We start from the raw sequence: 144179 nt of genomic DNA, 5'->3' as shown, positions 1-144179 counted from the left end.
ATTACGGAGTGGAATAGAGTGTGTCCCAACATGTCAGGCCAATTGATGTTCAATTTGGTGGCCATCATTGGCTGCACACGATTGCAATCTCTGGCGTAATGAATGTCGTACACGCCGCAGTACATCTGGTGTAATGTCGCCGCAGGCTGCCACAATACGTTGTTTCATATCCTCTGGGGTTGTAGGCACATCACGGTACACATTCTCCTTTAACGTACCCCACAGAAAGAAGTCCAGAGGTGTAAGATCAGGAGAACGGGCTGGCCAATTTATGAGTCCTCCACGTCCTATGAAACGCCCGTCGAACATCCTGTCAAGTGTCAGCCTAGTGTTAATTGCGGAATGTGCAGGTGCACCATCATGCTGATACCACATACATCGACGCGTTTCCAGTGGGACATTTTCGAGCAACGTTGGCAGATCATTCTGTAGAAACGCGATGTATGTTGCAGCTGTTTGGGCCCCTGCAATGAAGTGAGGACCAATGAGGTGGTCGCCAATGATTCCGCACCATACATTTATAATCCACGGTCGCTGTCGCTCTACCTGTCTGAGCCAGCGAGGATTGTCCACGGACCAGTAATGCATGTTCCGTAGATTCACTGCCCCGTGGTTTGTGAAACCCACTTCATCGGTAAACAGGTAGAACTGCAACGCATTCTCTGTTAATGCCCACTGACAGAATTGCACTCGAACATTAAAGTCATCACCATGTAATTGCTGATGTAGCGACACATGAAACGGGTGAAAGCGGTGACGATGCAGTATGCGCATGACACTACTTTGACTCGGTCCACCGGCTCTCGCAATGTCCCGTGTACTCATGTGTGGGTTCATGGCAACAGCAGCTAACACACCAACTGCACCCGCTTCTCCTTTGACGGGCCTGTTACGGACCCGTTTGCGTGCTACGACCATACCTGTTGCATACAGTTGGCGGTAGATGTTTTGCAATGTGCGGCACGTTGGAAGCTCTCTGTCCGGGTACCGTTCTGCATACACCCTGCAGACTTCAGCTGCATTTCGTCGACGCTCGCCATAGATGAGTATCATCTCCGCCTTTTCAGAGTTGGAATACACCATGGTCACAGTTCCTACAACACTACCCTATCACAGACGTCTGGTGACATGGTGTACTACAGTTGGTCTGCGTGCGGAGAAGAATGCAGAATAACAATAGCAGCAAGCGCTACATGCGGACACTGCGACAGCTAGACCAAACCACAACAGTGCACTACAGCCACAGTCATAAACACGGTCATCATCGTAAACATGTCCCTGCAGATGCTGCTCGCCCACCGTGGCCCGTGTTTGTTACAACACGCAACTGAACGTCGGAGGTTTCAAGCGTCAACTTTAGGTTACAATATCTCCGGATGTAATTAACATTTTACAATGCAACAAACGGCACTGATTACGTATTTGTTTATATGTTCAGATGTGCTAACAAAACTAACGTGGTTCCATTTAAAAAAAAACGTAGGTTTGTGTTAAAAAACATACTTTCATGCATTTTTGTATGGATGCTATTAAACAATTACATTAGCCCCTCTCCTCACGTTCGGTCTGTGGAATCGGTTGGTTAGCATTTGATGTGGTTTACGAAATATATCCAGCGGTAACGTTAGGTGACTCACCCTGTATATATGCATTTATGTCGATGCATAATTGGTTTGTTTTGTAAATATTATTTGTATTTTTACGCTGAGTCTGGCCTAGGGACCGATTACATCGATAGGTCGTGTGGAGAACCAAAGTGTTTAGGATCTTTGGTAGTGTTAACTCTGCCGCATGGAGCGCAGGCAGAGGGAGTCTGGCTGGAGTAGGGCGGTGGAGCAGGTGTGTTGTGTGACGCTCCCGCGAGTTGTCGCGCTTTAGGGGTTTGGCAGCATGTAATTGCGCTCGACTTGCTATGACAGTTTCTGACACGGTGTCGCGGACGGGAAGCATTAGCTAGCGCACACCAAGAGCGCGTTTCGCCTGGTGACCGTGTCGAGAAGAAGGCGCGCCAACATCCAGCTTGTGCAACAGCGACTGCTGACAATAAGTGACTGTCGCCACCTCCCCAATCGACGACTGCAAACCTTCAATCAACCAACAAGGAATACCGAAAACACGTAAAGTTTTAGAACTGTATGGCAAACCTCAGCTTTTCAAACTGTTGCATCACAAAAATACAGCTACTTAGCATGAACCTTTGTTGCTCAATGTCCTAATTGCATTACCAAGCAGGGTCCCTTCCTTTTCTGGAATGAACCCGAGTGTCGTTGAAATTTATACGCCAGCATTCAAGTAATATAATTCTATTTCACTGCTTTAATTTCAAAGTTCAGTTAAAGTATTCATAGCTAGTTACAATATTTAAATTACACAAGCAGAAATTAAGAGTGCGAGTTTTGTTACCATATTTTAGCTTACCTGTGACTGCAGTTCAGCTTAGTACGTACTAAATTTTACTTCTGTTAATTGTTCAGAATCATTTAATTCAAGTTCAAAGTTAAATCTCTTATTTCTAAATTGTGTAGATTCAAGTAGCTTTTGAAATGATTATTGAGGTAGCCCAAGACCAACCTTATTTAATTGAATTACGTTGTGCTTCAGAAACAAAGTTTACTATTAATTTCAGTCACTAAATTAACTTTCAATTTTCCGGTTTTATTAATTCTTTTGCTAAATTAAGTAAGAGTGTAGCGAAATTTATTACTTCTGACAAACATTTAGTTTTCACACAAAACGTGTCAATCTTCAGTTGCCACGCTTTAGTGCTAATTAAATGTGCATTAATCTTTCATTTTCAGTTATTATATCAGTTGTCCATAGGACTGGCGACCGTAATTTTCCCCAAATCTCAAATATCTAATTAACGCCAATTAATTGTTAACATAGCCAACGCACATTTACTTTCTTTATTAATTTTACCCTTTTCTCAAAACTAATTTCCGCCAATTTCATTTGGATTTTTCCTTTCATTTAGATGTAACCCTTTCCTCCCTCTTTACAGACAAATTAACTTCGATGACGATTGCTTTTCCAAAATGTCCATTCGGTACACGCGGTTTATTTTATCACTGTCATTAAGGTCGATAAGTGTGGGGGAGGTTACAACTTGCCCTTACCTTTTAGTCTCTTTTCTTATTTAAATACTTTTGGCTTTGGGCAGCAAAGACCATGCAGCCAACAGTAGCTACGAAAGTGCAATATTAACATAACTTCAGTTTCCGCAGTAGAACAGTAAGAAGAGTTCAATGTACGAGGGTTGGAACTTAAATAGTGGCAACTATTCACTCACAATCGATACAAAAGAGTTACATGTTTGCATCTGTTACTGTCCTTCAAAGTATTCACCATCGTTGTGTAGAGCCCGTTGCCAGCGATGTGGAAGGTGTAGTATACCGTTAGCAGAGCCTGTTCTGTTGATGGTGCGAATGGAGCGGTCTGCTGCCTGTCGAATCTCTGGAACAGTTCAGAAGCGACTGCCACGAAACCAAAACTGAAACGCCAGTACAACGAATGGCGTGATTATGGGTCGCCGCGTAAGTCGAAAGTATGTCAGAGCCCCAGTATGATGAAAGTGATGGTGATTCTCGTGTACGACTGTGATGGTGTTATCCTAACGCTTTGCGTTCCTCCAAGGCAGACCGTCAGTGCACAGTATTACTGTTCGTTTTTGGAGCATCATCTGCGACCATCTTTCCGAAAGAAGCTCTGTTCGGTCGACGGGACTGGGAAGTACTCTACCATCCACCATACTTCCCGTACGTAAATCCTTATGACTTTGATCTCATTCCGAAGATGAAGGAAACGCTTCACGGAATTCATTTCATAAACACTTTGTCTACAATAAAAGCGCTGAAACACAAACACTAGGCAGCAAGAACTGTTTAAAACAGCGCCAAGTTAACATTAGTGCAGTTTCACTCTATAACAATGTAGGGTTGTGACGTTATACTACGACCCACGGTTCGATTCCGGTCGGTTACAGAGAAGTTAATATCTCTTATTCTTCATGCGTACAGTGGAGGACAATGGTATGCACAGTAGGAGAAATGCGAAGTAGACTAAGAGGGCCGGCCGAAGTGGCGGAGCGGTTCTAGGTGCTACAGTCTGGAACCGAGCGACCGCTACGGTCGCAGGTTCGAATCCTGCCTCGGTCATGGTTGTGTGTGATGTCCTTAGGTTAGTTAGGTTCAATTAGTTCTAAGTTCTAGGGGACTGATGACCTCAGAAGTTAAGTCCCATAGTGCTCAGAGCCATTTGAACCACTTTTAGATGAAGAGGTACTGCTGTGTAGCGGGACGCCGACCTATGAAGACCGCCAGGACGATGTTATAGGCAGCGGGTACCAGGGCACTAGTCTGCTAGTTCGAGATCAGTTCAGTGTAGTTGAACGTTACACCGAGCTGTTGATATCTTACTCTACCTGTAAACGTTGAGTGTACATGGACGGGCCTCTGCTTAATCCTAGCCAAGGATGACATGGGGTGTTAACTGTGTAGCAGTTCTTCAGCAACAATTTGAGTGACATATATTTATTTATAGTAAACTAGTGTCAGTTAATCGTTTGCTTGGTGTCCATATTCCTACGGTGACGGATCCCGTTGGCCACCTTCCACCAATTTATCATTAGCAACTACGACATAACATTTGACTCCGCAGAACATAACGGTAAAATGGAAACGCCGTGTGGCTAGGGCCTCCCAACGGGTGCAAGTCTTCCGACTTAACGCCACGTCGGCGACTTGCGCTTCGATGGGGATGAAATGATGATGACGAGGACAACACAACACCCAGGCCCTGAGCGGAGAAAATCTCCGATCCAGTCGGGACTCGAACCAGGGCCGTTAAACATAAATTCCGTCGTGCTGACCACTCAGCTACCAGGAGCGGACAACATAACGATTATCCATTTCCATCATAACACGGGGCTCTAGTAAACGTTTATTTTACAAGCATGACCGTGTGAAACGTAGAATTTGGTCGGAAAAAGTAGCTTCACTGTTAAGAATACGTTCACTGACCGTTAGAAAAATTGCACGCACTTTTGTACGTTACAAATAGTATGGATCTTCTTTTTCCACACTCAAAATCATATACAAAAAGCTCCACACAGCTTTTCTTCATACTCATTAGCCATATCTGTTTAATTTTAACTGGCCGTGTCACTTGATTCACTGGCATCTTCAATACCGAATCGGTATTGATTCCATCATTATGGCTATACTATATGATGCTGTACCACTTACCCCTGGTCTAGGGGTAGCGTCTTTGATTCTTAATCAAAAACGTTATCGGTCCCTAGTTCGATCCGCGCCACTGCCTAAATTTTGATAAAGAATCAGCATTGGCGGCCGAAGACTTCCGGCATAAGAAGTCAGCCTCATCCTGCCAACGGCCTTGTCAAAGAGGGCGGAGGAGCGGATAGAGGTTCAGGGCACTCTCTTGTCCCAGGGGTGGGAAATTGCCCATAAAGGCGGAAGAATCAGCAATCATCAACGACATGAGGATGCAGAAGGCAATGGAAACCACTGCATTAAAAACACGTAACGTGTATCCACAGGACATGTGGTCAGTAATTGAAGAAGTGTCATGATGATCTCTCCATTGGCAAAAGATTCCGGAATAGTGCCCCATTCGGATCTCCGGGAGGGGACTGCCAAGGGGGAGGTTAATATGAGAAAAAGATTGAATAATCAACAAAAGGATAACGTTCTACGAGTCGGGGCGTGGAATGTCAGAAGCTTGAACGTGGTAGGGAAACTAGAAAATCTGAAAAGGGAAATGCAAAGGCTCAATCTAGATATTGTAGGGGTCAGTGAAGTGAAGTGGAAGGAAGACAAGGATTTCTGGTCAGATGAGTATCGGGTAATATCAGCAGCAGCAGAAAATGGTATAACAGGTGTAGAATTCGTTATGAATAGGAAGGCAGGGCAGAGGGTGTGTTACTGTGAACAGTTCAGTGACCAGGTTGTTCTTATCAGAATCGACAGCAGACCAACACCGACAACGATAGTTCAGGTATACATGCGGACGTCGCAAGCTGAAGATGAACTGATAGGGAAAGTGTATGAGGATATTGAAAGGGTAATGCAGTATGTAAAGGGGGACGAAAATCTAAAATTCATGGGCGACTGGAATGCAGTTGCAGGGGAAGGAGTAGAAGAAAAGGTTACGGGAGAATATGGGCTTGGAACAAGGAATGAAAGAGGAGAAAGACTAATTGAGTCCTGTAACAAGTTTCAGCTAGTAATAGCGAATACCCTGTTCAAGAATAACGAGAGGAGGAGGTATACTTGGAAAAGGCCGGGAGTAACGGGCAGATTTCAATTAGATTACATCATGGTCAGACAGAGATTCCGAAATCAGATATTGGATTGTAAGGCGTACCCAGGAGCAGATATAGACTCAGATCACAATACAGTAGTGATGAAGAGTAGGCTGAAGTTCAAGACATTAAACAGGAAGAATCAATACGCAAAGAAGTGGGATACGGAAGTACTAAGGAATTACGAGATACGTTTGAAGTTCTTTAACGCTATAGATACAGCAATAAGGAATAGCGAAGTAGGCAGTACAGTTGAAGAAGAATAGACATCTCTAAAAAGGGCCATCACAGAAGTTGGGAAGGAAAACATAGGTACAAAGAAGGTCGCTGCGAAGAAACCATGGGTAATAGAAGAGATACTTCAGTTGATTGATGAAATGAGGAAGTACAAACATGTTCCGGGAAAATCAGGAATACAGATATACAAGTCGCTGAGGAATCAAATAATAGGAAGTGCAGGGAAGCTAAGACGAAATGGCTGCAGGAAAAATGTGAAGACATCGAAAAAGATATGATTGTCGGAAGGACAGACTTAGCATACAGGAAAGTCAAAACAACCTTTGGTGACATTAAAAGCAACGGTGGTAACATTAAGAGTGCAACGGGAATTCCACTGTTAAATGCAGAGGAGAGAGCAGATAGGTGGAAAGAATACATTGAAAGCCTCTATGAGGGTGAAGATTTGTCTGATGTGATAGGAGAAGAAACAGGAATCGATTTAGAAGAGATAGGGGATCCAGTATTAGAATCGGAATTTAAAAGGACTTTGGAGGACTTACGGTCAAATAAGGCAGAAGGGATAGATAACATTCCATCAGAATTTCTAAAATCATTGGGGGAAGTGGCAACAAAACGACTATTCACGTTGGTGTGCAGAATATATGAGTCTGGCGACATACCACTGGACATTTGGAAAAGCATCATCCACACAATTCCGAAGACGGCATGAGCTGACAAGTGCGAGAATTATCGCACAATCAGCTTAAAAGCTCATGCATCGAAGCTGCTTACAAGAATAATATACAGAAGAATGGAAAAGAAAATTGAGAATGTGCTAGGTGACGATCAGTTTGGCTTTAGGAAAAGTAAAGGGACGTGAGAGGCAATTCTGACGTTGCGGCTAATAATGGAAGCAAGACTAAAGAAAAAGCAGGACACTTTCACAGGATTTGTCGACCTAGAAAAAGCGTTCGATAATACAAAATGGTGCAAGCTGTTCGAGATTCTCAAAAAAGTAGGGGTAAGCTATAGGGAGAGACGGGTCATGTACAATATGTACAACAACCAAGAGGGGATAATAAGAGTGGACGATCAAGAACGAAGTGCTCGTATTAAGAAGGGTGTAAGACATGGCTGTAGCGTTTCGCCCCTACTCTTCAATCTGTACATCGAGGAAGCAATGATGGAAATAAAAGAAAGGTTCAGGAGTGGAATTAAAATACAAGGTGAAAGGATATCAATGATACGATTCGCTGATGACATTGCTATCCTGAGTGAAAGTGAAGAAGAATTAAATGACCTGCTGAACGGAATGAACAGTCTACTGAGTACCCGGTACGGTTTGAGAGTGAATCGGAGAAAGACGAAGGTAATGAGAAATAGTAGAAATGAGAACAGCGAGAAACTTAACATCAGGATTGATGGTCACGAAGTCAATGAAGTTAAGAAACTCTGCTACCTAGGCAGTAAAATAACCAATGACGGACGGAGCAAGGAGGACATCAAAAGTAGACTCGCTATGGCAAAAAAGGCATTTCTGGCCAATAGAAGTCTACTAATATCAAATACCGGCCTTAATTTGAGGAAGAAATTTCTGAGGATGTACGTCTGGAGTACAGCATTGTATGGTAGTGAAACATGGACTGGGGGAAAACCTGAACAGAAGAGAATCGAAGCATTTGAGATGTGGTGCTATAGACGAATTTTGAAAATTAGGTGGACTGATAATGTAAGGAATGAGGAGGTTCTACTCAGAATCGGAGAGGAAAGGAATATGTTGGAAACACTGATAAGGAGAAGGGACAGGATGATGGGACATCTGCTAAGACATGAGGGAATGACTTCCATGGTACTAGAGGGAGCTGTAGAGGGCAAAAACTGTAGAGGAAGACAGAGATTGAAATACGTCAAGCAAATAATTGAGGACGTAGGTTGCAAGTGCTACTCTGAGATGAAGAGGTTAGCACAGGAAAGGAATTCGTGGCGGGCCGCATCAAACCAGTCAGTAGACTGATGAAAAAAAAAAAAACCACTTGCCACATTTATGATCATCTCCAGCACGTGAATCAGTAGAGCCTCACTTGCAGTATACCTGCCTTCAACTTTCTTTACGCCCTCACAGATTTTTTTTAGTCTTCTCTTGATAAGGAAACCATTTTTTCACCGGTAGGTTCTAATGTTGTGTCAAGTTATGAATATCACATCATGTTCGCAGATGTCAAAGGTGACTTTTGCCCATATCAGCTCCATAGGATACAATTCTGGATGGTTGGGAGAAAATCTTAACACTGCATGATCATGTTCGATTAAATTCGTGTCTACTTTGTAAGTAGTAGTTAATTTTGATCAATGATAACAACTTCCACCTCGGTCTGTCCATTCCATAGGATACGCCCTATTCTGTTAACGAGGACATCGTTTGCCTTGTCGTGGATTTTGATGTTGGAGCGCGTGTCTGTGGCTTATTCTGCTAACTGTCGTTACCTCTAAAGGCGACCGTATGAGGTAGTAGATTACATACTTATCTTAGCCACATGGCAGTATTTGAGAAGTTCAAGACGTTCCCTGTTTCTTGCCTGATTTGAACGTTACATAGCCATTCGGTATTGTGCCGACCTTCCCGCCACCGTGAATGATTATTATTCTACTTCCTTCCGAATTTGGTTTGAATAGATCTTGTAGTGAACTGTCATAGGATGCTGCGTGACAACTATGAAAACATCTATCGTCCATATACACAACATGACGACACTCACGTCTGTACCCATGGATATCTTTTAAGTAAGCAATTCGTTTTGCCTTGATAATAGTTTATTCCTGGAGAACTTTTCGGTTATTCACCGTCTTCTACCTAAATTCTAGAGTGCGACGGATTTTACGAAGTGTATTCATACTTCCTTCAAAACTCTGTAATTTCTTATGAATTTCTATCAAAGTGTATCTTTCCTCGCGTGTAATGTAACGTACGAACTGCTCATTAATGTGGTTTAAATAGATCTTTCGTTATGAGGTGTGGAAAATACCAGGGAATCATTTCCTTGCACTACTTATCAGTTCTCTCTGGATTCGTCCTACGAAAACAAACAATACAAGAGTTGCTTCAGACACTCGTTTCAATGTAGATTTTGGTTTCAGTGGAGTGCCCAGAACAGCTCCTTTCTTCATAAACTGGCAGACATTTGCAACCACTTCGCGTGTCTAGCTGTGATGAACTTTTCTCTTTAACTTGCTTTGTAGTGCGGAGCCGGCCATAGTGGCCGAGCGGCTCTAGGCGCTACAGTCTGGAACTGCGCGACCGCTACGGTCGCAGGTTCGAATCCTGCCTCGGGCATGGATGTGTGTGATGTCCTTAGTTTAGTTAGGTTTAAGTAGTTCTAAATTCTAGGGGACTGAGGACCTCAGAAGTTAAGTCTCATAGTGCTCAGAGCCATTTGAACAATTTTTTTGTAGTGTGGACATCTTTAACTTCGAATATGATCTCCCAGAATACTTACCAGTGGAGCGCTCCGCCTGACTCGATGGCAACACGCCCGACACTGCCGATAGACTGAGCGCGTCTGCTGGCGCACCATGTTACAGTGTCCACATCTGTTGGCATGAAACTAAATCTAGATACCAAAACAGACTAAATATTCGATAGGGCCTGGTCGGATGGGGGACTCGATGCTTTATTGTCCATATCATCGTATCGTCGTTACTGACACCGCCTGTATGGTGTTACAAGAAATGTCTTACTCCGGTGTAACTCGCAACATGAATTTTCGATATTAACTCTTGTTGAGGTGCCTGAATGAGAACATCACGAAAGCCAACAAGTTAAATAGTAAGTAGGACATAAGCTGTATATACGACTGTACCAGGTAATACATGCAGGCAGATATGCAGAATTCTTAAAAGATGGTGCAACCTCAGACAGCTGTTAAAGAATCGCGTCGCAATAATTTGACCACCACGTACGTTGAACGTTAACGTGCAGTAATCAGTAACATGCGGCAGGTGGCAGCACTGGCAAGTGGAGGGGAGGCTGAGAGCAGCGCAGGTGGGTAAATGGAGCGCTTTATCTGACGTCCAAATGGGCCAAGGGTGGAAGCACTTTCGAAACTGTTAAGTCTGCAACATGTTCGCGTGTCGCGGTGCTTCGAGTATACCATGCATGGCAGAATGGCGTTGTCCAAACCCGGCACAAAGGCTTCTGTGGTGCACTACGGGTCACAGATGACAGGGGTGAACGAAGGCTGCAGATATGTGTATGGGTGAACAGAATTGTAGCTGCAAGCAACTGACTTCCCAGCTGAACTAAGGGGTTACCAACAATGTCTCTTCACCATCCACTCAACGGACGTGGCTACATATGGGTCTCGCAGCAAGCACCTGTTTCATGAGCCCATGCTTCCTGGTCCTTCGTTGATCCATTATGGATCGTGGGACGACAGCTGGCATGAACTTCTTGATGCAATAATTTACCAACAGCCGCTACACACGTTTGTAGCGATTTTACAACTATGACGAGTGGGGCCTGAAAATGACGTCAATGTAATGACGGAACTGGTAGCACATAGAAGTTCATAGTATAAAATAAGTTTCTACAATACATACGGCTGCGGGTAAATTATTGCATCAAGAAGTACATGCTGACTGCTGTTCATCGGTGACAAAGAGTGTGATTTGTTTGCCAATATCAAAGTCGGACGTCCAATGAGTGGCGACAGGTGACCCATCCAGATGACTCACTTTTATTCTCCGTTGGCGAGAAACGGCTGTTAACAAACCCTCTGCAGGAAAATACAACGTGTTGCATAGGTCGCAGTTACGTTCGTGGTTCTACGAACATCAGGTAGAGTTTACCGTACTCCCCCGGTCACCAAATACCTGGTATTTAAACCCAGTCGAGAATTTGTGATGCCACCTCCATCCGGCTGTACGCATTTTGGGTATTCAGCCGAGTAACCTATCGCATCTGACCACGCCATTGGAGTTGGCATGGCCCCACATCCCTATCTGTACCCACTCGTGTCGAAGCCGTTCGCACCGTAACAAAAGTTGGTTATTCAGCTTTTTGACTGTTGGCGACATCAGTATGACGGGGCAGTGTATTTCGGACGAGGAAATCAACTGTGTGTTCACCGAGACCGTATCACTAACAAAAGGCAGTGATACGGGAAGGTCACGACATAAAATATTTCTAGCTTGGCTACGTCTGAAGGTCGTTTGTGTGCTACTGCCATTTGGTCTAGGCATGCTGTGGCTTAGCGTAATAGTTAGAGCATTATGAATATGATTAAACATAGGTTTATGAAAACATTTGAAACAAAATTGATAGAAGAAATATGAAATGAGGTCCTGGACTGCGGAGGATAATGATTTAGCGTAATGCCCAGGTTTAAATACAACTTGCAAATTTATTACACGTAAAAGAATAAGAAGCATGTTCGAAAAGATGGTCCCGGAATTCTACTGCAGTTATGTAATTAAATCTAAATAATAGAGTTTTATATTGATACGTGTACATTGTACATATTAAAGAATCACGTGCATAAATCGAAGTATATTCACATCTTGACTCATATCTAAATCCCCACATTTAATCCTTTTAATTTATTAATTTGCTCTCCGTCGAAGTCACATATCTGTATTCTCCCCACTGTTGCGGCACTACGTAGCCGAAAGCAAATTTCCTAATTCTTACAAAACGTAATAAATTCCATTTATACAAATTGTTACATCGTAGTCCCTACTGCAGTGTCAGTAATTTGGAGTTAACTGGTAGTGTAAATGCGAGAAATTCTTTAGTTTTGCACAGCTGAATTAAATGCTATAAATAATTTGTTACACAGTTTCACTTCATACATAGTATACAACAAAGCTGTCTCATCGTGTAGTTGAAGTCTAACCTACCGTTCCTGTCTTCTATATATTAATAACGTGAGTGCAGATGGTGATTGTTGTATGTAATAACAACGCATATTACTATGTTATGAAAAAGTAATTACACTGACCAAAAAGAATCGCAACACCGAGAACGGGTTGTGCGATACAAATGAATATTGGTAGGCGTGCTTCTACATCTTAAACAGGGTGTCTTTTAAAATTCCGCGCCAGTCGGGTAAAGATGGCGCTAGTAGCGCCGCTAATGAAGATGTAATATAGGTTTGTTTTGAATACACACTGTAACAGATGTAAGTAGGCTGTTTAGGTTTTTGTGTTGGCATCGCCACGTAGCGCTCTGTATCAAAATGACTGACTGTGCTGTGTGCAGTCTGTGGCTGGTTGCCATTGTTGGAATATTCGCTATTGTTGTGTTGGGCAGTTGGATGTGAACAGCGCGTAGCGTTGCGCAGTTGGAGGTGAGCCGCCAGCAGTGGTGTATCTGGGGACATAGATGACGGAGATTTGAGAGCGGACAATATGGACGTGTATCCGTCAGAAAGAGGAAATTTTTTAAGACTGGATATCATGAACTAATATAGATATGATGACTTTTGAACATTATTAAGGTAAATATATTGTTTGTTCTCTATCAAAATCTTTCATTTGCTAACTATGCCTACCAGTAGTTGGTGCCTTCCGTAGTTAGAATCTTTTATTTAGCTGGCAGTATTGGCGCTCGCTGTAGTGCAGTAGTTCGAGTAACGAAGATTTTGGTGAGGTGAGTGATTTATGAAAGGTATAGGTTACTGTTAGTCAGGGCCATTATTATATAGGGATTATTGAAAGTCAGATTGCGTTGCGTTAAAGACATTATGTGTCAGTTTATTGATGATTAGAATAAGTAAATAGAGAAATGTCTGAATACGTTCAGTTTTACTCAGCTTTCTCTGTATCAAATAACGTAGAAGTTTACCTGCACAGTAATTTATAATTTTTCTAAGGGGACGTTTCACAGTTATGATACTTAGAAATTGGACGCTGCCAGTTGATGTTAGTCAAAGACGCCATTATCAACACCTCACTGAGTTTGAATGAGGTCCTGTTATAGGGCTATTAGAAGGTGAATGTTCCTTCTGGGGTATTGCGGGATGTGGAAAAAGACTTGGTGGGAATGTAGTCACTGTACATCGAAGCTGACAACAGTGATAACGAGAATGTATGGTCACAAGTAATCCGGATGGCCACATAGCACGATCGAGAGGGATGAGCATCGTTTTCCGGTGCGTGGCTCTGGCGCATCGTACTGCATCTGCAGCAGCTATATGAGCAGCAGTTGGCACCACAGTGACACAGCGAACTGTTACAAACAGGTTATTTCATTGATAGCTCAGAGCCAGACCCTCTGTACCGTGCATTCCGCTGACAAAAACCCACCGCCAATCGCGACTTCAGTGGTGTCTAGCGAGAGCCAGGGTGGAGGTCCCTTGTGTTTTTGTGATGACAGCTGGTTCTGCCTCAGTGACAGTACGGCTGTGTGTTGGTTACAAGCAGCCCAGGTGAGGGCCTGCGACGAATCTGTCTGCGGGCTACAGACACTGAAACCATTCATAGACTTACGGTCTTTGGTGTGATGTCGTGTGACAGCAAGGGCATTATCGTGGTTATTCCACACACCCTGAATGCAAATTCGTATGTCGGTGTGGTGATTCCATCTGTTGTGCTGTCATTCATGAACAGCATTCCAGAGGGTGCTTCCAACAGAGCAATGCTCGTCCACATGCCGCTGCTGTAACCCAAAATGCTCTACAGAGTAGGGACTTGTTGCCTTGGCCTGCACCGACCAAGTGCAACAGGTATGGAACTCCATACCACAAACTGACGTCCGGAAACCGTACAACACAATGCATACACGTTTATATGCTGGCATTCCAAATTCTGGCCGTTACACTGGTTTTTAATGTGTCAGCGTATCACAGTTGCAATGGCTTATCTCGTACTTACCTAATCTCTGATCGTGCGATGTTAGTCACTTCAGTATGTTGTCTAGACAAACATATTCCCGAAATTTCATTACTCTGCATTAATTATATTTTCGATATCGCTATTTTTTTTCTGTCAGGCTATTTAAACTACAGTGACTTCTAACCATATCATAGTGCAAATACTGTGACTATTTTGTTGATTTCTAATGCTTCCTTCGATTTCAATGATATCCGTGTGTTCTCTGTAGCTCAACTGTAGGCAGTTTGACTATTTAAGTGAATATTTGATGTTTTCATTGTAACACACTTATAGCTGGCAGTTCTCTTAGGCGTTCTGCTCCCTCCGCGCGGGATCTATCCCGCCACGCTTGCTAGCCTTGGGGAACTTTCAATGCTGCGCTCTGTTCGTACACCTGCCGGCCTTTTGCAGCCTAGTTCATGCTGCAGCCTTGTCCAATCCTGTCGACATCTCCCCTGCTATGCACAGCATCAAGCCAGCTCTCAGCTGCTCGCCTCAGTGCTGCTCTAAGTTAACTGGCCTAAACGCCCATACTGTCAAAATGGTTCTCCTCGACAACTAAGGAAACCAGGGCGTAAGGGGTACTGAATACTTAACAATTCTTGTAAAATAAGGTAATGCAAGCAAACACTTGTTAAATGCAAACTACATTTTCTCGGTAGTATAACCTAGCGCACCTTACTTCACAATTGCCTAATACTGTATGTTTTTCATATAATAATTTTTTTCAAAAAATGTTTGCATATTTCTCGTTCTTTTTCCTGTGAAATTATTACGTAAAAGTTCAAATTATTGCATAAACTTTGAAATTATTATAAATATCGTCTTAAAACTAAGACCAAAACTTATTTAAAAAAACAATGTGCACTGTCAAATAAGTCATCTTAAAAAAGATCGGTAGTAACAATGAGAAAATATTTCGGTGTCATTTCGAAAAATGTATAATTACTCTTAATGCTAAATAATCACCAAATTAATAACCACCAGTCTTCCGGACAGTATTCTCAAATCACAATTTCTTCTTCGTCCTCACTGCCTTTTCAAGCATACAAGTTATTATGTGCCCAGTTGAAGCACTTCTGGCAAGCAACCCAGCGCTCATAAATGGAGTAGAAGTTCCCACAGCATACTCAGCTTCCTCTCGCTCTGATTCACTGTCCATCTTCTTTCTTTTATTCTTCTACAGGACATTCAGCTCTTCTCTTTTGTTTTTATTTCTGTACAGCTATTTTTTACCTTTAACTTTCTCAAAGAGACCATTTGGGGCTGCGTTCCCTGTCCTGGTGTTTCCTACATCTTTGCATCCATTCCCTTTCTTTTCTGTACTTGCTACAGTCTCCTGTAGTTTATATAACAAGAGTCTGTCAACACGTCAGTTTTTCTGCAATGGACACTTTTTTTTAAATATCCCACCTCATTTCTCGACCCTATAGCCAGTATTATTCTTAGCTTTACGAATGTATATTTCCAATGTCGATACGGTGACGTTAAACTCCTTAGAAGCATTTAGAAATTCCATTTCCGAAGATAAAACGGTGAAACTGCCGTTTCTATTAGCACCCATTTGCTGTTTGTGAGTCTTTGTAATGTAAGCTCGCACTGTTTGGACAGGCAAGGGGGAGAAATATGCATGGAAAAGCGACGGGGCGGAAGGGGACACCATTCCATTCTGCCCCGTCCCGTAGGGCCCCAAAAGGTATTTCGCGTTGACAACTTTTATGGAGCGTAATACATGACGGATTTGAAAATGTTAAGCAGGGAGGTCAGAAACTCTCTGAAAAACTGGTGTTTTGCAGGGTATGTTGGGTTGAGAAATAATTGTTAAATTTCGATTCGTTACGTCCTTATCGAGTTAAATAGCACTGAAGTTAACTAATCAGGCCATTGCGAACACAAATTCAAGCGGCCCGCCAGATACTTTCAGGCAGTTGTACTCATAGCGTTGAGGATATCGCACGAGACTGCTCACCCTTTAGCTAGAACTGGAGGCTTACTACCGTCAAATGTCCAATTTTTGTACCACTCTCATGTTAGATTTTAGGAAAGCAAACAAAGACACCATCTCTGTTGAGTCGCTAGAAATCGCGCTCACAGGCCTGACTGTCTAACTGCAATACTAATTTAGCTGGCAACGATGGCAGAGATAGCCGTCGAAAGCTAGAGAATTTTATTCTAATTGACATGGCTTGAAAACCGAGAATAATTTTTTTTACACATGCCACCGCTAAAGACAGAGGACGCAAAAATAATTAACTCGAAAACGGGGCACCATTTCGAATATTTTCGTAACAATTATTTCTCAGCAAAGCGTACTCTGCAACATACTTTCAAGCTTTCCAAACTGTTTCTGACCACCTTTCAAAACTGACCTACAGCGAGTGGCATTCACTTTAAGATCACACTATATTTAAGTGTCTACAGCTGCTTAACTTACGTTGAAATTCGCCAAAAGTTGTAAAATCGCAAACTGCGGAAATGGAGGAAAAGGGGGTCACTTACAAGCTGCTCTGCAAAGTAAGTTAATGCAGCTGCTGATCCTTTCCTTCAGTTCAGAAACAGTTGCATGCCACCAGACTACGTTGTAACCATCTCCAGTTTAGAAAAGAGCACAATCCCATTATGGCCTGCTATTCCATTCTGCCCCGAGTTCTCCTATATCACATTAAACTGCAGGAAACAAGCAAAGATACAGGGAAATAACTGATATGTTACCAAAGACTGATGCCTGTCAGTTTCCTGACAGGTAGGAATACTAGTTATTGAAATTACCTGGTAAAAATTGTGAAAGAGATAATGTAGAAAATCACCGGAAAATTTCTTTGCTAAAAATGGTTTGAAAAGATTTTGAGATCGCATTGCGCGGAAGGGAAGTGGTAGATCTCAGTATAGATCAGCGAAGCGGGAATTAGCCGACCGATACACTTCACTCCCATCTTCTCTCTCTCTCTCTCTCTCTCTCTCTCTCTCTCTCTCTCTCTCTCCCCCTCCCCCCCCCCCTGGCCTTTCCACTGAACAAGGGAAAAACTCAGCAATGATTCACTTCATATTTGGAAATCAGAAACAGAGTGTTGTCCTCCAGTATCAGCGGAGATTAATGTTTTGAAACTGACTTGGGTCACGTGAAGTAATTGTTCCAACATGCTCTGTTCTGGGTCCTTTGCTTTTCTGGATATTTGTCAGTCATCTGCCACTTTTCTTTCTGCAGATGACAAAAGTGTTACGTGGAACGTAATATAAACTCTTTGGAAGGTTGGATAGTACGCAACATCAGCACACGACTTTCAGGGAACAGGCAGTGCTTAACTGTGCAGTAGTCACCCATCGGGCAGGATTTACAGAAGGTGTGGAAAAATGGTTCAAATGGCTCTGAGCACTATGGGACTCAACTGCTGAGGTCATTAGTCCCCTAGAACTTAGAACTAGTTAAACCTAACTAACCTAAGGACATCACAAACATCCATGCCCGAGGCAGGATTCGAACCTGCGACCGTAGCGGTCTTGCGGTTCCAGACTGCAGCGCCTTTAACCGCACGGCCACTTCGGCCGGCACAGAAGGTGTGGAAGTTGAGCTGGTGAGGTGGTGACGTGTTAAGGAGCCATAGCTTTGGAGCTGGTCTTGATGGCTGCCGTACACTGTAAGGGCTTGCCATGGTGGCCGAGCGGTTCTAGGCGCTAGTCTGGAACGGCGCGACCGCTACTGTCGCAGGTTCGAATCCTGCCTCAGGCATGGATGTGTGTGATGTGGTTAGGTTAGTTAGGTTTAAGTGGTTCTAAGTTCTACGGGACTGATGACCTCAGAAGTTAAGTCCCATAGTGCTCAGAGCCATTTAAACCATACACTCTAAGGCATCAGTGAAGCAGTTTGTCTAGAAAAATATTGACTACTTATGATTTCACAGTATTGGATGTCTTCTCTGCTGGGGCAGGAGGCACATTGTTTCGCACACTCAATAATGACAGGGAAAGCAGACACAGTGCTTTAACGGCTGCCGCCGTTGTGCAGGCCAGGACCGAGTGGCAATGTCGGGCAGATAGTTGGATCAGGTGTCTACAGACACCGGCTGCTAGCGCAGTCTGTCTCAGCGCTCTCGAAGACGGACACTCTAGGAGACGGACGTACCTTAAGCGAGTGGCGACAGCATAACAAGGATGGTTGATATCGTGAATGTGGAAAGCCAGGACCCAAATCGGCAACTTAGCATACAGCTATGGAGTTAGCACTACGCAGCGGGTGAGGCGGTACTCAGGTCTCTCACCCAACACGATGTAGGTGGTAGTCTGCAGACCCTTGGTATGGCCCTTCACCAGTGGAAGGCCAAGGCTCTCTCACATCTTCTGGAGTCATGGCGGTGACCAAACAGCAGTGGCAGCTTCTAGTGGTGTAGTTATATTATAGCCAGCTGGCTGTGTTCTCGAAGGCAGAGTCTTCTGTCAGCATCAGGCAGTACATCAAGATTCACCAACGAAGTTATCCTGTAACTAGCGAAGGTGTCACTCCATCAGAATCAGACACGCAGATGGGATGATCAGGCACTGAGACTGAGGGCCGTCTGCACCAAGTAATAACTTGAAAAAAAATGTATATGCTAACCCAATGAGTCAGACATGCTATGAAACAGCTTCAACAAAGCGTATTGGACACATTTTCTCACATTGAAATGTAGTAAAGCGAAGTCCTCTTGTCCGAAGGTGGTGAACAGTTGGTTAAGTTGATAATTTTAAATTCTTAGGTTTGAGGGTAGATGGAAGAAACTTGTTTTGAAAGTGTAATGTTCAAGGTGGTGTGCAGAAACTTAATGCTGCTATATCCACTACTAGAACGGTCTCCACTGTCTCTGAAACTAATGCGAAGGCTAGTTTACTTTGATTACTTTAACTCTAATATCTCGTTTGGTGTTTGATTACAGACCAAATGTGTCCATTCACCAAGAACACTCTTTGCTCACAAAAGGGCGGCCAGACTAAGATGCTGGATCAGTTCACGAACTTCGGGTAGACCACTGTTCAGGCATCTCGTAATTCAAACTGTGCCATATATTCCATCGTGGTATTTGTTGTTGACAATATTAAATCATTCAGTACAAACTGCAAAATTTATTCAGTCAATTCTAGACGGGAAAACGAAATGCACTGGAATGATATTTACTTAAGTATTCTACAGAAAGTTGTTCACTGTTCAGTGGTTTTCATTCGTGATATTCTCCCATAAGTTATGAACGAATCTGGGTAGGAAGATTTGTTTGTGGCGCATTCCTGACCTGCACAGAAGTTTCTCGCAGTAGTTGAGATCTTTTCTCTGGAATGTGTTATTTATTCGAATATTTTGCAACAGTTTATTCGTGGTTTACTGACTGTAATTCTTTCGTTTATAGATTCTGTAGTCAGCATGCTGTAAACTGTGCACTGATTCTTGGCTCACATGATCTCTTCGAACGTAACAAATGAATAAATATACGAATACAAAATTTCAGATCTTATCATTATGCAGCTGTAGGAAAGCAAAATTTAACGTAAAGAAGAATCAGAAGCAAGTTGTGCTCCGGAACAAGAGAGTTTGTACCTTTCGTTTGGGTCCAGTAAGCTACAGAAGTGCAATGCTAGTCTTTCTCTGATATTATGGACAAAGCATTATGTTAAATTGTGCCGGTTTGTGTTTTCAGTTAACTTAGAACCCTTTCTCCGTATGATAACTCGTAGCTTTAGCGAATTTTGGATATCTTGATCTTTTTTTTTTTGTGGGAAGGGGGGTTAATTTCTGATTTCTACGGAGTTTTGTGGGTCTTGCTTTGCCATGAGAGAATGATAGCTAAACTTGTAGTGTAAAGTTGTCAGGTGTGATTTTTAATGAGTCTCCATGTGCTTAATATTCGTGGATTGCTTTCTACCTATTAGTTTTATCTAGTTTTTAATAGTGTTGCCTTTGTGTAATCCGGCTGATTTTGGTAGTCAACACATCATGCACAGGGTGATTCAAAATGAATACCACAACTTTAAAAATATGTATTTAATGAAAGAAACATAATATAACCTTCTGTTATACATCATTACAAAGAGTATTTAAAAAGGTTTTTTTCACTCAAAAACAAGTTCAGAGATGTTCAATATGGCCCCCTCCAGACACTCGAGCAATATCAACCCGATACTCCAACTCGTTCCACACTCTCTGTAGCACATCAGGCGTAACAGTTTGGATAGCTGCTGTTATTTCTCGTTTCAAATCATCAATGGTGGCTGGGAGAGGTGGCCGAAACACCATATCCTTAACATACCCCCATAAGAAAAAATCGCAGGGGGTAAGATCAGGACTTCTTGGAGGCCAGTGATGAAGTGCTCTGTCACGGGCTGCCTGGCGGCCGATCCATCGCCTCGGGTAGTTGACGTTCAGGTAGTTACGGACAGATAAGTGCCAATGTGGTGGCGCTCCATCCTGCTGAAATACGAATTGTTGTGCTTCTTGTTCGAGCTGAGGGAACAGCCAATTCTCTAACATCTCCAGAGAGTGTGGAACGAGTTGGAGTATCGGGTTCATATTGCTCGAGTGTTTGGAGGGGGCCATATTGAACATCTCTGAACTTGTTTTTGAGTGAAAAAAAATACCCTTTGTAATTATGTATAACAGAATGTTATATTATGTTTCTTTCATTAAATACACATGTTTAAAGTTGTGGTATTCTTTTTGAATCACCCTGTATAACGTACGTCAAAGTTTTCTCCTTGTGGTCATGTTCAATGAATAGATTTTTCTGCTGTGAGCACAATGAGTTACAGCATGTCTGTATTTTGAGGATTTACAAGGTCCATTCACGTTAATGTGACGACTGCCTATGTACCACGTCAACGTACAGTAACCATTCACAGGCGGCAGATGGTAGCACTAGCACTGGAAGGTATATAAAGCTTGTCGGAGGAACTTGGAAATCAGTGCAGCAGTTATCGATAACGCAGAAACGGAGACCTGTATCTGACGTCCAAAGGGCATGATCCTTGGCTTTCGGGGCAAGGGCAGACGTATTTCCGCGAGGGCTAAGTTCGTGACTGATTTGAGTGCCACCATGCTTAAACCATACCGAGCATGGCAAAATGGCGTCATCCAAAACTGTCCTGGAATACGGGCCATAGGTGACGCGGGTGAATGACGGATGTGGGGTGGGCGAATAGATGTGGAACTATTGAGCAGTTAACAGCCCAGATGAATCAAGAGGCTACCAACAGTGGTCTTCAACGATCGTTCAGCGAATGTTGCTGCGCATCGCCCTCCATAGCTGCTATTCATCGACGACGTGTGTTGGAATTTGTACGCCAGTACTGCAGCTTGATGTTCATTGAATTGCTTAAGGTACCTTTTACAGAGGAATCACGTTTTACGCTCAATTAGATGTGTGACCGTCGGTGGTACGAAGTGATACACCTGTAAGCAAACAGCTTACAAAAGTAGTCAGAAATGTTAAGGGTGAAGGGCACTCCCTGGGTGATCTCGTCATTCTGGAAACCACAATGGATCAACACAGCTATGCATCTATCCTTGAGACATATGTCCACACCTACATGCAGTTTGTTTTTGCTCAGCACGATGGCGTCTTCCAGCATGATAATACAATGCGTCACACAGCTCTGCCACTGGTCTGCAAACCCTCCAGATTTAAACTCAATCGAGAATCTGTGGGACCGCCTCGATCGGGGTATTCCCGCTATGGACCCTCAACCAAGAATCCTAGTGCAGCTGACCATGGCACTGAAGTTAGCATATCACTACACCCCTGTCGATACCTTCAAGAGCCTCATTCATTCTCTTCATGCAAGGTTATTCAGGCTTCTGACAGTCGGTCACATTAATGTGACTGGACTGTGTATTTCGTGATTTCTTAGTTAATGTAAACTGACTGATTTTAGGCCATCACCCCAACATGTGTCTCTCAGTTCAGTTACGTCCTCGTAAACATGTTCAATGAATAAATCTTTTTCCCTGCAATTGATGAGTACCTGATGACCACATTTCTGCACATTATTTCACTGCTTCAGAATTTATGCAAACTGCCTTTTGCCACCTGCCACCACATGCCAATCACTTAAGAGCTACCTACATCTTGTCTTGATTGATGGATAGATCTCTTTCCCTCAGGTTCAACGAATAAATGAATGCTTCGGTGATTATACACTGAAGAGCCAAAGAAAATGGTACATCTTCCTAATTCCTTGTAGTGCCCCCCACGATCAGGCAGACGTGCCGCAACATGACATGGCACGGACTCGATTGATGCCTGAAGTAGTGCTGGAGGGAATTGACGCAATGAATCCTGCAGGGCTGTCCATAAATCCGTAAGAGTACGAGACGGTAGAGATCTCTTTTGAACAACGTGTTGCAATGCATTCCAGAAATGCTCAATAATGCTCATGTCTGGGGAGTTTGGTGGCCAGCAGAAGTGTTTAAACTCAGAGAAATGTGTCTGGAGCCACTCTGTTATGAACAAGTGGCGTGTCGCCCAGTCCTGCAGGAATGGCCCAAGTCCGTCGTAATGCAAAATGGACATGAATGGACGCAGGAGATGACAGAGTGCTTACGTACGTGGCTTCTGTCAGAGTTGTATTTAGACGTATCAGGGGCCCAACATCTTTCCAACTGCACACGCTCCACATCAATACAGAGGCTCCGTGAGCTTGAACAGTCCCCTGCTGACATGTAGGGTCCATGGATTCTTGAGGTTGTCTCCATATCCGTACACGTACATCTGCTCGATACAATTTGAAACGAGACTCGTCCGATCAGGCAACATGTTTCCAGTTACCAACAGTCTGATGTCGGTGTTGATGGGTCCAGGTGAGGCGTAAAGCTTTGTGTCGTACAGTCGTCAGGGGTAAACGAGTGGACCATCGTCCCCGAAAGCCAATATCGATGATATTTCGTTGAATCGTTCCCAGGCTGACACTTGTTGATGGCCCAGCCTTGGAATTTGAAGCAACTTGCGGAATGTTTGCCCTTCTGTTGTCTTCGTTGGTCCCGTTCTCGCAGGATTTTTTTCCGGCCGCAACGATGTCGAACATTTGATGTTTTACCTGATTTCTGATATTCATGGTATATTCGTGAAAAGGTCGTACGGGAAAATACCTACCTCATCGCTACCTCGGAGATGCTGTGTCCCATAGCTCGTGCGCCGACTATAACACCACGTTCAACTCACTTAAATGTTGATAACCTGCCATTGTAGCAGCAGTAACCTATCAAACAACTGTGTCAGAGACTTGTTGCCTTTAAAGCCGTATTCTGCCTGTTTACGTATCTCTATATTTGAAAACCCATGCTAATACCAGATTCCTTGGCTCTTAAGTATAGATTACTTCTTGTTTCCTGAATCTATGAAATATGTTGATTTTCGGCCACTAGTCAGCGTCAGATTATGAGTACCTGATCTATCAGAATGATACCCAACTACCCACTTCAGCTTGTTCAGTTGCGTGGTTACACACATTCGTGGGAAGTTTCTGCGAGTTAATGACTTTTATGCTTGTGTGCCCTTGTGTGTGTTGGTCATTAATTATGGCAATCGACCTACCCATACCCCTCTGGTGGTCTCCATTGCTCTCTAGATCCTGTCAAGCGTTACCCAGCAGCATGCATCCGGTGTGAGTGACTTACATGTGCATCTCCCTCTAGTACCTATTTTGACCCTGAGATCCTCATAAGATGGATTGCACTTGTGTAAGACATCCGCATCTAATTTCATCGTTATCTAATAGGGTTTGCTATTCAGGTTATCAGTTTCTCTATTAAATAGCATTTTTTAAATATTGTTTAATGGGATTGTGAGCTACTCAGAAGAGTTTAGCGTGTTAAGAAAAAAATGGGCATTGTAATGAGCACACTTTGATATGAATATTACCAGCCATCTTCTCATTTCTGTCTCCATTTCCCAGTTATTCTGAGGACCTCAGAGAGATTATAATATGGAGATTAGCTCTGAATATATTGTTTATTTAAAGAGAGTCTAGTCTTCTTAGGATAAAAATCACCAGCTGCACGGCTCACAACGTTGGTTTCCCCTAACAAGTGTATACCGATAGGGTAGTCATTTGATTCCCTTTGTCACTATCCGTTACGCATCGGAAACAGATGTGTTAATAACTAATTCACTGGGCCATCCACACCATAAGCCTCATGCAAATTCTTCTGATGAGACGTGGATGTGAGAATAGGTCGCAACAGGTCTGAATAAATTTCAAAGACGATGGAGGTTGGGTTTTATCGAGTGACCCAGTTCGCATGCACAAGTGAAGGCGGCTTTGAATAGCAAGTCACAAATTTGAACGTATGAATCAAGAGAAAACTGCTCTGACACTTTAGCCATAAGAAACAGGGTATATTAAGAAGTAAAACTGGAAACAAAGAAGAAAAATTTCAGCGGTCAAAATGGCCGGTAGCTGTTCTTTGATGTACTTCGCTGATACCGGTCCTCCTTGTGTTAAAAGAGATACTGAACAAAAGCTAATAGGAACGTTGTGACTATGCTAAAAGTTACTTGAACGAAATTAACACCAGCACAGTACCGAGGTCACTAATGCACATCTGTGTGGTGGTAACTGACTCAGAAGTAAGCCGATTCGAATTCTGGTCGTGGAAGAAATATTCACTGTCAGTATTTAATTTGAAAGTGGAGGAGAGGTGGGGGTGAATAGTTCCTGATCACCTGCATTTGTGTCAATGTCCTGGATTAAATTCCAAATCTCTCATGACATAAGGGCATATGACACTAGTAGCATTAAGCCTGGTGGCCCCCTTAGTGTTAATTGAGAGTAGTAGCCTGTTTGCTGGCGAGTGGGTGACACTCTCTTCCTCCCCTCATTGTCATCGTACAACGCATATATAACACTACACTCTACACTAACTCACTACACTCATCTACACTCTACAAACACACATGCGACACAACCCATACATATCTCCAAGGGAAAGAGGCCAGTGTGATTGGAGGAATAACACCCTTTCCGACAAGTGGCTGAACCTATCCCATGGGATATCTCAGACGACAGTGCAAGACAGTATTTACATTTCCGGTTGTGCTGCAGTAAAAACAGAGTGCATGAATGGATCCTGTTATGCTAGAGAGGGAATACTGGATCTGTGGGATACTGAACGAATAGGCAAAGATAGTGTGTACATTTGTGTCTAATCACACAATTATCACAACTGGTTTCGGCAAAAGCGTTCCGTTCAGAGTAACGCTGTGGAAAACTGTCACTAGCTGCAAGGTAGTAAAGGCCTGGAGCCAGGAGCAATGGCGTAGTTCATGGCATCAGTTGTGGGTTGAACCCGAACGGCCGGCTGGTGTGGCCTAGCGGTTCTAAGCGCTTTAGTTTGGAACCACGAAACCACTACGGTCGCAGGTTTGAATCCTGCCTCGGGCATGGCTGTGCGTGATGTCCTTAGGTTAGGTAGGTTTAAGTAGTTCTAAGTTCTATAGGACTAATGACCTCAGATGTTAAGTCCCATAGTACTCAGGGGTGTTTGAACCATTTTTGAACCCGAACAGAATGGGCTGGGATGGCTGTGTTCCTGGCTTTTGTGGCTTTGGAGCCACTGATCTGTAGTGAAATAATAACATTTATGGCAAATCAGAGTCAATCCATGTGTTATATGTTGCAACATGCACCAACTGTTGTCTAGTGGGGGAGGTGAAGAGGTGGATGCTTTTATGAGGTGCACACAAAGGCGTAATGAGTTACAGCATCACAGAGCACCTCGAGGGAGCATAAGCGCTTCCTATTGCGTGAGAGAAGCAGAAATTTATTTGGTATTTTCAGAAAGAAGAAATTCCGATCTCTTCGTATTCGGACAGTGATGTACAGTTGTGTATACCCATTGTGCCAAGGTGGCCTAGATGCTCCTGCCTACTGAGCAGGAGACTTGGGTTAGACCTCTGGGCTTGGTACAAGTTTTCATTTGTCGCCAATGTATTCCTTTCTTGACCGAATGTGGCAGCGATCTGAATTTCCCTTCCTGAACATATTCTATTCCTGGTGTGGGATCAAGCGCGGAAACGGTGTGTTTCTTTCGGATGTTTCCAAAAGAACAGACACCACTCATATAAATACTTATTTTGTAGAAGTACAGGTTCTCCAGGCCCATTATTGGCCCAAGTGTGTGAACACAAACTGAGGTGCCATTGCTGGAGCGAATAAACTGATAACGGCTACAGTGAGCGGTAGTCCGCATAAGGTATTGTAAAGAAGTTTACTAAACGCAATAATTGTTCCATTCTAAGTGTTAATTTCATCGTAAAGGATCATTATAGGAGTCGAATGGCGGAGGTGAAAGTGAACGATTGCGCATGCCACGCCATTGTATACAATTTTGGTAAATGTTTTAATTATTTTATTTATTATGTGAATGAGACCCATGCACGGGACAAAGTTGAGTGTGATCACGTATGATTTGCAAGAGCGCTAGGTACAGTCAATGTGTCACGTTCTGCATATTGTGTAGTAACGGTATTGTAAAATTAAGTGTGTTGTGTAAAGAAGTGCAGCATCCTTTCTCTAACAAAGTTGATAATTTTTTCTGAAAGATAGTACCAAATTTTCCTACGATTCTCACAGTTACAGTATCACGTGATCAACGGAATTGCAACCGAACCTCTACAGCGAGAGGGTCACATCTTTAGCAGACGGCAGGTAGAGGAATTATAGAAAAACTGCGAGATGTACCTGATGTATACAATGATAACCCTCACATGTACGGAAATCTGTAACAAACAGACATCGCGAAATGTCACTATAACGAGGTGAAGGTGTTTTAAACCAGCGACCCCCAAAAAATAGGGCAGTTGCTAAGGCGAGCAGAGAGTTATTAATACCTGCAGTGGCATGGGAAACTTACCTATCATTCTCCCTTAGTTTCAGCCACTGAGAAACGGTCCTCATGTATGCCTATGCCTCCACGAGGGAGAAGATAGAACTGTTCAGTACTTGGAGGGTTTTCAATAGCTGTTGCCATATTCAGCAATTATTCTTCGAAAATGACTGCAGTTACAATGTGATATCGGATTTCTGTTGCTCAACAGTTTATGAATCGGTTTAATCAGACCCCCTCTCTCTTGCAGTTTATGTTATCACCATCATGGGTATCAGTGGCTTTGATCTGTTCCATCCCCTTCAAAATTGGTCCTCAATGATCTTTGTAAGGGTCTTTTGCCTCTTGGTTTATATTTTTTTAGTGATTACTACACCTTGGATATGGTTTATGCGTGATTTCCATCTTATGTAACATTTCTTTATTAGTCAATTACGTATTCATTTTAGGTCAAATGCCATTATTTCCCTTTTAATCTCCTTAAGTATATCCTGCAACTTCTATAATGAAGTCCATTTCACAAGCTTCTATTATTTATGTATTTATTTATTTATTTCTTACACCATGGATCCAAATGTGAGAATTTCACATGAATGCAGTGTTTGTAAGGGTTTACAATGTCAGTGAGAAGTACTTATACACTATACTTACAAGTATAGATTAGAAAGTTACATAACTACTACAGTGATCTGTAGCACAATATGATGAAATGAGAAATCTTAGGCCTACATATAACAAAGTATAAAACATAGTAAATTAAATATGAAAAGGTCATGTAACCCAAGGAGTTAAATATAAGCAGTTAATATTTAAAGAGCTACATATGTGACAGGAATGTACTGCATAATGTTCAATTTATGTGATAATACATCTTCTTTTATTTTAAGGCAGATTCTCACTGTGTTTCATAAAACCTTCCAAACTGTAAAAAGACATGGCTAAAAGAAATTGCCTCAGAATCTCTTTAAATGTATATTCGTTGGCTATTTCACATCTGGTTTCTGGAGGAAGAGCATTAAATATCTTTATACCAGAGTACTATAAACCCTCCTGCACAACCCTCAAATTTTTACCTTCAGTGTGGAAACCATGTTTCCTCCTTGTGTTATGCTGGTATTCACTGTTACATTTGTATAGATCAGTGTTTTTACTTATGGTACACGTAAGTGAATGTATGTATTGACAAGTAGAAGAGCTGTGATGGACCAGTTTACTCTACAGTCAATTTTCACACCTACAGACTTTGTTACCTCCAGTCTTTCTATGACCTGAGTGGCATATTTTACAGTAATTTCTTTCTCAGCTTTGGCAGTTGGAGTGAATATAATTAGTCTTACTACAATTTAGTGAAAGACCATTTCCAATAAACTATTTCAATACATCTATAAGAATAATATTAACAGGCTCTTGCACATTTTCCCATTTATGACCATTAACCATTATGTTGATGTCATCTGCAAAGATGGTAAAATTACTGTGTATCATGTAGAATGAGGAAAATGATTTATAAATAACAGGAACGGTGAAGGACCAAGAATTGAGCCCTGTGAACTCCACAACATATGTCTCTCCATTCTGCTGAACTCATTCCACCAAACAAACTGTCTAACTTATCTAAGACCAGTTTCTGTTTCTTACCTGTCAGGTATGCATGAAGCCAGTTGTTTGCTACACCACTTATTCTGAGTGGTCTGCCTTCAGTAATAGTATTTGGTGGCTCACCATGTCAAAGGCTTTAGGGAAATCACAAAATAACACTGTTGTCACCATTTTCCCATTTAGAGATTCCAAACCCTTATCTATACAGTCACATGTCACTTGTTCAGTTAACAGACCTTTCTAGAAACTAAACTGATATTTGCAAAAGAATGCTGAATTTATGTAGGTGTTCTACAATTCTAGAATACATAGGCTTCTCTAGTACCTTTGAAAACACTCAGAAGAGATATTGGTCTGAAATTCACATCATCAATTTTCTGCCCTTTCTTAAAGAGAGAGGCTTCATGATAGCATACTTGAGTCTATCAGGAAAAATTCCTTGTTGCAAAGAGGCAATGAAAATATGACACTTACAGAAGTGCAACACTGTTTTAACAATTTGCTACAAATAGTGTCTACTCCACAGGAGTTCTTGGTTTTCGTGGAGGCAATTGTTCTTTAAATTTCTGATAGTGTAGTAGGTCTAGTATGCATTTGAATCATTTTGTTAGGGACAGCATTTTGGAAAAAGGTAAAGACGTCATTCACAGAACCCTTACAGCCTATTTGCTCAGACACTGACAGGATTGTTTATTAAAGGCTTCAGCTATGATCTCAGGATTTTGCACAAGATTCTGTTTGTGTCTGATTTTGAAGTTTTCTATGGGTCTTTTATTATTGTTTCCTTTCTTCTTGCTTACTATTTGCCAGACAGTCTTCATTCTACATTGAAATTATCAAACACTTTTATATAATACAGTGCTTTGGATGTCTGAATAACTTTCTTTAGGATTTTACAATACATTTTATAATGGGTGATTAATTCTCTGTCCCTGGCCCCTTTAGTTGCAATATGAAACTCCCTCCTACATTTATATAACACTCTATCACCCTTTGTGATCCATAGCATATTTAAGGATGAGGAAGTATTGTTCCTAACACTCTTTTTAGGGAAAGCATCTTCAAAGCGGGATAGGAATTCACTTCTGATATAACTTTGTATTAACATCATCTACTCTGTGCACTGTATTCCAGTCTTCATGCTGCAGCTTATGGTTAAAAATTTCCAAGGGTACATATATTTCGTAGGTTTTGAATCACTAAGACAACTTTACTAAATTCTGTACTTTGTAAGTAAAACAATAGATTTTTTTAAATTCTGTACATTTAATTAACTAAACCGATTTTATAACATTAACTAAATGCCTACTTTTTGCAATAATGCAACTAATTACAATAACTAACTGATTTCTGACTTCATTATTTCGTTTACAACACGATTTGTAAAGAAATAACTTGTACAAATTACAAAAGTAAGGCATTTTTAAAAATTTTACACTGAGGAAGTAAGTAAATAAATAAAAATGTAATAGTTAACAAAGTACATTATTTTAAAAATTCACAGTGTGAACATAAGTCAATTAATGGAAATGTAGTAGTTAACAAAAGTACAGTATTTTAAAGATTCTAAATAGTAAATGTAATTAAATGAAATACAAATGTATTAGTTAAGAAAGTACATAATTTTAAAAATTTTACATTGATAACTCTTTAACATGAAATTCATCATTTATATTTTTAAGTTTCTTCATTCCTTTATATTTCTATTTCATTTCCTCTTTTTTGATTATTTGAAAATAAAAATCTTAAATTAATTTTGAAAATTTATTTGACAGAATAACTTTAAAATCATTATTGAGTTCTCAACAATGTGTTCTCCATGTCTTGTATTTAAACTTTCACAATTGAAAATATTATATAAAACATTTATCTATAGCTCATTTACCTTTTAATTTCTTTAGAAATACTTAGATTGTGGAGCTTCTTCACTAAAGTAGTTTTCAATTAAAAAGAAGAAAAATTGATTAGTATTACAAAAATAAATTAGTACTTTGTATTCAGCATACTGTTAAAAATTGTAATTTTGAAGTTGTAGCTATATGATTCATTGAAAATTATTCATTTTTATTTTTTATAAGTCTAATAAAAATAATTTCTTATAATGGAGAACTTAACGAAGTGGAAGCTGAAGTAACACATACTTATGAGCTAATTGAGCAAGCTGAAGACATTGATTGTCCTATTTGTTTAAGTAAAACAAATAATAATCAAATTGTTAAAACAAATTGCAATCATATTTTTTATAAAAAGTGTAATGATGAATGTTTAAAGGAAAAAGAAAATTGTCAACTTTGTTGAACTATAATTAAAAATATAGTACCAGAAGCAGTTACAAAACTTAATATTTTTGAATGTTTGATGGTCAAGATGAAGTAGCATATTATGGTGAAGCAGCATATTATGGTAAAGCAGCATATTATGCTGCTGATTAACTATGTATTTAAATTGTAAAAATTAAAAAATTATAAAAATTTACTTTTTCATAGAACTAACAATATTTTTGTATATAAATGGAGCAAGTTCAACAAGGGTCTTATGTAAAATCTAAATTTTGTAAATATTGTAATACAGAAAAATCCACTGATAGTTTTACTTTACAATAATATGCAAAAGATGGATATAGAACTATATGTAGACCATATATAAGTAAATATAATGTAAAAGATTGTAATAAAAATCGAATTCCCTGTGTATGTCCAAAAAGTGTTGCTCAATATTATTTTAAAGAACATTTACAATGAAATCCAAGTGAAGAACGTTCAAAAATATTAAAACACTAAATAATGAAGAAAAATCTACATCAACAATGAATAACGAAAAAGTTGTAACTGAAGAAACATCTACATCTGCAAATAAAAGTAATAGCTGTTCAGAGATTAAAGATTTAAATTCTTTTTACATAAATCCTTCACATAAAGATAAACATAAAACTAAATGTAAGAAGTGTACTTTAGAGTATATTAAGAATCAGAAAGCTTTAAGGTTATGATTTATTATTTATTAAATAATAATTCTTAGTGATTAATAAAAGATATTATTAAAACTAAATGATTATAAGTCTAAAATAGTAAACTAATTCATTTTTAAACTAAATAATAAACTAATTCTCCATGTGATTAATTATCTGTTAAATAATACTCCTTATATACCAATTAAATAATTATTTAGTTAAAAAATATTTTTTCAAATCTAATGAATTTTTTTGTAATAAATAAAAAAAACAAAATGGAAACATACATTGCTTGTGCAGTACAACAATTTAAAGTTACAAGTGTTCATAAATTTTGTAAAGTACATAATTTACAAATATATTCAAATTTATGTAAAGCTGATTTAATTTGATTTATTATTAGAATTCGGTCAATTATTGTTAGAAATTATAAATGTGCACTAAATGAATACCATACAAATATTAATAGAAATTATACACCTGAATTGTGTGAAAATCATACAATTATTGTCAGAAATTGTACACCAGAAATATGTGAATATCATACAAATATTGTTAATAATTATACACTTGAAGTAAGTAATAATTTTTGGAAACAGTTACCAAATTTTGATAAACATTATGCACCTGATGTTAGTGAAAATTATACAAAGAAAGTTAAAAATTATACAACTCAAGTAATTAATAATTTTTGGAAACAGTTACCAAATATTGTTGGACATTACACACCTGAAGTAAATGAAAATCATACAAATATTGTTAGAAGTTATACAACTGAAATAAGTGACGCTTTTAGGAAAAAGTTACGTTATTATAATATTTATAACGATTTTCAAACTGAAGAAGATAAACCCTTGAAAATAATACTTCCATTTTCTACAAATATATTTGTAAAACAGAAACCAAGAGGTAGAAATACAATTAAAGATCACTTAGTAGAAAATCATTTGAAAACCGATTACAAACTATATATTTGGAAATTAGTATAGATATACTTCATCGTAATTATTTCTTAACTGTGGCAAAATCAAAAATTTTTTAAATTGTTAAAGACTATGGTTCATCATGGCTTAAAGCTAAATTTTTATTTATATTGTGAATTTCAACTATAAATAAATGACATAAAGGTAAAAGTTCAAGATTGTGGACAACAAACACGAAACCATACTATTGAAACAGAAAAAGAATTTAATAAAAAATGTAAACAAGGTAAAAGAAATATTTCAGAAAATGTACCTAATTTTCAAGCACCAAGGATCAGGATGGTCATTAAATAGAATTATTAGTTAACAACTAGCAATTAATAAATATGTTCCACTAAAGGGATCATATTAGAATGTTTTACCTAAAGTAATAAAAAACAAGAAACCTTATATTAATGTATAAAATAATGATGAAAATGTTTACTGTGTCCTATAAAAGCAGCTTTCTTTCCTACAGATGAACATTCTGAAAGACTAACAAAATAATAAATGTTAATCTTGATCTTGATGAAAAAACTTGAAAATATTGAATATCCTGTAGTAGTTTATCATATTCAAAAAATAGAAAAAATTATTAATGTATTAGTACTGTTTGTTCATTTGATAACAAAAATATCAAGTGTATCCATTAAAAATTACAGACTATAACAAGGAAACACCTTATTTTAAGAAAGATAATAATTCACATTATTGGGTGTAAAAAATTTATCTAAACTTGTATCAAATTCACCAAAAGTGAAACAGTAAAATTTATTTGTTATTAATGTTCATTAATTTCAATTGCAAATAAGAATTAGATAAGCAAACACCAAATTGTTTAACTGAAAAAAAACACTAAAAATTTAAGAATTATTAATATACACAAAAAGATCCATTGGTTATTTATGCTTATTTTCAAAATTTACTTTTTTATATGGACAAATGTGAACCGAATCCATAAACACCATATACAATTAAATATCAAAAACACAAACCAAGTGGATTTTGTTACTATATAAAATACATATATGGAAATTATAGAGATTCTGTTGTTTATAGAGGACGCAAATGTCATAAACAATTTAGTGAATGTATGGAACAAGAAGTTGAAGAAATTGCAAAAATTTATTCTGAAATTGAAGAAATAAACCACTTACATTTGAAGAAAACAAAATACATAATAAATCTAAATTTTGTACATTGTGTAAATATCCATAGCGCAATAATCGTAATTTAAACGTACAACAGCATGATGTTGTACCTATTTATTTACATAATTTATGTGGTTATCATTCACATTGTTTTGTAGAAGAACTTGGTTGCGATACCAAAGAGATAGAACTAATGTCAAACAATAAAAATAAATAAATTAGTTTTTGTAAACATAGAAAAAATTAAAAAATGAGATTTGCTGATACATTTAAAATTACAGCTTCTTCATGTAATAAAGTTTCCTAAAATTTAAAGAAAGAACTGTTAAAAAGTATTTAAAAGTATTTTTTACAGAATTACGTAATTTAATAATTAGAAAAAGTGTTTATCCATATGATTATATGGATTATTGGAAAAATGTGAAGAAATACAATTACCAAGAAAGGAAAAATTTACAATAGATTAAATGATTGTAACATAACTGACAGATATTTAAAACATGCAAAGCTAGTTTGGGAAAAAATAAATATAAAAAGTCTTGGTGAATATAATGATTTGTATCTTAAACTGATGTACTATTGTTAAATGATCTATTTGAAAATTTTAGAAAAACATGCATAAAAACTTATAATCTACAACATTTTTGGTGTTTTACAGATCCAGGTTTATCTTTGCACACAATGTTAAAAATTACTGAACAAAAACTTGAATTATTGTATGATTATGATATGCTTTTAATGGTTGAAAAAGGAATAAGAGGTAGTATTACGCTTTGTTGTAAAAGATAAGTAAAAGCAAATAATAAAAAATTAATAGATTTTAATAGTAAAGAAATATCAAATTATGTAACATAACTACATGCAAATAACTTACATGGTTATGCACTGAACCAGTATGTACAACATGGTGGATTTCAATGGGATGAACTTAATAGTTTTAGTTGTACAAAAATAAATGAAATTTCAAACAATAGTGAATATGGTTTTATATTTGAAGCCAATTAAGAATATCCACAAGAATTACATCTTTTACATGAAGATTTACCATTAGCAACTGAATCAGAATCATTCCAGGTACAAATGAAAGTAAATTAATAACTACTTTTGATGAAAAAAATAATAATGTAAAACATTATAGAAATCTTAAACAATATTCATCTTTAGGAATGCATAAAGTATTAAAATTTAAACAAACTAATTGCTTAAAGATGTATATAGATTTAAACACTCAGTTAAGAACTAAAGCTACAATTGATTTTCAAAAAGATTTCTATACATTAATGAATAATTCTGTACTTGGAAAGACAATGGAGAATATAAGAAACAGACAAGATATCAAATTAGTGACAAATAGCAAAGTATGGGATAAAATTGCAGCTATAATAAATTTTAAATGTGGAACTATAATTAATTGAAATCTTGTTGCTATTCATATGTAAAAAACTAAAATAACATTTGATAAACATACTTATGTTGGATTAAGTGTACTTGATATATCAAAAGAACTAATGTACGATTTTCACCTTAGAATTATGAGACCTAAATATGGAGTTAATATTGAAATATTTTAACAAGATACAGATAGTTACTTTACAATACTAAAACTGAAGACGATTAAGAAGATATAAAATTGAATACTTTGATACAAAAGATTATTCAACAGATAATATAAATAATATTCCAAAGGTAAAAAAAAGCTTCTGATAAAATGAAAGACGAATGTAACAGAAAAGTAATTGAAGTATTTTGTGGTTTAAGAGCAAAAATGTACACTTATAAATTTGGTGATAATATAGAAAAAAATCTCCTCAGGGATGATCAGTTTGGATTCCATAGAAATTTTGGAACACGTGACGCAGTACTGACCCTACGGCTTATGTTAGGAGCTAGATTAAGGAAAGGCCAACCTACGTTTGTAGCATTTGTAGACTTAGAGAAAGCTTTTGACAATATTCACTGGAATAATCTATTTCAAATTCTGAAGGTGGCAGGGGTAAAAAACAGGGAGCGAAAGGCTATTTGCAATTTGTACAGAAACCAGATGGCAGTTAAAAGATTCGAGGGACATGAAAGAGAAGCAGTGGTTAGGAAGGGAGTGAGACAGGGTTGTAGCCCCTGCCTGATGTTATTCAATCTGTATGTTGAGCAAGCAGTAAAGGAAACAAAAGAAAAATTCGGAGTAGGTGTATGTACCATATGATGAGCGCCATCCTATTATCATACCGCATAAGCATCACTTGACAAAAATTCTCATAATAGATGAACATGAAAATCTGTTGCATGCTGGGTCACAACTTTTGTTGGCTATGTTGCGTAGGAGGTTTTGGATCCCCAACTGGCGTAACAAAGTCAAGGGAGTTATTCCAGTAAATGGCAATATAGAACTACACAGATCTGAGTGAACACTTAACTGATTCACTGCTTAGGTAGGGGACACAATTTTGCTATAGGCTTCTTAAGGGGCTCCGGAAAGGCTCAAAATCATGAAAAAGTCAGTTTTTACTTTTTTGCGTTTTCTGAATCTGCTGACTATTACCTTTTAATAGATATATAATTTATTCAATTCCAAAGCCTACAACTATTTTTAAATTTTTTTTGAAATGTGTTCTACATGGGCGTGACCCACTGTGGCGCTGTTAAACTGCTGTCAAATGGTGTTATTATTAACGTCCGTGTTCATCAGGTACATTTTAGTGATGTGAGATAAAGTATGTGTTGTGGCTAACCTGTGATGGTTCAATATATATCGCTGGTGTGATTGTCGATTGCTTCATGTTTATTTACTCTGTCGTTATATCGAAAATATTCGTAATTAATTCTGTTCCATGAGTCTCTGTTTTGTTGAAGTATAATAATGAGTAAAAGTAAAGTTATCAGAAATCCTCTGAAGGCTTTTAAGAAAGGGAGAAATGTTGGAAAGCCAAAGGTATGTGTTATTGCTGTAAGCAATAAAGACGATAACCAAGTGAGTGAACCTAACCTCTCAAGTACACCTGCCCATAGCAGTCAAAGTGGGAAAGAAAATACTTCACAGAAGAAGCTTGGTTCAATGAGTGAAAACTATGAATGTCTTATGGGTGAATCGGATGTGAATGAAATATCTGATATGTCGGTTCTCAAAGGAATTTTTTCAAACTGTGTAAGATGTATTCATTGTAGTGAAGTTGGTCTGGAACTCTCCATAATAAAGCACGTAGGACTTGCTAGTGAAATACAAGTGGAATGTGATAAGTGTTCATACATGACCACCTTTTGGAACAGTGTTGCAGTAACTGCAACTGAAGAAAATGGTAGCAAAATCTACGAACACAACAACGAGCGATGCTTGCTTTAGACAAGGAACGCCTTTGGGCTGCAGACAGGTCTGTAAAGAGTCTAGAAATAAAAGCAAGAGTAAACAGGAGGAGGAACAAGAGGAAGCTGGAGGAGGAGTTTGCAGAGGATGAAGATAATCCATCCTATGGACCTGGAATGGGCTAAAACGTTAATCCAATCTTTGTCGCTCGATTCCCTGAAATTTTATTTTCTCATACTAATTACATGTTTTCTAAGGATCTTCCAAACATATTTGTTTCAAACTTTCAGTAACGTTACACAGAACCTTACGGAATATTTTGACACAGCCTTTCTCCAAAAAACTGTATATTTTTGAATATATAAAAAAAATTTCAAAAAAATGTTGTGAATTTTCATTACAATTGAAAAAAAAACACCTTGAATAACTGAACTAAAATTCTGTAAAATCCCTGTGTTAAGTTGTAGCCCATATTCCAATAAATAATCTGTAAAAAGTTGAACTTCCTACCTCAGAGACTTTGTGAGGAAAGATGTAATTTATAAGCGTTATTCTAACATTGCAAGTAAAGGGCGTTCCGGAGCCCCTTAACTCCGATTCAATTTCTGTGTCTCATCGTCAAAGTGAAGGTCCAAGGGATACAGTAAACCTGAAGTGAAGCATCGGAATCTAAAACTGCTCTCACAGGAGAGGCTCAATACATAGACAGTACGAAGATTCAATCTTCTTGTACTTAAGTCGGCATTGTGCCTTTTGTGTTTAATTCCGATGCAATATCTGTGTTTCATCGTCAAAGCGAAGGTCCATGGAATACAGTAAACCTGAACTGAAGCATCGGAATCTAAAACTGCTCTCACAGGAAAGGCTCAAAACGTAGACAGTAAGAAGACTCAGTCTTCTTGTACTTAAATCGGCATTGTGCCTTTTGTATTTAATTCCGATGTAATTTCTGTGTTTCATCGTCAAATTGAAGGTTCAAGGGATACAGTAATCCTGAAATGAAACATAGGAATCTAAAACTGCTCTCACGGGAAAGGCTCAAAACATAGACAGTAAGAAGACTCAGCCTTCTTGTACTTAAGTCGGCATTGTGCCTTTTGTATTTAATTCCGATGCAATTTCTGTGTTTCATCGTCAAAGTGAAGGTCAAGGGATACACTGAACCTGAAGTGGAGAATCGGAACCTAAAACTGCTCACACAGGAGTGGCTCAAGACATAGACAGTAAGAAGACTCAGTCTTCTTGTACTTAAGTCGGCATTGTGCCATTTGTATTTAATTCCGATGCAATTTCTGTGTTTTATCGTCAAAGTAAAGGTCCAAGGGATACAGAAGACCTGAAGTGAGGCATCGGAATCTTAATCTGCTCTCACAGGAGAGGCTCAAATCACAGACAGTAGGAAGACTCAGTTTTCTTGTACTTAAGTCGGCATTGTGCCTTTTGTATTTAATTAAGATGCAATTTCTGTGTTTCATCGTCAAAGTAAAGGTTTAAGGGATACAGTAAACCTGAAGTGAAGCATCGGAAACTAAAACTGCTCTCACAGGAATGGCTTAAAGCATAGGCAGTAAAAAGACTCAGGCTTCGTGTATTTAAGTCATCATTGTGCCTTTTGTATTTAATTCCGATGCAGTTTCTGTGTTTCATCGTCAAAGTCAAGGTCCAAGGTATACTGTAAACCTCAAGTGAAGCATCGGAATCTAAAACTGCTCTCCCAGGAAAGGCTCAAATTTTAGACAGTAAGAAGACTCAGTCTTCTTGTACTTAAGTCGGCATAGTGCCTTTTGTATTTCATTCCGACGCAATTTCTGTGTTTCATCGCCAAAGTGAAGTTCTATGGGATACAGTAATCCTGAAGTGAAGCATCGGAATCTAAAACTGCTCTCACAGTAAATGCTCAAAGCATTGACAGTAAGAAGGCTCAGTCTTCTTGTACTAAAGTCGGCAATGTGCCTTTTGTATTTAATTCCGATGCAATTTCTATGTGTCATCGTCGAAGTAAAGGTCCAAGGGATACAGTAGACCTGAAATGAAGCATCAGAATGTAAAACTGCTCTCACAGGAAAAGCACAAAACATAGGCTGTAAGAATACCCAGTCTTCTTGTACTTAAGTCGGCTTTGTGCCTTTTGTATATAATTCTGAAGCAGTTTCTGTGTTACATCATCAAAGTGAAGGTCCAAGGGATACAGTAATCCTGAAGTGAAGCATCGGAATCTAAAACTGCTCTCACAGGAAAGGATCAAAACATAGACAGTAAGAAGACTCAGTCTTCTTGTACTAAAGTCGACAATGTGCCCTTTGTACTTAATTCCGATGCAATTTCTGTGTTTCATCGTCAAAGTGAAGGTGCAAGTGATACAGTAAACCTGAAGTAAAGCATCGGAATCTAAAACTGCTCTCACAGGAAAGGCTCAAAGCATAGGCAGTAAGAATACTCAGTCTTCTTGTACTTAAGTCGGCATTAAGCCTTTTGTATTTAATTCCGATGCAATCTCTGTGTTTCATTGTCAAAGTGAATGTCCAAGGGATACAGTAGCATGAAGTGAAGCATCGGAATCTGGAACTGCTCTCACAGGAAAGGCTCAAAACATAGACAGTAAGAAGACTCAGTCTTCGTGTGTTTATGTCAGCATTGTGCCTTTTGTATATAATTCCGATGCAGTTTTTGTGTTTCATCGTCTAAGTGAATGTCCGAGGAATACAGTAAACCTGAAGTGAAGCATCAGAATGTAAAACTGCTCTCACAGGAAAGGCTCAGTACATAGGCAGTAAGAAGACTCAGTCTTCTTCAACTTAAGTCGGTATTGTGCCTTTTGTATTTAATTCCGATGCAATTTCTGTGTTTCATCGTCAAAGTGAAGGTTCAAGGGATACAGTAAACCTGAAGTGAAGCATCGGAAACTAAAACTGCTCTCACAGGAATGGCTCAAAGCATAGGCAGTTAAAAGACTCAGCCTTCGTGTAATTAAGTCATCATTGTGCCTTTTGTATTTAATTCCGATGCAGTTTCTGTGTTTCATCGTCGAAGTCAAGGTCCAAGGGACACAGTAAACCTCAAGTGAAGCATCGGAATCTAAAACTGCTCTCCCAGGAGAGGCTCAAATCATAGATAGTAAGATGACTAAGTCTTCTTGTACTTAAGTCGGCATAGTGCCTTTTGTATTTAATTCCGATGCAATATCTGTGTTTTAAAGTCAAAGTGAACGTCCAAGGGATATAGTAAACCAAAGTGAAGCATCGGAATCTAAAACTGCTTTCACAGGAAAGGCTCAAAACATTGGCAGTAAGTAGACTCAGTCTTCATGTACTTTAGTCGGCATTGTGCCATTTGTACTTAATTCCGGCGCAATTTCTGTGTTTCATCGCCAAAATGAAGTTCTATGGGATACAGTAATCCTGAAGTGAAGCATCGGAATCTTAAACTGCTCTCACAGGAAAGGCTCAAAGCATAGACAGTAAGAAGGCTCAGTCTTCTTGTACTAAAGTCGGCAATGTGCCTTTTGTATTTAATTCCGATGCTATTTCTATGTGTCATCATCGAAGTGAAAGTCCAAGGGATACAGTAGACCTGAAGTGAAGCATCAGAATGTAAAACTGCTCTCACAGGAAAGGCTCAAAATATTGGCAGTAGGAAGACTCAGTCTTCTTGTACTTAAGTCGGCACTATGCCTTTTGTATTTAATTACGATGCAATTTCTGTGTTTCATCGTCAAAGCGAAGGTCAAAGGGATACAGTAGACATGAAGTGAAGCATAGGAATCTAAAACTGCTCTCACAGGAAAGGTTCAAAACATAGACAGTAAAAAGACTCGGTCTTCGTGTATTTAAGTCAGCATTGTGCCTTTTGTATTCAATGCGGATGCAATTTTTGTGTTTCATCGTCAAAGTGAAGGTCCAAGTGATACAGTAAACCTGAAGTAAAGCATCGGAATCTAAAACTGCTCTCACAGGAAAGGCTCATAACATAGGCTGTAAGAATACTCAGTCTTCTTGTACTTAAGTCGGCATTGTGCCTTTTGTATATAATTCTGGTGCAATTTCTGTGTTACATCGTCAAAGTGAAGGTCCAAGGGATACAGTAAACCTGAAGTGAAGCATCGGAATCTAAAACTGCTCTCACAGGAAAGGCTCAAAACATAGACAGTAAGAAGACTCAGTCTTCTTGTACTAAAGTCGACAATGTGCCCTTTGTATTTAAATCCGATGCAATTTCTGTGTTTCACCGTCAAATTGAAGGTCCAACTGATACAGTAAACCTGAAGTGAGTCATTGGAATCTAAAACTGCTCTCACAGGAATGGCTCAAAACATAGACAGTAAGATGACTCAGCCTTCTTGTACTTAAGTCGGCATTGTGCCTTTTGTATTTAATTCCGATGCAATTTCTGTGTTTCATCGTCAAAGTGACGGTCCAAGGGATACAGTAAACCTGAAGTGAAGCATCGGAATCTAAAACTTCGCTCACAGGAAAGGCTCAAAGCATAGACAGTAAGAAGACCCAGTCTTCTAGTCTTAAGTCGGCATTGTGCCATTTGTATTTAATTCCGATGCAGTTTCTGTATTTCATCGTCAAAGTCAACGTCCGAGGAATACAGTAAACGAAAGGGAAGCATCGGAATCTAAAACTGCTCTCTTAGGAAAGGCTCAAAACATAGACAGTAAAAAGACTCGGTCTTCGTGTATTTAAGTCAGCATTGTGCCTTTTGTATTCAATGCGGATGCAATTTTTGTGTTTCATCGTCAAAGTGAAGGTCCAAGTGATACAGTAAACCTGAAGTAAAGCATCGGAATCTAAAACTGCTCTCACAGGAAAGGCTCAAATTATAGGCTGTAAGAATACTCAGTCTTCTTGTACTTAAGTCGGCATTGTGCCTTTTGTATGTAATTCTGGTGCAATTTCTGTGTTACATCGTCAAAGTGAAGGTCCAAGGGATACAGTAAACCTGAAGTGAAGCATCGCAATCTAAAACTGCTCTCACAGGAAAGGCTCAAAACATAGACAGTAAGAAGACTCAGTCTTCTTGTACTAAAGTCGACAATGTGCCCTTTGTATTTAAATCCGATGCAATTTCTGTGTTTCACCGTCAAATTGAAGGTCCAACTGATACAGTAAACCTGAAGTGAGTCATTGGAATCTAAAACTGCTCTCACAGGAATGGCTCAAAACGTAGACAGTAAGATGACTCAGCCTTCTTGTACTTAAGTCGGTATTGTGCCTTTTGTATTTAATTCCGATGCAATTTCGGTGTTTCATCGTCAAAGTGAAGGTCCAAGGGATATAGTAAACCTGGAGTGAAGCATCAGAATCTAAAACTGCTTACACAGGAAAGGCTCAAAACACAGGCATTAAGAAGACTCAGTCTTCTTGTACTTAAGTCGGCATTGTGACATTTGTATTTAATTCCGATGCAATATCTGTGTTTCATCGTCAAAGTGTAGGTCCAACGGATACAGTAAACCTGAAGTGAAACATCGCAATCTAAAGCTGCTCTCACAGGAGCGGCTTAAAACATAGACAGTAAGAAGGCTCTGTCTTCTAGTACTTAAGTCGGCATTGTACATTTTGTATTTAATTCCGATGCAATATCTGTGTTATATCGTCAAAGTGAAGGTCCAAGGGATATAGTAGACCTGAAGGGAGCATCGGAATCTAAAACTGCTCACACAGGAGAGTCTCAAAACATAGACAGTAAGAAGACTCAGTTGTCTTTTACTTAAGTCCGCATTGTGCCAATTGTATTTAATTCCGATGCAATTTCTGTGTTTCATCGTCAAAGTGAAGGTCCAACGGATACAGTAAACCTGAAGTGAAACATCGCAATCTAAAACTGCTCTCACAGGAGAGGCTCAAAACATAGACAGTATGAAGACTCAGTCTTCTTGTTCTTAATTCGGCAATGTGCCTTTTGTATTTAATTCCGATGCAATTTCTGTGTTATATCGTCAAAGTGAAGGTCCAAGGGATATAGAAGTTACAGTTACCCAGAAGTAAAGCATTGGAATCTAGAACTGCTCTCACAGCAAAGGCTCAAAACATAGACAGTAAGAAGACTCAGTCTTCTTGTACTTAAGCCAGCATTGTGCCTTTTGTATTTAATTCCGATGCAATTTCTGTGTTACATCGTCAAAGGGAAGGTCCAAGGGATACAGTAAACCTGAAGTGATGCACCGGAATCTAAAACTGCTCTCACAGGAAAGGCTCAAAACATAGACAGTAAGAAGACTCAGTCTTCTTGTACTGAAGTAGACAATGTGCCCTATGTGTTTAATTCCGATGCAATATCTGTGTTTCACAGGAGTGGCTCTAATCATAGACAGTAAGAAGACTCAGTCTTCTTGTACTTAAGTCGGCATTCTGCCTTTTGTATTTAATTCCGATGCAGTTTCTGTGTTTCATCGTCAAAGTGAAGGTCCAAGGGATACAGTAAACTTGAAGAGAAGCATCGGAATCTAAAACTTCTCTCACAGGAAATGATCAAATCATAGACAGTAAGGAGACTCAGTCATCTTGTACTTAAGTGGGCATTGTGCCATTTGTATTTCATTCCGATGCAATTTCTGTGTTTCATCGTCAAAGTGAAGGTCCAAGTTATACAGTAAACGTGAAGTGAAGCATCGGAATCTAAAACGTCTCTAACAGGAAAGGCTCAAAACATAGACAGTAAGAAGACTCAGTCTTCATGTACTTAAATCAGCATTGTGCCTTTTGTATTTAATTCCGATGCAATTTCTGTCTCCCATCGTCAAAGTGAAGGTTCGAGGGATACAGTAAACCAAAGTGAAGCATCGGAATCTAAAACTGCTCTCACAGGAAAGGCTTAAAACATAGGCAGTAAGAAGACTCAATCTTCGTGTGTTTAAGTCAGCATTGTGCCTTTTGTATATAATTCCGATACAATATCTGTGTTTTATCGTCAAAGTGAAGGTCCAGGTGATACAGTAAATCTGTTGTGAGGCATCGGAATCTAAAAGTGCCCTCACAGGAAAGACTCAAAACATAGACAGTAAGAAGACTCAGTCTTCTTGTACTTAAATCGACATTGTGCCTTTTGTATTTATTTCCGATGCAATTTCTGTGTTTCATCGTTAAAGTGAAGGTGTAAGGGATACAGTAAACCTGAAGTGAAGCATCGGAATCTAAAACTTCTCTCACAGGAAATGCTCAAATCATAGACAGTAAGAAGACTCAGTCATCTTGTACTTAAGTGGGCATTGTGCATTTTGTATTTACTTCCGATGCAATTTCTGTTTTTCATCGTCAAAGTGAAGGTCCAAGGGATACAGCAAACCTGCAGTAAGACAGCGGAATCTAAAACTGCTCTCACAGGAAGGGCACAAAACACAGACAGTAAGAAGACTCAGTCTTCTTGTACTTAAGTCGGCATTGTGCCTTTTGTATTTAACTCCGATGCAATTTCTGTGTTTCATCGCCAATGTGAAAGTCCAAGGAATACAGTAAACCTGAAGTGAAGCATCGGAATCTAAAACTGCCCATACAGGAAAGGCTCAAACATAGGCAGTAAGAAGACTCAGTCTTCCCATACTAAAGTCGACAATGCGCCTTTTGTATTTAATTCCGATGCAATTTCTATGTTTCATCGTCAAAGTGAAGGTCCAAGGGATATAGTAAACCTGATGTGAAGCATCGGAATCTAAAACTGCTCTCACAGGAAAGGCTCAAATTATAGGCAGTAAGAAGACTCAGTCTTCTTGTAGCTAAGTAGGTATTATGCCTTTTGTATTTAATTCCGATGCAATGTCTGTGTTTCATCGTCAAAGTGAAGGTCCAAGGGATACAGTAGACATGAAGTGAAGCATTGGAATCCAAAACTGCTCTCACAGGAAAGGCTCAAAACATAGACAGTAAGAAAACTGAGTCTTCCTATACTAAAGTCGACAATGTGCCTTTTGTATTTAATTCCGATGTTATTTCTGTGTTTCATTGTCAAAGTGAAGGTCTAAGGGATACAGTAATCCCGAAGTGAAGCATCGAAATCCAAAACTGCTCTCACAGGAAAGGCTCAAAACATAGACAGTAAGAAGACTCAGTCGTCCTATACTAAAGTCGACAATGTGCCTTTTGTAATTACTTCCGATGCAATTTCTGTGTTTCATCGTCATAGTGAAGGCCTAAGAAATACAGTAATCCCGAAGAGAAGCATCGGAATCCAAAACAGCCCTCACAGGAAAGGCTCAAAACATAGACAGTAAGAAGACTCAGTCCTCTTGTACTTAAGTCTTCATTGTGCCTTTTGTATTTAATTACAATGCCATTTCTGTGTTACATCGTCAAAGTGAAAGTCCAAGGGATACAGTAAACCTTAAATGAGGCATGGGAATCTAAAACTGCTCTCACAAAAATGACTGAGAACATAGGCAGTAAGAATACTCAGCCTTCGTGTGTTTAAGTCAGCATTGTGCCTTTTGTATTTACTTCCGATATAGTATCTGTGTTTCATCGTCAAAGTGAAGGTCGAACTGATACAGTAAATCTCTTGTGAAGCATCGGAATCTAAAACTGCCTTCACAGGAAAGGCTCAACGCATAGGCAGGAAGTAGACTCAGTCTTCTTGTACTTAAGTCGGCATTGTGCCTTTTGTATTTAATTCCGATGCAATTTCTGTGTTTCAACGTCAAGGCGAAGGACCAGGGGATACAGTAAACCTGAAGTGAGGCATCGGTATCTAAAACTGCTCTCACAGGAATGTCTCAAAACATAGACAGTAAGAAGACCCAGTCTTCTTGTACTTAATTCGGTATTGTGCCTTTTGTATTTAATTCCGATGCAATTTCTGTGTTTCATCGTCAAAGTGAAGGTCCAAGGGATACAGTAAACCTGAAGTGAAGCATCGGAATCTAAAACTGCACTCACAGGAAAGGCTCAAAACATAGACAGTAAGAAGACTCAGTCATCTTGTACTAAAGTGGGCATTGTGCCGTTTGTATTTAATTCCGATGCAATTTCATGTGTTTCATCGTCAAAGTGAAGGTCTAAGGAATACAGTATACCTGAAGTGAGGCGTCGGAATCTAAAACTGCTCTCACAGGAAGGGCTCAAAACATAGACAGTAAGAAGACTCAGTCTTCTAGTACTTAAGTCGGCATTGTGCCTATTGTATTTAACTCTGATGCAATTTCTGTGTTTCATCGTCAAGGTGAAAGTCCAAGGAATACAGTAAACCTGAAGTGAAGCATCGCAATCTAAAACTGCTCTCACAGGAAAGGCTCAAAACATAGACAGTAAGAAGACTCAGTCTTCTTGTACTTAAATCGACATTGTGCCTTTTGTATTTATTTCCGATGCAATTTCTGTGTTTCATCGTTAAAGTGAAGGTGTAAGGGATACAGTAAACCTGAAGTGAAGCATCGGAATCTAAAACTTCTCTCACAGGAAATGCTCAAATCATAGACAGTAAGAAGACTCAGTCATCTTGTACTTAAGTGGGCATTGTGCATTTTGTATTTACTTCCGATGCAATTTCTGTTTTTCATCGTCAAAGGGAAGGTCCAAGGGATACAGTAAACCTGCAGTAAGACAGCGGAATCTAAAACTGCTCTCACAGGAAGGGCACAAAACACAGACAGTAAGAAGACTCAGTCTTCTTGTACTTAAGTCGGCATTGTGCCTTTTGTATTTAACTCCGATGCAATTTCTGTGTTTCATCGTCAATGTGAAAGTCCAAGGAATACAGTAAACCTGAAGTGAAGCATCAGAATCTAAAACTGCTCATACAGGAAAGGCTCAAACAACGACAGTAAGAAGACTCAGTCTTCCCATACTAAAGTCGACAATGCGCCTTTTGTATTTAATTCCGATGCAATTTCTATGTTTCATCGTCAAAGTGAAGGTCCAAGGGATATAGTAAACCTGATGTGAAGCATCGGAATCTAAAACTGCTCTCACAGGAAAGGCTCAAAACATAGGCAGTAAGAAGACTCAGTCTTCTTGTAGCTAAGTCGGTATTATGCCTTTTGTATTTAATTCCGATGCAATGTCTGTGTTTCATCGTCAAAGTGAAGGTCCAAGGGATACAGTAGACATGAAGTGAAGCATTGGAATCCAAAACTGCTCTCACAGGAAAGGCTCAAAACATAGACAGTAAGAAGACTGAGTCTTCCTATACTAAAGTCGACAATGTGCCTTTTGTATTTAATTCCGATGTTATTTCTGTGTTTCATTGTCAAAGTGAAGGTCTAAGGGATACAGTAATCCCGAAGTGAAGCATCAAAATCCAAAACTGCTCTCACAGGAAAGGCTCAAAACATAGACAGTAAGAAGACTCAGTCGTCCTATACTAAAGTCGACAATGTGCCTTTTGTAATTACTTCCGATGCAATTTCTGTGTTTCATCGTCATAGTGAAGGCCTAAGAAATACAGTAATCCCGAAGTGAAGCATCGGAATCCAAAACAGCCCTCACAGGAAAGGCTCTAAACATAGACAGTAAGAAGACTCCGTCCTCTTGTACTTAAGTCTTCATTGTGCCTTTTGTATTTAATTACAATGCCATTTCTGTGTTACATCGTCAAAGTGAAAGCCCAAGGGATACAGTAAACCTTAAATGAGGCATGGGAATCTAAAAATGTTCTCACAAAAATGACTGAAAACATAGGCAGTAAGAATACTCAGCCTTCGTGTGTTTAAGTCAGCATTGTGCCTTTTGTATTTAGTTCCGATATAGTATCTGTGTTTCGTCGTCAAAGTGAAGGTCGAACTGATACAGTAAATCTCTTGTGAAGCATCGGAATCTAAAACTGCCTTCACAGGAAAGGCTCAACGCATAGGCAGGAAGTAGACTCAGTCTTCTTGTACTTAAGTCGGTATTATGCCTTTTGTATTTAATTCCGATGCAATGTCTGCGTTTCATCGTCAAAGTGAAGGTCCAAGGGATACAGTAGACATGAAGTGAGGCATCGGTATCTAAAACTGCTCTCACAGGAATGTCTCAAAACATAGACAGTAAGAAGACTCAGTCTTCTTGTACTTAATTCGGTATTGTGCCTTTTGTATTTAATTCCGATGCAATTTCTGTGTTTCATCGTCAAAGTGAAGGTCCAAGGGATACAGTAAACCTGAAGTGAAGCATCGGAATCTAAAACTGCTCTCACAGGAAAGGCTCAAAACATAGACAGTAAGAAGACTCAGTCATCTTGTACTAAAGTGAGCATTGTGCCGTTTATATTTAATTCCGATGCAATTTCATGTGTTTCATCGTCAAAGTGAAGGTCTAAGGAATACAGTATACCTGAAGTGAGGCGTCGGAATCTAAAACTGCTCTCACAGGAAGGGCTCAAAACATAGACAGTAAGAAGACTCAGTCTTCTAGTACTTAAGTCGGCATTGTGCCTATTGTATTTAACTCTGATGCAATTTCTGTGTTTCATCGTCAAGGTGAAAGTCCAAGGAATACAGTAAACCTGAAGTGAAGCATCGCAATCTAAAACTGCTCTCACAGGAAAGGCTCAAAACATAGACAGTAAGAAGACTCAGTCTTCTTGTACTTAAGTCGGCATAGTGCCATTTGTATTTAATTCCGATGCAATTTCTGTGTTTCATCGTCAAAGTGAAGGTCCAAGGTATACAGTAAACCTGAAGTGAAGCATCGGAATATAAAACGGCTCTCACAGGAAAGGCTCAAAACATAGACAGTAAGAAGACTCAGTCTTCGTGTATTTAAGTCAGCATTGTGCCTTTGAATTTAATTCCGATGCATTTTCTGTGTTTCAGCGTCAAAGTGAAGTTCTAACGGATACAGTAATCCCGAAGTGAAGCATCGGAATCTAAAACTACTCTCACAGAAATGGCTGAAAACATAGACAGTAAGAAGACTCAGTCTTCTTGTACTTAAGTCGGTACTGTGCCTTTTGTATTTAAATCTGATGCCATTTCTGTGGTACATCGTCAAAGTGTAGGACCAAAAGATACAGTAAACCTGAAGTGAGGCATCAGGATCTAAAACTACTCTCACAGAAATGGCTGAAAACATAGACAGTAAGAAGACTCAGTCTTCTTGTACTTATGTCGGTATTGTGTCTTTTGTATTTAATTCCGATGCAATTTCTGTGTTTCATCGTCAAAGTGAAGGTCCAAGGGATACAGCAAACTTGAAGTGGGGCATCGGAATCTAAAAGTGCTCTCACAGGAAAGGCTTAAACTTAGACAGTAAGAAGACTCAGTCTTCTTGTACTTAAGTCGGTATTGTGCCTTTTGTATTTAATTCCGATGCAATTTCTGTGTTTCATCGTCAAAGTGAAGGTCCAAGGGATACAGTAAACCTGAAGTGAAGCATCGGAATCTAAAACTGCTCTCACAGGAAAGACTCAAAACATAGACAGTAAGAAGACTCAGTCTTCTAGTACTTAAGTCGGCATTGTGCCTATTGTATTTAACTCTGATGCAATTTCTGTGTTTCATCGTCAAGGTGAAAGTCCAAGGAATACAGTAAACCTGAAGTGAAGCATCGGAATCTAAAACTGCTCATACAGGAAAGGCTCAAACAACGACAGTAAGAAGACTCAGTCTTCCCATACTAAAGTCGACAATGCGCCTTTTGTATTTAATTCCGATGCAATTTCTATGTTTCATCGTCAAAGTGAAGGTCCAAGGGATATAGTAAACCTGATGTGAAGCATCGGAATCTAAAACTGCTCTCACAGGAAAGGCTCAAAACATAGGCAGTAAGAAGACTCAGTCTTCTTGTAGCTAAGTCGGTATTATGCCTTTTTTATTTAATTCCGATGCAATGTCTGTGTTTCATCGTCATAGTGAAGGCCTAAGAAATACAGTAATCCCGAAGTGAAGCATTGGAATCCAAAACAGCCCTCACAGGAAAGGCTCAAAACATAGACAGTAAGAAGATTCAGTCCTCTTGTACTTAAGTCTTCATTGTGCCTTTTGTATTTAATTACAATGCCATGTCTGTGTTACATCGTCAAAGTGAAAGTCCAAGGGATACAGTAAACCTTAAATGAGGCATGGGAATCTAAAACTGCTCTCACAAAAATGACTGAAATCATAGGCAGTAAGAATACTCAGCCTTCGTGTGTTTAAGTCAGCATTGTGCCTTTTGTATTTAGTTCCGATATAGTATCTGTGTTTCATCGTCAAAGTGAAGGTCGAACTGATACAGTAAATCTCTTGTGAAGCATCGGAATCTAAAACTGCCTTCACAGGAAAGGCTCAACGCATAGGCAGGAAGTAGACTCAGTCTTCTTGTACTTAAGTCGGCATTGTGCCTTTTGTATTTAATTCCGATGCAATATCTGTGTTTCAACGTCAAGGCGAAGGACCAGGGGATACTGTAAACCTGAAGTGAGGCATCGGTATCTAAAACTGCTCTCACAGGAATGTCTCAAAACATAGACAGTAAGAAGACCCAGTCTTCTTGTACTTAATTCGGTATTGTGCCTTTTGTATTTAATTCCGATGCAATTTCTGTGTTTCATCGTCAAAGTGAAGGTCCAAGGGATGCAGTAAACCTGAAGTGAAGCATCGGAATCTAAAACTGCTCTCACAGGAAAGGCTCAAAACATAGACAGTAAGAAGACTCAGTCATCTTGTACTAAAGTGGGCATTGTGCCGTTTATATTTAATTCCGATGCAATTTCATGTGTTTCATCGTCAAAGTGAGGGTCTAAGGAATACAGTATACCTGAAGTGAGGCGTCGGAATCTAAAACTGCTCTCACAGGAAGGGCTCAAAACATAGACAGTAAGAAGACTCAGTCTTCTAGTACTTAAGTCGGCATTGTGCCTATTGTATTTAACTCTGATGCAATTTCTGTGTTTCATCGTCAAATTGAAGGTCCAAGGTATACAGTAAACCTGAAGTGAAGCATCGGAATATAAAACTGCTCTCACAGGAAAGGCTCAAAACATAGACAGTAAGAAGACTCAGTCTTCGTGTATTTAAGTCAGCATTGTGCCTTTGAATTTAATTCCGATGCATTTTCTGTGTTTCAGCGTCAAAGTGAAGTTCTAAGGGATACAGTAATCCCGAAGTGAAGCATCGGAATCTAAAACTACTCTCACAGAAATGGCTGAAAACATAGACAGTAAGAAGACTCAGTCTTCTTGTACTTAAGTCGGTATTGTGCCTTTTGTGTTTAAATCTGATGCCATTTCTGTGGTACATCGTCAAAGTGTAGGACCAAAAGATACAGTAAACCTGAAGTGAGGCATCAGAATCTAAAACTAATCTCACAGAAATGGCTGAAAACATAGACAGTAAGAAGACTCAGTCTTCTTGTACTTATGTCGGTATTGTGCCTTTTGTATTTAATTCCGATGCAATTTCTGTGTTTCATCGTCAAAGTGAAGGTCCAAGGGATACAGCAAACTTGAAGTGGGGCATCGGAATCTAAAAGTGCTCTCACAGGAAAGGCTTAAACTTAGCCAGTAAGAAGACTCAGTCTTCTTGTACTTAAGTCGGTATTGTGCCTTTTGTATTTAATTCCGATGCAATTTCTGTGTTTCATCGTCAAAGTGAAGGTCCAAGGGATACAGTAAACCTGAAGTGAAGCATCGGAAAGTAAAACTGCTCTCACAGGAAAGGTTAAAAACATAGACAGTAAGAAGACTCAGTCTTCTTGTACTTAAGTCGGCATTGTGCCATTTGTATTTAATTCCGATGCATTTTCTGTGTTTCATCGTCAAAGTGAAGGTCCAAGCGATACAGTAAACCTGAAGTGAAGCATCGGAATCTAAAACTGCTCTGACAGGAAAGGCTCAAAACATTAGCAGTAAGATGACTCAGTCTTCTTGTACTGAAGTCGACAATGTGCCTTTTGTATTTAATTCCGATGCAATTTCTGTGTTTCATCGTCAAAGTGAAAGTCCAAGGGATATAGTAAACCTTAAGTGAAGCATCGGAATCTTAAACTGCTCTCACAGGAAAGGCTCAAAACATAGGCAGTAAGAAGACTCAGTCTTCTTGCACTTAAGTCGGCATTATGCCTTTTGTATTTAATTCGGATGCAATTTCTGTGTTTCATCGTCAAAGTGAAGTTTCAAGGGTTACAGTAGACATGAAGTGAAGCATCGGAATCTAAAACTGCTCTCACAGGAAAGGCTCAAATCATAGACAGTACATAGACTCAGTCTTCGAGTGTTTAAGTCAGCATTGTGCCATTTGTATTTAATTCCGATACAATATCTGTGATTCATCGTCAAAGAGAAGGTTCAAGTGATACAGTAAATCTGTTGTTTAGCATCGGAATCTAAAACTGCCCTCACAGGAGAGGCTCAAAGCATAGGCAGTAAGAAGACTCAGTTCTCTTGTACTTAAGTCGGCATTGTGCCTTTTGTATTTAAATCTGATGCCATTTCTGTGGTACATCGTCAAAGTGAAGGTCCAAGGGATACAGTAAACCTGCAGTAAGGCATCGGAAACTAAAACTGCTCTCACAGGAAGGGCTCAAAACAAAGACAGTAAGATGACTCAGTCTTCTTGTACTTAAGTCGGCATTGTGCCTTTTGTATTTAACTCCGATGCAATTTCTGTGTTTCATCGTCAATGTGAAAGTCCCAGGATTACAGTAAACCTGAAGTGAAGCATCGGAATCTAAAACTGCTCTCACAGGAAGGGTTAAAAACATAGACAGTAAGAAGACTCAGTCTTTTTGTACTTAAGTCGGCATTGTGCCTTTTGTATTTAATTCCGATGCAATTTCTGTGTTTCATCGTCAAAGTGCAGGTCCAAGGGATACAGTAAACCTGAAGTGAGGCATCGGAATCTAAAACTGCTCTCACAGGAAAGGCTCAAAACATAGACAATAAGAAGACTCAGTCTTCGAGTATTTAAGTCAGCTTTGTGCCTTTGAATTTAATTCCGATGCAATTTCTGTGTTTCATTGTCAAAGTGAAGGTCTAAGGGATACTGTAATCCCGAAGTGAAGCATCTGAATCCAAAACTGCTCATACAGGAATGGCTCAAACATAGACAGTAAGAAGACTCAGTCTTCCCATACTAAAGTCGACAATGCGCCTTTTGTATTTAATTCCGATGCAATTTCTATGTTTCATCGTCAAAGTGAAGGTCCAAGGGATATAGTAAACCTGAAGTGAAGCATCGGAATCTAAAACTGCTCTCACAGGACAGGCTCAAAACATAGGCGGTAAGAAGACTCAGTCTTCTTGTAGCTAAGTCGGCATTGTGCCTTTTGTATTTAACTCCGATGCAATTTCTGTGTTTCATCGTCAATGTGAAAGTCCAAGGATTACAGTAAACCTTAAGTGAAGCATCGGAATCTAAAACTGCTCTCACAGGAAGGGTTAAAAACATAGACAGTAAGAAGACTCAGTCTTTTTGTACTTAAGTCGGCATTGTGCCTTTTGTATTTAATTCCGATGCAATTTCTGTGTTTCATCGTCAAAGTGCAGGTCCAAGGGATACAGCAAACCTGAAGTGAGGCATCGGAATCTAAAACTGCTCTCACAGGAAAGGCTCAAATCATAGACAATAAGAAGACTCAGTCTTCGAGTATTTAAGTCAGCTTTGTGCCTTTGAATTTAATTCCGATGAAATTTCTGTGTTTCATTGTCAAAGTGAAGGTCTAAGGGATACAGTAATCCCGAAGTGAAACATCGAAATCCAAAACTGCTCTCACAGGAAAGGCTCAAAACATAGACAGTAAGAAGACTCAGTCTTCCTATACTAAAGTCGACAATGTGCCTTTTGTAATTACTTCCGATGCAATTTCTGCGTTTCATCGTCATAGTGAAGGCCTAAGAAATACAGTAATCCCGAAGTGAAGCATCGGAATCCAAAACTGCCCTCACAGGAAAGGCTCAAAACATAGACAGTAAGAAGACTCAGTCTTCGTGTATTTGAGTCAGCATTGTGCCTTTGAATTTAATTACAATGCCATTTCTGTGTTACATCGTCAAAGTGAAAGTCCAAGGGATACAGTAAACCTTAAATGAGGCATGGGAATCTAAAACTACTCTCACAAAATTGACTGAAAACATAGGCAGTAAGAATACTCAGTCTTCGTGTGCTTAAGTCAGCATTGTGCCTTTTGTATTTTGTTCCGATATAGTATCTGTGTTTCATCGTCAAAGTGAAGGTCGAACTGATACAGTAAATCTGTTGTGAAGCATCGGAATCTAAAACTGCTCTCACAGGAAAGGCTCAACGCATAGGCAGTAAGTAGACTCAGTCTTCTTGTACTTAAGTCGGCATTGTGCCTTTCGTATTTAATTCCGATGCAATATCTGTGTTTCAACGTCAAAGCGAAAGACCAGGGGATACACTAAACCTGAAGTGAGGCATCGGTATCAAAATCTGCTCTCACAGGAATGTCTCAAAACATAGACAGTAAGAAGACTCAGTCTTCTTGTACTTAATTCGGTATTGTGCCTTTTGTATTTAATTCCGATGCAAATTCTGTGTTTCATGGTCAAAGTGAAGCTCCAAGGGATACAGTAAACCTGAAGTGAAGCATCGGAATCTAAAACTGCTCTCACAGGAAAGGCTCAAAACATAGACAGTAAGAAGACTCAGTCATCTTGTACTAAAGTGGGCATTGTGCCGTTTGTATTTAATTCCGATGCAATTTCATGTGTTTCATCGTCAAAGTGAATGTCTAAGGAATACAGTATACCTGAAGTGAGGCGTCGGAATCTAAAACTGCTCTCACAGGAAGGGCTCAAAACATAGACAGTAAGAAGACTCAGTCTTCTAGTACTTAAGTCGGCATTGTGCCTATTGTATTTAACTCCGATGCAATTTCTGTGTTTCATCGTGAAGGTGAAAGTCCAAGGAATACAGTAAACCTGAAGTGAAGCATCGCAATCTAAAACTGCTCTCACAGGAGAGGCTCAAAACATAGACAGTAAGAAGACTCAGTCTTCTTGTACTTAAGTCGGCATTGTGCCATTTGTATTTAATACCGATGCAATTTCTGTGTTTCATCGTCAAAGTGAAGGTCCAAGGGATACAGTAAACCTGAAGTGAAGCATCGGAATATAAAACTGCTCTCACAGGAAAGGCTCAAAACATAGACAGTAAGAAGACTCAGTCTTCGTGTATTTAAGTCAGCATTGTGCCTTTGAATTTAATTCCGATTAATTTTCTGTGTTTCAGCGTCAAAGTGAAGTTCTAAGGGATACAGTAATCCCGAAGTGAAGCATCGGAATCTAAAACTGCTCTCACAGAAGTGGCTGAAAACATAGACAGTAAGAAGACTCAGTCTTCTTGTACTTAAGTCGGTATTGTGCCTTTTGTATTTAAATCTGATGCCATTTGTGTGGTACATCGTCAAAGTGTAGGTCCAAAAGATACAGTAAACCTGAAGTGAGGCATCAGAATCTAAAACTGCTCACACAGAAATGGCTGAAAACATAGCCAGTAAGAAGACTCAGTCTTCTTGTACTTAAGTCGGTATTGTGCCTTTTGTATTTAATTCCGATGCAATTTCTGTGTTTCATCGTCAAAGTGAAGGTCCGAGGGATACAGTAAACCTGAAGTGAAGCATCGGAATCTAAAACTGCTCTCACAGGAAAGGCTCAAAACATAGACAGTAAGAAGACTCAGTCTTCTTGTACTTAAGTCGGCATTGTGCCATTTGAATTTAATTCCGATTAATTTTCTGTGTTTCATCGTCAAAGTGAAGGTCCAAGCGATACAGTAAACCTGAAGTGAAGCATCGGAATCTAAAACTGCTCTCACAGGAAAGGCTCAAAACATTAGCAGTAAGAAGACTCAGTCTTCTTGTACTGAAGTCGACAATGTGCCTTTTGTATTTAATTCGGATGCAATTTCTGTGTTTCATCGTCAAAGTGAAGTTTCAAGGGTTACAGTAGACAAGAAGTGAAGCATCGGAATCTAAAACTGCTCTCACAGGAAAGGCTCAAATCATAGACAGTACATAGACTCAGTCTTCGAGTGTTTAAGTCAGCATTGTGCCATTTGTATTTAATTCCGATACAATATCTGTGATTCAGCGTCAAAGAGAAGGTTCAAGTGATACAGTAAATCTGTTGTTTAGCATCGGAATCTAAAACTGCCCTCACAGGAAAGGCTCAAAGCATAGGCAGTAAGAAGACTCAGTTCTCTTGTACTTACGTCGGCATTGTGCCTTTTGTATTTAAATCTGATGCCATTTCTGTGGTACATCGTCAAAGTGAAGGTCCAAGGGATACAGTAAACCTGAAGTGAGGCATCGGAATCTAAAACTGCTCTCACAGAAATGGCTGAAAACATAGACAGTAAGAAGACTCAGTCTTCTTGTACCTAAGTCGGTATTGTGCCTTTTGTATTTAATTCCGATGGAATTTCTGTGTTTCATCGTCAAAGTGAAGGTCCAAGGGATACAGTAAACTTGAAGTGGGGCATCGGAATCTAAAACTGCTCTCACAGGAAAGGCTTAAACATAGACAGTAAGAAGACTCAGTCTTCTTGTACTTAAGTCGGTATTGTGCCTTTTGTATTTAATTCCGTTGCAATTTCTGTGTTTCATCGTCAAAGTGAAGGTCCAAGGGATACAGTAAACCTGAAGTGAAGCATCGGAATCTAAAACTGCTCTCACAGGAAAGGCTCAAAACATAGATAGTAAGAAGACTTAGTCTTCTTGTACTTAAGTCGGCATTGTGCCATTTGTATTTAATTCGGATGCAATCTCTGTGTTTCATCGTCATAGTGAAGGTCCAAGGGATACAGTAGACCTGAAGTGAAACATGGGAATCTAAAACTGCTCTCACAGGAGAGTCTTAAAACATAGACAGTAAGAAGACTCAGTCTTCGTGTATTTAAGTCAGCTTTGTGGCTTTTGTATTTAATTCCGATGCAATTTCTGTGTTTCATTGTCAAAGTGAAGGTCCAAGGGATACAGTAAACCTGAAGTGAAGCATCGGAATCTAAAACTGCTCTCACCGGAAAGGCTCAAACATAGACAGTAAGAAGACTCAGTCTTCTTGTACTTAAGTCGGCATTGTGCCATTTGTATTTAATTCCGATGCAATTTCTGTGTTTCATCGTCAAAGTGAAGGTCCAAGGGATACAGTAAACCTGAAGTGAATCATCGGGATCTAAAACTGCTCTCACAGGAAAGGCTCAAAAATAGACAGTAAGAAGACGCAGTCTTCTTGTACTTATGTCGGCAATGTGCCTTTTGTATTTAAGGGGCTCCGGAAAGGCTCAAAATCATGAAATGTTCATTTTTTTGTGTTTTGCGTTTTCTGAATCTGCGGACTATTACCTTTTAATATATATATAATTTATTCAATTCTGAGTACTACAACTATTTTTAATTTTTTTTGAAAAGTGTTCTACAAATGCGTGTCCCACTGTGGCGCGGTTAAACTGCTGTCAAATGGTGTTATTATTAACGTCCGTGTTCTTCAGGTACATTTTAGTGATGTGAGATAAAGTATGTGTTGTGGCTAACCTGTGATGGTTCAATATTTGTCGCTTGTGTGTTTCTCGATTGTGTCATGTTTATTTACTCTGTCGTTATCTCGAAAATATTCGAAATTAATTCTGTTTCTTGAGTCTCTGTTTTGTTGAAGTATAATAACGATTAAAAGTAAAGTTATTAGAAATCTGTTGAAGGCTTTTATAGAAAAGGAGAAATGTTGGTAAGCCAAAGGTAAGTGTTATTACTGTAAACAATAAAGACGGTAACCAAGTGAGTGAACCTAACCTCTCAAGTACACCTGCCCATAGCTGTCAAAGTGGGAAAGAAAATACTTCACAGACGAAGCTTGGTTCGATGAGTGAAAACTATGAATGTTTTATGGGCGAATCGGATGTGAATGAAATATTTGATATGTCTTTTCTCAAAGGAATTTTTTCAAACTGTGTAAGATGTATTCATTGTAGTGAAGTTGGTCTGGAACTCTCCATAATAAAGCACGTAGGACTTGCTAGTGAAATACAAGTGAAATGTGATAAGTGTTCATACATGACCACCTTTTGGAACAGTGTTGCAGTAACTGCAACTGAAGAAAATGGTAGCAAAATCTACGATCACAACAACGAGCGATGCTTGCTTTAGACAAGGAACGCCTTTGGGCTGCAGACAGGTCTGTAAAGAGTCTAGAAATACAAGCAAGAGTAAACAGGAGGAGGAACAAGAAGAAACTGGAGGAGGAGTTTGCAGAGGATGAAGATAATCCATCCTATGGACCTGAAATGCACTAAAACGTTAATCCAATCTTTGTCGCTCGATTCCCAAAACTTTTATTTTCTCATACTAATTACATGTTTTCTAAGGATCTTCCAAACATATTTGGCTCAAACTTTCAGTAAAGGTTACGCAGTACCTTCTGCATAATTGAACACAGCCTTTTTCCCAAAAACTGTATATTTTTGAATATATAAATAAAAAATTGCAAAAAATGTTGTTAATTTTCATTACAATTGAAAAAAATTATCTTTAATAACTGAACCAAAATTTTGTAAAATCCCTGTGTTAAGTTGTAGCCCATATTCCAATAAATAATCTGTAAAAAGTTCAACTTCCTACCTCAAATACTTTGTGAGGAAAGATGTAATTTTTAAGCGTTATTTTAACATTGCAAGTATAGGGCGTTCGAGAGCCCCTTAATCTGCCCATTAGCAGTTTTTACCAACACCACATGCACACACTTATCAGGACTGGGAAACAGCTGGTCAATGACACCCAGCCTCCACACCAAGGGAGGCAAATTACCCTCCTTGACCAGCACATGATCGGCAATCTGAGGTTGCCATGCTCCTTCTGATGTCCATGTTTTGCGTTGCTGCAGATCATGTATGTATTCTGTGGACCACCTCTTCCAAAAGGACTGATGGAACTGCTGTACAAGTTGCCATGTGTGCAACGTGTTGGCGGGAACCTCAAGGACAGAGGGTTCTGGATGAGCACAAAGGAACTGTCCGATTAGCAAATTACCAGCAGTGAGAGTAGCAGGAGAATCTAGGTCATCAGAGAGAAGACACAACAGCCTTGAATTCAAGCATACTGCTATCTGAATTAACATAGTAGTCAGTACTTCAAATGTCAGTACTGTATTGCTGATGATGCGTTTAAGATGCGACTTCATGCATTTGATTCCTGCCTCCCAGAGTCCACCAACGTGAGGAGCACGAGGTGGAGTCAACCTATAACTGAATCCCTCTGAGGTCCAAAAATTCACCACACCTTCAACAGTAGCATTATTAGAGAGAAAACGTTTAAGCTCATTGTCTGCACCTACAAATGTGTTGCCATTGTCACTGTACATGTGAGAAGGTTTCCCTCTTCTTGCAATGAATCTCCTGAGGGCGGCCAAAAATGAACTTGTTACCAATCACTAAGTAATTCTAAGTGGATGGCTTTGGTTGCCATGCAAATGAATAAAGCAATATAAGCCTTGGTGGTAACTTTACTCCGTCTTCCACCATGCTTTACAGCAATAGGGCCTTCATAATCTACTCCACAGAGCTGGAATGGAAGAGACTGGTTTACTCTAGCTGCAGGTAGCTGACCCACGCGTTGAATTGCTGTCTTGGACTTAACCCTAAAGCATTTTAAAAATTTCCTGATAATTCCCTTGACTGTGTTATGCCCATTGGGTATCCAAAACCTCCTACGCAACATAGCCAACAAAAGTTGTGATCCAGCTTGCAACAGATTTTCATATTCATCTATTATGAGAATTTTTGTCAAATGATGCTTAGGCGGTACGATAATAGGATGGCGCTCATCATATGGTACATCAGCATTCGTTAATCTCCCTTTGGCATCAACAAACGCCTGCAAATCCCTTAATTTGCTATTATGTGGAATAGGGGAACTGGCCTTCAACAAGTCGGTCTCATTACCATATTCACTACGTTCAGTTGCGCCAAATGCCCTTTTGATAGCGAGTGGCCAAGTTATCCTGTCTGATCTCTGAAGCCTAGTGTTATTAGCAAACCTCAGTGCATAGGTCAAGACTGTAAGTTTTTTTGAATGATGAATATTTACACAGCAGCTCATCATCAAGATTAATGACCAACACCAAGGATATATGCGTACGCCTTCTGTCGGGCACATCTTCTACACTAAGTGGAGTGCAAGTGTTGCAGTCGAGGTCGCAAGTGGATAGCCATGACGGGCCAGACCACCACTCAACAAGTGAACTCAAGGCAGCTGGATTAATACCACGTGATAAGTGGTTAGCAGGATTATCCTATGATTTGACATGTCTCCAGTTGGCAACTGAACTCAGTTCCCGGATTTCAGAGACTCTCTTAGCAACAAAGGTTTTCCAGTGACAAGGACTATGCTGCAGCCAACAGAGAACTATTGTGGAGTATGTCCACAAATGAATGTCACCACTATCTATGATGACTAAGCCATTGGACACCTTATGAATGAGTCGGGAAAGAAGCAGCGCACCACATAATTCCAATCGTGGAAGAGACTGTTGCTTTAGAGGGCAACCCGAGATTTGGCTGCAGCCAATGAGACCAACACACTGTTATTGGGAAGAACATAACTCACATATACACACGCACCATATGCCAACTGTGGAGCATCACAAACCCCATGAATTTCTAATTTAACGTGCTGGGGGCAAAGAATTATCTTCCTGTTAATCAAAATACCATTTAGGGAAGGCAGTGGCACACAAACAGCATTCCATTCAGCAGTGAGGCTGGATGGAAGAATTTCATCCCAATCAAGTCTTAGTTGCCACAAGCGCTGCAAGAATAATTTTCATCTTATGACTGCTGGACCTAGAAACCCCAGTGGGTCATACATTGATGCTATTGTAGACAGGACACTTAGTTTGGTAACCTTTGAGAGCTGAAGACTCTACAGCTGTACATGGCACTGGAAAGTGTCGGAGCCAGGTAGCCATAATATCCCTAACGTTTTTAGGGCTTGTTCACCAGTAAGATGACAAGGCAAAGACGGTTCTCTGTCCTGCACAGGAATTTTTTCCATGACTTTGTGACTATTGGAACACCATTTTCTAAGTGGAAACCCCCCAGAAGCATGTAGTTGTGTCAGCCGGATTTGAAGTTCCCGAGCTTCAGCATCCGTAGCTGAGCCACCTAAGAAGTCATCCACATCATAGCTAGACATCAAGGCTTGTGATGCCATTGGAAACCTGTTTTGATTTTCCAGAGCCAACTGTAGAAGACATCTGGTAGCAAGAAAGGCAGCAGAAGCGGTTCCATAAGTGAGTGTAAACAGTCTATATTCTTGTATCGGTTCAGACGGTGATTCCCGCCGCAGAATTCTCTGGAAGTTCCTATCATCTGGATGGAGAGACACCTGGCGATACATTTTGGCTATGTCAGCTGACAGAGCCACATTAAAAGAGCGATATTTTATAATAATGGAAAATAAATCTGGCTGGACAGTGGGACCAACCATCAAGATATCATTGAGAGAAACTCCATTAGAAGTGGCAGCAGAGCCATCAAATACTACCCTCAACTTAGTAGTGGAGCTGCATTCCTTGAAGACAGCATGATGTGGAAGGTAACACGTTGGACCAATACCTTGAGAATTAGAGATGTCCATGTGCCCCAATTCGACATATTCGTGCATGAATGCAGTATATTTCTTCTGCAGATTAGGTTGCCTTTTAAACCTCCTCTCAAGATGCGGCAGTCTCCGAGAGGCTTGTTGTCGTGATTCGCCTAATGATTTAGAGTCAGGTTTCACTGGTAATCGAACCACAAATCTCCCTTCTTCATTTCGTGCCGTGTGGAGCTGAAAGTGAGACTCACATATTTTATCCAGCATACTCATGGTTTTCGTAGACAGTTCCTCTAACTCCCAAAACCTTTGCAGTTTTGCATTTAAATTGTCACCTGTAACAAAGCACGAGGTCACTGTAGAATGAGGCATGTTGCATGCAGCTGAAGGCATCCTACCAGACAAAATCCAGCCAAATCTTGTTTCGTCCAGCGAAGGATGACTTGGTTTCATCAGCCTTTCCTTATAAACAACGTCAAAGAAAACTTCAGCACCAAAAATTAAATCTACTGTAGCAGGCTTGTTGAATTCTGGAGCAGCGAGCGGAAGATTACACGGGACACTCGAGGACCCTGTGTCTATCTTTTTCGCTGGTAGGTCACTGGCGACATGATGTACCATAGCACAAGTGGTTCTGACATGTAAGTCGTTGACCCTAGACGACAGTTCAACATCACAAGTGTAAGAGCACAAGTGGTTCTGACATGAAAGTCGTTGACCCTAGACGACAGTTCAACATCACAAGTGTAAGAGCACAAGTGGTTCTGACATGAAAGTCGTTGACCCTAGACGACAGTTCGACATCATAAGTGTAAGACACTGAGGCTGCAAAGGCATCCTTTATACCCTTCACAGGAAACGAATGTTTCCTTCGTTTCAGTTTTAATTTCTCTGCCATGCCCTTTGATATAAAGGATAGCTGACTCGCACTATCTAGCAGAACTCTGCAAACCTGCTGTCTACCCTTGCTGTCTTTAATGTTGACAACAGCTCTTGCTAACAAAACATTACAATGGATGTTTGCCTTCCCGTTCGTAGCTCGATGGGCCAAGGAATGGCCTCCAGGTTCACTATTCTGCCCATTCCTTGGTTCAGCAGGCTTGTGGAGCAGTATGTTGTGCCTTCCTTTACAGGTTTTACAAGGAGAAATCCTGCATTTAGTCGAGAAATGACCAGAGCGGATGCACAAAAAACAAAGCTTATTTTTTGTCACACATGTCCGCCGCTCATCGACATTTAGTGATTTAAACCCTTTGCATTTAGTGAAACTATGAGTTTCATTACAAAAATTACATGAATCCTCAGTATCAGAATTAGCGAGATGAGCCCACCTCACACGTCTCGTTTGATTTTAATTATTGGAATTTCCTTGCAAATCCCTTGAGGTGCTATCCCTGAACCTGATCAACTCAAGGGCCTGACATTTTGTTTCCAAAAAATATATTAATTGATTTAATGTGGTGAATGTTGACCTAGACATCTTTACCTCCCACTCATTACGATCTGTGGGTCGCATACTAGACAGAATCTCTTCCAAAAGAAAAACTTAATGAAGTGGAACATCAGGTTTGAGAGTTTCTAAGGCCTTCAAATGGCTGCAAACGTGATTAATTAGTTGCCTATAATCGCTCGCTGCGCCATGGCCGACTGTAGGCAAGGCCAACAAAGCCTTAGCATGTCTGGCTCCAATTATTTTTTGGTTATTATTCTTCTGCGTAATAAGTCCCCAGGCTATCGATGGATTTCCTGCTGTGGCAGGTACATGTTACAAAAAGTCTTTACCTTCACCTCGCAAAGACGAATTAAGGTAATCAAGTTTTGAATGTCATCAATTTAATTGTTATTCATAATGAGAGTCAAAAACGTATCTCTGTATGATGACCACTTACGGTAGTCACCTTCAAAATCTGGCAAGTTAATAGCGGGTAGTTTCAAAGAACTGACACTACCTGATGGATTCGAGCCCAAAGGTTGAGGAAGCTGGGTGTATCTGTTCATTGAACCCTTGATAGTGGATTCAATGCAGACCCACAGATCCTCGAATTCTGCCCTGTCCTTACTATGATCTGCTGATTCGTCTTCAATTTCCATCCGTGTTAGAGACGACTCAAAATCAGTCTGAATCCGAGTCAATCGATTGAGTTTTGATTCCAACATTTCGATGCTGTCACTGTCTGCAGACGGCACAAAGCTCACTAAGCGCGCGACAGCGGCCATTGCTACACCTCTCTGCTTGACTAATTTTGTTTTCTCTGAGGGCTCCAATTTAGGACCAGGAAGATGATAGCAGGAAGCCAACAGTTGCACTCACCAGGCAGTGGCAATACGAGGCAGTACGGACTGGAACAGTAGCAGCATCACGGGCACTGGCAGCTGGCGTGGGAGGCGTTGCAGTCTCCTACGGCTCGAAGTTTCGGGGGGAGCAGGAGGTGACGTCAGTGATGATGCTGACACCGACACGTTTCTGCGCCTCTCGCGTTTGATTTAGAGTCACATTAAATATTCACAAATTTGTCCCCGATCGCCGTTGTTAAGGCTGTTATTGTCGAAGTCCTGAACAGGCCTTGGGTCACTCGATAGCAGTCAACAACGAAACCGATCATGTGCGCAGCTCACAGTGGTTTTTTTAGAGGTTCACAAATACTGGAAAATAAATCCGCGCGAATTCTGCGTGGTCACTGTATCCGGCCCGGAGGACCAAAAAATGTGCGCGCAAGCTGTTCCTCCTGTGGTGGCACATTCAAGTGTGAGTGTATAGTGCGAGAGGACTCACTGTCCTCCCCTTGTTTCCATTCACAATAACTGAACGGAACAAGTCGTCTGGTATAAGTTTTTATTACATTAAACGTTACAAGTTGCACAGGCAGAGCGGCAACTGCGGCTCTTGGCTTAGCTGGAAGACATACACGCCCATCTGCTACGGGGTCTCGCAACTACCTGCTCGGCCGTTACAACGGCTAATCCTACCGGCGTGCACAAAAGACCTGGGAGATCCACTTCTGCACGTAGGTTGCAAATCCTTCCGACAATGAGCAGACTATACTGGACAGTCTGACCTGCCCAGTTTACAGCTGCCACTAGATGGCAGTTGGAGTGAGCATCAGAGTCCAAACAGTATAAAAATCCATCGAGAAGAAAAAAAAACTTTAAGGTTCGCCGATGACATTGTAATTCTGCCAGAGACTGCAAAGGACTTGGAAGAGCAGTTGAACGGAATGGACAGTGTCTCGAAGTGAGGATATAAGATGAACATCAACAAAAGCAAAAGGAAGATAATGGAATGTAGTCGACATAATAATTCAGGGGATGCAAGGGGAATTAGATTAGGAAATGAGACACATAAAGTAGTAAAGGATTTTGCTATTTGGGGAGAAAAATCACTGGTGATGGTCGAAGAAGAGGGGATACAAAATGTAGACTGGCAATGACAAGGAAAGCGTTACTGAAGAAGAGGAATTTGTTAACATCTATTACAGATTTAAGTGTCAGGAAGTCGTTTCTGAAAGTATATGTATGCAATGCAGCCATGTATGGACGTGAAACGTGGACGACAAATAGTTTGGACAAGAAGAGAATGGAAGATTTTGAAATGTGGTGCTACAGAAGAATGCTGAAGATTAGATGGGTAGATCACATAACTAATGAGGAGGTATTGAATAGAATTGGGGAGAAGAGGTTTTTGTGGCACAACTTGACTAGAAGAAGGGATCGGTTGGTAAGACATGTTCTGAGGCATCAAGGATTCACCAATTTAGCATTGGAGGGTAGCATGGAGGGTAAAAATCGTAGATGGAGACCAAGAGATGAATACACTAAGCAGATTCAGAAGGATGTAGGCTGCAGTACGTACTGAGAGATGAAGCAGCTTGCACAGGATAGAGTAGCATGGAGAGCTGCATCAAACCAGTCCCAGGACTGAAGACCACAACAACACATCTCCAAAATCAGCTATATGATGACTATAAGGAATCATTTGGTTTTCAACTTCGCTATGTTCCCTATGTTTCTCCCCCCCCCCCCCCCCCGTAAGAACCATGGATTTTGCAGTTGGTGGGGAGGCTTGCGAGCCTCAGCGATACAGATAGCCATAGCGTAGGTGCAACCACAATGGAGGGGCATCTGTTGAGTGGCCAGACAAACCTTGTAAGTAGGCTGTTTATGTTTTCTTATTGACAACGTTACGTAGCGCTCAATATGAAAATCACTGGCTGTGCTGTGTGCAGTCTGTGGCTAGTTTGCATTGTTGTCTGCCATTGTAGTGTTGGGCAGCGGCAGCTGGATGTGAACAGCGCGTAGCGTTGCGCAGTTAGAAGTGAGCCGCCAGCAGTGGTGGATGTGGGGAGAGAGATGGCGGAGTTTTGAAATTTGTCATGAACTGCTATATTTATATATGATGATATCAAGGTAAATACATTGTTTGTTCTCTATTAATATCTTTCATTTGCTAACTATCCCTATCAGTAGTTAGTGCCTTCCATAGTTTGAATCTTTTATTTAGCTGGCAGTAGTGGCGCTCGCTGTATTGCAGTAGCTTGAGCAGCGAAGATTTTTGTGAGGTAAGTGATTTGTGAATGGTATAGTTTAATGTTAGTCAGGGCCATTCTTTTGTAGGGAATTTTAAAAGTCAGATTGCGTTGCGCTAACAAAATATTGTGTGTCAGTTTAAGCACAGTCATGTATAATTGTTCAAAAGGGGACGTTTCATATGTCGACCCTTAGCCTAGGATACCTCACTGGAATCTTCTGATTTTTTTTCTTGTAGTTTGTGTAATTAGTGTAGCTATTGTTTATTGCTAGCGCGTAATTGTAGAGAAAATCTCCTTTGTAGTTGCAGTCTTTCATTGTTGTACAGTAAAACAGTTGTGGCATGCATGTAGATTTGCACCAAGTATTTCGCAGCTGCAATTAACTAGATATTATTTTCAGTGCTATGTTAATGTGTTCTCTTATTTTTGATCTTCAAATTGTGTTTTTCTGTGTTGTCGTGTGAAATACTGTGACAATAATGGCGTGTGAAAAACGTAATACTAGGCTCCAAAGTAAACTGAGAAATGACAGTGAAAATGAAAGCAGTGTGTTAGCGCCACCGAGTAATGAATTAACTGATGTTCAAAGTAGTAATTTGGTAATTGTGCATAGGGAAATAGAGCGGGCTGCAAACAATGGTGTAGACAGTGAAACAGGTAGTGAACAGGGAAGCATTATCGATCGATCGGTCGGCAACAGCTCGCCTCAGGAATCCGAAATGACAGGACACAATTTCGCAAATACTGTAGATTCAGGTTTTGGGTCATCACCGTTTTCTCAAATAAGTCAAGACACATTTTCTGCTCGTCAAAATGTGAATCTTGCCGGTGCAAATGCACTGCCGAAAAGCGTAGAGAAACAGATTCCAGACACTAATACATTATTATTGCAATTAATGCAACAAATGGAACAAAATCAGAGACAAATGGGAGAAAATCTTAAAAAGTTAGACACAGTGGAACAAAATCTTAAAAAGTTAGACACAGTGGAACAAAATCTTAAAAAGTTAGACACAGTGGAACAAAATCTTAAAAAGTTAGACACAGTGGAACAAAATCTTAAAAAGTTAGACACAATGGAACAACACCAGAGACAAACACAGCAACAGTTAGACACAATGGAACAAAATCTTCAAAAGTTAGACACCACACTTGAACAAACACGTGAAGATTTAACTACTGAGTTACATAACATTGAATCGAAATGTCAAAAAGTCTGTAATGACGTAAAAACACAAATTTGTGAGCATTTTCAACCTATTTTCTCGCGGCATGAAAATGCATTACAGAATCACGAAGCAGCCATAAAAGAACTGCAAACCATTGTTCATGAAAATCATGAGACCTTGTGGGCTAAAATTGACTCAGTTGCATCTACCGATTCGGTTACGCAACTTGCAAAAACTCAGGAAAACTTAAAGGACACAGTAGATTCGATTTCAACACAAATGGACAGTCTGAAACTTGGCTCAGAAAAACACACTGAGGAAATGTGTTCACTATCGGAGAAAGTAGCCGAACTTTCGGATCAGGTCACTAACTTATCTACAAAGGTAGATGATGATCTGAATGACACAAGACCTGTAGCCTTCACTGACACAGAAGAGTATGAACAAATTAGAAAATTCAAACAGAATCAAAATCAAATCAATACACAGTACAAAAGAGAAATCCGGGAAGTACAAGATCAGCTAACACAGGTAATACAAGAATTACGTATTTCAGAGGATACTCGCGCCCCAATACGGGAAGAGGGACACAGAAATACGGAACAGCCACAAAATAATAACACAGGGCATTTCGGAAGTTATGAAAGAAATTGGCAATGTGCACCGAATTTTGAGATGGAACGGCCGACACGACCTAACAATGACCGATATGCGACTCGCCGACATGATGATTTTGACTATAAGCTGTTCATGACTACACGTAAATTCAAAACATTTAAAAATTCTGGCAACGACATTCATCCACAAGCATGGCTCCATCAATTCTCGCATTGTTTTCCTCCCAACTGGTCGTTAGAACACAGATTAGAATTTATGTGTGGCTACTTGGAGAATGAACCAGCTGTAAGAATGCGATCGGCAATTCATGATTGCCACAGTGAAGGAGAGTTTTACCATGCCTTCCTCTCAGCATATTGGTCTCAAGCCACACAAGACCGAGTAAAACATAGCATCATAATGATGAAACGTTTCGAATAATCTGAATTTTCCTGTCTTACGAAATATTTTGAAGACATGTTGCATAAGAATCAGTATCTTTCAAACCCATACAGCCCCTCAGAACTCATCCGCATTTGCTTAATCAAACTGCCTGAACATTTACGACATATTATTTTGGCAGGACGTTGCAAAGACGACATTGAAGCATTTCAGGGACTCTTACAAGAATTAGAAATTGACACTGACAATCGCGGAACGCGAAACCAGGAACACAACAATTACAGGTCACATCCGTCGCAATTCCGCGATGAAAGAAGTAATAACTTGACACGACAAGTCTATTCTTACAACGCAAATCGTGACCGAAACAGACACCATCCATATGACAACCACTTGCAGAGTAGTTACAGAGAAAGATCACATTTCTGTAGTAATGACTATCACAGAGACAATCAGAGAAACAGACAATATGGGAACCAAAACAATTATTATCAAGGGAAGCAGAATAACTTCAGACGCAACAGTTCGGCGCACAGTTACGATTCCGGGAGAAACTCTCCACCACGTGACGGACAAGGAAGAAACTACGGAATCTACCGACATGACGACAGACGATATATTCGTAACGACAGACCTGAATTGCATCAGAACTGGCGGGATTCAAACAGAGCAGGGCACTTTCGACAGCGTGAATTTGTAGAAGTTAGGTCTCCTAATCCCAATAACAACGCGCGCCAACAAAGAGACAGACAATGACTCGCTCCACAGGCAGCCGCGTGCGCCGGCTGGCTCAGAGAAAAATAACATAGACGCTAACCTTGAGAAAAATTCCAGTATTCTTTACCGACGTATATCGCCTGACAATTGCATTCAAGTTCAAACTCTGAGTACTATGAAGAGTAAAGGATTGCACCACACTTCACACGTAAAACCGCTTATTGAGAGATAATCTGCTTTTTAACTTTGTCATTGCCATAAAACTTTTCACTTTACATTACTAGTATGCTTGTCAGACTTAGAATCTGTTAACATGTAACAATGTTTGAAGTTAAATATCCAGTCAAGAACCAAGAGAACTTATTGAAACAGAAATGACGAAAGCATTGTTATAGTGAACAGACGTCACAGTGTTATTGTGTGTGTACTTTCTTGCTTGTTTGTTGCACGATTACGTAACGACTATAAGGCTCACATACTTAGAACATTTACCAGTATTGCCAATGAGATTTTAATGCGACATTTTGGTTTATTTGAAAATACATTCTGAATTTAAAGTGCTTTCTGAGAGATACCAGATGACACAGAGATTGGTTTATGTGACAGCTACACGATTTTTATCACGACGCTACTAATGAGTGACAATTTACAATGTTGCTTTTGCGGTGTATCTGTTTTATATCTGCACAGTTTTCTGAATTCTTCTGGAAAGAAAAACATGTTTTAGTAGTAACTTTTGTGGTATAGCAACAATGAGACAGCCTTTTTCGTAGCACAACAATACGTTACAGCACAGTACGTTCTTCACCACAACAATAAGCGTAATAACTAGGATATCTATACGCAAAGCATTTCACTTTCGTTTATCATGAGGTAAGTACATTGACTTCTGCAGAACTTAGCTTTCGGAGGACGATAACTACGACACTTCCACAGAGATTATGTTACAGGACGCACAGTTTAGCGCTACAGTACACGTATTTGAGTGATCAATTTTATACTTAAAACATTTATTTTTAAAGATTTTTGAATTACAAAGAAAGTTTTCCGTGATATATTTCATTCCATTGGTGTAATCTGTAACACCTGAGGGTATAATTACATTAATCCTCAGGGGGGTATACGCCTACTTTGTGTACCATGTGTGTGGCAACCACATGGAACCCTAGCTAATGTGGTATTTGCTTATACAACTTTACACATCGGTACCATATTTCTCTAACACACAAATTACACAGCTATCTGATCATTTAACAGAGAAAGAAACTTTTTTTTACTACATCAGTGACAGATGTTTAAGTAATTACACAGTTGGATAACTGCACACTTATGAAATTGTATTTTGTCAGTACTTTGTGAAATGTTTATATTTTTTTGGAACCATTGTGATACTATGAGAGCTTTGAATGATACATTTGGTAAGGGAGCATGATTTTAAAGTACGTTTGAGGCAGATGACACTTTTGACATGAGCAGAGAATTTTTTTAGGGTTGAAATTATTGCAGAAAGCTACGACGTTTTTGAGATTTGACTGAGGTGTTATGATGTTATTATTACGACGACGATGTGTATTATGTTGTTGAGGAATGTTTATTATGCTACGTATTTCTCATGATGAAATATTGAAGAAGTGGCGACGAATAAAGTAAGGAATAATGAGTAGTGGTTAGGGACGCTGATTTGTGAGAAAGGTTGTTGGAAACCAAGAATCGTACTTTAAGAGTTATGTGTGTATATGCGTGAATGTATCACAATGCTGGTGAAAATGTTTTGGACACTGTTATATTTACAGGATTTTGTATCTACACATTTGCAACGCAAATTCTCGACCCGTGAAATTTTGTATATGAGACTGCCACTGTAGCGGAAACTGCTGTCGTAAATATTTCCGTAAGAAAATTAAGTGACCACCTGCACATAATGCGTCATGGGCACCCAGCTGTGTCAGACGCCTGGAGAAAAAGCCATTAGCGCGTGCCTTTCGGAGCACAGGAAAAAAAAAGGGAGGCCATTATCCTGGCCATTGTCATTCCTTTAGAGAAAGCATCGCAAATCCGACACGCTGACTACTTGGAAACATATCGTACTTCTGATATTTACTGAAATGCCTAATGAAATGACAAGAAATAGTTTGTCTACACACCTGACTATGACTACTGTCTTTCTAGATGAGAGATTTTTTTACTACTTATGAAATGCCACATGACTATAGAACGATGTTCTTATGCTTTGCTTTGTACATAGTTGCTTATTTCATTTGATATCTAGTTTCTAGCTGCACTGCAGCATTGGTTAAAATAAAATTTTATAGATGTACTAATATAAATATTTTCTGTCTACAGATCGAGTAAATAATAATTTTTTTTTAAAAAAATGAGGGAGCACAAAATGACATTTACCTTCACAGGAACTGCATTCATAATTTTCTTTTCAAGTAATTGGTAACTTTTTGGTAGAATAACTTCTTGTGGTGCACCACTTTAATTACTTAGACATTAAGATGTGATTATACATTTGTGTGTCAGTTTAAGCACAGTCATGTATAATTGTTCAAAAGGGGACGTTTCAACCTGTGCTTCCTGAAGAGGGGCAGCAGCCTTTTCAGTAGTTGCAATGGGAACATTCTGGATGATTAAATGATCTGGCCTTGTAACACTAACCTAAACGGCCTTGCTGTGTTGGTACTGCGAACGGCTGAAAGCTAGGGGAAACTGCAACCGTAATTTCTCCCTCGGGCATGCAGCTTTCTGTACGGTTAAATGATGATGGCGATCTCTTGGGTAAAATATTCCGGAGGTAAAATAGTTTCCCATTCTGATATCCAGGCGGGGACTACTCAGGAGGACGTCGTTATGAGGAGAAAGAAAACTGGCGTTCTACGGATTGGAGCGGGGAGTGTCAGATCCCTTAATCGAGCAGGTAGGTTAGAAAATTAAAAAAGGAAATGGATAGGTTAAATTTAGATATAGTAGGAATCAGTGAAGTTCGGTGGCGGGAGGAACAAGGCGAATACAGGCTTATAAATACAAAATCAAATAGGGATAATGCAGGAGTCGGTTTAATAATGAATAAAAAAATAGGAGTGCGGGTAAGCTACTACAAACAGCATAGTGAACGCGTTATTGTGGCGAAGATAGTCACGATGCCCACGCCTACTACAGTATTACAAGTTTATATGCCAACTAGCTCTGCATATGATGAAGAAATTGAAGAAATGTATGATGAAAGGAGACGAAAATTTAATAGTCATGGGTAGCAGGATTTCGGTAGTAGGAAAAGTGGGGGAAGGAAACGTAGTGGGTGAATACGGATTGGGGCTTAGAAATGAAAAAGGAAGCCACCTGGTAGAATTTTGCACAGAGCACAAATTAATCATAGTTAACACTAGGTTCAAGAATCATAAAAGAAGGTTGTATACATGGAAGAAGCCTGGAGATACTGATAGGTTTCAGATTGATTATATAATGGTAAGACCGAGATTTAGAAACCAGGTTTCAAATTGTAAGACACTTCCAGGGGCAGATGTGGACTCTGACCACATTCTATTGGTTATGAGCTGTAGATTAAAACTGAAGAAACTGTAAAAAGGTGGGAATTTAAGGAGATGGGACCTGGACAAACTGACGAAACCAGAGGTTCTTCAGAGTTTCAGGGAGAGCATAAGGGAACAATTGACAGGAATGGGGAAAAGAAATACAGTAGGAGGAGAATGGGTAACTTTGAGAGATGAAATAGTGAAGGCAGCAGAGGATCAAGTAGGTAAAAAGACAAGGGCTAGTAGAAATCCTTGGGTAACAGAAGATATACTGTATTTAATTGATGAAAGGAGGAAATATAAAAATGCTGTAAATGAAGCAGGCAAAAAGGAATATAAACATCTCAAAAATGAGATCGACAGGAAGTGCAAAATGGCTAAGCAGGGATGGCTAGAGGACAAATGTAAGGATGTAGAGGTTTATCTCGCTAGGGGTAAGATAGATACTGCCAACAGGAAAATTAAAGAGACCTTTGGAGAATAGAGAACCACTTGTATGAATATCAAGAGCTCAGATGGAAACCCAGTTCCAAGCAAAGAAGGGAAATCAGAAAGGTGGAAGGAGTATATAGAGGGTCTATACAAGGGCAATATACTTGAGGGCAATATTATGGAAATAGAAGCGGATGTAGATCAAGATGAAATAGGAGATACGATACTGCGTGAAGAGTTTGATAGAGTACTGAAGGACATAAGTAGACATAAGTAGACAACATACCATTAGAACTACTGACAGCCTTGGGTGAACCAATCCTAACAAAACTCTACCATCTGGTGAGCAAGATGTATGAGACAGGCGAATACCGTCAGACTTCAAGAAGTATATAATAATTCCAATCCTGAAGAAAGTAGATGCTGACAGATGTGAAAATAGCCGAACAATCAGTTTAATAACTCACAGCTGCAAAATACTAACGCAAATTCTTTCCAGACTAATGGAAACCTTAGGGAAGATCAGTTTGGATTCCGTAGAAATATTGCAACACATTAGGCAATACTGACCCTAAGACTTATCTTAGAAGCTAGATTAAGGAAAGGCAAACCTACGTTTCTAGTATTTGTAGACTCAGAGAAAGCTTTTGACAATGTTGACTGGAATTCTCTCTCTTTCAAATTCTGAAGGCAGCAGGGGTAAAATACAGGGAGCAAAAGGCTATTTACAATTTGTACAGAAACCAGATGGCAGTTATAAGAGTCGAGGGGCACGAAATGGAAGCAGTGGTTGGGAAGGGAATTAGACAGAGTTGTAGCCTCTCCCCGATGTTATTCAATCTGTATATTGAGCAAGCAGAGAAGGGAACAAAAGAAAAATTCGGAGTAGCTATTAAAATCCATGGAGATGAAATAAACACTTTAAGGTTCGCCGATGACGTTGTATAAATGTCAGAGACAACAAAGGACTTGGAAGAGCAGTTGAACGGAATGGATGGTGTCTTGAAAGAAGGATATAAGATGAACATCAACAAAAGCAAAACGAGGATAATGGAATGTAGTCGAATTAAGTCGGGTGATGCTGAGGGAATTAGATTAGGAAATGAGACACTGAAAGTAGTAAAGGAGTTTTGCTATTTGGGGAGCAAAATAACTGATTATGATCGAAGTAGAGAGAATATAAAATGTAGACTGGCAAGACAAGGAAAGCGTTTCTGAAGATGAGAAATTTGTTAACATCGAGTATAGATATAAATGTCAGTAAGCCGTTTCTGAAAGTATTTGTATGGAGTGTAGCCATGTATGGAAGTGAAACTTGGCAATAACTAGTTTGGACAAGAAGAGAATGGAGGCTTTCGAAATGTGGTGCTACAGAAGAATGCTGAAGATTAGATGGGTAGATCACATAACTAGTGAGGGGGGTATTGAATGGGATAGGGGAGAAGAGAAGTTTGTGGCACAACTTGACTAGAAGAAGGGGTCGGTTGGTAGGACATGTTCTGAGGCATCAAGGGATCACAAATTTAGGATTGGAGGGCAGCGTGGAGGGTAAAAATCGTAGAGGGCGACTAAGAGACGAATACACTAAACAGATACAGAAGGATGTAGGATGCAGTAAGTACTGGGCGATGATGAAGCTTGCACAGGATAGGGTAGCGTGGAGAACTGCGTCAAACCAGTCTCAGGACTGAAGACCACAACAACATATGTTCTTCAATTGCCTTTAAAACATTATCACCTAAACCTTCAATACCTTGTTGTACCTTTGCAATATAATCAATAACAGGTCCATCTTCCTTTCTATATATCTCATAGTCTGTTCTTGGTTGCTTTTTTCCAAAGCTTAAATTGTTCTTTTAGTTCTTCAAATTTTTTTCTATTTTGTTGTACTTGTTTAACAACTTTTTCATCATACTTTGCAAGCATTTGTTAATGAAGCAAAAATATTAATTATGTTTATGTTTATGTCTAATGGTAAAGTTAATGTTAAATGTTTTTGTTTAATGTTTACATAGTTAAAAATGTTGTATTTTATTTCTAAACTTACCTTCATTTAGTTTCCTAGACACATCTACTGTCAAAATCCAAATTCATGATTCCAACATTTACTTTAAAATTACATCTTTAAAATTACCAAACTTTATAATCCCCACCAACAAACTCATGGTATATATTATTTAAATTTGTATTATCTTATCTAAAAATATTTAAAATGTTTAAATTGACTCTAACTAAGTGTTTTAATATATTTGAATAAGATTGAGCTAAGTAAAAGTAATCTATACCTTTGTGTCTACATCTAGTAAAATAATTTCTAACAATATCTTGATTTTCTAGAATAAAGTCATCAAATATGAGGACTGAATTATCTTCACATTCATGTAATGAAATAATTTCTTCATTATTTTCAATAAAACTAACAATTTTAATATAAATTTCATCTTCAATTTTTTTACACTGTTTAATATATTCTTGATAATTTGGTTGTTCCAAAAATTTCGAATAAACATACAAATGTTTAATTTTATTTCCATTTAACCATCCTCTAGCTAAAATTAATCCTTCAATCATTAATGTTGTTTTTCCACATCCACTTGGTCAAATTATTGCATATCTTACGAAATTTGGTAGAAGTTTAATATGTTTGTTCTTATGTCTATTTTCTGGAATTCTTACTTTAGGTTTCCAATCTGTTTTGTTCATTTATTAATACTTTTTCATATATAAGTAAATTTTTCACTTAACAAAATTTTATCATATATTAATAATTTCTTCATTAATTAATAACATTTCAGTTGTAAATTAGAAGGTTATTTCAACATATTGAATAAGCTTCTCTCTTAGAAAACGATTAACTGTTACAATACATGGTAATTATACTTATGTTTCATTAGTTGCTTTTTATTTAACATTTCTAAGCAGCAAATGTTAAAACAAAAAATATTAAACTTTATTGTGATGGAGAAACAATAGAAATTCTTGTAGGTCAGTATAGTTTGTAATATTAAAAAAATTAACACATTTGAAAAACCTAATTTACACATTAAAGTAGATGAAATTTTAAACAGATGATAGTTTAATTGACTTTAATGGTGCTACTATAGCAGTTATTTTAGAAATATATTAACATATTTTTCTCACTGGTAAATAAGTAATTGCTAAAACAATCATGAATAAAATTGAAAGTTATCAGTTTTGTTCATTTTGTGTTAATGAAAAAACTAAAAATAATTTAAACATTCCTAACAAAGATACAGAAATTGAAATAAATATTGGTGATGGCTGACATCATCCAAATCATGCGCGATTATACATGAATTTCAGTATTATCGGAAATTATGGTACATATTATCCAAGTTATGATAGAAAATAAAACAAAAATTTTGTTGAAAATTATGTACCTAATTGTTTGACTTTATAACAATAAAAAATGAAGTAATATATTATCTAGAATCGAACATCCTTTGATTTCATGAACTGTTTTACTACATCTAACTTCATCTTTTCCTGTCCAAACAAGTTTAGAAGGATATTATCTTGATACACGAAAAATAAGTAGTAAAAAATAAAATACTTGATCCATTGTCAGTACTTGGTGAATTTTTTAAAGATTATAAAGAAATTATGTTTGAAGGAAACTTAAGTGTAATTTTTACAAGTAGTTGATTTTCTGGAGATGCATTTCTACATTGTTTTGATGAAAATGATGCTGTTGTTAAAATAAAAAATACACTTCCAAGAGAAGGTAAAATTATTATAGAATCTATTGAAATTCGTGTACCTGTTGTTAAATATGAACCAAATTACGAACTTGAACAATGTAAAAATATTTTTAAAATCCTGAGAATCCTATTTCTTTTTATGAACTTCAAGCAGAAGAAGTTGCAGGATTATCTGGCAAAAATCATTTTGAACTAGATATAACAAATTATTATAACTCTATGGAATTTGATATATCATATTTTGTTAGGTTGTATTTGAGACTAATTGTAAGAATAATCAATTAGTTGATTCATCATTATTTGATCATGTTAAACTATTGAATATATATTTAACAAGTAGTAAAAATTAAGTTTTTCCCCAAGAAATGTGGAATATTAATCCACAAAATAATTTTCTAAAGGCATATGATACATTTCTTGATTTTAAAAGAATTACTTTACTAAAATCGGGTATTGATATTAATCCATTTAGTTTTATAACTAATTATCCAAATTATGTAATCAATATGACATGTAGAAAGAATATTATAACTACACAAAAAACAAATATGAAACTTTGTGTAACTTTTAATGATACATTTTCAAATGATACACTTGCTTTTACAATTATATAATTTAAAAAGTATCTTACATAAGATGCACAACATAGATTACTTACTGAAAATGTTTAATTATTAATATTCTATAAGAAACAATAATAAACTTAAAACATTTATAATAATGTTAACTTCATGCTTATATACATTTCTGAACCACTTTAAGAAAGATAGAAAAATATTGAAAATTCTAAAATAATTTACGTTTGTTAACAAATGCATTTTAATTAATTTACCTATTTTCAAATTGTAAATTTTTCAAAAAAAATTGCTTTTGTTAGCTAATACATTTTAATTAATTTACTCATGTTCACAATGTGATTTTTTAAAATAATGTACTTTGTTAACTAATACAATTTTATTTAGTTACTGTAATTCACAGTGTAAAATTTTTGAAAAACTTACTTTTGTTAAGTAATATATTCTTTATTTATTTGCGTAAGATAACAGTATAAATTATTTAAAAATAACTTACTTTTGTTAACAAACAGATGTTATGATTTTACAAATCGTGTTGCAAATGAAATAATGAAGTTAGAAATTAATTCGTTATTGTAATTATTTCTGTTATTATAAAAAGTAGGTATTTAGTTAATGTTATAAAATCAACTTAGTTCATTAAGTACACTGAATTTTAAAAAACGTGAGTTGTTTTGTTATAAAATGGAGAATTCATTTTGAAGTTGTGTTAGTGATCCAGAACCTACAAAATACAGGGTGTTACAAAAAGATACAGCCAAACTTTGAGGAAACATTCGTCATATACAAATAAAGAAAAGAAGTTATGTGGACATGTGTCCGGAAACGCTTAATTTCCATGTTAGAGCTCATTATAGTTTCGTCAGTATGTAATGTACTACCTCGATTCACCGCCAGTTGGCCCAATTGAAGGAAGATAATGTTGACTTTGGTGCTTGTGTTGACATGCGACTCATTCCTCTATGGTACTAGCATCAAGCACATGAGTACATAGCATCAACAGGTTAGTGTTCATCACGAACGTGGTTTTGCAGTCAGTGCAATGTTTACAAATGCGGAGTTGGCAGATGCCCGTTTGATGTATGGATTAGCATGGGGCAACAGCCATGGCGTGGTATGTTTGAGCAGGCATTGTTGGTGATGTCTTGATTGGGCCGCATGTTCTTCCACCTACGCTCAATGGAGCATGTTATCAAGATTTCATATGGGATACTCTACCTGTGCTGCTAGAACGTGTGCCTTTACAAGTACGACACAACATGTGGTTCATGCACGATGGAGCTCCTGCACATTTCAGTCGAAGTGTTCATACGCTTCTCAACAAAGGATTCAGTGACCAATGGATTGGTAGAGGCGGACCAATTCCATGGCCTCCACGCTCTCCTGACCTCAACCCTCTTGACTTTCATTTATGGGGGCATTTGAAAGCTCTTGTCTCTGCAACCCCGGTACCAAATGTAGAGACTCTTCGTGCTCGTATTGTGAATGGCTGTGATACAATACGCCATGCTCCAGGGCTGCATCAGCGCATCAGGAATTCCATGCAATGGAGGGTGGATGCATGTATCCTCGCTAATGGAGGACATTTTGAACATTTGCTGTAAGAAAGCGTTTGAAGTCTCGCTGGTACGTTCTGTTGCTGTGTGTTTCCATCCCATGATTAATGTGATTTGAAGAGAAGTAATGGTATGAGCTCTAACATGGAAAGTAAGCGTTTCCGGACCCACGTCCACATAGCATATTTTCTTTCTTTGTGTGTTAGGAATGTTTCCTGTAAGTTTGGCCATACCCTTTTGTAACACCCTGTATATCTACTTCCAGGGACTCTTTCTTCGTAAGTCTTCCAAGTCACCTCGACAAGTGCTTGCTCGCTACTACTCGAGATAATAATATCTCGGACTCAGAGTTTAAGCATGCAGACAGCAGAATCTTGGACGTCCAACTTCCATAGCACACACTCTCTCTCTTACGAATTTTGTGGGGTGATTCTTGCCCAAAATCTTGGCAAAGAGCAAATGTTAAATACTTGTTGTTGTTGTGATCTTCAGTCCAGACACTGGTTTGATGCAGCTCTCCATGCTACTCTAACCTGTGCAATATTTTGCATCTCCAATAACTGCTGTACCTACATCCTTCTGCTTATTGTATTCATCTCTTGATCTCCCTCTACGATTCTTAACCTCCATTATGCCCTCCAGTACTAAATTGGTGATCCCTTGATGCCTCAGAACATGTCCTACTAACTGATTCCTTCTTCTAGTCAAATTGTGCCACAAATTCCTCTTATCCCCACTTCTATTCAGTACCTCCACATTAGTTATATTTTCTACCCATTTAATCTTCAGCATTCTAGTGTAGCACTACATTTCGCAAGCTTCTATTCCCTTTTTGTCTAAATTATTTATCGTTCATGTTTCACATCCATAAATGGCTACACTTGTCTCATTTCCTACTCTAATTCCCTCAGCATCACCTGATACAATTATACATTCCATTATCTTTGTTTTGCTTTTGTTGATATTCGCCTTACATCCCCATGTCAAGACACTATACATTCCCTTCATCTGCTCTTCCAGGTCCTTTGCTGTCTCTGGCAGAATTACAATGTCATCGGCAAACCTCAAATTTTTTATTTCCTCCAGATGGATTATAATTCCTACTCCAAATTTTTGTTTTGTTTCCTTTACTGCCTGCTCAATATACAGATTGAATAACATTGGGGAGAGGCTACAACCCTTCTCATTCCCTTCCCAACCACTGCTTCCATCCATTGCCCCTCGGTTCTTATAACTGCCATCTGGTTTCTGTACAAATTTAAAATAGGCTTTCGGTTCATGTATTTGTCCCCTGCCATCGCCCAAATTTGAAAGAGAGCGTACCAGTCAACCGTGTCAAAAGCTTTTTGTAAGTCTACAAATGCTAGAAACGTGGGTTTGCCTTTTCTTAATCTATCTTCCAAGATAAGGCTTAGGGTCAGTATTACCCCACATGTTCCAACATTTCTATGGAATCGGAATTGATCTTCCCCAAGGTCAGCATCTACCAGTTTTTTCATTCATTTGTATAGAGTTCGTGAAAGTATTTTGCAGCTGTGACATATTAAGCTGATAATTTTCACACCTGTCAACTCCTGATTTCTTTGGGAGTGGAATTATTACATTCTTATTGAATTCTGGGGGTATTTCACCTGTCTCATACATCTTGCTCACCAGATGGTAGGGTTTTGTCAGGGCTGCCTCTCCCACTACTATCAGTAGTTCTAATGGAAAGTCGTCTACTCCAGAGGCTTTGTTTCGATTTAGGTATTTCAGTACTTTGTCAAATGCTTCACACATTATCTGTCATAACCTTAGTGATATATGCCTCTACATCCTTACATTTGTTCTGTAGCCATCCATGCTTAACCATTTTACACTTCCTGTCGATCTCATTTTTGAGACGTTTGTATTCCTTTTTGCCTACTTCATTTACTGCATTTTTATATTTTCTCCTTTAATCAATTCAATTTAATATATCTTCTGCTACCCAAGGACTTCCATTAGCCTTCGTATTTTTACCCGCTTGATCCTCTTCTGCCTTCACTATTTCATCTCTCAAAGCTAACCATTCTTCTTCTACTGTATTTTTCCCCAGTTTCTGTCAATCGTTCCCCAATGCTCTCCCTGAACTCTCTACAATCTCTGGTTCTTTCAGTTTATCCAGGTCCCATATCCTTAAATTCCTATCTTTTGGCAGTTTCTACAGTTCATGACCAATAGATTGTGGTCAGAATCCACATCTTCCTCCGAAAATGTCTTCCAATCTGAAACCTTGTTCCTAAACCTCTGTCTCACAAGTATATAACCTATCTGAAACCTTCCAGTGTCTCGAGATCTGTTCCACGTATACAACCTTCTTTCATGACTCGTAAACAAAGCATTAGCAATGATTAAGTTATGCTGTTTGCAAAATTTTACCAGGCAGCTTCCTCTTTCATTCCTTACAACCATTCCATATTCACATATTACTTCTCTTCATCTTTTACTATCGAATTCCAGTCCCCCATTACTATTAAATTTTCGTTCCCCTTCACTATCTGAATAATTTCTTTATCTCCTCATACATTTCATCAATCTCTTCATCATCTGCAGAGGTAGATGTCATGTAAACTTGCACTACTGTGGTAGGCATGGGCTTCGTGTCTGTCTTGCCTACAATAATGCGTTCTCTATAATGTTCCCCCCCCCCCATGAACCATGGACCTTGCCGATGGTGGGGAGGCTTGCGTGCCTCAGCGATACAGATAGCCGTACCGTAGGTGCAACCACAACGGAGGGGTATCTGTTGAGAGGCCAGACAAACGTGTGGTTCCTGAAGAGGGGCAGCAGCCTTTTCAGTAGTTGCAAGGGCAACAGTCTGGATGATTGACTGATCTGGCCTTGTAACAATAACCAAAACGGCCTTGCTGTGCTGGTACTGCGAACGGCTGAAAGCAAGGGGAAACTACAGCCGTAATTTTTCCCGAGGGCATGCAGCTTTACTGTATGATTACATGATGATGGCGTCCTCTTGGGTAAAATATTCCGGAGGTAAAATAGTCCCCCATTCGGATCTCCGGGCGGGGACTACTCAAGAGGATGTCGTTATCAGGAGAAAGAAAACTGGCGTTCTACGGATCGGAGCGTGGAATGTCAGATCCCTTAATCGGGCAGGTAGGTTAGAAAATTTAAAAAGGGAAATGGATAGGTTGAAGTTAGATATAGTGGGAATTAGTGAAGTTCGGTGGCAGGAGGAACAAGACTTCTGGTCAGGTGACTACAGGGTTATAAACACAAAATCAAATAGGGGTAATGCAGGAGTAGGTTTAATAATGAATAGGAAAATAGGAATGCGGGTAAGCTACTACAAACAGCATAGTGAACGCATTATTGTGGCCAAGATAGATACGAAGCCCACACCTACTACAGTAGTACAAGTTTATATGCCAACTAGCTCTGCAGATGACGAAGAAATTGAAGAAATGTATGATGAAATAAAAGAAATTATTCAGATTGTGAAGGGAGACGAAAATTTAATAGTCATGGGTGACTGGAATTCGAGTGTAGGAAAAGGGAGAGAAGGAAACATAGTAGGTGAATATGGATTGGGGGACAGAAATGAAAGAGGAAGCCGCCTGGTAGAATTTTGCACAGAGCACAACATAATCATAACTAACACTTGGTTTAAGAATCATGAAAGAAGGTTGTATACATGGAAGAACCCTGGAGATACTAAAAGGTATCAGATAGATTATATAATGGTAAGACAGAGATTTAGGAACCAGGTTTTAAATTGTAAGACATTTCCAGGGGCAGATGTGGACTCTGACCACAATCTATTGGTTATGACCTGTAGATTAAAACTGAAGAAACTGCAAAAAGGTGGGAATTTAAGGAGATGGGACCTGGATAAACTGAAAGAACCAGAGGTTGTACAGAGATTCAGGGAGAGCATAAGGGAGCAATTGACAGAAATAGGGGAAATAAATACAGTAGAAGAAGAATGGGTAGCTTTGAGGGATGAAGTAGTGAAGGCAGCAGAGGATCAAGTAGGTAAAAAGACGAGGGCTAGTAGAAATCCTTGGGTAACAGAAGAAATATTGAATTTAATTGATGAAAGGAGAAAATATAAAAATGCGGTAAGTGAAACAGGCAAAAAGGAATACAAACGTCTCAAAAACGAGATCGACAGGAAGTGCAAAATGGCTAAACAGGGATGGCTAGAGGACAAATGTAAGGATGTCGAGGCCTATCTCACTAGGGGTAAGATAGATACCGCCTACAGGAAAATTAAAGAGACCTTTGGAGATAAGAGAACGACTTGTATGAATATCAAGAGCTCAGATGGAAACCCAGTTCTAAGCAAAGAAGGGAAAGCAGAAAGGTGGAAGGAGTATATAGAGGGTCTATACAAGGGCGATGTACTTGAGGACAATATTATGGAAATGGAAGAGGATGTAGATGAAGATGAAATGGGAGATACGATACTGCGTGAAGAGTTTGACAGAGCACTGAAAGACCTGAGTCGAAACAAGGCCCCCGGAGTAGACAATATTCCATTGGAACTACTGACGGTCGTGGGAGAGCCAGTCCTGACAAAACTCTACCATCTGGTGAGCAAGATGTATGAAACAGGCGAAATACCCTCAGACTTCAAGAAGAATATAATAATTCCAATCCCAAAGAAAGCAGGTGTTGACAGATGTGAAAATTACCGAACAATCAGTTTAATAAGCCACAGCTGCAAAATACTAACACGAATTCTTTACAGACGAATGGAAAAACTAGTAGAAGCCAACCTCGGGGAAGATCAGTTTGGATTCCGTAGAAACACTGGAACACGTGAGGCAATACTGACCTTACGACTTATCTTAGAAGAAAGATTAAGGAAAGGCAAACCTACGTTTCTAGCATTTGTAGACTTAGAGAAAGCTTTTGACAATGTTGACTGGAATACTCTCTTTCAAATTCTGAAGGTGGCAGGGGTAAAATACAGGGAGCGAAAGGCTATTTACAATTTGTACAGAAACCAGATGGCAGTTATAAGAGTCGAGGGACATGAAAGGGAAGCAGTGGTTGGGAAGGGAGTAAGACAGGGTTGTAGCCTCTCCCCGATGTTGTTCAATCTGTATATTGAGCAAGCAGTAAAGGAAACAAAAGAAAAATTCGGGGTAGGTATTAAAATTCATGGAGAAGAAATAAAAACTTTGAGGTTCGCCGATGACATTGTAATTCTGTCAGAGACAGCAAAGGACTTGGAAGAGCAGTTGAATGGAATGGACAGTGTCTTGAAAGGAGGATATAAGATGAACATCAACAAAAGCAAAACAAGGATAATGGAATGTAGTCTAATTAAGTCGGGTGATGCTGAGGGAATTAGATTAGGAAATGAGGCACTTAAAGTAGTGAAGGAGTTTTGCTATTTGGGGAGCAAAATAACTGATGATGGTCGAAGTAGAGAGGATGTAAAATGTAGGCTGGCAATGGCAAGGAAAGCGTTTCTGAAGAAGAGAAATTTGTTAACATCCAGTATTGATTTAAGTGTCAGGAAGTCATTTCTGAAAGTATTTGTATGGAGTGTAGCCATGTATGGAAGTGAAACATGGACGATAAATAGTTTGGACAAGAAGAGAATAGAAGCTTTCGAAATGTGGTGCTACAGAAGAATGCTGAAGATTAGATGGGTAGATCACATAACTAATGAGGAAGTATTGAATAGGATTGGGGAGAAGAGAAGTTTGTGGCACAACTTGACCAGAAGAAGGGATCGGTTGGTAGGACATGTTCTGAGGCATCAAGGGATCACCAATTTAGTATTGGAGGGCAGCGTGGAGGGTAAAAATCGTAGAGGGAGACCAAGAGATGAATACACTAAGCAGATTCAGAAGGATGTAGGTTGCAATAGGTACTGGGAGATGAAAAAGCTTGCACAGGATAGAGTAGCATGGAGAGCTGCATCAAACCAGTCTCAGGACTGAAGACCACAACAACAACATATAATGTTCATAGTAGCTGACTTGCACTCCTATTTTTTTGTTCTTTATTAAACCTACTCCTCCATTACCTCTATTTCATTTTGTATTTATAACCCTGTTTTCACCTAACGAGAAGTCTTGTTCCTCCTGCCACTGAGCTTCACTAATTCTCACTATATCTAACTTGAACCTATCCATTTCCCTTTTTAGATTTTCTGACCTCCCTGCCCGATTAAGAGATCTGACATTCGACGCTCTGATTCGTATAACGTCCTGAGCAGTCCCCATACAGAGATAAAAATGGGGGACTATTATACCTCCGGAATATCTTACCCAAGAAGACGCCATAGATATTTAACCATACAATAAAGGTGCATGCCCTCAGGAAAAATTAACGACTATAGTTTCCCCTTGCTTTCAGCCATTCACAATACCAGCACAGCAAGGCCGTTTTGGTTAATATTACAAGGCCAGATCAGTGAATCATCCAGACAGTTCCTCCAGCAGCTACCGTAAATGCTGCTGCCCCTCTTCTGGCACCACATGTTTGTCTGGCCTCTCAACAGATTGTGGTAGCACCTACAGCACCTACCAGTATTGCTCAGCCGGCCTGAGTGGCCGAGCGGTTCTAGGCGCTACAGTCTGGAACCGCGCGACCGCTATGGTCGCAGGTTCGAATCCTGCCTTGGGCATGAATCTGTGTGATGTCCTTAGGTTAGTTAGGTTTAAGTAGTTCCAAGTTCTAGGGGACTGATGACCACAGCAGTTAAGTCCCATAGTGCTCAGAGCCATTTGAACCATTTGTATTGCTCAGGCACGCAACTTCCCCACCAACAGCAAGGTCCATGATTCATGGACAATCTTACATAACAAAATGGAGAAGAAGAGCATCATATGTTTTACAAAATTGGTAGAGTACATAAGCCTGAGCATAAGATTACACAAGTTATGTACATAGTAGGAAACGTATAAGCTGCACAATATAGTAAACAAATGTATGTGAATAATGATGTGCTTGTAAACAATCACAACCACCTGATGTTGATAGCACTTCATTTGATAGGATAACAAAACGTTATTTATAATTTACCAAGAGTGTAAAAAGAAGTCTTTCAGTTGAGTAGCTACAAATATTAAGTAGAATTGAAAATAGTGCAAATAGGGAGAAAATAATTATACAAGTATCACAGTACTGGTGAGTACTCAGATATACCTGACATTGGCGACAGTTCATGTGACAAGACAACAAAAGGTTACATGCAGTTATTCAACAGAACAAAAATCATCTGGCAACAGAAAATAAGGTAAACAAGCACACGTCGTTGGTACATCAGACTCAGGGACAACACACATTATGTCCACTGACAACCACACCAAAATATTAATATTTTCATTTGACAACAATCCAGTCTGAAGTGATAGCAGAGTCAGGGTCTCATTACATACGTTATGTCCACTGACAACAACACCAAAATATTTTAGTGTGTCAATATATTTCATATTCGGATAAAGAAGCAGTACAGAATATGTAGTGATAGTATAAGGCACAAGTATACCTTGCTGAGTACCAAAGAATTCATGATGATCATAAAGGTACTGATGTCGTATAACTCTGAGAAAACAGGTTCTCATAATTGATGTAGGAGATCAAATGTCTCACGTATGATGCCATAGCAGAAACAAATCATGATAATAAGTCATTTACACTTGAATATAAAAGTCAACATTGTGTGAATAGGCACATAAGCTCAGTGCTCAGTAAATGTTTAAAATGTACTGACCACAAATAATTACATAAGTGTGGCAAGTTCCTTGAAGTAGAGTTGTAAATATGACGTTTCCAATCTTATAGTGGCAAACTAGTTCTATGCAAATCCATTTTCTAATGGTTCAGTACACAGTGTACCACAAAGCACATGTCTTGAAGCAGAAAATACAAAATATGTGACTCATAACATCACTGAATGATATGTACATGTGTCCAAAGACGTTAATGGTGACAAACCTAAAAAAAATGTTGTAATTGATTTTAGACCTCAGAGTTGTTACACACAAAATAGTTACATGTTGTTAAATTTATCATACAATAGAAAATTAGCGTTGTTAAACGATATATTTACTTACACAGTAAAATTACAGGTAGACAATCAAAATATGAAGTTCATACAATCCAACTTCTGTGGGAAATATTTAAGAAGTAACATATGTGGGTGTACATGCAATTCCTTCTTATACAGCGTGACTTGAGCTCCATTCAACCTGAATTAGTCATGAATGTCATTTCTTAAGACTGCATATTCAGTTAGTTCTCATAACTTATTACGTATTCAGTCACAAAGTAATGCGCCTGAGATTATCACAAGTACTTCCTTATTATTAAAATTTCATTTCTCAGAAATGATACAAATGTTTGTATGATGAAAATAGCATGTAGCAACTAAAGGTTAATATCGTCAGATGGCAAATGTCAACTTGCCTGTGTGTGGAGTCAGAATTGTATGGCCTAATGTAGTTACAACATCCAGGAAAATACAACATCCAAGAGATGTATGTTATAAAGCAACTAATAATGACATAACTTACTCTAAGATACAACACAAAAAAGATTTATCCACGAAATATTCAGTAGTAGTTGAAAGAAATGGTTTATTAACTGCAAATGAACAAATAATTTCTCTTGAACTGTTGTATTGCTTAATGCCAAGAGAAAAAAAGGTCATTATGTATCAGTCATTAACTTAACGTGATAGAATCGACACTGGATCACCACTGTAGCAGAACCATAAGAGAAAGTCTCAAATAAAAATGTTTACATTTAAAGATACAACTGTACTGTAGTAATTTAGTTTATGCAATTATATACAACCTGCAAAAAAGTAGCGGATCAACTTGTACTAGGGCAATAAAAATGCTATGTGCTGAAAAGAAAAAGTTGTCGAGATGCATAACTTGTTTATATACATATTGTGAGTCAATGTCTTTAGAAGGACTGGGTACTTGTGGTATGTCTAGTTCTCTGTAACAGATCACTTCAGCATTCTTATTGTTAAGACGTACCTCGCTCGCTACATATGTTATACTCTGATCTGAAAAACAGCATTTAATTCCTACAAATGCTTAGAGTTATGTTCTTTTCATTACTTCTGCGATAAAGAAAAATTCAGTTAGGGCCATGTCACACACAAAAATAATGTGCAATGGGCGTAAACAATAATAAGTAAAAAAAAAACAATATTTTTAATAGGACGATATCGTTCCACGACTCTGGAGAGCCAGAAAATTCATTTAACGTATACCTCACATAAATCAGCAGGAAACAAACAATCCTTGTGAAATTGTCAGTAGTCATTACCCAACATATACCTCCACACATGGACTCTTCTTCCCAAATAGGTGGTAAGAGAAGTGTCATATGCAAGCGCTGGTATTTTATGCATGTAAAAGTTTAATGTTTTTCTAGGGTTTACAATATCTCTGGCAAGTATCATTGGTATGTGAAACTGTAATTGGTTATCTGTCCATAATCGATAACTCTTAACATCATAATACATCTCATCAGTAGCAACCAAACTTCCGTAGTACTGTCCTCTCAGGAATCATTTCATGAAAAAATATATCTTTTTGAAGATATGACTGTGAATCTACCTTCTAATAAAGTGTGCACAAGCAGAACCTAGATGTATCTAGACAGCTGTTGGTTGCTTCGTTTAAAGAATGTACTTTCCTTACCTTGGCCTGTTCTACAAATAGCTGCAAAAACTGCCTCCTCACTAAATCGTATATAATGCCTCGTCTGTCTTTCTCAGAACAACGTATTTCGTTAACATTCAATTACATCCTACGATTCACAGTCCACATGGTATAACATACCATAACTGCACCTAAATGCAATACAATAGTTGCACCATAATAACATATATTAACATCATAAGACACACATAGCAATCCTAATGTAAAATTTCTCATCATATTCCATATCTATACCGAATAGCATTCCCTAGATTCATCATGTGCATGCATACAACTCTGAAATTATCGCTCCTCAAAAATACTTCATTAGTCAGAAATGTTCCTAGCTAAACTACTGCCCATCAGAAATACCTACCAAAGTCAGAGATGTTCCTAGTTAAACTACTGCCCATCAGAAATACCTACCTCAGTTGAGAATCACTAATACACAGTCTCTCATTCGAAATAAAGTGAACAGTTATACCTCTACAATTCATGACGTATTTCACAAAATATGTACCTACCAAAAACATCATCTTATGCACTTTCCTCAAAAATAGCACAATATTCTGTCTGCTAAAGGTAAAGCATATTGCACACCAAAAGTTACCACATGACAAAGAAAATTCGTTATATGTGCTAACTATATTCCTCAAGAAAAAAATGACTATCTTGGAATCTCGAAACCAGGCCTACTCTGCTATACCAAGATCTCAAAAGAAAACTTCCGAACTCAAGAAATAATATAACAGCATTACATTTCAATCAGATACCTCACAGAAAACTCAGAATAATACCAGCTGAATTGAAATTGTTCACAGATGGCTACCATTCCATATGCCATAGTGTAAACATAGATGTGAAAAAAAAGGAAATTGTCTGTTACCACTGTCTCATTAGCCTGTCAGACTATGCTTAGCAAATTCAAAGTACTTTTCTTCACACAACACAAATCATAGATTATCACTATTCTTTAAAATTCTGTATTAATAAGATTAACAGTAAGAGACACATTAACAGATACACATATTAGTCGAGGTGTATAACACAGTGCTGAAAGCTGAAGTAAGAAAATGCACTGTAACAGCTGTGGCACCGATGCTCGCCACTGCATATATTTACCAAAGTATGGTAAACACCCTTGGGTACTGTTCTTTGTACAATTAGATTTTCGATACATGATGAAGACCTCTTGATTTAGAGAGGTCAGTGTTGGCCGTAATATTGATGGTTTATTGTCAACAAAATCGATTTTCAATCACGTAGTGATCATCTTCAGTGCTGTAGTGTACAAATTAAACTCATAGGCACTGGTGTCAAGTTATCAGTAGTCGAAGCTTATGAAATGATCACAACCGACACTTGCGAAACGGACCATCATACTCTAAGAAGAACTTGCTACTTAAATGCTTTCCTTTATGAGGTACACAATGCGATTTGAGAAACAATTTCTGATCTACCTGTAAACTCTTGATGTTCACTAGTGGATTTTCTAGCTTCTACCTTTTCTCTGCGTCTTTCTTGATGTTTTCCAATGCTAAATTAATTATTTCACAGTGTCTGAAACACCGTTGTGCCGGGAAGACTATTTACTGTTTTATACAATATGGTGGTGGTTTATTCTCTAGATAAGGAATGAAGGTAAAGTTGTAGAATCATTCGGTAGCTCTTGTAAGATGTCGTGGTCCATTGACCTTCATTGCTTACATATCCCGCCCTCACAATCATATTCCGCACACCAAGACGCTTCATTCGAACCCAAACTCGATAATATAAAGTCAATGTTGTATGAATTCATGTAAACGATATGCAAATAACAAGTAAATCGCAAGTGCGCATCGAGATTCAAATACTCGATGCTGGCATACACACACACATTCAAGACACGACAATCACAAAACCTTTTAGTTTGTGAGAGACAAACCGCATGCCAGGAGGCCAGTCCCTTAGGAGGACGAGTCAACCTGTCTATGTTGGCCAGCGACCATCCGTAGAGCAGATAGTATTTGCCCGAGTGAAAAGGAGAACGACCCTATGTTTGGCTTAAAAGGAAATTCCACTACATTGTGTGGGAGCGCCCAGCCTATGCATTTTTTACAAACATAGCACGCAGTTTCAGAGGTTTTCACAGGGAGACAGCAAACGCCAAACGCCGATGCTACAGATTTCTGGATTGGTCACCTTAAACGAAACGTCATCCTCCCGTTTTAGAAGAGCAATGGCGATTGGCAGACGATATTCCTGATGCCTTGAGCTGAAGGAGTAATGGAAGAGACCAAAGGATATATCCCTTCACGTCCGGCGTGGAGAGGGGCCGTTTCGCTGTCGCTCTTGGAGCGAGAACACGTAACGAGAGCGTGTGCGCTCATACATGTATCCAAGAGCGAGGAACAAGTCTCTCCTCAGTACTTCACTGGGAGAGCACGTCTGTCGAGAGAGTCAGAAAGCGACCCTATATTGAGTCCTTGCAATTAAGTGTTGTTCACTGTGTTGGCCGCCACACTTATTGTGTGGTGTGAACAGACAGCCTGCGAGCGAATTTTGGAGTGGCATCGCAGTGGACTGGTTATCTGACAGGTGTACCACGCCAGCAGTTAGACAAGGGGCGAATAGGAGTCCTTGACTTCAAGGTGTAGGGAAAGTTTGATTGGCGAAGGTCAATCCAGATGGATCAAGAGTTATCATATTTGTCAGCAGCGAGCGGCGCAGACAGCAGTCATCGCAGCTTATGGTATTGTACGATACAGCTCTTGCGAGCCCCACATTTCCTCCACAACATTACACTTCACTGCATTTCACAGGCGACAGCCTTGACCGTACCTAGCAACATTCTAACGGATAATTATTCAAGTTGAGTAGGCATGGCTCTTAGCCATTCTGCCGAGTCAATTATAATCTTAAACTTTGTGTAGAAATCTCATTAGCGAATCCTATCCTTAAGAGGTAACTTCACATTCCGAAAAGAACCCAGAAATAACTTGTTCAGTTCAAAACTAAAAGTGCCATTGTGATTTTTCAGAATTTTTGCAAAAAAAAACAAAAAAACAATTATTTTCGTTAGTTTCATGTTTTTCTTACACTAACTAGCACTACTCCAGTACCCAAGTAGCCCAGTAGTTCCGTAAGAAATTTTGAGAATTTTTGTGACATTTCCTTACAGTGGACTACTCCAGAAGATATTTATTGCTGAAAGTTTTGCAGGCATTTCTCTTCAGAACGTTAGGAGCGTCTGTCTGACTTCTGTAGTGGTGTGAGGATGTAAATTGCATCTTGCAGGAGCCACAGGGTAAAGGGTACAGCTCAGATTAATCCGCTGCCTACAATAACAGAATAGCACCCACAAGTTCACTACAGACTCTTTAAAGATATTTTGAAAATCCGATATATGGGAATCCCAATTTCTGTGTTAAGACAGCAATACAGTCTGCAAAGTTTACGTAATTCTTCCATAATGCTTTCTGGGGGGTTACAACATGGTTTAAAACATGATATAAATAGTGGTGTAATTCTACTACGTCTCCAAGTTTTTAACCATATTTTAGAACGAAATTGTGGGCCATCATCGGACTTTGTCAATGTGCCCTACTACGTTCAGAAAATTTTTTATGAATGCTATAGTAACAGATATAGCTTTCTATAAAGTTGTAGATGACACAAACTTAAGCTCAACAGCTGCAAAGAACATCAATGGTCATGTTTAAGGCTCGCAACAGAGCCGAAAATATCGTTACAAACAATAAAAAGCGTTTCGTGCGAAATTTTACCTATTGACACTAACCTGCTTTTCCATATTGATGAAGTAACCTGTTTCCTATAATTTAATTGAGAGAAAATGTTTGCGATGAAAACCATCATTTTGCTGAATGGATGAGTTTCTCTCATACCGTAACTCACATTCTAGTCATTGTGTCCTACAAACATATCTCGTTCACCTGACAAGTGATCAGCATTTTCAAAAGTACTGCGTTGATTGCGATTTCCAACTTCAGAATGATTGAACCTACTGGTATCGTAACCGATCTTTTCTTCGATAGTGGCAAGCCGTTCCTGCATCTTTCTTACGTGATGTTTATTTTGCTGATAAATCGTCATCTGCCCTTCCTTAAAACACTGCAGAGACTTAAATTCTTCGGGATCAGTGAACGGAAACTGCTGAGTATCGTCTGACCTTTTATCCGAAGAATTGTTCATTTGTGTCACTCTCTCTGGTAATTCTTGGACTCGTTTTTCAACAATCATCAACTGAAACTTCGGTGTTAGTCTGTCACTCTAATGACTCGAACTTTTGTGCTAATTCCTCTATTTGCAACTCCTGTTGTGACATCTGTTGTCTCATTTCAACAATGTCAACAGAGTGTACATGATCAAGCCTGGACTCAAGATTAATTATATCTGACTTGAGTTGCTAACGTATCTAAATTTTCAACCATTCTGACATTTCCTTGAATTTACGATTTAAATTGTCATTAATCTTATCCCGAAACAATTTGAAGGTCTCTTGAAACTGTCCGCCTTCTTAGCTGAGTGGAGCTGGCACGGTAGCTCAGCGTGTTCGGTCAGAGGGTTACGTGCACTCTGTCAAAAAAAAAAAAAAAAAACTGAGTTAATCGATCACTAACGAACTTAAACGAATGTCTTACGACGTCCGGCCCTAGAAGACGCAACGAACAAAAGCGAACAAAATGAGATTAAAAAAAAATGTGGTGACGTGCTTGCTTCCCATGCACTGGGCCCGGGTTCAATTCCCGGCCGGGCCGGAGATTTTCTCTGCTCGAGGACTGAGTGCTGTGTTGTTCCTGTCATCATTTCATCCTTATCATCGGCCGTAAGTCGTCCAATGTGGCGCCGAATGTAATAAGATTTGCACTTGGCAGCCGAACCCGAATGCGACATCCCAGCCAACAATGCCATACGATCATTTCAGTTCGTTTTCCTGTAACTTGAAATTTTGTTCCGGTTTTCTGCTAGATTCGTTGATCTTGTCACTTAGCTCCCCACGAAACTATATGAAGTTCTCTTCCTGTTTGCTACCAGATCCGTTGATCTTCTCATTTATCTCGTCACTAGATTTTTTTAATCTTACCAAAGTGAGTTAGCATTAATTGTATAACATCATTACTGACAGAAGGGAAGGCAAACTTATTCTGCTCCTTAGAAATAGAAGCAATACCTGAATCTCTCATAACACAACAGGACTGTGTTACAATATTTTCAGCGTCTAAATTGCTTGTAGTTCCCTGTAGATCATCACTCATGGTCGTAAAATAATAGCCTATTCTCTGATTACTCACAGCATTGTTTGGAAGTTTCCAGACTTCATTACCCTGAGAAGAATTTTCTACACAACGTCTCAAATTTTCCGAAATTTCATTTGCAGCCACTTCAATTGTCTTGTCCATTACTGCCTGTGCTCTAGTTTTCATTGTCCTCCTAGCAACAAAGGAAATAGCACGAAAATGCAAAACAACCGTCTTAACACGAAACTATTAGCTTCACTGCTACAAAATAAATACTAAACTAGGAAATTGCTGAAATAAAAGTTTTGAATCAGCGCAAAGCAGCATGGAAGCAACAAAAAATGCTATGCAACAACTACAAACCAAGTGCTATTGGATAAAATTTTGCAAATGCAGTAACAAGACGAAGCATCTTGAAATGCGAAATCGTCCAACGAAACGTAATCGTGGCAGGTCGCCAGGTGAAACTGCCAGGCAAACTACTTTAAAAGATGCACGGAAACATTCGCGCGACGTTCCGCCTCCGACAATAACAGAAAGCCGACTACGAACAAATGGTTCAAATCGCTCTGAGCACTATGGGACTTGACATCTTAGGTCATCAGTCCCCTAGAACTTAGAACTACTTAAACCTAACTAACCTAAGGACATCACACACATCCATGCCCGAGGCAGGATTCCAACTTGCGACCGTAGCAGTCCCGCGGTTCCGGACTGCAGCGCCTAGAACCGCACGGCCACAGCGGCTGGCGACTAGGAACAGAAAGAAACAGAAAAAAATCACTTATCCCACGAACCACAAAGAAATCTATTCTCTACCATTATCTGCCAGTTTTAAAGTATCCTCTGGTATTTCCTAACTAGTGTTCTGCCATGCTACTTTACCCAACAGACAACTTACCACTTCTTCCCTCTGAAACTGCGTGATCAGCAACATTCTAAACTATTTCAAAAAGCAATACTGCGATTCATGTATAGTGCAATGCATGGACTAATTGCAAGAATTATTGCCATACCTTTATGCATAGAATAATCGGGAGGAATTTTGTCCACTAACCTTAAACGATGTAAAGAAAAAAAAAGAAACCAATAAAAACTTTTAATGTACTATATTCACAGAATGGATTCTTTAATTGTTGACAGTCTTTACTCAGACTTTTAATTATTGCACAATGTCTATACTCAAAAACCATGTTTCTGGCCACAACAAAGGTATGAACATTACTCTGAGTGTACGAGGTGCATTCAAGTTCTAAGGCCTCTGATTTTTTTTCTCCGGACTGGAAAGAGATAGAAACATGCGCATTGTTTTAAAATGAGGCCGCGTTCATTGTCAATACGTCAGAGAGATGGCAGCACCGTACGGCAGATGGAATTTTACCGCCAGCGGCGAGAATGAGAACTGTTTTAAATACTTAAAATGGCGACGTTTTCCTTACTTGAACAGCGTGCAATCATTCGTTTTCTGAATTTGCGTGGTGTGAAACCAATTGAAATTCATCGACAGTTGAAGGAGACATGTGGTGATGGAGTTATGGATGTGTCGAAAGTGCGTTCGTAGGTGCGACAGTTTAATGAAGGCAGAACATCGTGTGACAACAAACCGAAACAACCTCGAGCTCGCACAATCCGATCTGACAACATGATTGAGAAAGTGGAGAGAATTGTTTTGGGGGATCGCCGAATGACTGTTGAACATATCGCCTCCAGAGCTGGCATTACTGTGGGTTCTGTCCACACAATCCTGCATGACGACCTGAAAATGCGAAAAGTGTCATCCAGGTGGGTGCCACGAATGCTGACGGACGACCACATGGCTGCCCATGTGGCATGTCGCCAAGCAATGTTGACGCACAACGACAGCATGAATGGGACTTTCTTTTCGTCGGTTGTGACGATGGATGAGACGTGGATGCCATTTTTCAATCCAGAAACAAAGCGCCAGTCAGCTCAATGGAATCACACAGATTCACCGCCACCAAAAAAATTTCGGGTAACCGCCAGTGCTGAAAAAATGATGGTGTCTATGTTCTGGGACAGCGAGGGTGTAATCCTTACCCATTGCGTTCCAAAGGGCACTACGGTAACAGGTGCATCCTACGAAAATGTTTTGAAGAACAAACTCCTTCCTGCACTGCAACAAAAACGTCCGGGAAGGGCTGCGCGCGTGCTGTTTCACCAAGACAACGCACCCGCACATCGAGCTAACGTTACGCGACAGTTTCTTCGTGATAACAACTTTGAAGTGATTTCTCATGCTCCCTACTCACCTGACCTGGCTCCTAGTGACTTTTGGCTTTTTCCAACAATGGAAGACACTCTCTGTGGCCGCACATTCACCAGCCGTGCTGCTATTGCCTCAGCGAATTTCCAGTGGTCAAAACAGACTGCTAAAGAAGCCTTCGCTGCTGCCAGCGTTGTGAAAAATGTGTACGTCTGCAGGGCGATTACGTCGAGAAGTAACGCCAGTTTCATCGATTTCGGGTGAGTAGTTAATTAGAAAAAAAATCGGAGGCCTTAGAACTTGAATGCGCCTCGTATACATACAAAAATCTGACAGAATCCCTCCGGTGAGCAAGCAATCAACTACTAAGAGCAGCAAAGAGGCTGATTACCAAAAAATCCACAATTACTAGCCAAGTCTCCTCCGGCGCCACTATCACGATCACGGCAGCTCTCACGTCGCACGGCTTCTCTCCACCGCACTCTGCGTCCGATAACTTCCCACTCACCTCGACAACTGCCCGCTCTCTATTACTCGCGATAATAATATCGCAGAGTCACAGCTAACGTATGCAGAAAGCAGAATCGTAGACGTCCAACTTTCAGATTCTAAGATTAGCTTATCACTTCACTTCTAAAAAGAAAATAAACATAGCTTTATTTGTTTCCTATATCTCCTACATGCGAGTACTTTTCACTATTATTACTAGCAGAACGCAGGCTAAGTATCGTCTTCCTATTACTCAGTACTGACGCTTTAGAAGTCTGCAACGAAAATGCACTGACCAGCGATGGGCGAGTGGTTAAATCAGCGTTGACAAGGGGTGCAGAACTCTGTTCCCTGGAGGTATGGCATTGGCGCGCGGGCCAGCGGCATCTTAATGGCTTTCCACGGCATTGCGCTAGTTGTTGTGCAGCTGATGCTTCAGGACTGCAGAACTGTAATGGTTGCACAAAGTGATGAAAGAACTCAAATATGGAACACTTCCTTTAACTTAGACAAATACATTTCCTTAAGTTCAGCCATGAGGCTGGTACAATTTATGTACCGACTAGTACAAATTAGGAAATCAGATTCACAATTACTAGCAGTTTTACACATTAGAAAATTACGTGTGGAATTTTTATTTTGCTCAGCATTTCCAGTCTTGAAATCAGATACCAAGAACAAGGACAGAGAAATTTGTTAACATCCAGTATAGTTTTAAATGTGAGGAAGTCGTTTCTGAAAGTATTTGTATGGAGTGTAGCCATGTACGGAAGTGTAAAATGGACGATAAATAGTTTAAACAAGCAGGGAATAGAAACTTTCGAAATGTGGTGCTACAGAAGAATGCTGAAAATTAGATACGTAGATCACGTACTTATGAGGAGGTACTGAATAGAACTGGGGAGAAGAGGAATTTGTGGCACAACTTGACTAGAAGAAGGGATCAGTTGGTAGGTCGGGTTCTGAGGTACCAAGGGATCACCAATTAAGTATTGGAGGGCAGCGTGGAGGGTAAAAATCGTGGAGGGAGACCAAGAGATGAATACACTAAGCAGATTCAGAAAGATATAGGTTGCAGTAGTTATTTGGATGAAGAGGCTTGCACAGGATAGATTAGCATGGAGAGCTGCATCAAACCTGTTAATGGACTGAATACAACAACAACAACAAAAACCAAGTTCAACATCCTGCAGTTGAGGTTGGCGTTGTTTAAATAACTTTATCACTTCCTGTTGATGCTGTGATAAATAAAATCTTAAAACAGGTATTATTTAGGCAAGTCTTTCATCCACTACTGGCCATTAAAATTGCTACACCACGAAGATGACGTGCTACAGACGCGAAATTTAACCGACAGGAAGAAGATGCTGTGATATGCAAATGATTAGCTTTTCAGAGCATTCACACAAGACTGGCACCGGTGGCGACACCTACAACGTGCTGACATGAGGAAAGTTTCCAACCGATTTCTCATACACAAACAGCAGTTGACCGGCGTTGCCTGGTGATCGTTGTTGTGATGCCTCGTGTAAGGACGAGAAATGCGTACCATCACGTTTCCGACTTTGCTAAAGGTCGGATTATAGCCTATCGCGATTGCGATTTGTCGTATCGCGACATTGCTGCTCGCATTGGTCGAGATCCAATGACTATTAGCAGAGTATGGAATCGGTGGGGTGGGTTCAAGAGGGTAATACGGAACGCCGCGCTGGATCAAAACGGCCTCGTATCACTAGCAGTCGAGATGACAGGCATTTTATCCGCATGGCTGTAACGCATCGTGCAGCCACGTCTTGATCCCTGAGTCAACAGATGGGCACGTTGCAAGAGAACAACCATCTGCACGAACAGTTCGACAACGTTTGCAGCAGGATGGACTATCAGCTCGGAGACAATGGCTGCGGTTACCCTTGACGCTGCATCACAGACAAGAGCGCCTACGATGGTGTACTCAATAACGAATCTAGGTGCGCGAATGGCAAAACGTCAGTTTTTCGGATGAATCCAGGTTCTGTTTACAGCGTCATGATGGTCGCATCCATGTTTGGCGACATCGCGATGAACGCACATTGGAAGCGTGTATTCTCATCGCCATACTGGCGTATCACCCGGCGTGATGATATGGGGTGCCATTGGTTACACGTCTCGGTCACCTCTTGTTCGCATAGACGGCACTCTGAACAGTGGACGTTACATTTCAGATGTGTTTCGACCCGAGGCTCTACCCTTCATTCGATCCCTGCGAAATAGTACATTTCAGCAGGATAATGCACGACCGCATGTTGCAGGTCCTGTACAGGCCTTTCTGGATACAGAAAATGTTCTACTGCAGCCCTGGCCAGCACATTCTCCAGATATCTCACCAATGGAAAACGTCTGGTCAATGGTGGCCGAGCAACTGGCTCGTCACGATAGGCCAGTCACTACTCTTGATGAACTGTGGTATCATGTTGAAGCTGCATGGGCAGCTGTACCTGTACACGCCATCCAAGCTCTATTAATGCCCAGGCGTTATTACAGCCACAGGTGGGGACTGATTTCCCAGGATCTATGCACCAAAACTGCGTGAAAACGTAATCATATGTCAGTTCTAGTATAATATATTTGTCCAATGAATACCCATTTATCATCTGCTTTTCCTCTTGGTGTAACAATTTTAATGGCCAGTAGTGTATATAAAACCAATACAGCTGTTATAAGTGGAGATGTTTTTCCTCTGCTTCTGAAAATTTGCTAAAATTTGTTTACATTTACTGTATCAAACACCTTTTTTTGCAATCAGTGAACTCATGACGTTTTTCTGTTAGCTGTGTGACTGTGAAGAAGGACTCAAACTTCCTTTGTTGAAACCGTGTTGGGCGCGCGATAAGACAGTCTCAGTGATTGGTTACAGTTATTGTGTTTAAATTCTGCCATACCATTTAGAACATATGCCTAGATGGATAATATCCGTAGTGCTGACTATTAGGCCTGCTCCAATCTTACGAATTAGTCATGTTTTCGCAAAGGGTGAAAATGGTATTGAATTTTGTTAGCTATATTGATAATTAATTAAAAAATGTCTCTCTCTCTCTTTGCACGAGATATGCAGTATGTACGCATCCGGAGACTTGGCGAGCCTGGGGTAGGTAGTTATGTTACTAGTTTCAGTTTCAACCCTTTTACGTACTAGCAACTACTCGGGACTTTATTCCTGATTTGGAGGAGAGCAGTGCGCCACCTCGTTATTATTCGTATGAGGGAAGTACAGCGGAAAGGCCCCGCGAGCTGCCTGACACCACCGCACGCGGGTCAGAGCAGCCGCTGCGTTTAGGTCCGCCACACTGGCTCGAGATAACGAACAGCGCGGAGATACGACAGCGCGGACGTGCTGCGGGCAGGGGGCAGGGGGCAGGGCTGTGTGCTTACCATCAGAGCCCCCTGGCGGTTGGCGGCTGCGGCCACGCCGACGCGTTTGTTTATCTGCCTTCACACTCGGCTGCCCCCGCCGTCTCGCGGAACCCGGCACCGCCTAACGGGGTCATCGACGTGGCCGCTAGCCAGCGCAGATAAACGTCGCAGACCTGCACCAGAACACACACTATCTCTTACGCGTACGTTCACACGACCGTTTACAAGTTCTGTATCTACTACTCCGCAAACCACTGTGAAGAGCATTCCTGAGAGCTGGTTTCTCAGGATGGGGCAGGATAAGGTTACGATTGTGGAAGGGGCCGTAATCAGTTACTCTCGGTTGCACAACAAATACATCAACTTTATTTAAAGAAATTCAAATTTTAAAATAATTATTGAAAAAAAGCATAACTGACTGCGCGACGGTTGAAGGCCTTATCACAGGAAAAAAAAAAAAAGAAAATTGGGGCCGAAAGCCACCAACAATAACCCCAAACAAGAAACGGCTGAAGGCCTGAATTAGAAGTCAGAAGAACATTTCCAAAGCACATATTAAGATAAATACTTCGTTTAAAAACAAACTGTAACACGGCTGAAGGCCTTATTATAAAAGAAGTGAAATTATTACTCGGCCGAAGGCCACACACAACTTTAAATAATAAACGGTTGAAGGGCTGGATTAGAAGTCAGAAGAACAATTCCAAATAGCACACATTTCAACAAATACTTTGTTTCTACAACAAGTTTGTTTAAAAAACACTTATGGTAACACGGCTGAAAGCCTTATTATGAACGAAATGAAACTATTGATCGGCTGAAGACCCCACACAACTTCAAATAACAAACGGCTGAAGTCGTGAATTAGAAGACAGAAGAACAACACTTGACTCGCATTCGGGAGAACGACGATTCAATCCCGCGTCCGGCCATCCTGAGTTAGGTTTTCTGTGATTTCCCTAAATCACTCCGGGTAAATGCCGGGATGGTTCCTTTGCAAGGGCACGGCCGACTTCCTTCCCCATCCTTCCCTAATCCGATGAGACCGATGACCTCGCTGTCTGGCCTCCTTCCACAAACAACCCCAACCCAACAGAAGAACAATTCCTAATAGCACAGCCGGCCGAAGTGGCCGAGCGGTTAAAGGCCCTGCAGTCTGGAACCGCAAGACCGCTACGGTCGCAGGTTCGAATCCTGCCTCGGGCATGGATGTTCGTGATGTCCTTAGGTTAGTTAGGTTTAACTAGTTCTAAGTTCTAGGGGACTAATGACCTCAGCAGTTGAGTCCCATAGTGCTCAGAGCCATTTGAACCTAATAGCACACATTTCATCAAATACTTTGCCTTTAAAACAGGTTTGGTTTAAGGAAAACTTATTGTAACACGGCTGAAGGCCTTATTATGAAAGAAGTGAAATTATTGCTCTGCTGAAGGCCACACCAACAATAATTAGAAAATTACAGATATCCTTAAAACAAACATCACAATCTAAGGAATCAGGTCAAGCGGTTCTCAGTAAGCGTTCCAAGGGTCGGCCTGGGAAGGTAACTCAAACATAAGGTAAGGTAAGACGGCAGCCAAGAGTTCTGCTCACGTAACAGGATGACAACTCAAACTAGGGACAGCTTAAGTGCGACCAGTCGACTAACGAATTCCCCTAACGTCCGACCACCGGTAAAATTATGGAATACCTTTAGGCAAGGGAGAAGAGACAGACAGCGCTACGTCTTCAGAAAACACCCAAGGCCAAAGGAAACATTAGAACCAAGGTAGAACTCCCCCCAAAAATACGTACAGTACAATAAAAGAGGCTGTCGAACTTCATGCCGTGTGGACAGCATCAATACGACGAGGAAGGGAACACTGCCGTGAAAGTACGCTACCATCCAGGGCAGGTAATTGTGGCGTTAGCGGCCACAAGGCAGAAAATACCGCTGGTTGAACTTCACTAATAAGACTAATACTAAATTCAGTGATGAATAACAAATAGATAAAGATGGCTGCAATATTTCACCGCCTTGAAAAACTTCACTCGTTGCCGCCAGGCTCAGTGGCCCTGGGAGCAACAGAATAGTCGAGGCTGCATTAACAGTGAACTCTTCACTGAACTTAAACGTCCAGGGCTCGGTGTGCAAAGAAGTCGTCGCTCTCGCAGCTACCCCTCCTCGATCCGACAGTGGCAGCACGCCACCAGAGGTCCGGCTTGACCTGGCGCTGCACGGACCTGCTCGCTGCTGTGCCCCAACAGAACTAATGAGCGTTTGCAACTCCTCTCAAATCCAGTACACAGGTAGTATTAAAATAACTGTTCTTTTAAAACCACAAGGTACACACTGATCTGGGAAAACAATTCCACCAACAATACTAAAAGTAGTCACTGTGAAACAACACGGACGAATTGTAGGTTGGCACAAACACAGAGAAGCCAGAAGCGGTAGGAAGACTAAATGCACGTCGTCCGCTGCGACGAGCGACCGAACGACTAACCAACGGTCGTCCCCACTCAAGTCAGGCACGGGAAAGAGCCCGGTATAAATCGTCGACTGACAACTTATTGCCATGAGGTCACTTAGACGGGCGGACACACACACACACACACACACACACACACACACACACACACACAAGTGAGAGTTGCACTACTCGAATACCACGGTCCATTCAACTGAAGCTCGCTGAATCCGGTCCTTGACGTGGTCGTGCACTCTGGCGACCACGCCCTTGTGTCGGACAGTTCATGTGTGTCGCGAGCGGTCGGGCGAGTACTGGCTGTCCGGACCTCACTGCTGCTCCGTCCCAACTCCACTCGCTCGACACACGACGAGCCGGAAATACTAGAGGCCGCTCCAAAGATGGTACCACAGTACGCGCTATCGATAAGCGCTGCTGCTGCCACTCACGGACAGACAAGGTGAGCAAACGCATTGGCGCCAGTGAACACACTAAGAATCCTAGACGCCACTATTACAAGATGCCAAGCTATGAACGTCATCAACGCGAGCCGCACACGGCTCAGCTCCAGTGTGTACTAACATTTAGGGCTACTCATTCCATTCGCGTATTATGCGTTGGAAGCACGGCTGCTTGAATACCGAAATACCGTATAATTACTGTAATCCAGTCTTCGCAAACCCAAGGGGAATGCTTATTTGAGGTTCGTTCTCTATTCCTGAGTTTCTTGCTTAAGATTTCCTCTTGAAATTCTGTAAGTTGGCTGAAAGTTGCCTCTTATGCGGCCACTTTCACTTTGCCACTAATATTCACACAGAAACTCGATAATTTATATTTCTTGATACACGTTACGGACGTCTCTATAACCAATATCGACATACACTGACGTGACGAATGTCAGAGGATACTTCCTAATATCGTATCGGACTTCCTTTTGCCCGACGCAGTAAGGCATCTCAATGTGGCGTTCACTCAACAAATTATCTGAAGTACCCGGAAGAAGTTCCATGCTGTCTCAATAACAGTCCATAATTGCGAAAGTCTTGGCGATGCAGTATATTGCGCTTGAACTGACCTCACGATTAATATCTATAAATATTAGATTGGAATCATGTCGGGCGATCTGGATGGCCAAAACATTCGCTCATATTCTCCAGAATATTCCTCAAATCAATCGTGAACAACAGTGGCTCGGTGATGCGGCGCATTGGCATCCGTAAACATCACACCGTTGTTTGTCAACTTGAAATCCATGAATGGCTGAAAATTATCACCAGTAGCCCATCATAACCACTTCCCGTAAACGATAGGTTAACGTGGAGAATAGGAACCACTCTATTCGATGTAAACACACCACACACCGTTATGGAGCCACCACCAGTTTACATAGCGTCTTGTTGACAACTTGGCTGCAGGCGATGTTGTACTGTAAACAAAGGCAGTCACGTCGTTAGTCTACTGTCGTCTGCTAGCACAGCCCATTAACGCCAGATTTCGTCACACTGTCCTAACGGATACGCTCGTCGTACGTTCCACGCTGATTTCTGCAGTTATTTCACGCAGTTGCTTGTCTGATAGCACGGACAAATCAACACAAAAGCCGCTGCTATCGGTCGTTAAGTGAAGACTACATCACTTCGTCGTCCATGGCGGGAGATAATGTCTGAAATTTTGTATTCTCGGCACCCACTGGATCTCGGAACATTGATTTCCCTAACGATTTCCGAAATGGAGTGTCCCATGTGCCTAGCTCGAACAACCATTCCGCGTTCAAGGGCCGTCAACTTCCGTCGTGCGGCCATACTCACGTCGTGAAGCTTTTCACATAAATCAGCTGGCTGCAAATGGTAGCTCCGCCAATGCACTGCAATTTTATGCCTTGTGTACGTGGTACTACCGCAAAGTGGGTATGTGCGTATCGCTCTCCCATGACTTTTGTTACCTCACTGTATACAGTAAAGAGTCTCTGATTTTGTCTGTTGAAGATGTTGTGGAGGAAGCTTGCACCCCACTGACGGTTTCAGAGTGCTTCCAGCAAGTCAGCAACCTGGAAGTTAAAAGTATTACTCGTGCTTGCAGGAAGATGTGAAACAGTTTCTTTCGTTCGAGGGACCGCTTGTGACTGGAGGTTAGAGGCGCCGTGCTGTGTTTGCAGTTGCTGGTTACAACGTTTTATTTGTATGCGGTTATTCAAAGTAGTTGCTTCTTAAGTAGCTTTCGCCGTCAATTCGCATCCCAAAAATTAATTTTCGCTAAACTTGTGTGCTAAACTTGCTTCTAATTCCGAAGACGACCATGTTTCCTCACGCGCAGTGTTAGAGAATTCATGGTCTTCGTGAATTCACTGAGCTTGAAGCTAGCTGCAGAATCGTGTTCTTATCATTCAGTCGGTAGTATTATACTACCCACTCAGTCGTCATCTCAATTAGTTTAGCTTATTTTGTGTTCTTCATAGAATCATGCAAACGTATTTGAGTGTTTGTGATTGCTTATAACTCAGTTTATTTGCCTGTGTTCTTCAGAAGGCAAGTGGCTCGCATCCGATGTTAACTTCATTCTTTAAACAACTATAAAACCTAATCGTATATGCTGTTTCTTATTTCCACTTCCCCAAGATATTTATTACATGTTTTCGTGCGTTTTGAGGTGTTGCACCACTTCGTATTCACATGTGTCAAGTAACCATCTTTATCTACTTAACGGTTGCATTTAAGAAGGCTCACGAAGCGTTTCATTACTCAGATGGTGTCCATCTTCATTTGCAATAATAAATACTGCCTTCTCTGCAAGAATTCCAGCTTTAAAAATAGATCTTAAAAAAATGGTTCAAATGGCTCTGAGCACTACGGGACTTAACATCTATGGTCATCAGTCCCCTAGAACTTAGAACTACTTAAACCTAACCAACCTAAGGACATCACACAACACCCAGTAAAAGTAGATCTTAACGACGATCGTTGAACAAAGAAAAGATGTAGCCGAAAATATAGCCGGCCGGAGTGGCCAAGCGGTTCTAGGCGCTACAGTCCGGAACCGCGCGACCGCTACGGTCGCAGGTTCGAATCCTGCCTCGGGCATGGATGTGTGTGATGTCCTTAGGTTAGTTAGGTTTAAGTAGTTCTGAGTTCTAGGGGACTGATGACCTTGGAAGTTAAGTCCCACAGTGCTCAGAGCCATTTCAACCTGCAAATATACAGGGTGATTCAAAAGTCATGTCCCATAGGTCAAATCTGGAGTTAGACCAGATGCCAAGACTACAACAAGAGGAACAACTAACCACCACCATCACCACCAACACCACCACCACTACCACCACACAACCGAAATGACTAGTCGCATGAAGTGCCTAGTACCAGGTAGTAGTTTGTCTCTTAGGCAACTGACAAACGTAGTCTGACAGAAGAGCATTTCAAGGGTGGCATTTACCAAAGATGTGTAGTGTGGTGCTATTCCGCAGTAGTAACTTGTACAGCAATGTACACGTATCAGTAGAAGGCGGAAATGGTTCTCATCTAAGTGGCACCAACGATTGAAGAGAATACCACAGACGGAATTCAAACCTTCGCAAGCTTAATCACGGAATGACATGATGTATAATGGAAAGATTTCAGTCTACAGGCAGTGTCCACGACAAAAGACGTTCCAGACGGAGAAGCACAGCAATAGAACATACACAACCATCAGCCGTACTACGGCAAAAGTGAGTGTAGTTCGGTCAAGAAGGAAGGTGGCATCCGTGTCCAGGGTACCGTTCTCTTATCATTTCCATCTCTACCGAATCATCTTTATGCAAGAACTCGTCGGTGACGGTACTGATAGATGAGTGCCATTCTGTGAATTGTTTGAAGAAAGACACACATACTAGCGGAATCTTGAAAGTTGGAATTTTCTCCAGTGATGAAGCTAGTTTCACATTTGAAAAGAAGAGTGAATAACGCAGTGCATTGCGTAAACGGCAATCCCCATCTCGCTGTCGAAGCATACATCGGACTAACTCTAAGTTAAGTTTGTGGTGTGGCATACTCCAGGATGTCGTCATTGGTCCTATATTTTTTAATGGCACGCTCAATACTGGGCGACATATGTGGCCATTCCACCGAACTCATTATTACACTTAGTAAATCTAAAAGGGTTCATTGATGTCCAATTCATATTATGCCTGCCCTTCGTTAAGTTGAGCGATTTATATAAATGTGAACTACGCTTCAATTTCATTTTTCGTTACTGACGTCGGGCAGCGTTGGGACATGAGTTTGAATGTGACTGTGCATACGTACACTAGCAGCGCTATAACTTAAAAGAGTAAACGACTAATAACATTTTCGGGTGATATTCGGAGAGTACCAGTTCCAGTTTTTGTATCTCCTTGACGCTTTTTTTGAGTCATACAGACCCGAATCCACGTGTGCTGCCTTCATTTGTGTACGTTCAATATCCCGTGTCAATACTATTTCGAATGAGTCCCACACACTTGCACGCTATTCTAGGATGAGTCGGAAAAGGGTTTTTCAAGCAATCTCCTTTGTAGTCTGATCGCAGTGTTCTAGCACCTTACGATTGACCGACGTGAATCATCTCCTTTACTGACCGCTGAGTATGTGTGATCGTTCCGCAATACGTTCATAGAAATCGCTATACACACGCGAGATGACTGAGTCGAATTGCGTCTCATTAATATTACAGTCACAGCGTACTATACTTTTGTGTTTTGTGAACACAACATTGCATTTTTATTCAAATTAAGATGCCAGTCATTGTACGACGTTGAAGTATAATATTTGTTCAGCATTTTACCAGAACTCTTCTTTTTCTTTTGCCTTTTTCTCCGTTTACCGAAATGATAATAGGTCGGTTTTGCCAATATTAGTAGCATTTGGTCTCCGGATGCTCTTTCTGAAGCCACCATTCCCCCCTCCCCTCCCCCACCCCCCCACCATCCACCCGTGAAAAAACGCATGTATTCCATTTGGGTACAGCTAGTATAGGTCTCAAGTATGGTAGCATTATTATTATGTGGGACGTGGGTATCAGCCCGATATTTACCTACTTCAATGTTTAAAACCTCCAACCTTCAGGTTGGCTGACTCACCCGCCCTTGTCTTAATCCGTGACACGGATTTGATCCATGGGTGGCTCGCGAACCGCGTCCTGGAAGCGTGTTCGCTAGAGCTCTGAACCGTTCGAGAAGTAGCTGTCTTCAGACTTCACTTCATTATAATTAACTGCATCAGTTGCAAAAATTCTAGGGCTACTATCAATTTTGTCTGATAGTTCATTAATACACAATGTGAACGTCAACGGTCTCAGTTCACTTATTTGGGACACTCCGGAAGTTACCTCTACTTCTACAGATGTCTCTCCATCGAAGATAACGTGCCACTTCCTTCCATCAAAGAAGAATTCATTCTAGTCCTATCTTTGCTTGATAACGTGTATAATCTTACTTTCTTTAATAGTCGTCTATGTTACTCAGTTAAGCCCTTTTTGGAAGTCACTAAGTAGCTCATCTACCTGCCTACCTTGGTCCACTGCTTTCAAGATGTCATGTGAGAAATGATAATCATAATAAAAAGAGAAGTCAGGGTTCGCAAGCAAAGATTTAAGTGTTCGTTTTTCTCTGGCGCTGTTGCAGCATGGAACGGGAGAGATATAACTTGAAGGGGTTCGATGAAGCCTCTGCCAACCACTTAATTGTGAATTGCGGAGTAATCATACGAATGTAAATGTAGATTACCATGCTGACAAGTTAACAAAAGTTTCGATTCTAAATTTCTGCCTGTATGTAGGAAGCATCGTCGACGTTTTGCGCAAAATTAAGACGTAATTGAAATGGTTTGTTTATTAGTGCCGACATTTTTGTCAGTACGAATACCACTATGATATAACATTTTTTTTATAGAACTATCTGTGACGTTAATGAAATACACAATTGGCAAGATAATATCGTTTAATTCATAGTTCCCATTGCCTGTAAGTTTAGTTTCGGTGGTTTTGTACTGCAGCAACAGTGCAATTAATTACTTCCCGAAGCGTAGAGGCTGCGGCCTTCCGCTCGCCGAAGTAACTTTTTTCCCCCCTTTTTTGCACGCCCTGTGGCGGTGATGTCACTGAATACGTTAGGGCGAGGTTTGGCCGCTGCAGGGGCTACGGGGAGAGGACGCCTATAATTCGGACAGCTCGCACGAGGGGGAGGGGCGCGGGGAGTACGCGGGCGCGACTGATCGAATCTCAGCGGCGAGAGGCGCTGCCGTTGGCAGCCGAAACACTGTGCGGTGGCAGCGGCAGCGACGAATGGGATTACGCCGTGGGGGAGGCAACCCGCGCGCCGCGCTAAAAGTGCGCCTTAAAGCCGACAGCGGCGCCAGTGTTGGCGCAACAGTGCCACCTGGCTTTCTTACTGTCACGAAATGAGTGCATTTTATTGTTCAGAAGACTTAATCCCATTACGCTAAAAATTTTTCATTTTGAGAATTCTGAAAAGCGATCTCTTTTAATTCTAAAAGGCCATTCAACAGCCAAGATCGTAAAATATTTCTTTGCTTAAGACATGTTTCAACAGGCTATGCTGTCATCTTCAGGTCCGAAAATAATTTGTGGCAAGACATGTTCATTTTAGTCTGAACCTCACGCACAAGATGTCAAGTTTGTAAAAATCAGCACTTATAAAAATTTTGTCATCGCTAAAATGTTTAAGAACATAAAACGCTTTGTGCAAAAGGCCATGTCCATATATGTATTGCTCACAGATGCTTGATACGTCATACAACCATGGTACACAATAGCACATCTTTTTAATTATGGTGGACGTATTCTAAACAATCCAAATCCACTTTAACTCGCGTATAACGTACAACTGCAAAGATGACAAAATAGTCTGTTGAAATCAGTTGTCTTAAATAAAGAAATGCGAGGTGAGACAATAAAGTAATGAGACTGATTTTCTTTGAAAGATGTGGCAACGCCGCAGGCTTGTGTAGGCACAATATCTTTGACATTGGTGTATAAGCTGCTTCGAGTCCAAGTGGCACATCGATGCAACTGCTCAGTCGTGAGTTGTGCTGTAATAAGTTAACACGTTTTGTGTCTCTCGTCATTGAAATGGAACCTCTTAATTTTGCGCAACGGTATGTGTTGCGTTAAATTGGGTGAAATCGCGTCGACAACATACGGTAAGCTTCAGAAGGCTTTTGGAGAGGAGGTTATATCAAGAGCTCAAGTTTTTCGTTGACATAAAATGTGAAGGCAGAACGAATGTTGAAGATGAAAAGTGTGTTTCTTTGATTCCAAGGGAATTGTTCACAAAGTGTGGGTGCCTCCTAGACAAACAGTTAACAAATATTACTATAAAGAAATTTTAGAAAGACTTCGTAAAAGAGTTCTTCGTGTTCGTGCCAACATTGCTGATAATTGGATTCTGCATGACGATAATGCGCCATCTCATACTGCTCTTTCAGCACAGCAATTTTTAACCTCAACACAAATATCAGTACTATCACAGCCCACAGCCGCCTTATTCACCAGACATTGCTCCATGTGACTTTTTTGTATTTCCAAGAGTCGAAACGGCGGTCAAGGGACGCCATTTTCAAACAACACAAGATGTCCAAACCGCTGTGACTACAGTCTTGGAGGATATTACAGAAGATGAGTTCCAGAAATGTTACCAATATCAGGCAGAAGCGCTGTAAAAGTGTTGCAGTCAGAAGGGAACTACTTTGAAAGAGACAACACTAAACTTGACTAAAACGGTAAGCAATATTTTTTTCCACATCAGTCTCATTACTTTATTGTCACACGTCGTATTATATGCGATCTTGGATATTGAATGGTTTTTATAATTCCATTAGGCTGCTACCGACTGACTAGGGAAGTAACCATACAGAAACTGTTGCTAAATTCTACTGTAAACGTTCACAACTTATTATTTTCACGAACTTCTATAAATTTTTAAAGTTAAATTAAAGGTTTGCGGCATAGGACTCCCTTAATCAAAATTAAATAACATGATTAAAAGGTTCATGAAGAAAACATCCACAACTGTCGTACAGTTATTTATTGACTGAAGTCTTTACACTACCAGGTTTCAATGACTCCGCACTAACTTCAGGTGTATGTGTCAATATTAGGACGAAGCGTCCTTGTCAAAGCTAACGTAAACGGCACGCCCTCTGCCGTTCTGTTCCCAAATGTATTGTCTAATAAGCTACGTACTACAGCTACGGTGTCTTGCAAGTTAGCTTCGACATGGACGCTTCGTCCTACTATTTAGGGATATACGTAAAGAGGTGGATGAGTCGCTGAAATCTGGTAGTGTAAAGACTTCAGTCAATAAACAAATGTACAATTGTATCGAAAATTTGCGTCATGAACGTTGCATACAACAGTTAAGGATGTTCCATCAACAAAAGTTATGAATAAATGCTATATGTTGTTAATATAGTGCTTTCTGACCTTCCGTTCAGCGCCAGACGTGCTCTGATTTATCTCCGATTACATGTCACAATTTATATAATCGTTTTATACCTGAGGGTGTCGTTTTGTTACTCTTGGAGTTACTTAACCTACCATGGCAAAAATTTGTTTAAGGATCTGTTTGTTGGTGGTCTGAAATTTTTGCTTTCATACAAGCAGTGTCGTAGAGGCGATCAAAAATTGTTTCATCGGTTTGCAAAGTATGACGTCTGTTTGCACCCGTTACAAATTGTAATTTAAACATCTTACCAAGCGAAGTGGCGCCGTGGTTAACAGACTGTGCTTGCATTCGGGAGGACGGCGGTTCAAATCCGGGTCCGGCCATCCTGAGTTAGGTCTTCCAAGATTTCCCTAAATCGCTTCAGACGAATACCAGCATGATTGCTTTGGAAGGGCACTGCCGATTTCTTTCTCCATTCATCCCCAATCCGATGGGAATGATGACATCGCTGTTTCGTCCTCCCCTACGAATCAACCAACTCACCTTAAATATCTTCTTGTAAAGATTTTTGATTGTCACCAGAATGAGATTTTCACTCTGCACTGGAGTGTGCGCTGATATGAAACTTCCTGATAGATTAATACTGTCTGCCGGTCCGAGTCTCCAACTCGGGACCTTTGGCTTTCGCGGACAAGTGCTCTACCAATTGAGCTACCCAAGCACGACTCACGCCCCGCCCTCACAGCTTTACTTCTGCCAGTACCTCGTCTCCTACCTTCCAAACTTTACAGAAGCTCTCCTTCGAACCTTGCAGAACTAGCACTCCTGAAAGAAAGGATATTGCGGAGACATGGCTTAGCCACAGCTTGTGAGGACGGGGCGTGAGTCGTGCTTGGGTAGCTCAGTTGGTAGAGCACTTGCCCGCGAAAGGCAAAGGTCCCGAGTTCGAGTCTCGGTCCGGCACACAGTTTTAATCTGTCAGGAAGTTTCATATCAGCGCACACTCCGCTGCAGAGTGAAAATCTCATTCTGGAAACATCCCTCAGGCTGTGGCTAAGCCATGTCTCCGCAAAATCCTTTCTTTCAGGAGTGCTGGTTCTGCAAGGTTCGCAGGAGAGCTTCTGTAAAGTGGAAGGTAGGAGAAGAGCTACTAGCAGAAGTAAAGCTGTGAGGACGGGGCGTGAGTCGTTCTTGGGTAGGTCAGTTGGTAGGGCACTTGCCCGCGAAAGGCAAAGGTCCCGAGTTCGAGTCTCGGTCCGGCACACAGTTTTAATCTGTCAGGAAGTTTCATTTTTGATTGTATTTGAAATACGTGCGTTGTAATGCTTTTTACAGCAGGTACGAATAATAATGTTTTGAAAAAACTGAAGAAGGAAAAGAGTATTTAAAATAAAGTTGCTCCTAGACGTCGCAGTTCCGATAAGCGCCCCCAGTCCTAGATTTCCTAATAGCTTCCTTACTGCGGTTTCTCAGTTAGGTGAACGAATTTCCGCCCTGCACTCTTTTACAAGATATGTTTAACTAGAATAACTATTTATGTGGCTGCTATAATGGGTGTTAATGCTTCGCTTACAGGTGTGAACCAACTGTCATCACTCATCTTTGTACAGAGTCATTATTTTCTGATATGCAAAGTACTGTTTTTCTGTTTTTATGAGCTTACGTAATAAAGAAAATTAATATTGCAACATCGACGGTTCTCTGCAATTTACTTTATAATGTGGTAATTATGACGAGGATTGGCAGAATGCAACAAATGATGTGTATGTTGCAAAAGTTATAAGAATTTTATACAGATATATCGAAATGGTAGGCACAAATGCTGGTAACGGATGGCACTATATGCTGTACATATCTTACCATCATGCGCAAATTAACTCGTCCACTGCAGCAGAATTTGCAATCAATTCATAACCTTTTCAAAATGTTCAATTCTCGCAGCAAGGAGATGAAGCAAATGATCAATGAAAGTAGTCATCAGATCTTGTTGTGTTTCAACGGGAATAGACTCACGAGTTTATCATCAGAACTATATTTAAGAATGATGTAGAGTCTTATATTTGTCGGACAGGCACCTTTTCTGAGTACCTTGGTAGCGACTTTTCTTGCGACGGCTTCTAGTTTTCTAGAAAATCGATGCTGAAAATGTATGCATACTTCCTATACCCTTATATGAGGTGTGCTTGAAAGTTCGATTTTCTCAGAAACTAGGGATCGCGCAATGAAAGCCGTTAGCCAGGTACTCACGACATGTTCCTTACAACATATCTATGACTCATCAAAATCCGTGGTAAATAAGTCTGATAGTCCTCTCGTCAAGTGGCACACTGATGAACGATTCAGGTTCGTCCAGTGTGGTGAGACAGCTCCAATGGATGATGTCTTTCAATGTGCCCCACAGCAAGTAGTCACAAGAGTCATCATTTTTTATATGTTGACCAGTCTACGGCTGCGACATTGAATTTGGGGTAATCCAACGCCATAGCTCTGTGTCCTGAAGAATTCGTCACTAAAGGAACACATCTTTTTGGTGCGATGTGGTTGGGCTCCATATTTCTAAACCACTCGCTCTTATCGCCAATGCTTGCAGTATGGCGACAAATTATTCTAATAGTTGCAACGTAACATTCGTTGGTAACCGATTCTCGCATGAGTAAAAGGCCTTCAGTGCCTCTGATGCGTACTACAGCTTGAACGGTAATTTTGCGAGAAAGTAGTCGTCTGTGAATCAGAAGAAGCCATCATCAAATTATTAATTATCAGTCACTGCGAGAATGCAAAGTCAATCCTTTGTCGCACAACGTATATGAACCGATGATCTTGAAACATTGGATAAAAAAAAGTGTATAGATTTTGTCCCAGTGTTATATCACAGGGCTGGAACGCTTCAAAGCTGTCTCTGTTGCAATTATTCGAATGAATTTCCGCAAGCGATGCTGAATACGTTCAGAAACCGTGGCGACATTTTCAGGAGTGGCTGCAGCTAGCCTGGAGCCATTATTCACCATTATATCGTCAGACTAACTGTCGGTTTGAGTGTGGCGGCGAGTATGCGAATAATTTTCGCATTTGGTCGTTTAGGAATCCTGAACTATTTAAAGACTACACCTTTGTCGCAACACTGTGTTCCAACGTCTGATGTTTCATCACTAAACACACGCTATTCACTGAAATACGTAATTTAAACCTGATCCTTCAGTAGGCTAGTTACCCTTCGCTCTAAGGAATAATATTTACGAGTACTACAACTGAGATTACAGCTTCATCTATTAGTAGTTTTCTTATCTATATATTAGGAACTTCGTTACAAAATTATTACGGCTTCCACAGTAGAAGAACGGTTTACTGCAGTGTTTTATCGGTGATTGTTTTGATATTAGTCAATTTTAAAATCAGGGAATCCTTTGTTCCACGTCCTGCAGTTATGTTTTCTTATGCTACCATAAAGTTTTCATTACGAGCCTGCACTTTGAAAAGCTGACTCCTCCTAATGTTTCCGTTTGTCAAGGTGCCTTGTTACCTAGAACTTTTATGTTTATTCCGGTTGAAGTCACTAGGAACACGGCAAGCATAGTATTCAAATGGCGTTTAATCTATGCCTTGACTTCGACTGTATGGTTTGTAGAAAACACATCGAAAGAAAAATGACTATTGAAATCTGACATCGGAAAGATTCCATAGCCTCCTACGTACGTTTCACGTAAGGACACAAAGATAAAATACATTAGGACTCGTACTGAAGCATAAACAGGGTGAAAATTATTGTACTATATGGTACTACTGATATTCGGATTTAGTTTATGCCATGTTAGATATGCCTGGCATTACTGGCGATGATGTGGCGCAGGCGAAGTATTCGTTGGCCGAAGTAGCTGTTATCTCAGCTCACGTTTCTTCCTCACTGCCTAGCATTCGGAACAACATATAATACATTTATTTTAATTTTAAATTGTCTCTGATTTACAATGCCTATAGGCTACTATTTAATGTCCATACAGGCCCGCATGCTGACGATCCGCAACAGCATTAAATACTACGAAAGTGATTCACAAAAGACGTTGTCAAAGTTATTTCGAGTACGCTGCAGATGTTTCGTTGAGAAACTCTTACACATCCTCCGTACCATCCCAATATCTCCCTGTCTGATTTCCATATTTTTGCAGCCCTGATGAAAGACATTCTTGGTTCAGCAGGTAGCCACGAACATTTAGCCCCGTCTTGCATGAGCCACATCTTGTCGAAATCAAAGTCACTTTGGATAATGGGGTGAAATCGTCTTTCAAAACCTTCACGTACCGTTCGGTAATCACCGAGACATCAAGGAGTATCGTACCAAATATTCCACGACGACATCGCACACAACTCAGTCACCCGTTGAAAGTGAAGTAACTTCTTGATCGCGAAAGCCGGATTCTCAATCCCCCAAATGCGCCAATTTTGCTTATTGACAAACCCATCCAAATGAAAGTGGGCTTCGTCCCTAAACCAAACAATGCATGCGCATAGTAATTTGCACTATGCCCCGCAGTCAGCTGTGCCGTTTGAACGTCCTAACGCAAACCGTTCGGAAGTAGTGACGATTTTATTTCATACAGTTCAATAATTATTCTAGAAACATCCCCCAGGCTGTGGCTAAGCCATGTCTCCGCAATATCCTTTCTTTCAGGAGTGCTAGTTCTGCAAGGTTCGCAGGAGAGCTTCTGTAAAGTTTGGAAGGCAGGAGACGAGGTACTGGCAGAAGTAAAGCTGTGAGGACGGGGCGTGAGTCGTGCTTGGGTAGCTCAGGTTGGTAGAGCACTTGCCCGCGAAAGGCAAAGGTCCCGAGTTCGAATCTCGGTCCGGCAGACAGTTTCAATCTGCCAGGAAGTTTCAATTAACGCTTCTTCCTTGTACTACTCGCAAGTAGAACCGGAAAAGAGATGACTAGTAGCGGTACAAGATATCTCCGCCATGCAGCATACAGTGGTTTGCGGGGTATGCATACAGATTTAAATTCGGATGTAGATGAAAGACGATACCGTGATGTCGCAACTGAACCATCGATGAACATTAGAACAAAAAACACAATGATTACATGTGCCACGTTAAAACAGACTCAGGATCTAAATTTACATTTAAAACATTTCTGTATTTTAATCAAATGCGAATCTATGAAGCTCGGACGATGTAATAAACTATACCGTAATTTCATTTTCGATTAGTCAGTGTGATTTACCAACTTCTAAAGTGTACTATGTGAATATAAAATTGATCTACGAAGCATTTTCATAAAGCTATAGAACTTAAAAACATACCAAGACTGGAGGCCTAAACCTGAAAGTAAACGCAAAGCTTTTTTACGATACACTGTTCTTTTCCAGTTAATAATTAGAACCATGTGGCTACCTTTCTTACTTCTTCTTCAGACCCAAAGTATTGATCCAGCATGTATTAGTTTAGTGAAAGCTGTTAAAAGATGCGTTTTGTTGGTCTTACATTTTATCACCATCTGTTTCATCTATTTCAAGATCTGTAATATTTATTTCATATCTATCACTGAGCTATTAAGTCCAATTTGAATACAAATAGATTTTGATGCATTCGTGAATTCTTCGCATAATACTGCACGGGAAAGCTCCTCATTGGTTATCCACTGCTCCTCAGTCAGTCACATGCCTTGGTTGTGGAGTACTCATGTTCGTTTCCTGTTCGAAGGCGGTCGATGTCCGGTCTTGGAGCTGTATTTTATGGGGCATACTATTCTGATGAAATAAATCTTTGCCAGATGAAGAGCTAAGATGTTGAATAATTTGTACGACGTGCAAGGTTAGCAGGAAGATAATTTTAAATTATTTTATTGTGCTAAATTCTGTACTACCGTTTGAGGTGAATTAGGTCATGACTTTGTATTCTTCCACACATCGGTTTTCACTGAGGCTTATTCACATGCAGTGTTGTAGACAGAGAGAGAGTTCCAATTTATCAAGTATCGAAAAACAGGTTACTGCATGGTTTCAAAGCTCAGGTCATTCTGTTTTGTATTGAATTCCTCCACTCTACGTTTTATGAGAAAGAGAAGGCAGACTTGTTAAATGATATCGGATTGTGATTGCAAAGATGTAACTCCCTTGTAAGGATGAATATTCGCACGAATATCTTCGTGGACTTACAGTTATATGTGTTTGAAGAGCAATATATTCGTTTGTTACAACAAGTGTTGCACATACGTTACTTGATTTGCTTTAGTCATGTTTTTTTCTAAATTTTTTTATTTAAATACACTGATACAGGCAGCCCACCTTGTTAACACAGGCTCAGGAGAACAGCGGCCAGAAAGAAACTTATTCCGTGTACATATCATGAAGTAACGCCGAAAATATAGGACAGTCTTTGGATAATTTCTCTACATGGCGATGATTTTTAGCCACCAAGTAGGGTAAGGGGATGTGGCTTGTCACTTCTGGACAATACGTTGTTACGTGTGGTAACATTGCTTCATCGAAACATGTTAATTTTATCTACGATAAATGTGGGAGTACTATTGGATGGTTCTTAATTATTACATTCGATGTGAATAAATGAATAAATACTCCGGTAACAGCCCTATTGAATTGTGGATCGCTACAAGACAGAAACTATAACTAATTAGCACAACTGTTACTTTCATGAATATTTTTACTTATCTGTCATATGTTATTCTGAGATACGAGGCCTTTCGTTATACATTGCTATCAATCATATGAATGTGTGTCCTATGTAAATATTTTTGAGTCATTATTACGAGTCAGATAGCGTCAGTAGTCTTCGCATGGACATTAACTTTTTTTAAAGTCTCACCATAATATCAGCGTCTGCACACAACTGTCTCTGCAAGTGACTGATGCTTATATACAAACACACGAAAATTTCAAATAAATTGGGAAAACTCACAAGAAATACTTGTTGGTGGATTGAATATGAACCATTTCCGTTTGGCAACTGATACTGTAGTGGGCGCCTCTAACGCACGTAACCTTCGGCATCAAATGAATGATCTCATTACAGTAGTCTTGCCTGTAAACAATTTATCATAAAAATAAAGTAAGGTATAATAAAGATATAGAAAAGAAAATATTGCAGATTGACAATGACTACTTATAACCATTAGCTGTGTTTTGTATTTCAGTCAGCTGTAGACAATTAGTTGATTGACAACAGAGTAATACACGGAAGAAATAAGATGGTGATGTAAACATGGTTTTCGAAATTATGCTTCTTATGTTTCTGAAATAGAAATTTTACCAACCAACTTCGGTTTGTGGCAGTAGGATATGGTCTTTGAATTCGAGAATCAGAAACTAAATGTAAAATTAAAAGATTCTTCTTTTTTCTTAGCGTTGTCTCATTATATAGGTAAGTGTACGGAGGATGCTACTTCAAATAGCGTCACCAGCGCTCTGTTGCCTTCTTCTGGTTGACGGTCTCTTTATCTTCTTCGTCAATGTTGCGACAGGTTTCCCTCAATCTGCTGTAAGTCTGTTGGTTGGTTGGTTGGTTTGAGGAAGGAGACCAGACAGCGAGGTCATCGGTCTCATCGGATTAGGGAAGGACGGGGAAGGAAGTCGGCCGTGCCCTTTGAAAGGAACCATCCCGGCATTTGCCTGGAGCGATTTAGGGAAATCACGGAAAACCTAAATCAGGATGGCCGGACGCGGGATTGAACCATCGTCCTCCCGAATGCGAGTCCAGTGTCTAACCACTGCGCCACCTCGCTCGGTCTGTAAGTCTGTGATGCTCCTTTGCTAGACGATATTACAACGCTCGACAAATGGCTTAATTTGTGGGCAGCGACAGTTGCCAGATATCCGCCCCGATAGCTGAGTGGTCAGCGCGACGGAATGCCGCTCAAAAGGGGCTCGGGTTCAATTCCCGGCTGGTTCGGGGATTTTTCTCCGCTCAGGGACGGGGTATTGTCCTCGTCGTCGTTATCGTGTTGTGTTCCCTTTCTCATCATTTTATCCACCGGGGTGGCGAGAGGAAGAGCATCCGGCCGCCCCTTAAATTAACCTTGCCAAATCGAAATATAACCTTGCCGACACAGGGGAAGAGCGAGACAGAGGCACAAGGAAAGAGAGAGAGTGACTGTTGCCAGATACAAAGTCTATGAGCGCTACATATACAGACACGGTCTCGTGCACAGGCCTTTGACTAATTTGCTACATTTATCCATTAACGCGACAACTTGATGTGAGGTTCCATCTCACAATGAACACTTTTTTAAGAAAAATGTCGAATCCGGGTGTTGACAGTAATAAATGTTTATGTGATTTGGTCTTAGAAAGATTTCTTATGCCCCATGTTGGCTCTTTCGTTGATAATTATTATCTACAGATAATTTTTGATTGTTCTGCCTCACACTCCTTTAGTCATTTATCATATATTATTTCTCGCATCGTTATCGAATAATAGTGTAACATTGTAATCTCGTTCTCTTTCACTTCTGAACATTTCACGATCTTGGTTGTCTACACGTGACAATAAGCAGCCACTGAAATCTGGTTCACGGGTAGCAAACATCTTGCGGGCCTGCAGAAAAAAACTGAGTCGCGTGCACAGTGATATATTGTCGCCGCGGAACGCAGAGAAATGAGCCCGGCAGAGGTGCAGTCGACGACGCGTAACTTTCGATAAGGAATATAATATTTTGGGCATTAGCCACACAAGATTTACTTCTTTAAAGCGGGAATGCTCCAAAACATAGTGAAATATTGTCAGCAGAAGGAGCTCTCCTTGAGGGTTACGGCGGAGGGAAAAGAGGTGTCCGTTACCAGTAGGGGAGGGACAGCATCGACCAGAGCAGCGGCGGTGGGTGTCGCGGGTTGGGGGTGGGGGCGGGGGTGGACACGGCCGTAAGTTTTGCTGCAGCGGCGATAATGAGGCTCCGGAAAGGGGTGGCGCGCGGCAGGCCTGATTGGTCCCCTCCTGCCCAGCGCAGAGCTGAGCAGAGCGAGCTGTCTTCGCTCTCACTCCGCTGACGACCCAGCCACGCGGAAGGCGGGGCGGCTGCCGTGTCCAGCCGGGCGGGCAGCCCGAAAGAGGGAACTCGTTGCTTCGGAAATCAATCTGCAGACCGCCTTCCTTTCGCCTCTTCAGCTGCTGGAGCAGTCGGAGAGCGAGAGGAGCGATAGCCACCCGTCTACCGAGATACAGCCCACTTTCAGCTAACAGCAAGGGTTGTGCGTACTCCTGTACCACGGCAGATGCCCGAGTAGAGATACAAAAATCTGACAGGGCAAAACTGCAAGCAAAAAGTTAACTACATCATTTACATTTTAGTAAATGGACGGCAGGCACAATGTCCGGTGAAACAATCACACATTATAAGTCACAGCGTTACGATGTGATGAAACAAAAATCTTATGGTCATAAATGTCTTTGATTACTCTGGGAGATGGCTGCTCAGATCTAAAACACACGGGACAGTAGTTCAATTTATTTAAGGTATTACAAAAAATATTTACCTAACTTTATACGATCCATAAAATTACCAAATAAACAGCAACCAGTCGCAAAATCATGTTTTCTTTATTTACTTTTGCAAATCGATTTCAACTGATTAACAGCCATTATCAGTGCTACAAATACAAGAGTAAAAATAAAAATAATTAATAACAGTGACCAAATGAATAAATGTACATAAAGCAACGTAAAACCAATTAAATGTATATAGGTGCATTAAAACATTTAAAATGCACATACATATTTACCTTTCAACTTATACGAGTATGCTTCCTGAGTAGTAACACTGTCTTAAGCAGAAGTAAAACATAAAGTGTTACATAGGGAATTGACTATGACAACGAGAAACGATAAGGGGGCGCTGCAAAGCAAACCCGCCTTCTATGCAAAACATATAGCTAAAATAAAAATGAGAAGAAGAACGTGCGGTAAAATATAATGATAAAATACTGAAAAATTTTACAAAAATTTATACATTGAAAATCATTTTGTCAACCACATAGTACAGCTATATACGCCAAAAAGCGATTGCACAAATAAGTAAAAAAGGAACAAACATAGGTTAGAAGCACACCATAGAAAAAATTAAAAAAAAAATTTTTTTTTAATTTTTTCAAATATATTATCGAAGAGCAAAAGTTAATCATAATGCCAAAACGTAAAAACGGTGTTGTCATCCATCTAGCGTATAGTTAATGATATTCAGGGAGATCGGATTTTTTTCCGGTTGATGGTGCCACGTTGCTGAATGCACATGTAAAGTAAACTAAGTTGAGATATGAAAATTACGGATACGAACGACACAAACGTATTAAAGAAACTAAACAAATGCAGAAATAAACTGCTAGCACACTTCATACATGGGAAAATTAACACAGGCTCGATAGGATGAACTGGGAACTCGTAGGGGCTCTTACGGTGTGCTCGTATATCATGAGACATGAATCCACACCACATGTCTGCTGGTGTAGTCGACAAATACGCCAAAAGCCCAACTGAAGGGCGCCTACACAAACTTAATCACAGTAACATAGTTCATATCACCAGTCCATTTATCTTCCCCCCCCCCACCCGTATTATTCTTCCCTCCTCCACCCCGCTCTACAATCCATTGCCACAGGAACGAGCCGAATATTCACATCTATCTCTGAACAGCAAAGCAACATTTCATGCACACTATTACAAACTTGAATCTTACAGTACAGTTCCAACTGGGATTTGAATATCACTGCTATCGACTGCTTCATCAGAGGTCACGAAGTGGGTCAAAGCGAATCCATATTCGACTCTACATCGACCTCCGTGCGGTGGGAATGCATTGGCGAGAGAGAGGGTGTGTCTTCAGGAGCGCCTCCGATTCTTCGTTGTGGACTGCAGCGGGACATCATTGATGTCTGCCGTACTGACGAGTGTTGGCGATTTTGGTGTGGCACCGCGATCTTTGGACAATTCCACAGAGCGGTTACTTTGTTACAAAACAGTCATATTCCCTCTGGCTAGTTACGTCATCATCAAGCGTGGATGGACCATATGCATCAGGTGGTACATGTCTGAAGTACTACTACCTTGTCAGAACTATCCGGATATCAGGAGGAATTGCCAATATTCAGGAATAAGACTGGAATGATCTTTCGAAACAAAAACGTCAAGAAAACATGCGCTCTAAAACACATAGCTTAAGAGCTATGAGCTTCCTGATCTTCGATACTGTGAAACAAAGCTCTTCTACTGGAAGCTCTTCGCTTTCCACATTTTGAGATGTGGCAGTAGGAACCAAAACAAGAGAAAAGTGTCTAGTAAACAAGGTCTCCAAAACGCATACCCTAAGAGCTATGAACACTCTATGAACTATGAACTATGAACACTAAGAGCTATGAGCTTTCTGATCTTCGATACTGTGAAACAAAGCTCTTCTACTGGAAGCTCTTTGCTTTCCACATTTTGAGATGTGGCAGTAGGAACCAAAACAAGAAAAAAGTGTCTAGTAAACAAGGTCTCCAAAACGCATACCCTAAGAGCTGTGAACACTCCCAGAATGAGATTTTTACTCTGCAGCGTAGTGTGCGCTAATATGAAACTTCCTGTCAGTTTAAAACTGTGTGCTGGACCGAAACTCGAACTCGGCACCTTCGCCTTTCGCGGGCAACTGCTTTACCAAATGAGCTACCCAAGCACGACTAATGACCCGTCCTCACAGCTTCCGCCAGTTGGTAGAGCACTTGCGCGCGAAGGGCAAAGATTCCGAGGTCGAGTCTCGGTCCGGCACACAGTTTTAATCTGCCAGGATGATTCTATGAACACTTGTTCACCTTCACTACTATAAAGCATAATTATTCCAATGAATAAGTGCTCATAATTTTTGGGGAATGCGTTTTAGAGCACATGTTTAATGGACATTTTTTCCTTGTTTTGGTCCAGAGTACCACTTTCAAAAAAAGTGTAAAGCTAGGAACTTGCATCTTCTAATATTTTTTTTCACAGATTTGTTGTACAGTATCGAAGATCAAGAATTGCTCATAGCTCTCAAGGTATTCATTTTAGATCACATGTTTACTAGACTGTTTTGTTTCGAATGATAATTATTGTCGTATCCCTGACTATTGGGCATTCCTCCTGGAGCACCTCGTATAGTGCGGTATCAACTACCATATCTCACGAGAGGCGGGCCTGTCGGAATGAAAGGAGCACTGTTCTGGCAATAGGCAAACAGTAACAGCTGAAAGGGTCTATCGTGGCAGCTGAGTGACTTCGAACATGCGCTAGTCACTGGATGTCTGCTGAGCGATTACTTGGTCCTCCCTCACGCCGGAGGTTCGAGTCCTCCCTCGGGCATGGGTGGGTGTGTTGTCCTTAGCATAAGTTAGTCTTAGTAGCGTGTAAGTCTAGAAACCGATGACCACAGAAGTTTGGTCTCTTAGGAATTCACACATTTGAAACATTTTACTTGGTCCGCATCGGTGACAGTGGCGGTTACCATCTGTTCCGAACACGGAGCTCATAACCCGAGCCACACGCCACTGTTAAGCACTAATGAAGAACTGGGTCCCTTACTTCGATTGCACATAATTCATTAACGTCAATCCAACACATTTATTTCGAATAACACAAATGAAGTTACATTTGAATCTGTCTGACATTAAACAGGAATTTAAAAATAGACAATTTCAATATCAGCTGATTTAGTGCAATAAGCGCGAGTTAAGCCAATAACCAGATAAACTAAACAATTCTCCGTAACTCAAAAGAAGGAGAAAAACAAAATTGAATCAATACACCCCACTGACAAATATCCAAAAAACCTTACAATATTACTCGAAAAATACACTGAAGTGGGGAACAGTCATTCATCCGACAGCACACTTCAAAATGAGTTCAATAACACAGTTGCGTGCCCCAGAAAACTGCAAGACATTAAATACACTTCATTTGAGGAATAACAAATGCCGGCCGAAGTGGCCGAGCGGTTCTAGGCGCTTCAGTCTGGAACCGCGCGATCGCTACGGTCGCAGGTTCGAATCCTGCCTCGGGCATGGATGTGTGTGATGTCCTTAGGTTAGTTAGGTTTAAGTAGTTCTAAGTTCTAGGGGACTGATGACCTACGATGTTAAGTCCCATAGTGCTCAGAGCCATTTGAGCCAATAACAAATACTCATTAACATTACGCCACTGCTGTTTGAACTGCAGTATCCCAAATAAACAGGCGCTTATTCTCAAAGAACGAATCTTTCCCCTTTCTAGGCGGAGGCTGAGCCAGAAACACAGAATGCCACAAAAACACAGTTTTGCCGCGAAATCTTACAGGACACCCGTCAGCAGTTACAGACAAGGGGTCGGCACCCACAAATAACACAAGCTAAGAGTCTGGCTGGGAGCACATCCTACTAGAACTTGTTCACACTATGCTCACCACAAACTGTAGACATTCCGGCCGAACATTTGCTTGAGGTGGCTGCCAGAAGGACGAAGCAACCAACAGCCCCACGCCGTGCTTCTCACACAGGCACCTCAATACGTACAACCATCTAGGCCAACACCAACTCCGGACTCCCCTCTCACAGCGAGGCTTGGCACAGTTTATACGAAATGCCTTCCAGGCAACCAATAACCGCCGCACGAGTTTCACGATTAACTAACAGCCCCAGCGTAACAGACATCACACATGTGCTTACGCCCGAGCCACAACTCCACCAGTCACACCGGCCGCCCCAAACAGACTGCCTCTCGCCGTCCCGTGCGCCCCAGCCAAAAACGCCAAAGATATTAAACCGATCACTGATGATCGACAAGCGATCTGGCTCACCATCGAACATTAATGTTATTTTGTGTACTATTTGGCGTGAATACTGCAGAAAGCTTGCACCCTGGGCTTGCAATATGGCGGTCACCGCTGTCTGTTTTCGTGTGACTGCTGTGGCGAGCTACTGCGCGTGAATAGGAACAGATGGTACCTTTTAGTAGGCACATTGACTAGGTTGCAGTTGCCAATGGTTTGTCGGGAATGACCTGTTTTGAACAGTAAGAGTGTTGTTGCTTATGCAGAAAACTAATGATCTGTCTCATTATTTGCACTAGTTGATGATCATACGTAATATAATGTTGTTAGTTGTCAGTACATTCCAGTACACAGTCCTGTCAAAGTATTTCGTGGATGAAAGGGGCATATGGTCTAAGACTGCTGATATTGCCACTGGCTTGGTTACCGAGTCATCCCGTTACACCCATCTATCTAATGGAATTAAGGAAATAGTTTCTGTTTCAATATAATTGCGTGGGAAATCATTGGTATTCTGTTTTACTATAGTTGTGTCGGGAGTTATTTGTGTTCTGTTCCACTGTAATTGTGGGTGAGGTCATTGGTAAGTAACATTTACTGGGGATTTTTGCTTATCGAAGTATTGTAATAAGGAAAGTGTTAGTGACGGTGTTACTATTATTTTGTAAAGGAATGTTTGTTGGATGTTAGAACTGCTATAAATGTAAAACAATGTATCACAACCCACTCCAACCTAGCCCTTCCACTCACCAGAATGTGCCTGTTGTGTGAATCAGAAATGTGAAGGGACAACCTAGAGCTAAACCAAGGCGACACAGAGCTCATGTACTGGCAGACAGGTACCGTCGTGCATTTCGGAGGGCGGCTGTAACAAATCATAGGAAATAAGCAGAAGAAATCACTCGTTCATTAGGAAGTGCTAGCACCAGTCCAATTAGCACATTCCCCGTGTGTGTGTGTGTGTGTGTGTGTGTGTGTGTGTTTGTTTGTGTGTGTGTGTGTGTGTGTGTGTGTGTGTGTAAATAAAGACTGAGGTACAATGGTCGAACAGCTTCTGTAACTAGTGCTAAGCGACGGTCGTGATGTTGCAGGAAGGGTGAACCACTGGACATTAAGTGGAAGGGAACGATTGAGTTACAGTACTGAATCACGCTAAGTTCTATGGCAATCCGTTGGAAACATTATCTATCGTTGAGTGTATTGCAAACAGTGAAGTAAGGAGCACATGCTGTTACAGTACGTGCATGGGGCTGATTTTCGTGGTTACGGCGTGGTCCTTTATTGCGCTTAAGAAAACGCTACATTTTCAGGGATGTGAACACATTTACAGCTCTGTGGACTACGTACTATAGAGGATCAATTCGGAGACCATGACTGATAATGCCATTACGACAATGCACCCTGTGATAAAACAGCATCTGTGAGACAGTTATTGCTAAAAATAACATTCCTGAAGTGGACTGAACCCAATGGAGCATCTTAGGGAAGAGTTAGAACGTTGACTTCGCTCCAGACCACAGCGCACAATACACGAGTAGCTACGTCGTGCAAATAACTTTCAGTGAGGTTCCTGAAGGTCAGTCAAGAAACAGCAGCCCATTCTTTCAGAAAGAGCCCAAACCAGTGAAGACAGACATAAGACCCGAGTTTCCGCAGAATTATACTATGTTCTAATAACTTACGGGAATACAGCTGTTTGCGGCGAAGTTCACAACACCATTGCTACGTCATGCTTCGAAATACCGGCGGTTGTCGACAACATCACCCAGCTCCATTCCCATAAGTTATTAGAACATTGTATACTTCGGGGCAAGCTCAGGTCTTGTGTCTACCTTCACTGGTTTTCAGCTGTTTCTGAAAGAATGAGCTGCCATTTCTAGACTGACATTCAGGAATCTCACTAAAAGCGTCTCCAGCAGAGTTCTGTTTGCCTGAAGGGGAAAGGTGGACATATTCCACATTAAAGTTCAGTAATAGGCCTCAGGATACTGATCTGCTTGTGTATGTAATGGGCAGTATTATCGATAGTAGTATGACGTAGTCAGTCGTATCGCTCAGGCATCGCTGGTTCTCTAAAACATTCGGAGGTGAGCGCACCTTTTCAGGAGGAGTAATTTCTTTTTAATTTCTTTTAACAGTGCTTAAGCATTACCAGACACGGATTTTCATGAGGGCAGAGGTTCAGGTTTAGCGTCGGGCCGCACCAGAGATACATCAACAATCTTGTTACACTGACAAAATAGGAGTTTGGAAATGTTCTGTCGTATGGTTGGTCAGCTGTGAGTCTCCAACTAATTTATTTTCAGAATGTGGGCATAATTACACACGAATACATACATCATTATTTGAATACTTTTTAAAGCTACCCTGAACTACTAATAGCGTGATTAATTTTGAAACGCAATATAACAAGAGAGCAACAGAGAAAACTTTAGTATCAAAGCTAACCGTTGCGCAGTTTCGTTATATTGTCACGTAGAAGAAGGTGTAATTAGATGAATGACGAACACTAACTTTACTTAACGAAGGTTTATTCAGCACTTTCACATACAAGGGCTCGGAGCGAACTGCCTCCGGCCAGGACACGTACGGTATATATGTAGTTACAGAACACTCCAGTAAAATGGTTCTTGATATTTGTGAATACTTCTAGAATGTCTTACAATGGAATATAGAAATTAAAATTTCACAGTTCATGTGAGCATTGAACTCACGTCCCTCCACGCAACAGTTTAGTATCATTTTTTTTTTTTTATTAGATTGATAACTTCAGCAGACAGCAGAATTGCGTTTAAAAAATGTAGTAGTGCATGTATTTGAACTCACGACGTTTTGTCTACGGTGCACTACACTTACCGTTACACCAATTTTTATTGTATTTGAACCATTCTGGTCATACGCTGAAGAAAGTTGGTCTGGCGGATCAGAAGTAGGAATGGCAACACCTGTTGGCAAAGGAAGCAGAATTATTGTTGTTCACGCAGGTACAGCCCGCGGATTCGTACCCGGCTGTTTACACGTTTCCAGGCGAAAGAGAACCTCGGATATTCATGAGGAAATGAATCACTCCACCTTTTACGATGCTTTGAAAATTCGTTGTTACCAAATTTGGGGAAATTATTATTGACAATGCGCCATATCACACTGTTGTAAGGGAGAAATCCCCAACGAAATTTTCTAGAAAAGAAGAAATAACGCAGTGGTTACGACGAAATTATATAAAATTCGATGACAGAATGAAGTAAGAGAAACTATTAGAACTCTGGTCACAACGTAAGCCAAAACACCGGACATACGTTGTTGATGAAGTTACCAAGAAGCTTGGACATTCTGTACAGTGGAATTAAGTCGGGTGATGCTGAGGGAAGTAGATTAGGAAATGAGACACATAAAGTAGTAAAGGAGTTTTGCTGTATGGGGGGCAAAATAATGATGGTCGAAGTAGAGAAGATATAAAATGTTGACTAGCAGTGGCAAGGAAAGCGTTTCTGAAGAAGAAAAATTTGGTAACATCGAGTATAGATTTAAATGTCAGGAAGTTGTTTCTGAAAGTATTTGTATGGCGTGTAGCCATGTATGGAAGTGAAAAATGGACGATAAATAGTTTGGAGAAGAAGAGAATAGAAGCTTTCGAAATGTGGTGCTACAGAAGAATGGTGAAGATTAGATGGGTAGATCGCATAACTAATGAGGAGGTATTGAATAGAATTGAGGAGAAGAGGAGTTTCTGGCACAACTTGACTAGAAGAAGGGATCGGTTGATAGGACATGTTCTGAGGCATCAAGGGATCACCAATTTAGTATTGGAGGGCAGCGTGGAGGGTAAAGATCATAGAGGGAGACCAAGAGATGAATACACTAAGCAGATTCAGAAGGATGTAGGCTGCAATAGGTACTTGGAGATGATGAAGCTTGCACAGGATAGAGTAGCATGCTGTATGGGGGGGGGGGGGGGGGGGCAAAATAATGATGGTCGAAGTAGAGAAGATATAAAATGTTGACTAGCAGTGGCCAGGAAAGCGTTTCTGAAGAAGAAAAATTTGGTAACATCGAGTATAGATTTAAATGTCAGTTATGCGATCTACCCATCTAATCTTCAGCAATCTTCTGAAGCACCACATTTCGAAAGCTACTATTCTCTTCTTCTCCAAACGATTTATCGTCCATGTTTCACTTCCATACATGGCTACACTCCATACAAATACTTTCAGAAACAACTTCCTGACATTTAAATCTATACTCGATGTTACCAAATTTTTCTTCTTCAGAAACGACTCAGGACTGAAGACCGAAACAACAACAACCCTACCATTGTCACGTTAACGCTATAGAGCTCATCTGCACCCAAATCATGGGGTACATAGCACACGAACGCCAGAAGAGGAAAAACTGTTGCATGCAGATGTTCCTGAAGTAGCTGTGAAAAACTGGAACACTGTTATAGCATGTACAAAAGATGTTATTCAGGAATCGTGGAAGAACGAATGCGTATTGGAAGATAATGTTTCATAATTAATTACTGCCGTTGGGGAGTCCTTCTTACTTTCGTAAGGCACTCTAGTCAGCCGAAATATGTTTGTTGAATCCCGACTTTTGCAGAGAAAAGTTTCGTCGACGAACAGATTATGCTGAATTTGATTAAAGAGAAAGTGAACTCTCTTTCCAGAAATTATAAAATTTAACTTTGTGTGACTGTGGGTTCTTAGCTTTGTAACAATGCATTCAAAAGTGACTGTAGCTTCCACCGAAAAATACTGCAGCATGACGACAACTTCCAGACCAAACTACGCTGGGGCGACAAGCTATCAAGTCAGTATGAGATCAATGTGCCTGAGGCAGTCCATATGAACAGAGTGCTTAAGCGTAGTGGTCCTGCTGCGTTAATTTGGGATTCGGTGTTTGGTGGCTCAGATGAGGATTTGTGAAAACATGAAAATCCACCATTAGTCGGGCAGACAGAACTAGACGCTACAACCAATTATCAGCAGCTTTATTCTGCCTTTACTATCCAAATAAGCGGACCCAGAAAAGTAGGTGTCATGGCTAGAGACATTGTTGCTTCGGGGCCATCGAATCATGTCACAATGCTATAAGCGGATTCGAGAGATTTCTCTGTTGCCCCGTGACAGTAACTTCCTACACTCAGTGGCAACGCAAAGATCCGCAAAAGCAGTGTCTTGTTTACTGCGAGTGAACACAGGAATAGTGAGATGGGCTCCTGGTCACGGAGAATGTACGGTTTGGCTTCTGGTCTCCGACCTGTATTGTCTAGCATGAACCTAGGACATGCTGAGAACTGCCAATATTGAGGCACGTAATCGATAGGGTGTCTAGAGTGGTCTCTCCTGGTCGGCATCATATTAAGTGTTGTAGCTGTCGTCTTTTCAGTCCGAAGACTGATTTTGATGCTGCGCTCCACTGCATCCGACTTCATCTTACATCGTTTTGAACTTGCTTACAATATTCATGCCTGAAAAGGCTGCTGCCCCTCTTAAGGAAACATATGTCTGAAAAAATTTTTATCCCGCGGTCGTATTTTTATTTTGCGCACCGAGTACTGGATTTGCCACCAAGTACCATTATCAGGCCAAAAATCGATGTACGCTGTAAACGTATTCTTCTAAAAATGGTTACAAAATATTTTTTTCTACACTACTGGCCGTTAAAGTTGCTACACCACGAAGAAGACGTGCTACAGACGCGAAATTTAACGGACAAGGAGAAGATGCTGTGATATGCAAATGATTAGCTTTTCACAGCATTCACACAAGGTTGGCGCCGGTGGCGACACCTTCAACGTGCTGACATGAGGAAAGTTTCCAACCGATTTCTCATACACAAACAGCAGGTTGACCGGTGTTGCATGGTCAAACGTTGTTGTGATGCCTCGTGTAAGGAGGAGAAATGCGTACCATCACGTTTCCGACTTTAATAAAGGTCGGATTGTAGCCTATTGCGACTGCCGTTTATTGTATCGCGACACTGGTCCTCGCGTTGGTCGAGATCCAATGACTGTTAGCAGAATATAGAATCGGTGGGTTCAGGAGGGTAATACGGAACGCCGTGCTGGATCCCAACGGTCTCGTATCAGTAGCAGTCGAGATGAGAAGCATCTTTTCCGCATGGCTGTAACGAATCGTGCAGCCACGTCTCGATCGCTGAGTCAGCAGATGGGGACGGTTGCAAGACAACAACCATCTGCACGAACAGTACGACGACGTTTGCAGCAGCATGGACTATCACCTCGGAGACCATGGCTGCGGTTACCCTTGACGCTGCATCATAGACTGGAGCGCCTGCGATGGCGTACTCAACAACGAACCAGGATGCAGGAATGGCTAAACGAATCCAGGTTCTGTTTACAGCACCATAATGGTCACATCCGTGTTTGGTGACATCGCGGTGAACGCGCATTGGAAGCTTGTATTCGTCATCGCCATAGTAGCGTATCACCTGGCGTGATGGTATGGGGTGCCATTGGTTACACGACTCGGTCACCTCTTGTTCGCATTGACGGCACTTTGAACAGTGGACGTTACATTTCAGATGTGTTACGGCCCGTGGCTGTACCATTCATTCGATCCCTGCGAAACTCTTCATTTCAGCAGGATAATGCATGACCGCATGTTTCAGGTCCTGTGCGGGCCTTTCTGGATACAGAAAATGTTCGACTGCTGCCCTGGCCAGCACAGTCTCCAGATCTCTCACCAATTGAAAACGTCTGGTCCATGGTGGCCGAGCAACTGGCTAATCACTATACGCCAGTCTCTACTCTTGATGAACTGTGGTATCGTCTTAAAGCTGCATGGGCTGCTGTACCTGTAAACGCCATCCAAGCTGTGTTTGACTCGATGCCCATGCGTATTATGGCCGTTATTACGGCGAGAGGTGGTTCTTCTGGGTAGTTATTTCTCAGGATCTATGCACCCAAATTGCGTGAAAATGTAATCACATGCTAGTTCTAGTGTAATATATTTGTCCAATGAATCCCCGTTTACCATCTGCATTTCTTCTTGGTGTATATTTTAATGGCCGGTAGTATATAAGAGCCAATGTATGGTACAAAGTGCAACCTTAAAACATAGGTAGACTCTGGTTTCTTGCCGCAGTGCTCAAACTTGCTTACGCAAGAAGCCGCGTCATATAATGAAAGTAATGGGCAATGCTATGCTGTAAATAGACGCAAACTGCTGCGAGAAATCACAAGCGCGTCCTCTTTGTAGTGATTTTTTTTTTAGTTCTTGAAGAAGTCTCAATGTTAAATTTCTCTAAAAGTTAAAATCGTTAAAAACGTGGACTGTAAGAAGTAATAAACCTCAATTAAACAATCAACACTGTAATAAAACATTAAATGCAGAAATACACATTTGGGTTGCTGTATTTCCATCCACCTTTTTTACACTTGATTTACCACTATGAAACTCTGATGTGACCATGAGTACTCTAACGGACTGTGGGATAACTAGCAAACTGGAAATGCTATGATACCCAGGTGCACCAGCTTCAACACGCATGACGTCTACTACGACTAAGTCACGGAAAGCAACGATCACGCGGTCGGTAGCAGTCACACAGGATTTTCAGGTACTCCGCAAAACCGCCCAGAGCGCAGCGAGAGCTACGGACAGTCAGGTATCTCGCAAGGCCCATGGCAGGGGTTCAACCATCGCATCGCAAGACCACGCCTTCATCCGCTCACGGGAGACTATGGCCAACACGTCCCTTTCTCAAGAACTGCTATTTAAGGACTATTTATGGAAACCCAGGAACTACTGTCACAAGTTCCCGTCTACGAGATAGCCGGTTCATACGCCAGTCGCTTGGAATCTATCAATTAAGCTCTCGTAAACGTGCGATCGGCAACGACAACGGAACGCCGAGAAGTAGATTTTGCATTGGGAAAGAGCTTTCTTCCAGTGTTAGTCATTTCAGTGTTAATACCAGCTCCAGGAAATTATGTGGAGGCCAAAACACAGAACTGTATTTTTGTTCGAACAGCAGAAAAGGAGTAGTTAATTTGTGATTATATATTGTGACAAACTGATCTTTTTTCTTTTGTTTTCGGAAGGATAAGAAAGAAGCTATTTTATTCCTACAGGGACTCTCTTTCATTAGGAATAACAGACAGATTTAGCAAGAAATTCACTTAAATATCGTCAACTGATAATTGCGGAGCAATACTTAGTCACACTGCGCTACTATTAGCTGTTGAAGCTGGAGACGAATATAAATAATATTGGTCTTCGGATAATAATCGAAGTATTATCGATACGTATTTCGTTAGAGTATTCTCATATTTTTGATTGTACTGGTTGGTATCACAACTGTCAGTTCGTTGGGCACATTGGAATATTCGCCCCCTTTATCAGATTCAGCGCTTCACTACTTTCATCTTTTTGCATATCTAAAGAAGTCCGTGGCTGGGAACGGTTTGGAGGCGAATGACTTCGTACCACAGGAACATCTTTTAGAAATCAAAAATCCACAGTTGAAGTACAAATTGAACAAAACCGAGAAATAGTTCGACGTTCTAGGGGACTGATGACCATAGATGTTAAGTCCCATAGTACTCAGAGCCATTTGAACCAAAATAGTTCGATAATAAGGGTATTTCTTTACATAAATCTGGTATATTGTATGGTAAATAAAAAGAGTGAGGAAAAGTTTGATTTCAGATACTAAATGACGGTTTGAGACGGAAATTTATATAGGTACAGTGGTTCCAAAACACCAAGTAATGGATGCAAGTATAATACATTTATGAGTTTTAGTAATGGCTGACGACAGGGCTGCACCGGACGTCACGGTCTTCGCAGGAAGGGTATGATCTTTTTGGAGGAGAATGAGTACAGCGACTAGCAGTACTTCTACCACAATGAGCTGATAAATTAAGATGGCTCCGTCGTATTCTACCGAAGTAAAGAGCTTCAACGCACCAAGTGAGCATACTTGTGGCAATGGAGGGTAGTTGATGGTGGCTGGGGTCATATGACCTATCGCTGACGTACGTCAAAAAAGTGAAGTGGACTGTGACAGTGGACAGTGTGGAATCAAGGGCGGTAATATGACTGTACGTGGGGCCGTGACGGAATGGTATAATGGAGCCATCGTGCTTGGACGTGCCCATAACCTCAAAGTGAATAAATATGTGTAGGTTTTTGCTGTGTCACTGCAGGCACACTTTCAAGGGTGTACTATAACGTGGAGAGGGACAGTGGCTGTGAAAAAATCATTACTAACAAGACTGCAGACCAACGATTCGCCTTGTCAATTACAAGGAATTGCTGCTATCATCGTTTACAGGTCCACGTGAGTGCCGATCCATCTCAACCAGTTTCCGAGCGTATATAGCAAAGGGCACTGTGTTCAGTTGATCTCTGGATTTGGGTATCTCGTAAAAACCATGTGCTACAGCAGCAAATAAAGCTGCACCCCATCAGTTGTCCAAACATCACCGAAACTGGACAATAACAGACCTGAAGGCATGTAGTGCGGTACGACAAGTTGCAGTTTTGCCACCTTTGAAATGATGCAGGCTAAAGCTGTGGCGGCACCGTGGGGCATTTCACCTCTGATTGGTTCAGGTCGGAGGTGGTTCGTAATATTCGAGAGTTATTTTTTTCTTTTTATTCTCCAAAAACTTCGGTCCACACATGCAGGTTACCGCAGACACGTACCAGGACGGTTATTTTTGCCTTTGCTCTTGCATCTTAATAGGGGGTATGATGTGGACACACCCATCTTCCAAGATGACAGTAGCCGAGTTCACAGGGCTGCAAGCACACACTTCTAGTTTGAGAAACACAACCCTATTGCACCTCGATGCTCCGCTATATTACGCGATTTTAATGTCACAGATACGACTGGGACTATTTGTAGGTCAAACGTTGCAATTAACTCCCCTACAACATGGTAGCTCCAAGAGACCTGAGAATTAATGACTTGCCCCAACTTGCTATGGCATGCCTGATGAAACTTGTGGATCATTTTCCTCTCGCCGAACTGAGGCCATCTCGCAGTTCTATTACACGGTAACAGCGTGATGTTCTCTTGACATTGTAATGGATCTGGTCTGTTACATACACCCGTTTCCAAGTCAATATATATCCCACATCACGATCCGATCACATTCTTTGGGCAACATAATATTTTTAAAAAGTTTCTTTTACATTCGTACAGATGTGAACCTATGATTTGATTATGTACTAATAGTAAATGAACATCAGAAAACTATTTTCGTTCTGTTATTTCAATAATAAGTTTATCATACATATTCTGCACTTTCATGTAACCAGTAACACTAATTACTATTATTAGTTTCATGGCTATTATCATTATTAATATTTAACAATTAAACACTAAAATTTAAACATAAATTGTAAATGAAACACCCGCAAAGCAGCATTTGTCTGTGTTACCGTAGATATTAATGCCATGTAATGTAATTGCTCGGTTTTGGCCTATATGAGTCAAGTAGTAAGTTATAGACAAACATGAGTTTCAGAAGTACATGTTTCTGGATACAGTTGAGTTGAATCGGTTGATTGTATTTTGTGAAGATTGATATCGACGTGTTCATTAAAGAAGCGGAAGATGGGAGCAAAAATCTTGTTACGTTTCATTTAAAGACAGATACAAAACCAAACTGAACCCATTAATCTGCTCAACAAGCAGGAATATCATACCTTCAGACAGACTGTGTCAACAACGTGAACTTCAAGCAATCAACAACGCAGAAAACTGAGATAGAATACCAAATTATAAATATTTAAATTTCAACTTACGAAAGTACTAATCTTTAGCTCTTTTGTTTCTCAAGGTGTTGAGAATTAATCATCCAAACTAAATCACCAAAGCAGTTTTTCAGATTTCAAACAATTTTTGTTTCGATTACTTCACTTGCTACTTTTTTGTCATGTGTCTTTTGTCTTGTCTGATGCAGCCAACTACTAATTCTTCTGTTGCACCATCCATTTAATATCATAATAGCAATTGCCCCCTACGGTCTCAATTATTCGCTGGCAGTATTCCAATCTCTGTCTTCCTCTACAGGTTTTACCCTCTACAGCTCCCTCTATTACCATGCAAGCTATCACCTGATATTTTAACAGATGTCCTATCATCCTGTTCCTTCTTCTTGTCGGTGTTTTCCACATATTCCTTTCCTCTCCGATTCTGCGCAGAACGTCCTCATTCCTTACCTTATCAGTCCATCTAATTTCAACGTTCTTCTGTAGCACCACATCTCAAATTCTTCGAATCTCTTCTGTTCTGGTTTTCCCACAGTCCATGTCTCATTACCACACAATGCTGTCCTCCAAACGTAGGTTCTTAGAAATTTCTTCCTCAAGCTGAAACTAATGTTTGATATTAGCAAACTTCTCTTGGCCTGGGATGCCTTTTCGTCAATGCTAGTGTGCTTTTTACGTCTTCCTTGCTCAGTCCACCATGGGTTATTTTGCTGCCTAGTTAGCAGAATTCCCTTACTTCGTCTATTTCGTGATATCCGATATTGATATTTCTCACCGTCCTCATTTCTGCTACATCTCATTAGTTTCGTCTTTCTTCGATTTACTCTCAATCCGTATTCTTTACTCATTACATTTTTCATTCCATTCAATACATCCTAAAATTCTTCACTTTCATTGAGGACAGCAATGTCATCAGCGAATCTTATCGTTGATATCGTTTCACCCTTAATTTAACTCTTGACCCTTCCTTTTATTTTCCTCATTCCTTCTTCGCTGTATAGATTGAACAATAGGGGCGAAAGACTACAACTATGTCTTACTTCCTGTTTAATCCGTGCACTGTTTTCTTAATCTTCCACTCTTATTGTTACCTCTTGGTTCTCGTGGTTCTCGCATATATTGTATATTACCCGTCTCTCCCTGTAGCTTACTCCTATTTTTCTCAGAACATCTTGCAACACTTGCATTGTCGAACGCTTTTCCCAGGTCAACAAATCCTATTAACGAGTCTCGATTTTTCTTCAGTCTTGCATCCATTATCAATCGCCACGTCACAACTAGCCCTCTGGTGCTTAACGTTTCCTAAAGCCAAACTGATCGTCATCTAATAGATCCTAAATTTTCTTTCCCATTCTTCTGTATACTATTCTTGTCAGCAAACTGGGTGCCTAATCTGTTAAGCTATTTGTGTGACAATTCTCACTCTTGTCAACTCTTGTCATCTTCGGGATTGTGTGGATGACGTTCTTCAGAAAGTCTGGTAGTGTATCGGCCGTCTCATACTTTCTACACCCCAACGTGAATTATCGTTTTGTTGCCACTTCCTGAAATGATTTTAGGAATTCCGATGGAATGTTATGTGTTTAAATGTTATCGGTCCCTTCTGCCTTATTCGATCTTCACTATTGTTCTAACAAGAGAGAGGTTGAATGATAGCAAATTTCTTGTTCCCATGTGCGACTGATCGTGATAGGCTTGTTAACTCGAGTATAATTTTTGGCTCTTGCAACCGTGAATGCTTTATTGCTGTACAAAATATGTTAGTGATACGCCACCCAGAAGCATTCGTATGTGTCTGTGACCAAGGAAAAGTGGCATGTATACTTCTGCTCCCGGTACTACAGTTCGCAGAGCTCCTGCTTTCAGATAACATAGAACCAGTGGAGAATGTTATTGTCTGATTGGCTACTGGGGTACAACTAGTGCGCCAAAACCGGTAACCTCAGTACTACTCATTAGTTAACTAAGACTTCAAATAAGTACTGGCAAAGGGCAAAAAGAGGAAACATATGAAAAGCCCAAACTGTTTCTTGCGGTAGCAAATTATTATAAAAATACTCAGGAACTGATCATTGCTGGCTAGTCGTGAAGTGATCACCTGGGCAGCAGCAGTGAGGTTGCGCGTTGACAAAAGATCGTGAGCAATCTGTATTACCTAACGGCTATTCCGGAATCTAGTACCAGTTACACGTTTACTATCTGCACGGGACAACAAAAATTTGATTTTAAATATTTCGAGTATTTATTGACCCTATTTGGAAATTTATAACGCAATCATGATCTACTCATTAAGAGGTACAATCGTTTGTTAAAAGAGTAACATCAAGAAACATGTGTTACAGTTAGAAATTATGCATTTTGATGACACGTAAATACATAAACTATAGTAGTGGAAATTAGTATGAAGGAATGGATATTTGTAGGAAAATTAAAATTTTCAGTTGAAATGGGTGTGCACAGTGTATAAGCAACAGTATGACATGTAGTATACTGACAAATGCAGTCAGATGTTATCTCTTTGATGTCAGTAGTACAGTATAAAATAAGAGGCCAACGATATCTGTAGTAGAGGGTGGAGCTTACTATAAACGCAGTCGGCGCTGTGTGGTGTTACCGGGTGCGCATGTGTCTCTACTGCAAATAGAGAACAGACTCGTTAGTTTCAATGCGCGTTGTGTACATAAACCACGAGTGTAACAGTCTACATCTACGTCTACATTTATACTCCGGAAGCCACCCTACGGTGTATGGCGGAGGGCACTTTACGTGCCACTGTCATTACCTCCCTTTCCTGTTCCAGTCTCGTATGGTTCGCCGGAAGAACGACTGCCGGAAAGCCTCTATGCGCGCTCGAATCTCTCTAATTTTACATTCCTGATCTCCGCGGGAGGTATAAGTAGGGGTACGCAATATATTCGATACCTCATCCAGAAACGCACCCATCTCGAAACCTGGACAGCAAGCTGCACCGTGAAGCAGGGCGTCTCTCTTGCAGAGTCTGCCACTTGAGTTTGCTAAACATCTCCGTAACGCTATCACGCTTACCAAATAACCCTGTGACGAAACGCGCCACTCTTCTTTGGATCTTCTCTATCTCCTCTGTCAACCCGACCTGGTACGGATCCCACACCAACGAGCAATACTCAAGCTTAGGCCGAACGAGAGTTTTGTAAGCCACCTCCTTTGTTGATGGACTACATTTTCCAAGGACTCTACCAATGAATCTCAGCCTGGCACCCGCCTCACCAAAAATTAATTTTATATGATCATTCCACTTCAAATCGTTTCGTACGCATACTCCCATATATTTTACAGACGTAAATGCTACCAGTGTTTGTTCCGCTATCATACAGTAAAGGATCCTTCATTCTATGTACTCGCAATACATTACATTTGTATCTGTTAAGGGTCAGTTGCCCTTCCCTGCACCAAGTGCTTATCCGCTGCAGATCTTCCTGCATTTTGCTGTAATTTTCTAATTCTGTAACTTCCCTGTATACTACAGCATCATCCGCGAAAAGCCGCATGGAACTGCCGACAGTATCTACTAGGTCATTTACACACATTGTGAAAAGCAATGGTCCCATGACACTCCCCTGTGGCACGCCAGAGGCTACATTAGCGTGTGTAGACGTCTCTCCATTGAGAACAACATGCTGTGTTCTGTTTTCTAAAAACTCTTCAATCCAGCCACACAGCTGGTCTGATATTCCGTGGGCTCTTACTTTGTTTATCAGGCGACAGTGCGAAACTGTATCAAACGCCTTCCGGAAGTGAAGGAAAACGGCATCCACCTGGGAGCCTGTATCTAACATTTCCTGTGCCTTTTTTTTTTTTTTTTTAGGCATCAGTCTACTGACTGGTTTGATGCGGCCCGCCACGAATTTCTTTCCTGTGCTAACCTCTTCATCTCAGAGTAGCACTTGCAACCTACGTCCTCAATTATTTGCTTGACGTATTCCAATCTCTGTCTTCCCCTACAATTTTTGCCCTCTACAGCTCCCTCTAGTACCATGGAAGTCATTCCCTCATGTCTTAGCAGATGTCCTATCATCCTGTCCCTTCTCATTATCAGTGTTTTCCACATATTCCTTTCCTCTCCGATTCTAAGTAGAACCTCCTCATTCCTTACCTTATCAGTCCACCTAATTTCAACATTCGTCTATAGCACCACATATCAAATCCTTCGATTCTCTTCTGTTCCGGTTTTCCCACAGTCCATGTTTCACTACCATACAATGCTGTACTCCAGACGTACATCCTCAGAAATTTCTTCGTCAAATTAAGGCCGATGTTTGATATTAGTAGACTTCTCTTGGCCAGAAATGCCTTTTTTGCCATAGCGAGTCTGTTTTTGATGTCCTCCTTGCTCCGTCCATCATTGGTTATTTTACTGCCTAGGTAGCAGAATTCCTTAACTTCATTGACTTCGTGACCATCAATCCTGATGTTAAATTTCTCGCTGTTCTCATTTCTACTACTTCTCATTACCTTCGTCCTTCTCCGATTTACTCTCAAACCATACTGTGTACTCATTAGACTGTTCATTCCGTTCAGCAGATCATTTAATTCTTCTTCACTTTCACTCAGGATAGCAATGTCATCAGCGAATCGTATCATTGATATCCTTTCACCTTGTATTTTAATTCCACTCCTGAACCTGTGTTTTATTTCCATCATTGCTTCCTCGATGTACAGATTGAAGAGTAGGGGCGAAAGGCTACAGCCTTGTCTTACACCCTTCTTAATACGAGCACTTCATTCTTGATCGTCCACTCCTATTATTCCCTCTTGGTTGTTGTACATATTGTATATGACCCGTCTCTCCCTATAGCTTACCCCTACTTTGTTCAGAATCTCGAATAGCTTGCACCATTTTATATTGTCGAACGCTTTTTCCAGGTCGACAAATCCTATGAAAGTGTCTTGATTTTTCTTTAGCTTTGCTTCCATTATTAGCCGTAACGACAGAATTGCCTCTCTCGTCCCTTTACTTTTCCTAAAGCCAAACTGATCGTCACCTAGCGCATTCTCAATTTTCTTTTCCATTCTTCTGTATATTATTCTTGTAAGCAGCTTCGATGCATAAGCTGTAAAGCTGATTGTGTGATAATTCTCGCACTTGTCAGCTCTTGCCGTCTTCGGAATTGTGTGGATGATGCTTTTCCGAAAGTCAGATGGTATGTCGCCAGACTCATATATTCTACACACCAACGTGAATAGTCGTTCTGTTGCCACTTCCGCCAATGATTTTAGAAAATCTGATGGAATGTTATCTATCCCTTCTGCCTTATTTGACCGTAAGTACTCCAGAGCTCTTTTAAATTCCGATTCTAATACTGGATCCCCTATATCTTCTAAATCGACTCCTGTTTCTTCTTCTATCACATCAGACAAATCTTCACCCTCATAGAGGCTTTCAATTTATTCTTTCCACCTATCTGCTCTCTCCTCTGCATTTAACAGTGGAATTCCCGTTGCACTCTTAATGTTACCACCGTTGCTTTTAATGTCACCAAAGGTTGTTTTGACTTTCCTGTATGCTGAGTCTGTCCTTCCGACAACCATATCTTTCTCGATGTCTTCACATTTTTCCTGCAGCCATTTCGTCTTAGCTTCCCTGCACTTGCTATTTATTTCATTCCTCAGCGACTTGTATTTCTGTATTCCTGATTTTCCCGGAACATGTTTGTACTTCCTCCTTTCATCAATCAACTGAAGTACTTCTTCTGTTACGCATGGTTTCTTCGCAGCTACCTTCTTTGTACCTATGTTTTCCTTCCCAACTTCTGTGATGGCCCTTTTTAGAGATGTCCATTCCTCTTCAACTGTACTGCCTACTGCGCTATTCCTTATTGCTGTATCTATAGCGTTAGAGAACTTCAAACGTATCTCGTCATTCCTTAGTACTTCCGTATCCCACTTCTTTGCGTATTGATTCTTCCTGACTAATGTCTTGAACTTTAGCCTACTCTTCATCACTACTATATTGTGATCTGAGTCTACATCTGTTCCCGGGTACGCCTTACAATCCAGTATCTGATTTCGGAATCTCTGTCTAACCATGATGTAATCTAACTAAAATCTTCCCGTATTTCCCCGCCTTTTCCAAGTATACCTCCTCCTCTTGTGATTCTTGAACAGGATATTCGCTATTACTAGCTGAAACTTGTTACAGAACTCAATTAGTCTTTCTCCTCTTTCATTCCTTGTCCCAAGCCCATGTTCTCCTGTAACCTTTTCTTCTACTCCTTCCCCTACAACTGCATTCCAGTCGCCCATGACTATTAGATTTTCGTCCCCCTTTACATACTGCGTTACCCTTTCAATATCCACATACACTTTCTCTATCTGTTCATCTTCAGCTTGCGACGTCGGCATGTATACCTGATCTATCGTTGTCGGTGTTGGTCTGCTGTCGATTCTGATTAGAATAACCCGCTCACTGAACTATTCACAGTAACACACCCTCTGCCCTACCTTCCTATTCATTAGGAATCCTACACCTTTTATACCATTTTCTGGTGCTGTTGATATTACCCGATACTCATCTGACCAGAAATCCTTGTCTTCCTTCCACTTCACTTCACTGACCCCTACTATATCTAGACTGAGCCTTTGTATTTCCCTTTTTAGATGTTCTAGTTTCCCTACCACGTTCAAGCTTCTGACATTCCCTGCTCCGACTCGCAGAACGTTATCCTTTCGTTAATTATTCAATCTTTTTCTCATGGTAACCTCCCCCTTGGCAGTCCCCTCCCGGAGATCCGAATGGGGGACTGTTCCGGAATCTTTTGCCAATGGAGAGATCATCATGACACTTCTTCAATTACAGGCCACATGTCCTGTGGATACACGTTACGTGTCTTTAATGCAGTGGTTTCCATTGCCTTCTGCATCCTCATGTCGTTGATCATTGCTAATTCTTCCGCCTTTAGGGGCAATTTCCCACCCCTAGGACAAGAGAGTGCCCTCAACCTCTATTCGCTCCTCCGCCTTCTTTGACAAGGCCGTTGGCAGAATGAGGCTGACTTCTTATGCCGGAAGTCTTCGGCCGCCAATGCTGATTATTTATAAAAATTTAGGCAGCTTCGGGGATCCAACCCGGGACCGAAGACGTTTTGATTATGAATCAAAGCCGCTACCCCTAGACCTCGGGTCACCTGTGCCCAATAAACAAATAAAGCGATTTGGGTCTCACACGATCGCTGCTTCCGGAATCCATGTTGATTCCTACCGAGGAGATGCTGGGTTTCCAGAAATGACATAATACGCGAGCAAAAATCATGTTCTAAAATTCTACAACCGATCGATGTCAGAGACGTAGGACTCTAGTTTTGCGCATCTGCTCTACGACCCTTCTTGAAAACTGGAACTACCTGTGCTCTGTACCAATCATTGGGAACCCTCCGTTCCTCCAGAGACTTGCGGTGCACGGCTGTTAGAAGGGTGGCAAGTTCTTTCGCGTACTCTGTGTAGGATCTAATTGGTATCCCGTCAGGTCCAGTGGACCTTCCTCTGTTGAATGATTTCAGTTGCTTTTCTATTCTTTGGACAATTATTTCGATGTCACCCATTTTTTCGTTCGTGCGAGGATTTAGAGAAGGAACTGCAGTGCAGTCTTCCTCTGTGAAGCAGCTTTGGAAAATGTGTTTAGTATTTCAGCTTTACGCATGGCATCCTCTGTTTCAATGCCATTATCATCCCAGGGTATCTGGATATGCTGCTTCGATCCACTTACTGATTTAACGTAAGACCAGAACTTTTTAGGATTATCTGTCAAGTCGGTACATATAATTATACTTTAGAATTCACTGAACGCTTCACGCATAGCCCTCCTTACGCTAACTGTGACACCGTAAAGCTTCAGTTTGTGTGAGGTTTTGGCTGCGTTTAAATTTGCCGTGAAGCTCTCTTTGCTTTCGCGGTAGTTTCCTAACTTTGTTGTTGAACCACAGTGGGTTTTTCCCATCCCTCACAATTTTACTCGGCATGTACCTGTCTAAAACGCATTTTACGAATGCCTTGAACTTTTTCCATAAAAACTCAACATTGTAAGTGTCGAAACAGAAATTTTCGTTTTGATCTGTTAGGTAGTCTGAGATCTGCCTCCTATTACTCTTGCTAAACAGATAAATCTTTCTCCCTTTTTGTATATTCCTATTTACTTCCATATTCAGGGATGCTGCAGCGGCCTTATGATCACTGATGTCACACGGTAAACAGTTATCATGAGACGAAAAAGCAAAAACCGGTAAATACAACGAAATGGGCCTCTGTAACCGTCAAATTGGCAATAGGACAGACAGAAATGATTACAGTGTATGTGGACCTAGGGGACGAAAGTGTAATGTTTGAAGAAGATAATACATCTATGCATGTTTCTGAGACAACCAAAGATTGGATTGAAGATAAGGATCGATGTCTTGCCCTGGCCAGCACATAGGACTGATATGAATCCTGTGGAAAACGAGTGCAGAATACTTGCAAGGTTTGTTCACAGCAACGGAAGACAATTTGTGACTGTGTGAGAGGTGAAAAGTGCCATAGGAGTAGCTAGGAGGACATAAAAAGCAGACTGGCACTGACTAAGATGGCATTCCAGGCCAAGAGAAGCCTATTATTATCGAACATAGGACTTAATATGAGGAAGAATTTTTTAAGACTGTACATTTGGAGCACAGAATTGTACGAAAATTTCACTGCAGGAATTACAAACCCCAACATAATCAATTGCGAAGAAAGTTTTCGAGGTAATTAGGAAGAACCTAGGTTGAAAAAAATACTAACAATGCGTTAACACTACAGGATAGTGAGTGCCTTTATACCAGTTCCCATCCAGGTAAAGCAATCGCCGTATTTTATTACAGGCGTTTTGAAAGAAATTACGTAATTCCGTCATGACTGCTTATGTCTTACGTATCTATTTC

This window comes from Schistocerca serialis, chromosome 2, assembly GCF_023864345.2.
Source record: "Schistocerca serialis cubense isolate TAMUIC-IGC-003099 chromosome 2, iqSchSeri2.2, whole genome shotgun sequence".
Taxonomy (NCBI): domain Eukaryota; kingdom Metazoa; phylum Arthropoda; class Insecta; order Orthoptera; family Acrididae; genus Schistocerca; species Schistocerca serialis.
Note: the sequence above shows the minus strand (reverse complement) of the source record.